We start from the raw sequence: 143,790 nt of genomic DNA on the forward strand, positions 1-143,790 counted from the left end.
TACAAGTTCTAAGTTAAAATGTTGAAGGTGTGAAGTTATTGTTTTAAAAATGGTTACCCACTTTAATGAGGTTTCATTTGAGGAACCAATAGGTACAGGTCCCAGTTGTCTCAGATTGGTAGATTGAATTTTAAAGCTGACAGCATTTTCAGTACTAATTTGATGGTGTGACATTGCATTTCCTCCAGCTAATAAGCCATGCTTCAGGTAGAAAGACTCCACTTAAACATAGTGAGCAGCATGATTATGAAAATAAACACTGAAAGTTTTATCCATAAGCTTCAATTTAAGGCATATTCTTTGCAATGTAAGTTAGTAAACCAATTACTGTCATAGAGATACTATTTATTTTAGATTGAGAAAGACAGAGCTAAGGGGAAATATATTGTTACTTTAAAATAGAAGTATATGTGTTCGAAATGGAGTCTAGCTCTGTCGCCCAGGCTGGATTGCAGTGACACGATCTCAGTTCACTGCAACCTCCGCCTCCCATGTTCAAGCTATTCTCCTGCCTCAGCATCCTGAGTAGCTGGGACTACAGGTGCATGCCACCATGCCTAGCTAATTCTTTGTATTTTTAGTAGAGACAAGGTTTCACCATGTTAGCCAGGATGGTCTCAATCTCCTGACCTTGTGATCTGCCCGCCTCGGCCTCCCAAAGTGCTGGGATTACAGGCATGAGCCACTGCACCTGGCCTAAAATAGAAAAGATACTTAACTTTTGCGCTTCGTGTCTCCAGAGACTGATTAAGATCTTTGAATGGAAAATCCACAGGAACAGATTTTAGTTCAGTTTGTATCATTAGTATATTAACATAATTTTATTTGCCATTTATGGAGTTCTGGTTTTGAACCAGAGAACAACATAGATGTATTTAACTCTATTATTTCATCTGGCCATTGCTGTAAACCTTGAGGTATGTATTATTATTCTCATCTTACAGATGAAGAAACTGACGTTCAAAGAGGTTCAAGGTCACTTACTGAGCTGATAAGAGCTCCTGCGTCTCTTACTACGCAATTATTGAACTGTTGTACTGTACTCTTAGTTATTTCAAATTAAAATTAGTCATTTCAAATTGTAATTAGGAATGTTTAAACTTTACTCAGTACAAGCTTTTCAAAAAAAAAGAAAAACATTTGGCAGGCTAAACCACATTTTCCTGATGATACCTAGTTGACCTTCTCTTGGACCCTGGTCCACATGCATTTTCAATGTTTGATTTGGGGGTTCAAGCCATCTTCCCTGAAAGTTACATTGAATCTCTTATTTTAGAAGTGGGAGGTTATCATTCACTCAGCCTCCTAATGGCTTTTACATTACAAAAAGCGTGTTTAGAATTTCAATGGAAAAATCATATATATAATTTACCTGTGAAAAAATGCTTTCAGATGCTGACTTGGGATGCTGTCTCACGGCAGACTGTCTTTACCTGTATACTGCTAACTCAGTTGGAAGAGGAGTAAGCAAATTGGGGTCTGGATTACATGATACTGTCAGGTCAGTTGCATAGAACTTCCTAAATGATTTAGATGGAACATTTTCCTCACATAAATCTCTGTAAAGAAGACACTGAGTGGGGGTACATTCCAACTCCCCATAGACTAGTAACTAAATAACAAGTCTGAAATAATTCAATTCCAATCTTCTCTTACTGCCACCTCTCCGCATCTTGTTTTGTTAATGCATTTTAGTTTTATTTTGGCTCTGAAGACTTTGGTAGCCGTAAGATCATTGTTTCCATTCAGCAAGTCCTCTGTGATCAGGATTTTTACAACAATATCAGTGATTTCTCCATGTTGATAAGTCTACATGAGTCTCTTTGAACTTGGGTTTGACATTAGATTAGCAAGTGATTTTCAGCTGGGATATAAGATGTAGTTTTTCCTTTGTAATTAATAAGTATTTTGTGGGGAGATTCTTTCCAAATATTCTTTTTCTTGTCATACATTCACTTATTAATTTTAACATCCATGGATGGTTTTTGCCAGTAATAATTATACCTGTGATATTTGCCAAGTGGTGGATTTGGTAGACTTTAATAAGTGAGTATTTATACTTGTAAATAACATTCTGTGCATGTAGGATGAATGCCAAGAAAACTGGTTCTTAACCTTACATAGTATGTTGTTGGCAGTATTGATTTACTTGTACCATTGATTATTCTGTTTTCCCAAAATTTTCATTTGTGGTGACAATAGAAATAAACAAACGTTGATGTACAATTATATATAGTCTAATACTGTTCTAATATTAATATTTTAAAGTCTACTGTTAGCAGACTTGGCCGATGGATTGACTTTGAAAATGACTACAAAACTCTGTTTCCACAATTCATGGAATCTGACAGATAGGTTTAAAACCTAAATGTGATAAATATTCTATAAATATTCTGTTGTATTGATTATCAGAGAAATGCACTAGCATGTATCAGTTTATTTTTGAGTCCATCATTATTTCCCTGAAAATCTTTGGGAACAGGTTTGTTTTTGAATGTAGGACTTTTATTTTTATTTTTTTGAGACTGAGTCTTGCTCCATTGGCCAGGCTGGAGGACAGTGGCATAGTCTTGGCTCACTGCAACCTCCGCCCCTCAGGTTCAAGCGATTCTCCTGCTTCAGCCTCCCGAGTAGCTGGGATTACAGGCACCCACCACCATGCTTGGCTAATTTCTGTATTTTTAGTAGAGATGGGGTTTCACCTTGTTGGCCAGGCTGGTCTCAAACTTCTGACCTTAGGTGATCTACCCACCTCGGCGGCCTCTCCAAGTGCTGGGATTACAGACATGAGCCACTGCGCCCAGCCTGCCAATTGCTTTTCTTAGTCAACATTATGTCTTAAACGTCATTCGATATCAGTAGATACTAGCATTTTAATGTCTGCCTGATGTCTTACTATGTTGATCTGTTATAATTTACCAGCCAGTCTCCCAATGAAAGACATTGTTTTTTCACTTATTTGGCAGACAGAAACTCTAAAAAGAAAATGGCATAAATGTTTGTATTTTCAAATAGAATTTTGGTTATGTAATTGTGAAACTCAATCTCTTACCAGTAGGGTCTTCAAACAACTCTATGGTAAAGGCCTTGTTTATAGAGGTGTGAAAGTCGTGCCCTTCTCTGCGGCATGTAACACTCCACTTTCCAACTTCGAGTCACACCAGAATTATAAGGTACGTGAAATGTAGAGACATTATTCAGCACTGAGTTCTGTAAGTGGAAGTTGAATAGTTACGATCACAGTAGGTATTCCCAAGTAGATCCAGTGTGGAATGTTGCCCACGACATCAGTCACTTTGACCACTTCTTACTGACTGCTGGAAATATTGCCAGTTAGTATACTAAGGCTCTGTTAAGATGAGGGATTTTTTTTCCACATTGGATTTATGATGTGTCTTAATGTGATAGGTTTTGCTTGTTTTGACCATGTTTTTGTGCCTCTCTGTTGGGTTAACAAGTCCAGCTTTGACATACTTGCTGTAGTCATCGTTTCTTAAGGTTTGGGTAATTTTATGCCTTATCTGGGACCTCATGATATCATTTATTTGTTAACGGTATTTGGAAAACAATTAATTTGAGATGCCAAATGGTATTATTTTTCCTCTGATGAAATAGAATCAGTTGTTGTTGTTGCTATGATTGAGGTGTTTAGACATGTTTGATGTTTACAGAGTGTACTGTTGTACCATATCTAGACAGATATTATATACTAATGAGTCTTCTGAAATGTGAATCATCTCTTCTCGCGTGTATACTGAGTTGTTTTCAGTTTTGAGAGTTTCTCTGACCCTCTGTTTTTAAAGGATGTTGACTTGTTTGGAATTCTTATTTCATGGCCTAGGTTTGAAAATTACATTAGTAAAATTTGCCTTTCAAAGCACTTTTTCTTTATAGAATGCTTTCACATATCCTGTTTGATCTTTGTAAATCCTTGTAAGGCAGGTATGATGATTTCTATTACCTCCTCACCACCTCTCTGATTGTGCTTGTTTGTATTTTTTTAATAAAATATTTTAAGCACTTAACAATGTAGAGAATAATACAGTAAACACAAAGTTTCCAAGGCTTACCTTTGTCAAATCTTAATATATTGCTATATTTGGTTTTTGTTTGTTTGTTTGAGACGGATTCTTGCTCTGTCGCCCAGGCTAGAGTGCAGTGGCGCGATCTTGGCTCACTGCAGCCTCCACCTACCGGATTCAAGTAGTTCTTTGCCTCAGCCTCTGGAGTAGCTGGGATTACAGGTGCCCACCACCACGCATTTTTAATAGAGACAGGGTTTCACATCGTGGCCAGGCTGGTCTTGAACTCCTGACCTTGTCAAGATCCACCCACCTCGGCCTCCCAAAGTACTGGGGTTACCGGTGTGAGCCACTATGCCCAGCCTGTTTGGTTGCTTTTTAAAACACTTGAATGTGGACAGTTTCAGGGACATGCAAAAGTAGACAGAATGGTATAATTAATTTCTGTAGGCCCATTAAGGCCCCCAGCAACCAATGACTGGCTAATCTTGCCTCATTCATACACATATTCTTTCCCACTTTACTTCCAATTTTGAAACAAATTCCAGGTATCATATTATTTCATCGAGAAATAATCCAGTATAGATCTTTCATAAATAATGTTTATCTTCTTTAAACATTGCCATATTAGCATGTGTTGTCACACCTTAAAAAGTCATCAGCAGTTACCTTTTTGTTGTTGTTTTTGAGATACAGTCTCGCTATGTCACCCAGGCTAGAATGCAGTGGCGCGATCTCGGCTAACCACAGTCTTGACCTCCCGGGCTCAAGTGATCTCCCCCTTCAGCCCCCTGAGTAGCTGGGACTACAGGAACATACTGCCATACCTGGCTAATTTGTGTGTTTCTGTGGAGATGGTTTCACCATGTTGCCTGGGCTGGTCTTGAACTCTTGGGCTCAAGCAGTCCACCCACCTTGGCCTCCGAAAGTGCTGGAATTACAGGTGTCAGCCACTGCACCCAGCCACCTTCAATATTTTTTATTTTAATAGTCTCGAATTATTTAATTCGTGAACATCATCAGTTCGTATTTCTAATGGTTTAATCATTTCCCAAGGGGTTATATTTTATTTTTTGTTTTTTTTTTTTTTAACCAGGATCTACCAATATTTAAACACACAGTGACTGTTGTCTTTTAGGTCTTGTACCCGTTTCAGTTGGTTATATAACAAGTAGTAGAATTATCGAGTCAAAGTACACTTTGTTTTAATTTTTATTTTTTTGAGACGGACTCTCACTCTGATGCCCAGGCTGAAGTACAGTGGTGTGATCTCGGCTCATTGCAGCCTCCTCCCAGGTTCAAGCAATTCTCCTGCCTCAGCCTCCTGAGTAGCTGGGATTACGGGTGCCCACCAGCACACCCAGCTAAGTTTTGTATTTTTAGTAGAGACAGGGTTTCGCCGTCTTGGCCAGCCTGGTCTTGAACTCCTTACCTCAGTTGATCCACCTGCCTCAGCCTCCCAAAGTGCTGGTATTTTTACAGGCATGAGCCACCACGCCCAGGTGAGTCACAGAGTATACTTAATGTTTAGGTCTAATACTGGGGTTGGAAAACTCTTCTGCAAATTAAATATTTTAGGCTTTTCAGGCAAAGTGTTCTCAATTTTGTCACCATTCTTAACTCACCCACTGCATGAAAACAAGTGATGAGTCAGATTTGGCCCAGGGGCCATAGTTTGCTGACCTCTATTCTAAGTGGTCTGTGTATTGATTGTTAACCAAGGGTTTTTAATTTTTTTTTTGACTTCACCAAGCACAGTGGCTCACACTTGAAATCCCCGCACTTTTGGAGGTCGAGTTGGGTGGATTGCTTGAGTCCAGGAGTTCGAGAACGGCCTGGGCAACATGACAAAACCCCCTCTCTACTAAAATTACAAAAATTAGCTGGGCGTGGTGGCATGAACGTTTAGTTCCAACTACTCTGCAGGCTGAAGTAAGAGAATGACATGAGCCCAGGAAGTTGAGGCTGCAGTGAGCGGAAAGTGTGCTACTGCACTCCAGCCTAAGTGACAGAGTTAGACTGTCTCAAAAAAAATATGTGTGTGTGTGTGTGTGTGTATGTATATATGTGTCTACATATATATGTATTGGCTTAAAACTTTTATTTATTTATTTTTAGAGAAGGGATTTCAGTCTGTCACCTAGGCTGGAATGCAATGGTGCAAACACAGCTCACTGCAGCCTTGACCTCCTGGGTTCAAGTGATCCTCCAGCCTCACCCTCCTGAGCAGCTGGGACCACAGACATGCATCACCATGCCCAGATAGTTTTTTTATCTTTGTAGAGACGGGATCTCACCATATTGCCCCAGCTGGTCTCAAACTCCAGAGCTTGTGCGATCCTCCTGCCTCAGCCTCCCAAAGTGCCAGGATTATTGGCAAAAACCACTGTGCCCTGCCTAAAAACTTTTAATTTTTTACAAAAGTTAGCTGGGCATGGTGGTGTGCACCTGTAGTCGCAGCTATTCAGGAAACTGAGGCAGGAGAATGCTTGAACCCAGGAGGGCGGGGGTTGCAGTGAGCTGAGATCACGTCACTGTACTCCAGCCTGGGTGACAGAGTGAGACCCCATCTCAAAAAAAAAGAAAAGAAAAAATTAATTTTGACGTAGTTGCAAACTCACAGAAATGTTAACCTTTTACCACATTTGCTTTATCCTTCTGTCTTTTTGTGGGAGTGGAGCACAGTATCCTTTGAGAGTAAGTTGCAGGAATTATGGCCCCTTTCCTGTAAAAACTATATATTTCCTAAAATCAGTAACATTGTTTGAAATAACTGGAGTTAGAAAATTAACATTGATGCTGTATTACCTCATGTGTAGATCTTATTGGGTTCTGCTTCTCCCAGCAGTGTCCTTTATGGTTAAAAAAAAAAAAAGAAAGAAAAAAAAGACCTACATTGTGTGCTTCCTGCAGTGGTATGTCTCCAGCCTTCTTTAATCTTAGAGAGCTCTTTAGTCTCTTTATGCTTCATTATACTGACATATTTGAGGAGGTACAGGCCAATAGTAGTGTTTCTTATTTCAGGTTTGTCTGATATTTTACATGTGACTAACAGCTCTCGTGTCATTTTATTTAAATTGCAGTTGGTTTTTGTTGGGGATTGATTTTTTTTTTCCTACCTTAGAGCTATTTATTTTTAAATCCTAGATATTTTTGTATTGAAACATAGCCGTAAAGTTGGAGACAATCTTGTTCTTATTTAATGAGCTGAATTTTTATGGGTCTATTACAATTTCAAGTATGTGTTGCTTTAGTAGGATCTTTTTGGTATTTTGGGCAAAAAGATAACCATATTCCAGAACAGTTATCTTTTTGATCTAACTCTTCATGGACTTACAAAATAGATGATCATAATACTGACACCTCCATCATATATTCCTACTTAGACATTACTTGAAAAAGTTACCAGAGGCCAGGTACGGTGACTCAAGCCTGTAATCCCAGAACTTTGGGAGGCTGAGGTGGGAGGATCACCTGAAGTCAGGAGTTTGAGACCAGCCTGACCAACATGGAATAACCCCATCTCTACTAAAAATACAAAAATTAGCCACGTGTGGTGGCATACACCTGTAATCCCAGCTACTCGGGAGGCTGAGGCACAAGAATCACTTCAACCCAGGAGGCAGGGGCTGCAGTGAGCCAAGATTGTACCACAGCACTCCAGCCTAGTGACAGAATGAGACTCCATCTAAAAAAAAAAAAAAAAAGTCCCCAGGTGTCGAAAGACATTATTTTTGTGACTACTAAGGTGGTGATTAAAACATTTTTTAAAATATTAAAAAATTTTTTTACTTGTAATTTCTTGCTGTTTTCTTTTTGTAAGTCTGGTAAGTGGTTTCTTCGTTTTACCCTGAAAATTTATTTTATTCCTCTTTAGAATCAGTTCCTTTTTCTTAGGTGGCTGTCATTGTGGATTTATACTTTACCTCAACTTATTTCAGGATGTTCAAGATCCTTCAGTATTTGTAACTTTCCCTTTGGAAGAAGATGAAACTATATCTTTAGTTGCTTGGACAACCACTCCCTGGACTCTACCTAGTAACCTTGCTGTCTGTGTTAATCCAGAAATGCAATATGTGAAAACTAAAGGTAAGTGGGCGGCTGGTTACTTATGATTAATATGGATAAGATAATTTTTTATTTTGAAAAAGAGGAAAGCTTACCTTTCTTTGCATGAAGAATAGAATTATTTGAAAAGAATCTGACTTAATTAGGAAAATAACCTTAAACATTTGTTTTCATTTCTAATTGAAAACTAACAATTAAAACAGTACACACATATAAAAAGTAGAACATAAAATTTTCTTATAATTTCCAGTTTATAGTATGTTTTTCCACACCATGCCCCTGTGACAGATGAAGAGTCTAAGATTCAGCAATGTGGCATGTTGTTACTAGTAATTGATACCAGAACTTGAGAAATTTTTGCCTTTCAAATGTCCCTTGGTAGAGAGTTACCAGTCTCAATGAGGGCCTTTCTGAGATTTAAAAAGATTGGTACTTTGTGAATAAATATATCTTCAGGTTTGGATAGTTTTGTGGCGGTAAAAGAAAAAGAGAAAAACTCATTGCCAGGAAAAAAGCTATGGCGCAGCTGCTATGGAAGGCAGTGACATTTCTTCAAAAAGCTGAACGGAATTACACTATGGCCCAGCAATTTCACTTCTGAGTGTTTTCCTCAAAGAATTGAAAGCAGTCTTGAACAGTTACTTGTACACCCATGTTCATAGCAGCATTATTCACAATAGTCATAGAAGCAACCCAAGTGTCTATCATTGGATAAATGAATAAACCAAATAGGGTATTTACATACAATGGAATATTATTCAGCCTAAAAAAGGAAGGAAATTCTGATACAGGCTATGCCTTGAATGAACCTGGAGGACATTATGCTAATTAAAATGAGCCAGTCACCAAAAGACAGATATACTACATGATCTATTTATATGAGGTATCGAGAAATGAAATTCAGAGAGCAAAGACTAGTAGAATGGTGGTTGACAGAGGCTGGGAGGGAGGGAGGAAGGAGTTATTGTTTAATGAGTACAGAGTTTCAGTATAGGAAAATGAAAAGGTTTGGGGTATTGATAATTGTAATGATTACACAACACTGTAGTTGTATTTAATGCTGTGGAAGAATGGTTACCATGATTTTTTAAAATAGTTGTATTAAAACAGTCAACTTGATCGAACAATAGCTTGTGCTGGCAAGGAAAAAATGAGAAAGGAATGGGGAAAGATTGGGTGTCAGAAAAAAGGCACAGAGGAATTTTTTTATTTGTTCTTTCCTGGGAGCAAATAGGACTTAAGAGTTGACCTACAGGAAAGCTGTTGGCCACAAAGAGGCCTGGCTCAGGTGTCTGCAGCTGTTTCTCTGGAGCAAGGACAGTCCCATCTGCACAATTTCCCTGTGTCACTGGTGGGTCACTGGGCATTCTGCGGTGAGCTTGACAATCTCGGCAGCCATCTGACTGAGATCTCAAAACACATCACCCATCTACCTGTGTATAACTCTTGTGCTTGGCAGACTTTGAATCTGAGCTTTATCAGAAAATGTGGGCTCCACTTACAAAGAAGTTCCTGTGAGGTCAGAGCTAGGGAGTGGCAGCCTTATTCAAAGCAGTTTTTCAATAAATTGCAAAGGCTTTTACAATGACCCATAGATACTCATTTTTCTTACAGTGAGCTAAATATATGACATAGGCTCTAGTAAATCTCAGATGTGTAATATCATAACTTAGGATGAGAGTTTAAATTGGCCTAGATTTTCAGTATCAAAGTTTTAACTGTTCATACATTTGCTCCAGCTTTTCTTTTCCTAGGATGCCCCAGGTATCCTCCAGAAACACTTACAATAAGGGTGCACAGATACATCAAGGACATTCATCATCCCAGTGTTCATAGTAGTGAAAATTTGAAAGCAATTTAAGTGTCTGTCAACTTGTTAGAAATAACTCGTACCTCTATAAAATGGAGTCCCATAGAGCTCTTTAAAGGGATGAGAAAAGTCTGTATGTGCTAATACTTGGAAGGATGTTGACAGTATATTAAGTGAAAAGCTACAAAACCAGATAGAATATTACCTCAATTAGAAAAATAAAAAGAACTTATACATTTACTTATATGTTTGTTAGTATATACATAGAAAAATATCCGGATCAATAGACACCCAAACGAGAATGTCTGAGAGGGGGTGATAATATGTGGCACTTAATTTGTGAGCTACTTTGTCAGTGTTGTTTTTAAACATTGACTCGTTTACCCTATGAAGGAAAAAATAAAGATTTACTTAAAATGGGTATATCTGAGCGATAAATAATAACTACCAACTGCCTACGTGCATTTGATGTTTTTGTCATTTTCATGTTTGGGAAGCAGTATACCATATAGTGTTCTTTGCAGTATTTGTCTGTGAGTACTGGGTACACTAGAGGCACATGGTAGAGGAGCTCCTCAGGAAAAAAGTATGCTTGATGCATGTCTTTAGAATCAGCCAAGTTCAGAATATAACCCAAGTCCATGTTTTTCCTTTTTCTCATAGATGTTGCCAGAGGAAGATTACTCATTTTAATGGAAGCCAGATTGTCAGCCCTCTATAAATTGGAGAGTGACTATGAGATCCTTGAAAGGTGAATATTCAAATAGTTGCTCTGTGTTTGTGTGCATGTGTCTGTGTGTGTGTCTTTAGTTTTAAAAAGAAAGAAACTTTATTCAAAAGCTTGCATTATTCAGATTTAGTTTTAAGTACTAATAGTATACTAAGTACTTTGCAATCACACATTACAGCATTAATGGCTAGGGCTAAGAAGCCAGTAAATCAGAGGGGAGTGGTAGCTTGATGTGGCTGCAGCCTCATATTTGATTTTAACCTAATTGTGAGTTTGCCTTTCTCCTTTTCTAGATTTCCTGGTGCCTGTCTGAAAGGCAAGAAGTACAGACCCCTGTTTGACTATTTCGTGAAGGTAAGCTTAGGGACCACTACTGTGGGCACTCTCCACAATCTGATTATTTGATAGGTGGAGTGCTGTGAGAAGTGGAATTGATATTACTTTTATGAGTGTAACTGAATCCAGGAAGTCTGCTTTAGTGCCAACAAAATTAAATTGTTTGTGTTGCTTTCTTGTTTTAGAGGATTTTTTTTTTTTAAACAGGGTCTCCTCTGTCTCCCAGGCTGGAGTGCAGTGGCACAATCACGGCTCACTGCAACCTCGACCTCTTGGGCTCAAGTGATTCCTCCACCCCGTCCCGAGTAGCTGGGATTACTGGTACACACCACCACACCTGGCTAAGTTTTTAATTTCTTCTAGACACAGAATCTCGCTATGTTGCCCAGGCTGGTCTTGAACTCCTGGGATTACAAGCATGCACCACTGTGCCTGGCTGGAATTTTTTCTTGTTGTTTTTGAGATGGAGTCTCGCTCTATCGCCCAGGCTGGAGTGCAATGGTGCCATCTTGACTGACTGCAACCTCTGCCCCCCAGGTTCAAGCGATTCTCCTGCCTCAGCCTCCCGAGCAGCTGGGATTACAGGCATACTGTAATTTTTGTACTTTTTATTAGAGACGGGGTTTCACCATCTTAGCCAGGCTGGTCTTGTCGTGATCCACCCGCATTGGCCTCCCAAAGTTCTGGGATTACAGGCGTGAGCCACCGTGCCTGGCCAAGCTGGGATTTTTTATTTGAATATTTTTCTCAAATTGGATGAGGAATCACTTTACATTTGATTGGATTTTTAGGTCTATATTTTTATTGCATGTAGTCTACATATTACTCAGGGTATTTATTGAGGTTTTTGTGTGTTTGTTTTGACAAAGATAGTAATCACAGTAAAACATCGTGTGTAAAGGTAAACACAATTTTATTTCAAGGAGGTTAATGAGGCAGGTGTTTTAAATCTAGGCACCACGACACAGCTCATATATTTAGCACCTTAGTTTCTTCAGTCATAAAGTTGTTTTATGTGGTTTTATTTTCTAACAATGGAGAATCCACAGCTACAGTTGTAAACCCTGTTGTCCCCACTCGCACACTCTCACTGAAAGAATAATGTCCAGGAGGAATTTCTCCATCCTTATTTAAAGGTCTTGAAATGAGTTAATGAGCAGATCTGGCCTTATGGTTATGTGGAAATAATAATCAACTGGACATATCACTTACATCCCATCCCAGAAGAAAATGTTCACTGAACCCTCTGTTGTTTCTGTTTTCTGTGGGGAGAGTCTGGTTGATTCAGGAGACCTCTGTGGTTTCAGCCCTATCCACAGTGTGTCTGTTACCTGCCTCTTCACTTTTGTGCCTCTTAAATGTTTTCCCACATTTCTTTTTGCCTACGTAATAGCCTTCTTCCTCCTCCCACGTTGCTGCCCAGTGGATTTCCATATGCTCTGCCCTCATCCCATTCCTCCCTACAGGCGTTAGTGACTTCCCAGCATTCCGGACGTGCCCTCCCCAGTCGGCGTGTGGCAGACCTGCTTCCTGACCACGTCCTTCCACATTACTTCAGTCAAATCCTTTATTCAGTCAAACTGGCTCTTCCCTTTCCTGCTTCCCTGCCTTTTTTAAATTAAGTTTCCCTACCATTTTAAAAGTCTTTATCTTTTTCTTATGTTGATATCTGCTGAGTTAACTCACTCTTCAAGTCTGAACTCAGATGTCATCTGAAAGTTTCCTGAAATGCATCTTTGGTTTCTCCCTTGGAAAAATGTCATTACTTCATTCCATTGAACACATTTCCCCTGAGTATTAAGGTGGTGGAGCACCTGTAAGTAGAACTTACTACTCGTGGCTCCCACCTGTTCCTTTCAAGATTTGCCTTTATGACTGAATAATTTCAGCTGAGTCAAAAGGAGAAAGAGAAGCAAAACATATGCAGTGATTGAAAATGTACCAGGAAGTGAACAATTTAGGGAGCATGCTTTCTGAGACTGTATCCTAAACTGCATACTGGGAGCAAACAGTTGGGGGAGGGAGAACTAATGAAAAACATCATTTTGTAAGCAAGGAAATTAGAAATTTTTATCTGCCAGTCTCCAGATAATTATTTCATTTATAAGGGGTAACTTTTTATTTATGGGAAAAAAATGTATTGAATTAGCATGTTTCTTCCCAGCCTGCATTCTTTCTTTTCTATTTCTGAAAATAATTTTACCTGTTAAAAGCATTTTCAGGTTCTTAGGAAAAACTGTTAGAAAGTTAACATTGTAACACAGTAATGTTTCATCCCTGAAGCCTGCTGTCTTTTCTTTCCAGTGTAAAGAGAATGGCGCTTTCACTGTGCTTGTTGACGACTATGTGAAGGAAGAAGGCGGCACGGGTTGTCCACCAAGCTCCTTACTTCGGTGCTGTGAGTAGCATAAGTCTGGCAAATGTATTTGAGTATGTCAGTAGCCACTTTTGATAGATGTGGAGTCATGTGTCTCATCATGTTGGGTTACCAGGTTGGCCTCTTTTCTGGCTCACTGCCTGCAAGATGGCTTGTAAAATTTGCATCTGTAATTCCCTTTCATCCTAAGCTGATTTCTGGAAAGAGTGGGCCAAATCCAGTAAACTCTTTGGTGTTCAGTTCTATGAGTTTTGACAGGCATCTAGAGATGCGCAGGTGCCTCAGCCACCAAGATACAGACCATTCCCATCACCTCTGCTGTGTTCTTAATGAAATGTTCAGAAGAGGGAATCTGACCTCTCCCCTCAAAATGGTACTCTACAGTTAATTTTATATTTTGATCAGAATAATTTTTCTAAAAACACATTCCTTTTCATGTAATTTGTGTATGAATAAAAACAGAATAACATACAGGCACATGCTTTACAGTAAACAACCTCTCACCTTAAATCATGGCGCTGCCACTAATGGGCAGTTCCTAGGTAAGTTGCCTGGCCTGTCTGGACTTCCTTTGCCTCCTCTGTAGCATGGTGTAGCACCTACATACACATTCCTCTAGGCTTGGTCATTTTGTCAGTGAGAGGGATTGGAAATATGACTTTGTTCTAAAAGGCAGTGACAGTAGTCTGCCCTCATTTGTCATTTTGCTTTCACGCTTAATCTCTGGGATTTTGTTACTTTTATAGAGGTAGAGGGTACAGGTGCAATGTTTTTTACATTGATATGTTGTACAGTAGTAAAATCGGGGCTTTTAGGGTAACCGTCACTTGAATTTTTATTATGGAAATCTTGAAACATACACAGAAGAAAATATTATAATAGATTTTCTTTTCACATCCAGCTGCATTAACTCAACGTTTTGGTAATATCTCTCGTTTTGTTCCTCTGTACAGTACCACACTTTTTTATTTTGGCTAGAGGATTTAGAAGCAAATCCTCAACCTCATGTCTTTCATGTCTCTGACTCATGAGAACTTTTATTTTCAGTACAGCCACCATGCCATTGTTACTTGTATCCAATGAAGTCAGCAGTTGCTTAGTAATCACCTAAAAAGCTGGTCCATTTTTTTTAAAGGAAGGAAGCATTCTTGATAATACTACTTAAGAGTTTTAGGAACTAGTCAAATATTGTTCATAATCATTTTAGGGCCAATTAACTGGTATGGTTACCCCACTGTTGGTAGATAATTAAAAGGTAACCTGTTGGTTTTGAATTGCAGTTTAGGTTTTTTGGTGTTTTTGTTTTGTTTTGTTTTGTTTGTTTTTGTTTTTGTTTTTTTTAGACGGAATCTCACTCTGTCACCCAGGCTGGAGTGCAGTGGCAGCAGGATCTCTGCTCACTGCAACCTCCATCTCCTGGGTTCAAGCAATTCTCCTGCCTCAGCCTCCTGAGGTTTTCTTTTTTGGATCTGGGTGTTTGTCATTAACTCTAGAGTTATATCTCGTATATCTATTCTGAATGCCGTGCATGTTAACGTTATAGAAGATTCATTCTTTAAAGTATAGCTTTTTAACCCCATTTGATAAACTTTTTTTTTTATTATACTTTTAAGTTTTAGAGTACATGTGCACAATGTGCAGGTTTGTTACATATGTATCCATGTGCCATGTTGGTGTGCTGCACCCATTAACCCCTCATTTAGCATTAGGTATATCTCCTAATGCTATCCCTCCCCCCTCCCCCCACCCCACAACAGTCCCCAGAGTGTGATGTTCCCCTTCCTGTGTCCATGTGTTCTCATTGTTCAATTCCCACCTATGAGTGAGAACATGCAGTGTTTGGTTTTTTGTCCTTGCGATAGTTTACTGAGAATGATGGTTTCCAGTTTCATCCATGTCCCTACAAAGGACATGAACTCACCATTTTTTATGGCTGCATAGTATTCCATGGTGTATATATGCCACATTTTCTTATTCCAGTATCGTTGGACATTTGGGTTGATTCCATGTATTTGCTATTGTGAATAGTGCCGCAGTAAACATACGTGTGCAGGTGTCTTTATAGCAGCATGATTTATAGTCCTTTGGGTATATACTCAGAAATGGGATGGCTGGGTCAAATGGTATTTCTAGTTCTAGATCCCTGAGGAATCGCCACACTGACTTCCACAATGGTTGAACTAGTTTACAGTCCCACCAACGGTGTAAAAGTGTTCCTATTTCTCCACATCCTCTCCAGCACCTGTTGTTTCCTGACTTTTTAATGATGGCCATTCTAACTGGTGTGAGATGGTATCTCACTGTGGTTTTGATTTACATTTCTCTGATGGCCAGTGATGATGAGCATTTTTTCATGTGTTTTTTGGCTGCATAAATGTCTTCTTTTGAGAAATGTCTGTTCCTGTCCTTCGCCAACTTTTTGATGGGGTTGTTTGTTTTTTTCTTGTAAATTTGTTTGAGTTCATTGTAGATTCTGGATATTAGCCCTTTGTCAGATGAGTAGGTTGCAAAAATTTTCTCCCATTTTGTAGGTTGCCTGTTCACTCTGACAGTAGTTTCTTTGGCTGTGCAGAAGCTCTAGTTTAATTAGATCCCATTTGTCGATTTTGTCTTTTGTTGCCATTGCTTTTGGTGTTTTAGACATGAAGTCCTTGCCCATGCCTATGTCCTCAATGGTATCGCCTAGGTTTTCTTCTAGGGTTTTTATGGTTTTAGGTCTAACATGTAAGTCTTTAATCCATCTTGAATTAATTTTTGTATAAGGTGTAAGGGATCCAGTTTCAGCTTTCTACATATGGCTAGCCAGTTTTCCCAACACCATTTATTAAATAGGGAATCCTTTCCCCATTTCTTGTTTTTGTCAGGTTTGTCAAAGATCAGATAGTTGTAGATATGCGGCATTATTTCTGAGGGCTCTGTTCTGTTCCATTGATCTATATCTCTGTTTTGGTACCAGTATCATGCTGTTTTGGTTACTGTAGCCTTGTAGTGTAGTTTGAAGTCAGGTAGCGTGATGCCTCCAGCTTTGTTCTTTTGGCTTAGGATTGACTTGGCGATGTGGGCTCTTTTTTGGTTCCATATGAACTTTAAAGTAGTTTTTTCCAATTCTGTGAAGAAAGTCATTGGTAGCTTCATGGGGATGGCATTGAATCTATAAATTACCTTGGGCAGTATGGCCATTTTCACCATATTGATTCTTCCAACCCATGATCATGGAATGTTCTTTCATTTGTTTGTATCCTCTTTTATTTCACTGAGCAGTGGTTTGTAGTTCTCCTTGAAGAGGTCCTTCACTTCCCTTGTAAATTGGATTCCTAGGTATCTTATTCTCTTTGAAGCAATTGTGAATGGGAGTTCACTCATGGTTTGGCTCTCTGTCTGTGATTGGTGTATAAGAATGCTTGTGATTTTTGCACATTGATTTTGTATCCTGAGACTTTGCGGAAGTTGCTTATCAGCTTAAGGAGATTTTGGGCTGAGACAATGGGATTTTCTAGATGTACAATCATGTCATCTGCAAACAGGGACAATTTGACTTCCTCTTTTCCTAATTGAATACCCTTTATTTCCTTCTCCTGCCTGATTGCCCTGGCCAGAACTTCCAACACTATGTTGAATAGGAGTGGTGAGAGAGGGCATCCCTGTCTTGTGCCAGTTTTCAAAGGGAATGCTTCCAGTTTTTGCCCATTCAGTATGATATTGGCTGTGGGTTTGTCATAGATAGCTCTTACTATTTTAAGATACGTCCCATCAATACCTAATGTACTGAGAGTTTTTAGCATGAAGTGTTGTTGAATTTTGTCAAAGGCCTTTTCTGCATCTATTGACATAATCGTGGTTTTTGTCTGGATTACATTTATTGATTTGCGTATGTTGAACCAGCCTTGTGTCCCAGGGATGAAGCCCACTTGATCATGGTGGATAAGCTTTTTGATGTGCTGCTGGATTCGTTTTGCCAGTATTTTATTGAGGATTTTTGCATCAATGTTCGTCAAGGATATTGGTCTAAAATTCTCTTTTTTGGTTGTGTCTCTGCCAGGCTTTGGTATCAGGATGATGCTGGCCTCATAAAATGACTTAGGGAGGATTCCCTCTTTTTCTATTGATTGGAATAGTTTCAGAAGGAATGGGACCAGTTCCTCCTTGTACCTGTGGTAGAATTCGGCTGTGAATCCATCTGGTCCTGGACTCCTTTTGGTTGGTAAGCTATTGATTATTGCCACAATTTCAGAGCTTGTTATTGGTCTATTCAGAGATTCAACTTCTTCCTGGTTTAGTCTGGGGAAGGTGTATGTGTCCAGGAATTTATCCATTTCTTCTGGATTTTCTAGTTTATTTGTGTAGAGGTGTTTGTAGTATTCTCTGGTGGTATTTTGTATTTCTGTGGGATCGGTGGTGATATCCCCTTTATCATTTTTTATTGCGTCTATTTGATTCTTCTCTCTTTTTTTATTAGTCTTGCTAGTGGTCTATCGATTTTGTTGATCTTCTCAAAAAACCAGCTACTGGATTCATTAATTTTTTGAAGGGTTTTTTGTGTCTCTATTTCCTTCAGTTCTGCTCTGATTTTAGTTATTTCTAGCCTTCTGCTAGCTTTGGAATGTGTTTGCTCTTGCTTTTCTAGTTCTTTTAATTGTGATGTTAGGGTGTCAATTTTGGATCTTTCCTGCTTTCTCTTGTGGGCATTTAGTGCTATAAATTTCCCTCTACACACTGCTTTGAATGTGTCCCAGAGATTCTGGTATGTTGTGTCCTTGTTCTCGTTGGTTTCAAAGAATATCTTTATTTCTGCCTTCATTTTGTTATGTACCCAGTAGTCATTCAGGAGCAGGTTGTTCAGTTTCCATGTAGTTGAGCGGTTTTGAGTGAGTTTCTTAATCCTGAGTTCTAGTTTGATTGCACCGTGGTCTGAGAGACAGTTTGTTATAATTTCTGTTCTTTTACATTTGCTGAGGAGTGCTTTACTTCCAACTGTGGTCAATTTTGGAATAGGTGTGTGGTGCTGAAAAAAATATATATTCTGTTGATTTGGGGTGGAGGGTTCTGTAGATGTCTGTTAGGTCCACTTGGTGCAGAGCTGAGTTCAATTCCTGGGTATCCTTGTTAACTTTCTGTCTCGTTGATCTGTCTAATGTTGACAGTGGGGTGTTAAAGTCTTCCATTATTATTGTGTGGGAGTCTAAGTCACTTTCTTGGTCACTCAGGAGTTGCTTTATGAATCTGGGTGCTCCTGTATTGGGTCCATATATATTTAGGATAGTTAGCTCTTCTTGTTGAATTGATCCCTTTACCATTATGTAATGGCCACCTTTGTCTCTTTTGATCTTTGTTGGTTTAAAGTCTGTTTTATCAGAGACTAGAATTGCAACCCCTGCCTTTTTTTGTTTTCCATTTGCTTGGTAGATCTTCCTCCATCACTTTATTTTGAGCCTATGTGTGTCTCTGCACGTGAGATGGGTTTCCTGGATACAGCACACTGATGGGTCTTGACTCTTTATCCAATTTGCCAGTCTGTGTCTTTTAATTGGAGCATTTAGCCCATTTCCATTTAAAGTTAATATTGTTAGGTGTGAATTTGGTCCTGTCATTATGATGTTAGCTGTTTATTTTGCTCGTTAGTTGATGCAGTTTTTTCCTAGCCTGGATGGTCTTTACATTTTGGCATGTTTTTGCAGTGGCTGGTACCGGTTGTTCCTTTCCATGTTTAGTGCTTCCTTCAGGAGCTCTTTTAGGGCAGGCCTGGTGGTGACAAAATCACTCAGCGTTTGCTTGTCTGTGAAGTATTTTATTTCTCCTTCACTTATGAAGCTTAGTTTGGCTGGATATGAAATTCTGGGTTGAAAATTCTTTTCTTTAAGAATGTTGAATATCGGCCCCCACTCTCTTCTGGCTTGTAGAGTTTCTGCCAAGAGATCAGCTGTTAGTCTGATGGGCTTCCCTTTGTGGGTAACCCAACCTTTCTCTCTGGCTGCCCTTAACATTTTTTCCTTCATTACAACTTTGGTGAATCTGACAGTTATCTGTCTTGGAGTTGCTCTTCTCGAGGAGTATCTCTGTGGCGTTCTCTGTATTTCCTGAATCTGAATGTTGGCCTGCCTTTCTAGATTGTGGAAGTTCTCCTGGATAATATCCTGCAGAGTGTTTTCCAACTTGGTTCCATTCTCCCCATCACTTTCAGGTACACCAACAAGACGTAGATTTGGTCTTTTCACATAGTCCCATATTTCTTGCAGGCTTTGTTCGTTTCTTTTTATTCTTTTTTGTCTAAACTTACATTCTCACTTCATTTCATTCATTTCGTCTTCCATCACTGATACTGTTTCTTCCAGTTGATCGCATCGGCTCCTGAGGCTTCTGCATTCTTCACGTAGTTCTCGAGCCTTGGCTTTCAGCTCCATCAGCTCCTTTAAGGACTTCTCTGCATTGGTTATTCTAGTTAGTCATTCGTCTAATTTTTTTTCAAAGTTTTTAACTTCTTTGAAATTGGTTTGAATTTCCTCCCGTAGCTCGGAGTAGTTTGATCGTCTGAAGCCTTCTCTCAACTCATCAATGTCCTTCTCTGTCCAGCTTTGTTCCGTGGCTGGTGAGGAGCTGCATTCCTTTGGAGGAGAGGCACTCTGCTCTTTAGAGTTTCCAGTTTTTCTGCTCTGTTTTTTCCCCATCTTTGTGGTTTTATCTACTTTTGGTCTTTGACGGTGGTGATGTACAGATGGGTTTTTGGTGTGGATGTCCTTTCTGTTTGTTAGTTTTCCTTCTACCAGACAGGACCCTCAGCTGCAGGTCTGTTGGAGTTTGCTAGAGGTCCACTCTAGACCCTGTTTGCCTGGGTATCAGCAGCAGTGGCTGTAGAACATCAGATATTAGTGACCCGCAAATGCTGCTGCCTGATCGTTCCTCTGGAAGTTTTGTCTCAGAGGAGTACCCGGCCGTGTGAGGTGTCAGTCTGCCCCTCCTGGGGGGTGCTTCCCAGGTAAGCTGCTCGGGGGTCATGGACCCACTTGAGGCAGTCTGCCCATTCTCAGATCTCTAGCTGTGTGCTGGGAGAACCACTACTCTCTTCAAAGCTGTCAGACAGGGACATTTAAGTCTGAAGAGGTTACTGCTGTCTTTTTGTTTGTCTGTGCCCTGCCCCCAGAGGTGGAGCTTACAGAGGCAGGCAGGCCTCCTTGAGCTGTGGTGGGCTCCATCCAGCTCGAACTTCTCTGCTGCTTTGTTTACCTAATCAAGCCTGGGCAATGGCAGGCGCCCCTTCCCTAGCCTCGCTGCCGCCTTGCAGTTTGATCTCAGACTGCTGTGCTAGTAATCAGCGAGACTCTGGGTGTAGGACCCTCCGAGCCAGGTGCAGGATATAATCTCCTGCTGTGCCGTTTTTTAAGCCCGTTGGAAAAGCGCAGTATTAGGGTGGGCGTGACCCAATTTTGCAGGTGCCATCTGTCACCCCTTTCTTTGACTAGGAAAGGGAACTCCCTGACCCCTTGTGCTTCCCAAGTGAGGCAATGCCTTGCCCTGCTTCAGCTCTCACACGGTGCGCTGCACCCACTGTCTGGCACTCCCTAGTGAGATGAACCCAGTACCTCAGATGGAAATGCAGAAATCACCCGTCTTCTGCGTCGCTCATGCTGGGAGCTGTAGACTGGAGCTGTTCCTATTCGGCCATCTTGTTTTAGAAAATCAACACCCCCATGTTCTTATCCATTTTGCCCTGTTGGAGGCGTCCTTCTGTTTGGGAAGCCTGATCCACCAACAGTGCTTCAGGAGATAGACAGGGAAGCTTAGCCGGTGGGGGCCGCTCGTCTCTATCCCACCTCATTTTCAGGTGAGAGGTCGGTTGCAGCTGCAGCAGTCGCCCTGACGGTTTTCTTTTACGGGACTTTCGGGACCTGTGGCCAGCAGCTCTGGGTGGAGAAGACCTACTTGATCCAACAGTTGCAGGATCCCTGGGCTGCATGTCCTCCCCCACCATCAGCAAGCCTGGAGAGCTGGGCAAGTGGTCTTTTCCCAGCACCTTCAAGGCTGCCTTCTCTGGCCACAGGGAGCAGCTCGGAACTGGGGCAGGGAGCACTGTTGGAACTGAGTCAGGCTTCCCAAAGGGGGAAGGATACTTCCAGCAGGGCTGTGTGAACTGGCAACTGCATGACCCTTGGGGTAGAAACTCACTGCATGCACCTGGGCCTTGTCAGTCTGGTTCTTTTCTGTCAAGCTCTTGAGGTGGACATTTCCCTCCAAGGGCCTGGGATTGTACCAGGAGGAAGTGAGGTTTCCCTGAGTCTCCAGGGGCCTAGAGGTGGAGGCTGCTTCCCCATTGCTACAGGGGCCCCTTTTATTGTTCTCCTGCCCCAGGGTCTCTACCTGGTCTTTCACCTCCGTTGCTGCTTTGGGCTCTTCTGCCCTCACCTCCGTCTTGGGGAGCCTGGCTGGGATCACCTGCTCATCTAATGAAGGAAGTTGGAGGTTAAACTTGCCTCTGAGAGGAGGGATCCTCACGGGGCTGAGGTGTCCAAACATCATGGAGTTGCGAGCAGACAGCACGGGTTTCTTCCTTGAGGGGGGGCTCCAGACCACAGGAGGCGGGACCCTCTGTGGGGTGCCCGTGTTCCGAGGGATAAGACACAGCCTCATAGGGGCGCCATCCCACCTGAGTGGAAAAGAAGGCCCAAGATGTAGCTGACGGTTGAAGAGGAGTGCCCAAGGCTCCCAGGGCAGGCACAGGTGCAAGAGCTGTGGGGTGAGCCCGGCCAGCTGGGAAGGCCTCACGGACAAGACGAGCAGGTTGCCGATGGCGTGGCCGGGACCTGCAGTGGAACCAGGAACAAAATACGCTTAGAAGAGCACGTTGCCGATGGCATGGCCGGGACCTGCGGCGGAACCAGGAACAAAATACTCTTAGACGAGAACCTTGCCGATGGCGTGGCCGGGACCTGCCGCGGAACCAGGAACAAAATACGCTTAGAAGAGCACGTTGCCGATGGCGTGGCCGGGACCTCCAGTGGAACCAGGAACAAAATATTCTTTAGTGAGTTGCCCATTTTGAGTGAGTTGTGCACAGACGAAACTAAGGGTCAGAAGCGGAGAGGATACTCTTAAGTCACCCACTTCTCTGTGGCCAGGTGCACACTGGGCACCTGGGAGTTGATGACATCACCATGGGGCTGGTGACAGAGCCAGGGTGTAGAGGACTACTTAGGAGCTTAGCGAGGGTGCCTACAAGAGGAGTCAAAGGGCAAAGATTGAGACCCCTCCACCGGTCCAGCTGGACTCCAGCCTCAGGGACATCCCGCTCCTGGTGGCAGGTGTGTGGCCCTGGATGGGCCCCCTGTGGGGCTGTTGGGGGTGCGGGGCTGATCTGCCAGAGCCCTTCTCGCCTGGCACCTGGCCCAGGTGCTGGCTGGCAGCCAGTGGCCCTGTCTTGGCTGTCCCTGTGCCCTGGGTTACAGGGCCAGAACCTGCTGGAAGCAGAGCACAGGACCAGCCAGATCCCGCTAGGCTCCCCCTCGGGTCCTCTCCAGTGCCTCTATGCCGCCTGGAGCCTCTCCATGGCCACTGTGGCCTCGAGGGCCACCAGCCTTGCTCCACAGGTTTCCAAAGAGAGAACGTGGTGCCCTGATCTGACTGGGTGCTGCCTCTTACCACATCCCTCCCTGGCAGGCAGGGTTTCCACTTCTTTTTACGAATTTGCCTGAGACCATTCCTTAGGTCATCCAAGTGGTCATGGTCCAGCCAGGCTTTGAACCCAGGTTGTGTGATTCCATAGCTGGCGCTCTGGCCTGTGTGCCTCATGATCATGGATACAGCATCTATTCTTATTTTTTCCTGTAGTCTGGAGGTACTTAGCACCGTGGCATATCTGTAATAAGGACATGCACACCTAGAAGGAGGTCTTCACTTCGACATATAATTGACCATGGCATGCTCTGGGCTACAGTCCTCTACAAAGATGTAGGGCAGGGACTACCAGTTGTCAGCACAGCACCATCCCACATTGCTCTTCTAATGGAGCCTTTCAGCCCAGATGTTCTTTCTCGTCTGATGGGAAGGATCTAAGTATGTAAAGATTATGTTCTAGATGAGCTTTGGTCTATCCTAAAAGAAATTTGCCAGTGGATTATTCCATATGGATAAAAGTCAGTTTCTGTGGTCTTCCTAGAATGTGTCTAGAAAGCAAGTACATTATTTATTTACAAGTTAATGGTGGGTCAATATATTGCATTAAAATGTGACAAACATAATTTGGTCATTGTGAGCGTGCCAGCTCGGTCCACTCTTCACCACAGATTATGATACCCTAAATATAACTCTAGATTTTCTTATGCCCAGAGAAGGACATACTCTTGGGTGTCTGGACTAGGGAAACATATGAAAAACCATTTGGCCACTCTACATCTTTTTACTGGAGAATTGAAACCATCTATATTCAAAGATACTATTAAAAGGCAAGAAGTTAACTTCTGTCATTTTGTTAATTGTTTTCTGGTTGTTTTGTAGATCTTTTGTTTCTTTTATTGTTGCCTTCATGGTTTGGTTTCTGTACTGATAAGCTTTGATTCCTTTATTTCATTGACATATCTGGTGTAATTTTTTTCTCTTGGGTTACTCTGTAGCTTACATTTAAAAACTTATAGTTATGATAGACTAAAGCTGATAAAAATTTTGATCACACACAAACATGCTGTACTCCCCACACATCCCGTCAATGCACAAAATTTGCACTTTTTTGCCTTAATTTATATTGTTCTGTATTGGGTATTAAGAACTCATTGTAGATATAAATTTTTTGACTATTTTGATGTTAAACTTTCTCAAGTGTGATTTGAAAGATTCTAAAGCATCATTTCAGTAATGTAGAATTCTCAATTTGTATGTGAATTTACTTTTAACAGGTTGATAGTGTCCTGTGTTTTTGCATTAGTAGTTACTGTTCTTTCACTTGTGATTGAAGCATTCCTTTAAGCATTTCTTGTCAGGCTGGTCTTATGGTGACAAAGTCCATAAGCATTTGCTTGTCTGGGAAAGACTTTATTTCTTTAATTTGTGATGGGTAGCTATGCTAAGTACAGTACTCTTTGCTGACTGATTTCTCATTATCACTTTGAATATATCATCCTAATCTCTCCTAGCCTTCAAGGTTTCTGCTGTGAAAACTCCAGATAGTCTAAAGGAGACTTGCTTACTTGTGATTTGATGCTTCTCTCTTGCTAAGTTTAGAAGTATTTCTTTGTGTTTCACTTTTGACAAATTGATTATAATGTGCCTTAGAAAAGGCCTTTTTGGGTTGAATATGTATGGGACCCCTTTAAGCTTCATGGAACTGGATGTCCATATCTCTCCCAAGAATTGGGAGATTTTCAGCTATTGTTTTGTTAAATAAGTTTTCTGTGTCTTTGTCTCTTCTCTCTGTTTCTCTTCTATATTGCAAAAATTTGTTATCTTAATGTCATGGCACAAGTCTCATAGGCTTTCTTTCTTTTTTTTTCTTTTTTTTCTCCTTTTTTCCGTCACGCTGGGTTATTTCAAAAATCCTGTCTGCAAGTTCAGAAATTCTCTCTTTCGTTTGATCTAGTGTGCCATTGAAGTTCTCAGTTGTACTTTTTATTTCATTCATTCAGTACTTCATTCCTAAGGTTTCTGTTGGTTTGTTTTCTTTAATATCTGTATCTTTGTTGAATTTCTCATTCAGGTTATGGCTTTTTTTTATTATTTGATTAGGATTTCTATCTGTATTCTCTTGTATCTCATTGAATTGTCTTAAGATCTATACTTCAAATTCCTTTTAAGGCAATTTGAAAATTTCCATTTATTTAGGGAAACTTTGTGAAGAATTATGGTGCACCTTTGGTGGTGTCAAGTTTCGTTGCATTTTCATCTTTGTCTCCTATGTTTATGTTTATGAGACTGTTGACATGGTCACCTGTTCTAATTGTATAGAGTGGCTTATGTAGAGAAAGACTTTCACCTGGAGATGTGTCTTAGTGTGTCAGTTGGATGGGCTGCATCTGCTTTAGTTCCAGGAGGACACAGTAGTGTAATATCTGTGCTTTTCTCTTGCCTTTTTTTTTCTTTTGCTATTATCCATTTTGGTGGTACTTGTGAGTGCCTTGGTGACCTAGGCTGCAGGAGCATGTGCAGTTTGTTTTTCTGCTCCGGATTGGGGGTTGTTGGGGAAGGCAGCGGTCTCAGGAAGCTGCATGCCTAGCTAGTGAGTGTGTTACTGAGTCACAGGGGTTGGTTCACCAGTTTGAGATGGGACTCCCCTGGAAACACTCACCTGGCTGTGGATTACTGGGGCTGGGTCTGCAGGCTTGACATGGGGATCTCCTGGAAGCAACAGGCCCAGTTGGTGAGCACACCAATGGCACGAGAAATAAGCCCACAGTTAAGAGTGTTGCAGTCGCTAGGATGTGGAAGGCAAACCTCTTGGAGAGTTTGTTTCTAGGACATAGAGAGCAATAGCTGCTTTCCTGGAGAATCCTGTTGTAATGACAGGGTAGCCTCTGGGATGGAAGGAAGCAGTGACCACTAGTTGGTGGAGCAGAATATACTCAGCTATGGCTTGGCTTTCTAGATGGTGCTGTATGTGGGCTCCTCCTCCAGGGCAGTATAGCCCTGTGTACACCAAGCAGCTCCCTAAACGGAGCTGAGAATCTGTGGGCACTTCTAGGAGTTCCCAGCAACAAAGAATGCAGGTGTCCACAATGTTAATGGGACTGCTGGAGTTTGTTTGCTTACCTTTTTCCCACTGAGGAAATGGCCGCCTTGTTCGCAGCTGATCCCGACTAGGAAGATTGTGTGGTAGAAGCAGGGTATTTTGCTTTCCTGTTTATTTGACCACCCCTAACAGTTTCCTTGACCCTCAGGTTTTCTGTCTCTTCCCTGCTGTCCAGGGTTCTCTCTCAAACACTCCAGTCCAAATGAACTTGTTTAGTCACTGTTTTTGTCCTTTTTTCTGGAGGGCACAGGCATTAGGTACATGAAAGAGGTTCAACATCAGGGAAACACAAATGCAAACTATGACAAGATGCAACTTCAGAACCACTAGGACGACTTTATCAAAAAGAGAGTTGATAATAAATGTTGGCAGGAATATGGAGAGATGCTGGGACCCTCACACAACTAGTGGGTATATAAAATAGTTCCTCTACACTGGAAACAGTCCGGCACCTTCTGAAATGGTTAAACATAGAGTTTCCATACGGCCCATCAATTTCACTCTTAGGTATATAGCCATGAGAAATGGAAACATGCATCCCCAGAATACCTTGTACACAAATGTTCTTAGAAGGATTATTCACAGTAGCCAAAAAGTGAAAACAACCCAAATGTTCTTAACTGATAAATGGATAAATTTTAGTATATCCATTAATGGAATATTATTCAGCAATAAAAAGGTTTGATGTAATGATACATACTAAAATCATGGATGACCTTGGAAATACTCTAAGTGAAAGAAGACAGGTGTGAAAGACACATATTGTATGTTCCATTCATAGGGCATCATGCGACGCTGAAGTTAGAATCAAAGTGCAGCTACGAAAGTGCAGCCACCTGGATCAAGTCCATTCTGGTAGCTGTCAGAAAGCACAGCATGTTCACTAACGGGGGCCGGCTTTGCTCACAATGTCAGACGGAGTTTCCCAGGAGGCCATGGCTTCTTCAGCAATCTGTTGTCCAGTGGTTAAGGGAGTGGTTTCTGGAGGCAAACCTGCCCGGGGCCGCCCCAGCCGCACTGGCGCCCAGAGAGTGACCTGCTGTGTGAGCAGGGAGGCCAAGCCCACCGAGAGCCTCAGCACCCCCCCAGCACCTGCTGTGAGCAAGCTGCATGGCTTACCCAAGCGTGGATGCGACGACATCATGAGTATTTACAGATTCCCTTTCCCTGCGTCCCAGGCTCTCCTGGTTCATGTGTGATACGCTGCACTTGGGGTGGAGGTATGCTGACAGTCGCAAAGGGCTGAGCCTTTCTTTCCCGTGGCTCTGATGCAGTTTCCAGATACCAGTCAGGAAGGAAGTTCTTGAGATTATGGACCTTGTCCTAGTCACATAGGGCTGCTAGGACAAAGTGCCCTAGACTTTGGGGTGGTGGTGCGTATTAAAAAAAGAAATGTGGCCGGGCGCGGTGGCTCAAGCCTGTAATCCTAGCACTTTGGGAGGCCGAGGTGGGCGGATCACAAGGTCAGGAGTTCAAGACCATCCTGGCCAACATAGTGAAACCCTGTCTCTACTAAAAATACAAAAAAATTAGCAGGGCGTGGTGGCGGGCGCCTGTAGTCCCAGCTACTTGGGAGGCTGAGGCAGGAGAATGGCATGAACCCGGGAGGCAGAGCTTGCAGTGAGCCGAGATGGTGCCACTGCACTCCAGCCTGGGGGACAGAGCCAGACTCTGTCTCAAAAAAAAAAAAAAAAAAAAAAGAAATGTATTTGTCACAGTCTGGAGGCTAGAAGTCCGAGATTAGTGTCCCAGTGTGGTGAGGTTCTGGTGAGGGCTCTCTTCCTAGCTTGCAGACAGCTGCCTTCTCACTGTGTCTTCATGTCAGGTACAGAGCTCTGGGGTCTCTGCTGCTTACCAGGGCCCTAATCCCATCATTAGGGCCCCACCCTCATGGTGTTTTCTAACCCTGAATAACTTCCAAAGGCCCCATCTCCAAATACCATCACGTTGGGGATTAGGGCTTCCACACAGGAACTGGGGGGGACGTGTGTTCAGTCTATCAGAGCTCCCCAGTCAGCCCCACTGTGCCCGTTTAGGGGCAGATTGTAGGGCTCAGGTGGGACACAGAGGTGGAGGAAGCACAGGTTCTGCCTCGTGGGAATGGCTCAGCCAAAACAAGCACAGGGACAGTGGGGTAGACAATAGCCAGTGGGATAACCAGCAGAAGCCCCAAGGTGTCACTTTCACCCTTAGATGAGGAAGTTGGCTGAGCACTCACACATGCCAGAGTATTGACCACGTTACCTTCAAACATGGCTCACTTCACATTCCTAAATCCTGCAAAGGGGCAGTGCTACCTTATCTCCTAAGGATGGCCCTCAATGTAGAGGAGTCATGGGAGCTGCCCACATCACTCACCAGTGACTCTTCACTCCTCGCTTTTTCCCCAAGGGCCTGATGTGCACTGAACTGGGGAAGCCCTGCAAAGATAAACTCCTTCCCAAAGGCCACAGAGGATGGTAGGCCTCTGACACTGCCCACGAGCAGAAGGGACAGGGCAGAGGGGCATCTGTCCAGCTGACTGCTGTGTTCTGTGGGCAGATGGGGCCAGAGAGGACCCAAACATGGCTCCCTTTGTCACTTGGCCGAGGGGCCAGGCCACCATGTACCGGGCAGCTTTGCCCCACCAGCCTCTGCTGCTGGGCCAGCCCCCAGCGCCATGACCACAGCTCTGCAGGCAGGCAGTGCTGGGACCAGTGCCCTGGCAGTCACAGTGGTTCTGAGCCAACAAGGGCCCTGGGGGAAGAATCAGAACTCAGACTGGAGAAGGTGTTGGCCAGGAGGGAACTAGGGCAGGTGCCAGGTCCTGTCCATGCTGGGATCTGAGATTCTAAGAGGTGGGTTAGGGGCAAGGGGGTCAGAGGTTGGCCCATGGGGTCAGGGGAGTTGAGTAGAGATGGGGAGGACGGGACAACCTGGGAAAGAGCAGAGCATCCTCCCCAGCCTCAGTCCCTCTCCTGATGGAGTCCTCATCTCACTCATAGATTCCGGAAGTCTCCCTTCAGGGAACACCTGGCCCCCGACTCCCAGGGCACTTCTCAGACAGCCAGTGCCACATCCCTAGCAGTCCCTGCTCTGCCCTTGGGGTCTGTGCCTGGCAGAAGGGTGACTGACCCTCGGCCCCTCGTCCTGGGCCCCAGCTCCCCCTGGCCCTGTGAGCAGAAGACACACCCACCCTGCACCTGGCGGGCTGGTCATGCTTGTTCCCATTGGTGATGGTGTGTTGGGAGGGAACTGTTTTAGATACCAATGTAAATCTGTCTCCATCAATTCCACATGAGTTTAGTCATCATATGGGAAGGGAATCATAGCTGTGGGGGGCTCCATGCAGGACCCTGAGGGCCCCTGAGGCCAGTCCCTATGGCCACAGCAAGGGAATCTGCTTCAGCTAGTTGGACAAGACTCTCCTGCCCAGAAACAGGCAGAGGGACTTCCCCCGCTCCCCACCCACGGTCATATCCCAAACACCCGTGTGGACGGTCACCTCAACGTCTCCCCTTAGCCCAGTGCGTGCGCTCTTCCTGAGGAGGGTTAAGTAGCAGCAGCTGCCTCTCCCCATGTTTATGTTGCAGGTGGCTGCCTTCTCAGCTCCCACCGAGCAGAACAAGTGCCAGCCAGCTTTCTCCATCCCAGGATTTTCCAGGGATACTGATAATGATGGGAGGCCCTGAGAAGCCTCCCTAAAGCACGTGGGGCCTTGTGAGTGAGTGGTGGGAAGGATCATTGCTTGCTCCTCATCTGTCAGTCCCTGGAGCATTTGAAGGGGCCCCTTACACCAGGAGGAAAGAGTGGGGCTGGCCCCTTTGGGTTCCCAGTGCCTGGCCTCCCACTTCCTCAGCTGTCCCTCACAGACACCCTCCAGGGAGCAGCACAGCGCCGAGGGCAGAGGCAGCAGCCCTGAGAGCATTTTCCAACACAACTACATTTATTCCATTTACACATGAGGCTCCCAAGGCACTGCTTCCCACCCCCCAGCCCCTTCCCCCAGGCCCTCCCTTCCTGCCCTCATTCAGCCACCGTCTTCCTCTACCCTCCTCCCTTCCTGCCCTCCCCATTCAGCCATGCTGTCCCTCTCCTAGTCTCCAAAGCACTGGGGGAGAAGCAGCTTTTCACTGCCTTGGGGCATCAGATGCCAGAGCCCCACCTTTGGGGATTGGCACCAGAGAGCCTGCCCGGAAGCCCCTACTGGCTACAATGCTGCTTTTTCCTCCTGGAGACCAAGGGGTCAGACCCTTTCTCTTGAGACTGAGGGTCCACCCAGTCCCCAAGCCAGGGATTGCTCCCCAGAGACCCTGAGCCCAGGCCCTGGGTGCGGTGTCTTCAGCAGGGGATGGGCTTCCAAAGAGAGGTCGCTTCTTGGACTTGGTGGCAGGAGAGGGTGCTAGGCTGAGGCCTCTTCTCTGAGCAGATGAAGACTGAGAGCTCTCTGGGGTAGCCTCCAGGGCAGCAGCTTGTGCTGGGAACCCAAGAGGAAGGCCAGGCTGGGGAGCTTCTCCTCCTCACTTGACCCCTTAGCCAGCCCATGTGACTCCCTGACAAGAGATCCTTCAGGGAGATCCAAGGTGTCCTTGGTCCCCAGGCCAGGGTGGGTGGGTCTATGGTCCTGGGGAGGAGAGGTTGGTCGGGCAGCCCTCAGCCTGGGGGAATCCTGACATCCCAAAAGCATAGCAGGGTCTTTGGACCTGGCCATGGCAGTGCGTGCTCTGCCTCGTCCCTGAGGGTCCCGGGCAGCCGTCTGGGGTGGGCAGGTTTCCATGCCAACCCCTTGTTGGGAGTCAGGGACGTGTCTCTCTGCTCCTTGGCCAGCTGCAAACTTGGACTTGAGTCCATCCGGGCCGTGCCATGACTAGGGGCTGCCCTTGCACGCGGTTTCTCCTTCAAGGGTAGGAGGCGCTTCTCTCCACAAGCTGTGGGAGGAAAGGGGCACTTACTGGCGCTGCCCCAGGTGTGAGCAAGGCCCAGGGTGGTGGAGACCAGGGCACTTGGGTGGGAGGCAGGGAAGCCTGAGGCAGCTGGGCTTTATGTTAAAGGGAGATGGTGTGGCTCTGCCAGGCATCCCGTTAGGCCTCACTGCAGCTTGCATCCTGACTCCCCTCCCTGGCTCCTCTCCATCCTACTCCCTCTAAACCTGCATGTTCCCACCCCAGAGTGGCTCCCCAAGAAGCTGAGCATCCCCAGCAGTGGGGGTTAGACAATCGGGTGAGCCATGTGTGCCGGGTTCCTCTTGCCCCTGGGGTACCTGGGTTCCCCTTCCTCTGCTGCTCTACCTGGGCAAGGGCGAGTCCTTCCTCCTGCTCCAGCTCATGGCCTAGGGCCAAGAAATCCATCTGTGGATCTGGGGAAGCAATTCTTCCAGGAATCGGGGGTGAATGATTGCCTCCACCTGGAAACAGAAGGAAGAAGGCGTGAGCTTCCTGGGCAGGGAGTAACCTGGAGCCAAGGACACCCAGAGGAGAGGCAGAAAGCGGGGAGGGCCCTGTCCCCATCCTCCTGGGGCTGTTTCACATCACGGCGACCACCAGCTACACACACAGACCACAGACCCACATAGACACAGGAAAAGACAGACACAGGTAACATACACCACACTCATGCCCCCACAGACGCACAAAGACACACAGTAACAAATCAGATATAAACAGCAATACATGGACACAATCACACAGACACTCAAATCCATGGAAATACACACACTGCTGAGTAGCAAAGGAACTGGATTCCAAGGACCTGGGAGTGCCACCCCCTGGAATCCTGCAGACCCCAGCATTCCAGGCCAGCCCACCTTGGTGACGAAGTCTAGGAACACAGCTTGTTAATGTAGCTCAGGAGGCCCAGGTCTGGGAGCATCCACTTCTCTTCCTGTGGCTGCTTCACTTCACCGTCTTCTTGTTTCTCGGGCTCCCCTGTGGCCCCGAGGGGAGGACCCAGCAGCTCCTCCATGATGTCCACATACTCCTGCACCACTTCTGGGGGGATCTCCTCAGGGACCTTGGTCTCTGCTGGCCTCTGGGCCTGGGTGGTTGCAAGTGGGCCTTGGTCTCTGCTGGCTGGTGGGGCCTGGGTGGTGGCAGGCAGGCAGTTGGGGCCTTGGGGCCCGCCTTGCTGGGAAAGTGCACTGAGGCAGAGCGGAGGATGGGCGTGGTGAGGGCAGCTGCTCCTGCCTGTACCACACAGGGGAAGTCAGGGCTTGGGGATGTGAAGTGGGTTCCAGCTGGGTCAGGACCACCTGAACCACAGCGCTCCTGGAGAAGATGCCGCAGGAGGGGCACATCTGGGACAGCATCTCTTGGGAGGAAGTTTGGAGCCACTGATAATGCCATGTACTCTCCCCACTCATCCCTGCTTCCTGGGCAGAGCATATGTGGAGTTTTGGACGGGTGAGGGGAGAGAGCAAGTAGGAACCTTGTCCCGGTCAATACCCAACATATGCTCCTGGAAGCTGTCTTGTTGGAGGGAGCAAATCCCCCTCTTGAAGGGAAGCATGGGGTGTGGGGACAGTGGCCTCCCTTGGCCCCTTTGGCCTTTGCCATGGCTCTTGTGGGAATGTGGGAAGCTGTACCTGGCTGCTTGACCACCTCCGGGGCTGGGGGTCCTTGAGGTTCAAGCCTCGGCGGGGCTGGAGGAGGCAGGCACTGGGGCCCCTTCATCCACTGCGATTTCTGAATCTGTATCTCCTCCTCAGACTCAAACTCCAGGAACCTGGGGGTGAAGGAGGCCCAGGCTGTGCTGAGAGGGTCCAGGCCCCCTACCCCCAGGACCAGGCATCAGCTGAGGGCAGGGATGGGAAGGAGTGCCTCGGGCAGGCTGTCCAGGCCCTCACTGGGTCCCATCTCCCAGTCCCAGGAGGGAGCTGCTCCCAGAGTTCTGGCCTCACCCACTCTCACCCGGCCCCTGCAGAGCCCATGGCATCAACGGGGCTTCCTGATTCAAGTCAGGGCCATGAGGTCCAGGAGGGTCCCGGGGGACACCTCCTCCACATTTCAGCTGGCCAGGGGTGGGGTTGATGGCAGAAGGCATCAGGGATGATGGCCAGATGCAGGAGTCTTGAGGCTGGGACTGTGGGCCCCTGAAAGATAACCCAGGGGCATGAGGCCTGGGAGACCGCTGGTCAGGAGGAAGCCAAAGCCGAGCCCAGAGGACAGCCCCTTTCCCCTGAGGCTGCTGTCTTCATGGAGGGGACTGCCCAGAAGCAAAGGCAGTCAGGCCAGAGATGGGTCTCATGGTGTCCCGGGCTCAGGTCTCCCCTGGCTATTGCGGGAAGTCAGGGACCCCAAACGGAGGGACCAGCTGAAGCCATGGCAGAAGAACCTGGATTGTGAAGATTTTATGGACATTGATTAGTTCCCCAAATTAATACTTTTGTAATTTCTTATGTCTGTCTGTACTGCAGTCTCTAAACATAAATTGTAAAGATTTCATAGACACTTACCACTTCCCCAATCAATACCCTTGTGATTTCCTATGCCTGTCTTTGCTTTAATCTCTTAATCCTGTCAGCCGAGATGGATGTATGTTGCCTCAGGACTATGTGATAATTGCATTTACTGCACAAATTATACAGCATGTGTGTTTGAGCAATATGAAATGTGGGCACCCTGAAAAAAACAGGATAACAGCAATTGTTCAGGGAATAAGAGAGAACCTTAAACTCTGACAGCCGGCGAGCCAGGCAGAACAGAGCCGTATTTCTCTTCTTTCAAAATCAAATGGGAGAAATATCGCTGAATTCCTTTTCTCAGCATGGAACGTCCCTGAGAAAGAGAATGCGTACCTGTCTCTCATGGTCGAGACTGCAGGGGTGAAATAAACTCCGGTCTCCATGGTGCTCCCAGGCTTATTATGAAGAGGAGATTCCCACCTAATAAATTTTGGTCAGACCGGTTGATCTCAAAACCCTGTCTCCTGATAAGATGTTATCAATGACAATGGTGTCCAAAGCTTCATTAGCAATTTTAATTTCACCTCGGTCCTGTGGTCCTGTGATCTCGCCCTGCTTCCACTTGCCTTGTCATATTCTATTATCCTGTTAAGTACTTGATGTCTGTCATCAACACCTATTCGCACACTCCCTCCCCTTTTGAAAATCCCTAATAAAAACTTCCTGGTTTTTGTGGCTTGTGGGGCATCACAGATCCTACCAATGTGTGATGTCTCCCCTTTACGCCCAGCTTTAAAATTTCTCTCTTGTACTCTGTCCTTTTATTTCTCAAGCCAGCTGACGCTTAGGAAAATAGAAAAGAACCTACGTGATTATCAGGGCAGGTCCTCCCATACTTGGCCAGGCTGGGATGGGAAAAAACCGACTTCCGGCCACTGCTGTGAGGAGCCTGCCCCCCACTCTGTCTTTAGTTGCTAGCACTCCTTCTCCCCATCCCCACAGCTGCAGGTGACCCCCTTTGGGCTGCGATGCTGGCTCCTCCTGCCATCACCTCCAGTGTCAAGGCAGGGGTTGGCCCCAGGCCAGGCAGGGGGTGCTTCCCAAGAGGGCAGGACAGAGACCCCAGAGCACTCTAGGTGGCAGGAGCAGCTTCCTGAGGAAGCCAGGGGCCCAGAGCCTCTTGTGTTTGTCCACACCCTCCTCATGTTCCACGCTGAGAAGACACCACGGCCACCGGTCCTCTGTCATTCACTCTCACCTTGCTATGCAGACCCTGTCCCCAGGACCCCAGACTCACTTTTCCGCCATCTCTTAGAAGATCATCCTGTCAAAGTTGGTCGTGTGCTGCCATTCCCGCATGGCCCTCCACAGTCCTTCCTTCAGTGTCATGGTGGGCTACTACCGGGCCAGGGATCGGAGAACTGGGCTGTAAACCAGTGCAGTCAGTCCCAGTCTATAAGCCCACCCTCCATCCTGAGCCCACCTGGTCCCAACACCCAGCCTCTGTCCTCCCCAGACCTGTCCTGCCATCTGTCCCTGTTCTGTTCTCCCCCATGTGGACTCCTCAGGCCCCAGTACACACCCCCAAGGTCAAACATCAACATAAGCTACTGAGTGGCCTCTCCAACTGCCCCTCGAGTCCTCAGTGTTACGATACTGAGAAGTGAACTCAGTACTATGAGTAGAACATGTGTGTCCCCAACATTCCTGTGCTGAAGCCCTCAGCGCCAGTGTTTCGGTATTTGGAGGCAATCAGGGTTAGAGCAGGTTATGAGCGTGGGTCCCAGTCATGGAATCTGAGCCCTGATAAGGGCAGGAGGAGACGCCAGGGCTCTTCCTCTCACCCACAAGAGGACACAGCCAGAGGCAGCTCTCTCCAGCCAGGAAGAGGGCCCTGACCAGACACCCAATCTGCTGTCACCTTGATCTCGGACGTCTGGCCTCTGGAACTGGCAGACATGAATGTGTCTTGATAAAGCACCCAGTCTGCGGGATTTGTTACGGCAGAGCCTGAGCTGACAGAGACAGTGTGCACACAGAATGACCTGGGAGCAAGGGTTAAAGTGCAGGTACCAGGGCCCCAGGACCGAGCATTTAACCAGCTTCCTGGGGACTCTGGAGCAAGGCAGCCCCTGGGGACACAGCCTCAGGGTCCTGGAGCATGAGGAGCAGGAGCACAGGTCCAGAACCAAAGCAGAGCGGTGTTCAAAGCACTGCAAGCAGCAGGTACAGCTTCTCACATTCCCACAGGAGCCAAGGCAAAGGCCTGCGAGCCCAAACCTGTTCCTCATTTAATCTCTCCACCTTCAAAAATGGTCATTGCATTCACTTAGGGTTCAGGCTAAAGACCTGGGGGCACCCTTGATCCCCCTTTTGCTCTCATCCTACAGCAGCCAATCCTGTCTTTCACTGATGTCTCAGGTATGATGACTTCTCAGCTCACCATCGCCACCACTGAGCCTAAGTCAGGACTTCCGCAGCTGCATCACTCACACTCTCCTGCCTCACCCGCATTTTCCCACCTCGAAACATCTGCACTTGGTCTTCTGCCTTCTTAGCTCACTCTTTCACCAAACGTTCGATTTCATTCCTTTCCTTTAAAAATAGTTCTGTTCCAACAGTATCTCTTTGGAGAGGCCTTCCTTGTCCACTCTCTGTAATTCTTTATCTCCATATACACTTTCGCTTTCTTCATAGCGTTTCATGACATTAACTTAAGTATTTAGTTCTTTATCTGTTTATTGTCAACTTCCCGCTAGGTTGTAAGTTCCCAGGAGTCAAACATGATTTTATGCATTTCTACATCTCCAGTGCCTAAGAGAGTAAGTGCTGAATATGAGTGAATGAATGAATGGATAAACTGAAATTAAAGCTGAAATGAAAGTCTAAAAGACTGGTCTGATGGGGTAAACAGACACAACTAAAGATAAAATCAGTGCGCTAGCCAGGAATCTTGCCAAAAGGAAACACAGGATAAAAATTGAAAATGTCGGAAAAAGTTAATTTACATAGAAGATAAATATATACATATATTTAAAGAAAAGGGAGTTTTTATTGTTATAAAATATACATACATATAAAGTTTACCATTTTTATCATTTTTAAGTGTATAAGTCAGTGGCATTAAGCATCCTTTCATGTGCTTCTTGGCCATTTGTATATCTTCTTTGGAGAAATGTCTATTCAAGTCTTTTGCCCATTTTTGAACTGAGTTGTTTGTTGCTGCTGTTGTTAAACTGTAGGAGTTGTTTTTATATATTCTGGATGTTAAGTCGTTATTAGATACAGGCTTTGCAAATATTTCCTTCCAGAAACAGGAGTTGTTTTTTTTTTAAAGAAAGAACATAAATAATGAGGAGGAAATAGTAAAAAAAAAAAAAAAAAAAAAAAAACTTGAAAAAAATTCTTCTAGAACTGAAGAAAGACACAGTTCTTCAGCTTGAAAAAACGTAACTGGTATCCAGTAGAATAAATGAAAAATGTTGATCTTTACTATCCATAATACCTATACGTATAATATATACACATAGGTACATGCTATATTGTTACATGCACTTAACATTTTATACACACATATAAATCATATCATCTGACAATATGCTTTTTCCATCAGCACAGTGACTTTGAGATGTATCCTTATTGATACATGTAAATGTGGGTAAAAATAAACTGGATGTATACTTTTCACATTCCAGAAAATTTTCAAGGCAACAGGTCAACAGATCAACCTAACAAAAGGAGGTACAGAACTACAAACATCACACAAACCAGACTCCAAGATACAAACATGAAATGGGACAAAGAGGATCACTCAATTATAATAAAAGAAACAATCCTCTGGGGAAAGGCTGAGATAAAACATACAGCATTTGAAGAAACATCAACAGGAGAAGTCAAACATCAAAAAGCACACGTAGGGCGAGGCACAGTGGCTCATGCCTGTAATCCCAGGGTGAGGAGGGAGGCCGAAGCAGGTGGATCACTTGAGGTCGGGAGTTCGAGACCAGCCTGGCCAACATGAAACCCCGTCTCTACTAAAAATACAAGAATTAGCTGGGCATAGTGGTGCACTCCTGTAATCCCAGCTACTGGGGAGGCTGAGGCATGACAATCACTTGAACCCAGGAGGCGGAAGTTGCAGTGAGCCGAGATTGCACCACTACACTTGCACCACTACACTCCAGCCTGGGCGACAGAGCAAGACTCCAAAAAAAAGGAAAAGCACACACAGCTGGTCCTTTTGAGCAGCCTGAGATCTGTGAAAACAGTTCTCTATTCACTTGACCCAGAACACCCCACAAAATTATGCAAATCCAGTGGTTCAAATCTTTGTATTCAGTTTAGGACCATCCAAGAAACGGCCCAGGCCATCAGGGTATGTATATACAAAAAGCCAGCATGTATGTGAACAGATGTCACCTTACAGAAGCAATGTGTGCCTCTCCATCATTACCAGGGTGGAGATGGTGAGTGTGTCTAGGCCGTATAATGGGGCTGGACAGAGGGTCGATGACCTAAAAAGAGAGCTGAATGTTGGCTGCACATGCTTAACAATGCAGAGAGTCCTGCTGAACTCAAGGGTTTAGCTGCAGATTGGCTGGTCATTGAGCTTATCCTGGGGAACAAAGCCCCCTGAGATGTACGGTCCAACTGTACTTGCAGAGCTCGTGGTCAGGTTAACCCACACACGAGTGTCCCTTTGAACAGACCCTTACTGAAAAAAAATTGTTCCTAAACCAGAAGAGGCGTTTGCAGAGAATAAAAGGATATCTCAGAAGAGACCGAAGAAACAGAAACTTATGGCCAGAGAAGAAATTCAGCATAAAATAAATGCAAATAAAAATTAAAAATGTGTACCCAGATATTACCAAGAAGTTATAGAAAATCAATACCTGAATGAGAACTAATACTCCTGAAAACAGTTAATAAATCAAATACTTGGAAACACATCGAGACTCTTTGAATTAATTTTTATGATATTTAAGTGAGAGTTAAGACTTTTGGAGATGTTGAGATGGAATGAATGTAGTTTGCACATGAGGCAGATGTGAATTTGGAAGGCCAGAGGTTGGACTACAGTAGGTTAAATGGTAGAGCCCAAAAAGACATGTTAACATTCGAATCAGGGATTAGAACCTGGCAACATGGTCTGTTTGGAAAAAGGTTCTTTACAGATGTAACTAAGTTAAGGCTCTCGCTGGAAGAGGCAAAAAATGGCTTCTCCCCCAGAGCCTTTGGAGGGGGTATAGCCCTGTCAACACCTTAATTTTGTACATCTGGCCTCCAGACACGTGAGAGAATACATTTCTGCTGTTTCAAGGCACCCAGTTTGTGACCGTGTGTTACAGCAGCCCTAGGAAACTGATGCAGAGGCCAAGCAAAAGTTCCAAATCAAGCAAAGTCCCACAGTGTATTCCTTCCATTTACCCCAAAGTATAACAATCCCAGAACAGTGGCTTAGAACAACAACAATCGTTTATTTTTGCCCACACATTTGGATGTCATCTGGGCTTAGCTAGGCATACCTCACTCAGGGTCTCTCAGTGGTGGTAACCAGATGGTGGCCGGAACTGGAGCCACCTTGAAGGTGTCATCCCTCACACGTCTGGTACCTGGACTAGTAAGACTCAAACAGCCAGGGGCTGGGGCAGCTGGGGCCTCTTAGTCATCTCTTTCCCCTTCTATGTGGTTCTCACATGATCTTTCTACATGGCAGCTGCGTTCTCTTATAGAAGCTGCCACAAAGACATGCCTTTTGATGAGTATGTAAAAGAATTTACAGATAGTACCATTGACTCAGAATTGCAGAGAGTATGGTGAAGTTCACCTCTCAGAGTTGTCTTGCTAAGTGGGGCAAGGAAGCTGCAATATTTATATTGCAGCTACCATCAGTAATCCACACTGGTAAGTACTGCCCAGGAGAAGACACGTTCTCAGATACTTCCAACTCTCCAGGAGAGCAGGAAATGTGGGAATGGCAGCCTTCAAGGGGGTCCTCTGAGAAATGCAGGCATGGCTGCCGGAAGGAAAGCACCTGGGGGAGGAAATGCACGCAAGCACAGGACTGTGGGCAGAGCACTGACACGGGCTCCATATCGCCAGCTTATGTGGAAATGTAGCACATAGTGTAGCGGCATCATTATCTGGGGTAATACCTGAGGTTCATTGTCCCACAGCCACGGAAAACTAGGACGCGACACACCACAGTGAGGTTAAGAGCAGAAGTTTAATAGGCAAACGAAAGAGAAGAGCTCTCTGTGCAGAGAAAGGGGTCCCAGAGAAAATGGGTTGCCCGTTCTGTGGTGAAATGCACAGGGTTTTATAGATGAGCTTGAGGAAGCGGTGTTTGATGTACATAGGGAATGAAAGATTGGTTGGACCAGGTGTGCCATTTGCATAGTGCATGAAGAAGCTGGCCTTCCCACCGTAATATTTTATTATGCAGATGGCTTCTCTACCTGGCTGATGCCAGGTTGCCTGTTCCTTCACTGTACACGTGGTGACAAAGAAAATGGAAGATGGGGTCTCCATGTTGAACATACCTGGCTTCCAGGTAGTCCTTTTCTATTGGCACAACCGCCAGCATTCTCCCGTGCACTGCCAGCTTGCTTATCTACGTTTGTAGCTCAATTTTTCAGGCTGCTCTTTGTCAAAAAAGAAATAATTTTGGGGTTGCTTTTTGTTCAGAAAGAAGCTCTGCTGAGAACTCTCTTACCCTATCTGCCTAAATAATTTCTTTTTAGCTCCTGTATCAATAGCACTGGTACCATTTCAGAATACTGGGGAAAGTCAGGATTACTCAAATGAATGGCACTCAAAAAATCGTTATTCCTTTAGAAAAAAACATAATTAAGTCCCTTAACTCTCATTACACAAAAATATAGTTTCCAGAGTAAAGAGCTAATTGCAAATAACAACAAACTGCTGCAAGAATGGTTGGAAACCATAGATGCGGTGAAGAAGGCCTTTCTAAGCGATATGCAGATCCCGAGGCAAAAAAAGAACAGACTGAAGCACCACATAAGATTTAAAATTAAAGTATGATGAAAGAGCAGAAACAACTAGGTGGAAACTGAGCAAAAATATTTTTCACATATGAAACAGAAAAATGTAAGATATTCAGAATGTATAGAGTTCCTACAAATCCATAAGAAAGCAAAAATAACCAATGGAAAAATGGATTAAGAAGATGAATTGGCGATCATACAGTCTATAAATGCCAATAAACATAAGAAGCTGCACAACCTCATGAGTAACCGGAAGCATCAATAATAAAGGTTAGTGAGGTATCATTTTACCTCCACTAAGCTGGCAAATTTTTTTAAAAGATTGTTAATATCCATCATGGACTACAGCATGGAAGAACTTTCAAATTATTTTAAGTGGTTGAGCCATTTTGGCAGTACTTATCAAAATTAATAACGTGCATAGTCTTTAGATACATTCCATGTTGAAGAAACTGGTCAGAAAAACTCCAACATGCACAGAAAGATATACACACAAGGAACATCGACAGTTAACGGCAGCATTATTTGTAATAGGGGAAAGGTGCGAACAACATAAGTATTCACCAATAGGGAAACGTTTAAGTAAAATGGAACGATGAATATACATAAATTATTCCATGAAAGTCTTCAGCCATTAAATACAAGAGATATATTAGACAGGAAAAAAAAATGCTAGAAAAAGACATAAGAAAAAAGTTAAGTTGTAGAAAAGTATTGTCCCTATGATCTCAATTATAGTTAAGAAATCCAATCCAAGTAAGTATGTGCGCGTGCGTACTGTTTGCATATGCATTGGAAGGCTCTAAAAGGTTCCGCACCAAACTGCTATATGATTTAATACCTGCAAAGCCTTGGCCTATGTCCGACAAACAGGAAGTGCTATATGGGTTGGCTATTTTTGTGCATAATTATGCGTTTCTTAATGATAATGCATTCCTGGATTACTTATGCTACTAAACGTAAACGTATTGGCCAGGCGCGGTGGCTCACGCCTCTAATCCCAGCACTTTGGGAGGCCGAGGCAGGCGGATCACCTGAGGTCGGGAGTTTGAGACCAGCCTGACCAACATGGAGAAACCCCGTCTCTCCTAAAAATACAAAATTACCCAGGCGTGGTGGCGCACGCCTGTAATCCCAGCTACTCGGGAGGCTGCGGCGGGAGAATCGCTTGAACCCGGGAGGCGGAGGTTGCGGTGAGCCGCGATCGCGCCATTGCACTCCAGCCTGGGCAACAAAAGCGAAACTCCGTCTCAAAAAAAAAAAAAAAAAAAAGAAAGTAAACGTATTGCAATCATTTTAACTCTCTGCGCCCAGCCGATGACCAAGTGTAAGGCCCGTGCATTACTACTTTCTCCATCCTGAATCCAGCAGGGAGGGTAATGGACGCAAGGTAAACAATTCCTGGAAAAACTGCGGCATCCCACCCGACCCCGCCCAGCCTACCGTCAACCAGTGCGCAAGTGCGAGTAGGCGGTGCCCAGGGCTCCGCCGCCCCGCCCTCTGCGGAGGTGATGACGACACTGAGCAGCGACGCGCACTTTTAGGACGTGCTTGTGACCCGCCTTCCGGAAGGAAGCGGCTAACTATGGCGACCGCCACGGAGCAGTGGGTCCTGGTGGAGATGGTACAGGCGCTCTACGAGGTGGGCTCCGCGCCATGAGCGGTCCGCGACCACACCCGGGCCTGGGGAGGGTGGGAGGGCGCGTGTGGATTTGTGGCCTGAGACCTCGGCGGGACTGGCTCGGTCACGCCCAGACTCGGCGTCTCTTGCCGGAAGGCCTGCCGGGAGCTTCTAGTCCCAGCGGTCGAGTGTAGGGAGGAACGGGCGGGGGCTGGGACCGAGGGTCTCGGTTTGAGTTCTTATGCTCCGGGTCACCTGGAGGCTCCCGAAAGGAACACGTGTAAGGGGCCGCAGGAGACACATCTACAAAAACCAGAGTTTAGACGGACGATAAAACGGAGTGGTGAAAATGAGTGGAAAACCTTCGTCTGGGAAGGTCCTAAGGAAGTCAGTTCTTTGGAAGTACGGTACAGTTCGTTGGTGAATAAAACTGTAATAAATTGGAGTTTGTCTGTTTTTGTCGAAAAGAAACCAAGTGATTTAGGATTTGTGAATAAGAAATAGTTTGTCATTCTTCTGCGTACATCAGTTTTCTATCTTATAAAGATACAAGTAGTTTAGTCGATATTTATTTATTTATTTATTTTTTATTTATTTATCTTGAGACGGAGTTTCGCTGTTGTTGCTCAAGCTGGAATGCAAGGGCGTGATCTCGGCTCACCACAACCTCCGCCTCCTGGGTTTAAGCGATTCTCCCGCCTCAACTTCCCAAGTAGCTGACATTACAGGCATGTGCCACCATGCCCGGCTCATTTTGTATTTTTAGTAGAGACGGGGTTTCTGCATGTTGGTCAGGCTGGTCTCAAACTCCCGACCTCAGGTGATCCGCCCGCCTCGGCCTCCCAAAGTGCTGGGATTACAGGCGTGAGCCACTGCACCTGGCCGTAGACTTTTAAAGGAAGAATAGTTAAGAGTTTTTTGAAGCCTAGTTATTTCAGGTACGTAAGATAACAAGAAACCAGAATGTCAGTCTTAGTGTTCATTCATTTAATAACCGAGATTCCCCGTGCTGTCTTGCAGAGCTATTCATTGGGCACTGAGTAACTTATTTTATTTTATTTTATTTTGTTTTTTAAAGACAGGATTTCACTCTGTCGCCCAGGCTAGAGTGCAGTAGTGCGATCAGCTCACTGCTGCTTTGACCTCCCAGACTCAAGCGATCCTCCCACCTCAGACTTCCGAGTAGCTGGGACCACATACCACCACGCCCAACTAAACTTTTTTTTTTTTTTTTTTTTTTAATAGAGGTGGGGGACTTGCTATGTTGCCCAGCCTGGCCTTGAACTCCTGGCCTCAAGCAGTCCTCCTGCTTTGGCCTCCCAAAGTGCTGGGATTACAGGCATGCGCTACCACACGCAGCTGCAACTGAATTTTTAATTTAACTTAAATAGCCACATGTAACTTAGTGACTGTCCACATTGGACCACACAGATCTAGATGCTAGGGACAGCGCGGTGAACAGATAGGCAGAAGTCCCTGTGCTTATAGAGCTTACATTCATTTCAAGTGAATTTCACGTTACTTTTGATGATTTAATATCACCAAACTTAATATCACCATCTACTGGTAGGGGTAATGACAGTGTCTTCCATTGCAGGACATACTGGGAATTTTATCTTGAAACATAGCAGAGACAGCAGATGTGGCTCTGTCTTATGCCATGTTTAAGTGATGCCCAGTATTAGGTTAATTACAGTGACCTAAAATGAGCCACTAAAATTGAATGATCTTTTTTATAAATGATTTTTTAAAGAAATGGATTATTTTCTGTTAAATGTTGAGTGCCCCCTTTTTGAAGACTGACAGCAGTGTAACTTCTCATTCCCCGAAACTGTCCAGCAGTGAGACTTGGGAGAACTCCTGTATGTAACATTTCCTGGGAAGGAAAAGAAGTGGTGTTTCTGATTTTGATGAATTCCCTAGACAAAGAGTTTCTCAACTTTTCTTAGAGCGATTTCTTTTTGCAGTGGGCTCTTAACTGGTGGCTCGGGCAGATGTTTGCTTGCTAGAATCCAACTATTGAGAAAACTAAAAGGGTATTTAGACTTATTCATAAATGAATTGTATTTAGGGGGATGAGCAAATTTTAAAATTCATCATAAAGGTAAACTTCTTACTCCCAAATCCTATGCACGTTGAATGTAGAATCTGAGTAGTCTTGTATAGTGTACCCAAAAAAATACCCACTGAAATTAAATAATCCAATAGTTGATATTGTTTTAAATATTGGGATTCTGTGTTAGATTTTATTTATTTATTTATTTGAGACAGAGTTTTGCTCCTGTTGCCCAGGCTGGAGTGCAATGGTGTGATCTCAGCTCACCACAACCTCCACCTCCTGGGTTCAAGCGATTCTCCTGCCTCAGCCTCCCAAGTAGCTGGGATTACAGGTATGCGCCACCACACCCAGCTAATTTTGTATTTTTAGTAGAGACAGGGTTTCTCCATGTTGGTCAGGCTGGTCTCAAACTCCCGACCTCAGGTGATCTGCCCACCTCGGCCGCCCAGAGTGCTGGGATTACAACTATGAGCCACCACGCCCGGCCTAGATTTTATTTTTTTAATTTTAGTTTTTATTCCCAAAGAAGTTTTAAAAGCTAAAAATATTAGGGGTTTTTCACGTGAGGAAGAAATTGCCTGCTATTAGAAATGGGGAAAGGAAATGAATAGAAATTAAGGGAGCTTCGAAAGTAAATTGTTAAGAATAGGCTAAAAGTCATAGGAGGCAGTATATGCAGGTGTAGTAAATTTTATGTGCAGGTGTTAGAAGTGTATGTTTCATTTCTTGTTTTTGACTCACTCTTAGGCTCCTACTTACCATCTTATTTTGGAAGGGATTCTGATACTCTGGATAATCAGACTTCTTTTCTCTAAGACTTACAAATTACAAGAACGATCTGATCTTACAGTCAAGGTATGAAATTAAATCTCTGTTTTAATTATTGGGTATGTGATTATCGTTGCTATGTCTTTCCAGAAAGGATCTGTGGGGGCTCAACTACGTGTGTTAAAGCATTTTCTGTAATGTAAGGAAATCAAGGGGAATGAAATATTAGGGTAGGCAAAATATGGGGAAATCTAGAAATAAAGTCAGTACCCAAATGAAGACCGTATTATGGTCTTGGATACTTTGCTAGGAGTAAACAGCAGTCTTGCAAATAGATGGTTAGAGGGAAGCATGGGCAACTACTGGAGTTTGAATATTCATATGAGTGTTGTGTGAGTTGCTGCGGAATAGCACAACTGTTTCTGAAGTGTGGGATAAAGTTTCCCCTGTGGTCTTCTTAAAGGAGAGTCAGAGTAGAAAAGAATCCTACTCATACCCACCTCAAATCGAATTTTGATGTGTTGTGTATGGTAAAGAAAAAAAAAATCCTGAGCATAGAAGTTAAATTTTCATAAATTGTCAAGTCACCCACAAAACTACATGGAAAAGAGCCTCTAGCTCTAGTGATAAGGAAAGGGGTGAGGGTGGTAAGTGCACAAAACTCACAAGTGATTCTGTTTTTGTTCTAGCCACAACTAGACATGGTATTTCTAGCAGTGTATTCACTGTGACTTTTGCATTGCAACAGGCCATTTTGATATTGCCAACGTCGAAGTAAAGTGACTGCGCCTGAAAAGCTTCAGGGGGTTTGAATAAGGATAGCTATAGTAACAAGTGCTATGTGGCTTACGGAGGAATAAGCGATAAGCGCTTTTAAATCAGTTTGTCTTGGACAAATAGAGCTTGTCATAACTATTCTTCATAAGGATAGTATGAGGAAGGGGTAGGATATATATTCTATTAGGGGGCTGAGGATGAGGGTAAGTCATATGATACCGTAGCCGCCTAGTTTTAGTGGTACTGCTGTAAGTACTATTGAGCTGGCAATAGAGGCGTCTGTGTGAGCTTTAGGGAGTCATAGGTGAAGTCCATATAGGGGTATTTTTACTATAAAAGCCATAATACATGCTAGTCATATAAGGTTGTTAGATCAGAAGTTTAATAGTTCTTGATTAGTAAACATTATTATTAGGATATTTAGTGAACCTGAGCTATTTCGGGTGTGGTTGAGTGTAATAAGTAAGGGAAGGGATCCTACTAGTGTGTAAAATAAGTATGAGCTTGCATTAGGCATTCTGCTTGGTTACCTCAGCAGGTAATAATGATTAGGGTAGGGATGAGTGTAGCTTCGAAAAGAATGTCAAGTATGACTAGTTCTGTGGCTGTAAATGCTGTAATTTTAAAAATTTGTAGGAAAACTAATTTGGAAATACGGAGTTTTTTTCCGTAGGGGCGATTCATTAGACAGGTGATGTTGGCCTGCTAGGATTATAAGAGGTAGTAGTCAGGCTGTTTGGATTAGAAGAGGTGACGTTAATGGGTCAGAAGAAAAAGTTAATGAGAAGTTAGATGAATTATTGTTTGGTTGATTAAAAAATAGTAGGGTAATGAGGCTGATGAATAGGCTATGGGTAGCTATATTCAGACTATAGAGTTTTTGGAGAGTTATATCCTAACAGTATAATTGTTGGAATAATAATTTTTGGCATTGGAGTAAACTTAGATTTTGTACATAGTCTAGGCCGTATGCGTTGGAGATCGAGACTAGGAAAGCAAGGCCTACTGCGGCTTTGCAGGCAGCAGATACTAAGAGGATAATGGGTATTATGAATCCTAGAGTGAAATGCGTGTTTAAAGTTATGAGCGTATTTATGATAAATATTGATAGTATGATGCCTTCTAGGCATAATAGAGATGGTGTTAGGTGGGATCGATAGATTAGTACTCCCAGCAGTGCTATGGTATATGCTAATATAATGTTAATATAAATAAATGGCATTTGGTAAATATGGTCTATCATAATCTAATGAGTCGAAATCATTGAATTTAACCTATTTACCAGTTCAACTCAGTGTAATCCTTTTTGGGTTCATTCATAAATCAGGCCTAGGATTAGAATGGTAATTAGTAGAAGGGCTGTACTGATTATTAGTATAAGGTTATTTGTTTCAAGGGCTCATGGCAGGGGTAGGAATAGGGCGATTTCTAATCGAATAGGAGAAACGTGATGGCTATTAGAAAGAATTTTATGGAGAAGAGGAGGCGGGGAGAGGTTAATGGATCAAATCTACATTCATAAGGGCTGGATTTTTCTATGTAAGTATTAACTTATGCGAGTCAAAATGTAATTACTACTAATAATAGAGTTAATAAGGTGTCAGTTATTAGGGCTAGTGCTAGGTTAATTACTCTTTTTCAGACTTTGTCGAAACCAGTTGATTGGAAGTCAGTGGTACTGCTTATACTAAAAGAGTAGTAGGACCCTCACCAGTAGATAGAGACACATGGGAATAGTCATACGACAACTACAAAGTGTCAATATCAGGTGGCGTCTTCAAAGCCAAAATGGTGGTTGGATGTAAAATGAATTTTTGTTTTTTTTTTTTTTTAAAGACAGAGTTTCGCTCTTGTTGCCCAGGCTGGAGGGCAGTGGCACAATCTCACCTCACCGCAGCCTCTGCCTCCCAGGTTCAAGCGATTCTCCTGCCTCGGCCTTCCCGAGTAGCTGGGATTATAGGCATGTGCCACCACCCCAGCAAATTTTGTATTTTTAGTAGAGACGGGGTTTCTCCGTGTTAGTCAGGCTGGTCTCGAACTCCCGACCTCAGGTGATCTGCCCACCTCGGCCTCCCAAAGTGCTGGGATTACAGGGATGAGCCACCATGCCCGGCCTAAAATGAAATTTTAATTGGCAGAGAAGGCAGATGGTGAGAATCGTTGATCCAATAATAACATGAAGTCCATGAAAGCCTGTGGCTATAAAGAATGTTGGGCTGTAGATTCCATCAGAGATAATAAAGGGGGCCTCGAAAGATTCTGAGATTTGTAGAAGGGTGAAATAGATTCCTAAGAGGATTGTGGTAAGTAGTACTTGAATTGTTTGTGTTTGGTTACCTTCTGTTAGGCTGTGATGGGCTCAAGTAATTGAAACTCCTGATGCAAGTAATGCAGACGTATTTAGGAGAGGTACTTCTAAAGGGGTACTTCAGGGGGAGAATACCTGTTGGGGGTCAATGTCCTCCCAATTCTGGGGTTGGTGCTAAACTGGAGTGATAGAATGCCCATAAAAAACCGGCGAGGAAGAATACTTCTGAGATGATAGGAGCATCCTGTATCGGAGGCCTTTTTGGACAATTGCTGTGTGGTGGCCTTGGAATGTACTTTCTCGGACAATATCACGTCATCATTGATATATAGTCAATGTGTTGGTTAGTAGGCCTAAAGTTAGAAGAGTGGTAGAATTAAAGTGAAATCCGGTGGTTAGGCCGGGTGTTATTAGGAGAGCCGAGAGAGCTCCTGTTAGTGGTCAAGGGCTAGGTACAACTATATGGTAGGCATGTGTCTGGTGGGTCATTATGTATTATGCAAACAAAGACTTACTAATAGTGCGAAGACATAAGGTTGAATAAGAGCGACAGTGAACTTGAGAATAGTTAGTAGAATTAGAATAGTAAGAAATACTGAAGTTGCAGAGACACTAATAATTGATAATATTAGCACTGCATTGTATTTTAGTTCTTTTTCTCCTGTAGGAAAAAGAAGAACTGATTGAAGAGTGGCAACCAGAACCTCTTGTTCCTCCTGTCCCAAAAGACCATCCTGCTCTCAACTACAACATCGTTTCAGGGTAAATTGATTTTGCTACCTGAAGTACTTGTATTTGGCTTCTTGTAGTAACCTGCAGTCTGTAGTGCTTTCTATGTAGTAGTCCTTTTTTATCTGAAACAAAACATTTTGAAGTTCCCAGGAGTAACAGCTTTAAGCTCCTGATTTTAAAAAATTTATTCTAGGGATGATACAGGCATTTTTAAAAATCTCCAATTTAAGCATTGATGTTTGCCCTTTTTTCCAAGAATGCACACGTGTTAATATTTCAAATGGTCGAACACTTAAAATGAAAAGCAACAGACTCCTGCTTTTTACCCATCTGGTTATTTTCTGATTTTAAATCTGTCGCACGTTACCCTCATAATTCTAGAGACTGTGGTATGCTTAACTACCATTCGTGGATTCATCAGCTACAGGCAACACCTGTTGATCCCCACAGTATGAATTATGGAGCTACCGCTCACTTATGCCTCTTTCCTCCTTGCTTCTAGTGTCTCATCTATTTCTTACTTTTCGTTCTCTTGGCTGTCTTTGCTATATTGTATGTATTTTCATTAATTAAGAAATACATGAAGAATACAGAAAATTGATACCAGACACCTATATACCTACCACCCAGAATTAATTGGTGTTAACATTTTGCTATTTTTAATTCAAACTTACTTTTACAGGTAAACACAATATTACAAATGCATCTTAAGAAATTCCTTCACATCCCGTCACTTACTCTTGCCTCTCAAACAGATAACCACTGTCTTGAAGTTGGTGATTGTCTTTTCTTTGCTTATATTTATAATTTTACCATATATGCCTGTTGCCATAAAAATATTTAGTTTATTTTAAAATGTGATACGAGATATTTTCCTGAGTATTACTGTTCTGATTCTGATCTGTTCGAAGAGGAGCTTCTATTCTTTACTTCTGTACATCTCTTTAGTCTTATAAAAGTTTTATATATTCTGAAATCAAACCTACCAATCTTTTTTTTTTTTTGAGACAGAGTCTCGCTCTGTCGCCCAGTCTGGAGTGCAGTGGCGCCATCTCGGCTCACTGCAAGCTCCGCCTCCCGGGTTCACGCCATTCTCCTGCCTCAGCCTCCTGAGTACCTGGGACCACAGGCGCACGCTGCCATGCCCGGCTAATTTTTTGTATTTTTAGTAGAGACGGGGTTTCACCGTGTTAGCCAGGATGGTCTCGATCTCCTGACTTTGTGATCCTCCCACCTCGGCCTCCCAAAGTGCTGCGATTACAGGCGTGAGCTGCCGCGCCTGGCCCAAACTTACCAATCTTTTATAGTTTGGTCTTTTGAAGTCTTAGGGAATCGTTTCCTACCCTAAAGGTCTAATTCGATTGTTTTCCATATGATGGTCAGTTGTCTCAGCATTATTAGTTGAATAATCCAGTGTTTACCTACTGCTTGGAAATTTCCCTTCTTTGGTAAGCCAGATTCCCTTCTAAAGGTTCTATTTCTGGCTTTTATTTTTATTCATTGGATATATTCGTATCCCCATATACCAGAGACTCATTCGTATATACCACGGCTTTATAATAAACGTTGATTAGAGTGTCTTTCTACCTCCGTGTTCTTCGAAATTGTCTGGGCTATTCTTGACCCTTCTTCACTGTGAGTTTAGGTTTAGGTGATCATATTTGACCAAAAAATTGCATTTGGGTTTTTTATTAGAAGTGTGTTGAATTTATGGATTAATTTAGGAGGCTTGGTATCTTGCTGATGCTTAATCTCACTACCCATTTACATGGCATATATTGCTTGCATACTTGGGTCTTTTGTTTTCTATAGTAAAGTTGCTGGAAGAGGAGCGGGGGAGGAAAGAGGAGGAGAGGAATGCACACATATGGGTGTAGGAGGCTCCCTTCTGAGGGGAGGCTGGAAGGAGAAAGATGTGGGGCTAGGAGGTGTGGGGCAGGGGTCAGAGGTCAGAGGCACTGAAACGCAGCTGAATGACAGCAGCCTCCTTTCTCATTAGGTGGAACCCCCAAAATGGGGGCAAGGTCAGTGGGAAGAGCCAGGGAAGAGTTAGGAATTATGGATATCAAATTTTACTCAATTCTTGGTGTGGGAGAAGGTGGAGGGACGGGCAAAATGAGGGGCCCAACAGCACCGTGGGCCGAATCAGAGTAGGACGAGGAGCTGGGATCTGTGAAGCGTAGGTGGCCAGGGGCAGGGAGTCTCAGCAGGTGTGGAGACAGCAGGGGCAGGCTGGGTGGCACTGCAGTTTGCCATGTCTTACTTTTTTTTTTTTGAGACGGAGTCTTGCTCTGTCACCAGGCTGGAGTGCAGTGGTGCGATCTCGGCTCACTGCACCCTCCACCTCCCAGGTTCAAGCCATTCTCCTGCCTCAGCCTCCCGAGTAGCTGGGACTACAGGCACGAGCCACCATGCCCGCCTAATTTTTGTATTTTCAGTAGAGACAGAGTTTCACCATGTTGGCCAGAATGATCTCGATCTCCTTTTTTTTAATTAAAAAGTAAACTTTAATGTCGAAAATGCAGACTTGGGGAGGGCAGAGAGATCCCACACAAGGCTGTCACTTCACACTTGGAAGGTTGCACAGCAGCCGGGCAGAGAACGCTCCTCACTTCCCAGATGGTGAGGGGGCCGGGCAAGGCGCCCCTCACTTCCCAGACGGTGCAGGGGCTTGGCAGAGGCGCTCCTCCCTTACAGATGGTGAGGGGGCCGGGCAGAGGTGCTTCTCACTTTCCAGACAGGGCGGCGGCTGGGCAGAAGCGCTCCTCACTTCCCAGATGGGACGGGGGCCAGGCAGAGGCGCTCCTCATTTCCCAGACGGTGAGGAGGCCGGGCAGAGGCACTCCTCACTTCGCAGACAGGACGGCGGCCAGGCAGAGGCGCTCCTTACTCCCCAGACAGGGCGGCGGCTGGGCAGAGGTGCTCCTTACTTCCCAGGCAGGGCGGCGGCTGGGCAGAGGCGCTCCTCGCTTCCCAGACCGTGAGGCGGCCGGGCGGAGGTACTCGTCACTTCCCAGATGGGGTGGAGGCCGGGCAGAGGCGGTGCTCCTCCTCAATTCCCAGACGGTGGGCAGCTGGGCAGAGGCGCTCCTCACTTCCCAGACAGGGCGGTGGTCAGCAGAAGCGCTCCTCACTTCCCAGACTGTAAGGGGGCCGGGCAGAGGCACTCCTCGCTTTGCAGACAGGACGGCAGCCGGGCAGAGGCGCTCCTCACTTCCCAGACAGGGCGGCGGCCTGGCAGAGGCACTCCTCACTGCCCAGACGGGGCAGGGCCCGGGCAGAGGCGCTCCTCACTCCCCAGACCGTAAGGCGACCGGGCAGAGGCGCTCGTCGATTCCCAGATAGGGCGGGGGCCGGGCAGCGGCGCTCCTCACTGCCCAGACGGGGCAGAGGCGCTCCTCACTGCCCAGACGGTGCAGTGGCCAGGCAGAGGTGCTCCTCACTTCCCAGACAGTGGAGCAGCCGGGCAGAGGCGCTCCTCACTTCCCAGACGGTGGGGCGGCTGGGCAGAGGCGCTTCTCACTTCCCAGACGGTGGGGCGGCTGGGCAGAGGCGCTCCTCACTTCCCAGATGGTGCAGGCAGAGATGCTCCTCAGGTCTCAATCTCTTGACCTCCTGATCCGCCCCGCCGCCCCCCCCCCGCCCCCCCCCGGGCCTCGCAAAGTGCTGGATACAGGCGTGAGCCACCACGCCTGCCCCGCCGTGTCTTCTTTCTCCTCTCAAGCAGCCGTTTTCGTCTCCTGGATTTTGATGTTCTACTTAACCCCCCTCATGTTCTTACGCATGTTGCCCTGCTGGAGGCGTCCTTCTCTTTGGGAAGCCTGACCCACCAACAGTGCCTCAGGAGATAGACAGGGAAGCTTAGCCGGTGGGGGCCCCTCGTCTCTATCCCACCTCAGTTGCAGGGGAGGGGTCGGTTGCAGCTGCAGCGGTGGCCCTGACAGTTTTCTTTTGCGGGAACTGCGGGACCTGTGGCCGACAGCTCTGGGTAGAGAAGACCTACTTGATCCAAGAGCTGCGGGGTCCCTGGGCTGCATGTCCTCCCCCACCATCAGCAAGCCTGGAGAGCTGGGCAGGTGGTCTTTTCCCAGCACCTTCAAGGCTGCCTTCTCTGGCCACAGGGAGCAGCTCGGAACTGGGGCAGGGAGCACTGCTGGAACTGGGTCAGGCTTCCCAAAGGGAAGGATGCCTCCGGCAGGGCTGTGTGAACTGGCGACTCCATGGCCCTTGGAGTAGAAACTCACTGCATGCACCTGGGCCTTGTCAGTCTGGTTCTTTTCTGTCAAGCTCTTGAGGTGGACGTTTCCCTCCAAGGGCCTGGGATTGTACCAGGAGGAAGTGAGGTTTCCCTGAGTCTCCAGGGGCCTAGAGGTGGAGGCTGCTTCCCCATTGCTACAGGGGCCCCTTTTATTGTCCTCCTGCCCCTGGGTCTCTACCTGGTCTTTCACCTCCGTTGCTGCTTTGGGCTCTTCTGCCCTCACCTCTGTCTTGGGGAGCCTGGCTGGGATCACCTGCTCATCTAATGAAGGAAGTTGGAGGTTAAACTTGCCTCTGAGAGGAGGGATCCTCACGGGGCTGAGGTGTCCAAACATCATGGAGTTGCGAGCAGACAGCACGGGTTTCTTCCTTGAGGGGGGGCTCCAGACCACAGGAGGCAGGACCCTCTGTGGGGCGCCCGTGTTCGGAGGGATAAGACACAGCCTCATAGGGGCGCCATCCCACCTGACTGGAAAAGAAGGCCGAAGATATCGCTGACGGTTGAAGAGGAGTGGGAAACGGCCCAGGATTCCCGGGGCAGGCACAGGTGCAGGAGCCGCGGGGTGAGCCCGGCCAGCTGGGAAGGCCTCACGGACAAGACGAGCAAGTTGCCGGTGGCATGGCCAGGACCTGCGGCGGGACCAGGAACAAAATCTGCTTAGTGAGTTACCCATTTTGATCGAGTTGTGCACAGACGAAACTAAGGGTCAGAAGCAGAGAGGATACTCCTAAGTCACCCACTTCTCTGTGGTGAGGTGCACACTGGGCACCTGGGAGTTATGACATCACCATGGGGCTGGTGACAGAGCCAGGGTGTGGAGGAGTGCTTAGGAGCCCAGCGAGGGTGCCTACAAGAGGAGTCAAAGGGCAAAGGGCGAGACCCTTCCACCAGTCCAGCTGGACTCTAGCCTCAGGGACATCCTGCTCCTGGGGGCAGGTGTGTGGCCCTGGATGGGCCCCCCTGTGGGGCTGTTGGGGGCGCGGGGCTGATCCGCCAGAGCCCTTCCTGCCTGGCGCCTGGCCCAGGTGCTGGCTGGCACCCAGTGGCCCTGTCTTGGCCGGCCCTGTCCCCCGGGTTACAGGGCCAGGACCTGCTGGAAGCAGAGCGCAGGACCAGCCAGATCCCGCCAGGCTCCCCCCGGGGCCTCTCTAGTGCCTCTATGCTGCCCGGAGCCAGGCCCGCCTTCTCCGTGGCCGTTGTGGCCTCGAGGGCCACCAGCCTTGCTCCGCAGGTTTCCAAAGAGAGGACGCGGTGCCCTGACCTGACTGGATGCTGCCTCTTACCACATGCCTCCCTGGCAGGCAGGGTCTCCGCTTCTTTTTACAAATTTGCCTGAGACCATTCCTCAGGTCATTCAGGTGGTCATGGCCCAGCCAGGCTTTGAACCCGAGCCGTGCAATTCCACAGCTGGCACTCTGGCCTGTGTGCCTCATGATCATGGATACAGCATCTATTCTTATTTTTTCCTGTAGTCCTGGGGTACTTAGCACCGTGGCATATCTGTAATAAGCACATGCACACCTCGAAGGAGGTCTTCACTTCAACATACAAGTTGACCATGGCATGCTCTGGGCTCCAGTCCTCTACAGAGATGTAGGGCAGGGACTACCAGTTGTCAGCACAGCACCATCCCACATTGCTCTTCTAATGGAGCCTTTCAGCCCAGATGTTCTTTTTCGTCTGATGGGAAGGATCCAAGTATGTGAAGATTATGTTCTAGATGAGCTTTGGTCTGTCCTAAAAGAAATTTGCCAGTGGATTATTCCATATGGATAAAAGTCAGTTTCTCTGGTCTTCCTGGAATGTGTCTACAAAGCAAATACATTATTTACAAGTTCATAGTAGATCAGTGTATTGGATTAAAATATGACGAACATAATTTGGTCATTGTGAGCATGCCAGCTCGGTCAACTGTTCACCACACATGATGCCCTAAATATAACTCTAGATTTTCTTATGCCCAAGAGAGGGACATACTCTTGGGTGTCTGGACTGGGGAAACATGTATGAAAAACCATTTGGCCACTCTCCATCTTGTTATTGGAGAATTGAAACCATCTGTATTCAAAGATATTATTAAAAGGCAAGAAGTTAACTTCTGTCATTTTGTTAATTGTTTTCTGGTTGTTTTGTAGATCTGTTGTTTCTTTCTTCTTTTTTTATTGTTTGCTTTATGGTTTGGTGAGTTTCTGTACTGATAAGCTTTGATTCCTTTCTTTCATTGACATATCTGGTGTAATTTTTTTCTCTGGTTACTCTGGAGCTTACATTTAAAGATGTAGAGTTACGATAGACTATTTAAAGTTGATAAAAATTTTGATCACACACGAACCTGCTATACTACCCCCACATCCTTTGTCAGCGCACAAAATTTGTACTTTTTTGCCTTAATTTATATTGTTCTGTATTGGGTGTTTATTAAGAACTCATTGTAGATAGAAATATTTTTGACTATTTTGATGTTCCGCTTTCTCAAGGGTGATTTGAAAGATTCTAAAGCATCATTTCAGTAATGTAGAATTCTCAGTTTGAATGTGAATTTACTTTTAACAGTTAGGTTGATAGTGTCCTGTGTGTTTGCGTTAGTATTGTTCTTTCACTTGCGATTGAAGCACTCCCTTAAGCGTTTCTTGTCAGGCTGGTCTTATGGTGATGAATTCCGTCAGCATTTGCTTGTCTGGGAAAGACTTTATTTCTTTAATTTCTGAGGGGTAGCTGTGCTATGTACAGTACTCTTTGCTGACTGATTTCTCATTAGCACTTTGAATATATCATCCTAATCTCTCCTAGCCGTCAAGGTTTCTGCTGTGAAAACTGGTAGTCTAATGGAGACTTGTTTATTTGTGATTTGATGCTTCTCTCTTGCTAATTTTAGAAGTTTTTCTTTGTGTTTGACTTTTGACAAATTGATTATTATGTGCCTTAGAAAAGGCCTTTTTGGGTTGAATATGTATGGGACCCTTTAAGCTTCACGGAACTGGATGTCCATATCTCTCCCAAGAATTGGGAGATTTTCAGCTATTATTTTGTTAAATAAGTTTTCCGTGTCTTTGTCTGTCTCCTCTCTCTGTTTCTCTTCTATATTTTCAAAATCTGTTATCGTGGCACAGGTCTCATAGACTTTCTTTGATTCTTTTTACTCTTTTTTTTCTCCTTTTTTCCCTCAGGCTGGGTTATTTCAAAAGTCCTGTCTGCAAGTTCAGAAATTCTTTTGTTTGATCTAGTGTGCCATTGAAGCTCTCAGTTGTACTTTTTATTTAATTCATTTAATTCTTCATTCCTAAGGTTTCTGTTGTTTTTTTTGTTTTCTTTTTTTTCTTTTTCTTTTCTTTTTTTTTTTTTTTTTTAAAGACAGAGTGTTGCTCTGTCGCCCAGGCTGGAGTGCGGTGGCACGATCTCGGCTCACTGCAAGCCCCGCCTCCCAGGTTCACGCCATTCTCCTGCCTCAGCCTGCCGAGCAGCTGGGACTACAGGCGCCCGCCACCACGCCCGGCTAATTGTTTGTAGTTTTGGTAGAGACGGGGTTTCATCGTGTCAGCCAGGATGGTCTAGATCTCCTGACCTCGTGATCCGCCCACCTTGGCCTCCCAAAGTGCTGGGATTACAGGTGTGAGCCACCACGCCTGGCCTGTTTGTTTTCTTTAATGGGACCTATGTCTTTGTTGAATCCCTCATTCAGGTTATGGCTTGTTGTTTTTATTATTTGATTAAGTTGTCTATCTATATTCTTTTGTATCTCATTGAATTTTCTTAAGATCAATATTTCAAATTCCTTTTAAGGCAATTTGAAAATTTCCATTTATTTAGGGTAACTTTGTGAAGAATTATTGTGCACCTTTGGTGGTGTCAAGTTTCATTGCATTTTCATGCTTTGTATCTCCTATGTTTATATTTATGAGACTGTTGACATGGTCACCTGTTCTAATTGTATAGAGTAGCTTATGTAGAGAAAGACTTTCACCTGGAGATGTGTCTCAGGGTGTCAGTTGGATGGGCTGCATCTGCTTTAGTTCCAGGAGGACACAGTAGTGTAGTATCTGTGCTTTTCTCTTGCCTTTTTTTCTTCTTTTGCTAGTATCCATTTTGGTGATACCTGTGCGTGCCTTGGTGACCTAGGCTGCAGGAGCATGTGCGGTTTGTTTTTCTGCGCAGGATTGGGGGCTGGGGGAGAAGGCGGCGGTCTCAGGAAGCTGCATGCCTATCTAGTGACTGTGTTACTGAGTCACAGGGGTTGGTTCACCAGTTTGAGATGCGACTCCCCTGGAAACACTCACCTGGCTGTGGATTACTGGGGCTGGGTCTGCAGGTTTGAGATGGGGATCACCTAGAAACACCAGGCCCAGTTGGTGAGCGCACTGATGGCACAATAAATCAGTAATCAGTCCACAGTTAGAGTGTTGCAGTCACTGGGATGTGGAAGGCAAACCTCTTTGAGAGTTTGTTTCTAGGATATAGAGAGCAGTGGCTGCTTTCCTGGAGAAGGCTGTTGTAATGACAGGGTAGCCTCTGGGATGGAAGGAGGCAGTGACCACTAGTTCATGGAGCAGAATATACTCAGCTATGGCTTGGCTTTCTAGATGGTGCTATATGTGGGCTCCTTCTCTGGGGCAGCATAGCCCTGTGGGCATCAAGCAGCTTCCTAAACTAGGCTGCTAGAGATGGGGTTTCACCATGTTGGTCAGGCTGGTCTCAAACTCCCGACCTCTGGTGATCTGCCTGCCTCGGCCTCCCAAAGTGCTGGGATCACAGGCGTGAGCCACCATACCTGACCTACCTTTTTTTTGTTGTTGTTAAGAAACTTGCTTATGTTGTTCTTTATTTTCTTCTTGACTTTTTTTCCCCCAGGTTTCCTTACAGTCATGCATCACTTAATGACGTAGATCCGTTCTGAGAAATGTGTTAGGCAATTCCATTGTCATGCAAACATCATAGAGTGGACTTACACAGACCTAGATGTGTAGTGTGTACCTATAACCTGGTACACACCTGGACTATATGGTATAGCCTATTGCTCCTAGGTCACAAACTATACCGCATGCTACTCTACTGAATACTCTAGGCAGTTGTAGTAAAATGGTATTTTTGTGTATCTAAATATATTTAAGTATAGAGAAGGTACAATAGGGCCAGGCATGATGGCTCATGCCTGCAATCTCAGCACTTTGGGAGGCTGAGGTGGGCAGGTCACTTGAGCCCAGGAATTTGAGACCAGCCTGGTCAACATGACAAAACCCCTTCTCTACCAAAGAATCCAAAAAATTAGCTGGGTGTGGTGGTATAGGCCTATACTTCCAGCTACTTGGGAGGATGAGGTGGGAAGATGGCTTGAGCCTGGGAGGTGGAGGTTGCAATGAAACAAGATTGCACCACTGTGCTCCATCCTGGGCAACAGAGCCAGACCCTGTCTTTAAAAAAAAAAAAAAAAAAAAAAAAAAGTACAGTAAAAATACAGTATTTTACTCTTATAGGACCACTGTTGTATATGTGGTCCATTTTGTCAATTGAGATGTTGTTAAATGGCACGTGACTGTATATCCATTAATTGTAGGTGATTGAGACTGGCTCTCTGAAAACACATCTACACTTACTGTCCCCAGGCCTGGAATAGCTCCTGTCATGCCTTTGTGTGGACTAGGGGAAGGTACTCTTCCTCCAGCAAGTGCAGCAGCCTGGTGCAGACCTTAGGCTGTGGTGCCAATCCCTGGGTGCCCCTCCCAGGACCCCAGCTCATGCAGCAGCCTTGCTCTGCTCTTTCTTCTGGCAGAGTTCGGATATAGCATAATGTGTCCTTAGATAATTTAGTGGTTATATTTTTATGACTTCATTAGTATTATTCATTAGTTGGGCCAATGTTATGAGACTATATTTTCTCTGTTGGATACTTTTGTTTTCCCCAGAGTTAATCATTTTTGTTTGGTCACTTGATTGGTTCTACAGTGGTCTTTATGTTGTTTTCCTCTAGGAGCATAAAACTCCATTCAGAATGTTCACACGTTAGTTATCTATTAGATTCACTTTCTTTGTTCTTTCTCTATCCTGCTCCACTCCTGACGGGTTGTTATATGCAGCTGCTACACAGGGTGGCCCTGGAGTGTCCCATCACCATTAGCTTGAGACTTTCCTTTCTCTGTTCTGCATTGGCTATTTCCTGTCTCTTGGTTTACAGTAGATTATAGATAGATTTCAGAGAAGGGTCATGAAAGGTGAATTTTTTTTTTTTTTTTTTTTTTTGAAACCTACACATCTTGAAATTTTTTATTTTTACCCTTTTGCACGGTACTGATTGTTTTATCAGTTTTTATTGATCTGTTAGACACTTCCTCAATATCTGGTGATTGTTAACATCCCTTCTTTTTTTTCAATATGCACAATATTTTTATTGTCATCAAGAACATTATGTAAATTGTTTGCAGAAACTACAAGAAAATTGAAGGTTGTTTTGTTGATAGTCATACACTGAGTGTTACTTTTCTTCAACTTATGCAATACCTATTTATATTCAATACTGACTTGACACAAGAGTAAATGAATTTACTTAACTTAGGTTTTTTTCCTTTAGACAGAAGCCTTATTGATATATAATCTATTTACCATAAAATTTACCATTTTGAAGTGTAAGGTTTTTTTCCTTTAAACAGCAGCTGTATTGATACATAATCTATATACCATAAAATCCGTCATTTTGAAGTGTATAATTAAGTGGTTTTTAGCATATGCCCAGAGTTATACAACTATCACCACCATCTAATTCCAGAATATTTTTATCACCCCAAAAGAAATCCCAAAGCCATTAGCAGTTACTTCCCACTCCTTCCTCTGCCCAGGCCTTAGCAACCATCTATCTACTTTATGGACTTTCCTATTCTGGACATTTCACCTTAAAAGGAATAAACAATACTTAGCCTTTGTTTCTGCGTTCTTTCACTTATCATAATGTTTTGAGGGCTCATTCACATTGTAGCATGTATCCATACTTCATTTTATCACCAAATAATATTTCAGTGTATGGATATACACATTTTGTTTATACATTAATCAGTTGATGCCCAATGGGGTTTTTTCCCTCATAAGAGTATATGAAAAAATAAAATATGAATAAAACTGCTATGAAATAATGTGTACACATTTTTGCGTGGGCATAATGTTTTAATTTTTCTTGGATATATACCCAGGAGTAGGATTGCTGTGTCATATGATAACTCTGTGTTTAACATTTTGAGGAACCCCCAAACTGTTTTCCAAAGTGGTTGCGTCATTTTATATTCCCACTAGCTACATATGAGGTTTACAATTTCTTCACATGCTTAGCAACGCTTATTATTTTCTATCTTATTGTAGCCATCCTAGTAGGTGGGAAGTGGGATCTTATGGTTTTAATTTGCATTTCCCAGATAACTGATGATGTTGAGCATCTTTTCATCGGCTTATTGGCCATTTGTATCTTTTCTTTGGAGAAATGTCTACTTTATTCACTTAGCTGTTTTCAGTTGGGGGTTCTTTCTGTCATTAAAACTGTAAAAGTTCTTTATATATTTTGAATCCTAGTCCCTTGTCAGATACATGATTTGCAGATTTTTTTTCATTCTGTGGGATTTTATTTTACTTCTTTGATAGTGATCTTTGAAATTGAAAAGTTTACTTTGATAATGTCTAACTTCCCTGTTTTTCCTTTTGTTGCTTGTGCTTTTTTGTCATCTGTAAAAACTTTGGCTTAATCTAAGGTTACGAAGATTTGCTCTTTCCTGTCTTCTAACAGTTTATAGTTTTTGCCCTTACATTTAGTGTGTAATTCAAGTTAATTTTTGTATATGGTGTGAGGTAGAGGCCTATCTTTATCTTTTTCCAGGTGGATGTCAAGTTGTCCTAGCACCGTTTGTTGAAAAGACTATTTCCATTCTGAGTTGTCTTGTTGAAAATCAGTTGACCATAAATGTAAGGATGGTCTGTTTTCAAGAATGACACATTAAAATGGTCCTTGAGAGCCCTGTTAAAATGGGCTTGGCTTTTTCTTCAGTTTTACTGAGGTATAATTGCTGAATAAAAATTGTATATATTCAAGATGTATAATATGATGATTTTATATTTATATATATATACATACACACACACATTGTGAAATAATGACCACAATCAAATTAATTAACATATCCATCACCACATTTAGTTACCATTTGTGTTTTAGAGGGGTGAGGATGGGGTGGGCTTTTTGACTGAGGGGCTTGCACTAGGATAATCAGACAGGGACCTGTTCGTTTATTTGAGGGGACCCCCAAACTTAGTATTTATAGTTTTTATTCTCTTGGCTTCGTGTTTCCCAGGAGAGGAGTCCTCTAGTCTGTTACTTTGTAGGTAAAAAGCTGCTTTCCACCATTTGGGAGCTGAGTTGAAGGCAAGAGGCCCAGGGTCTTACCATTCGTTATGTAACTCACACTTAATTTTTGTCTTCAGAATGGCACCCCTGCCTTCACTCGTTCTTAGGACTTCCAGTTTATACACAGCCTCTCCAGAGAGCACTTTTTCAGGGTGGAGGAGGGGAGTGACCGCCTGTTGTCTAGGCACCCAGCCAGTCCTCCTGTTGTCGGCCTTCCCCGTTTTCCAGTGTTTAATGGAAGCTGGTGCCCCAGTTTGGGAGCATGTTTCAGGCGGTGCTGCTTGGCTTTTCACTGCTGGCCTAGGCTTGCCTTTCTCTTTGATCTCTTTGACTTACCAAATACAACTTGTCCATTTGCTTTCCAGTTTCCAACATTTTGTCACCTTTCTCCTTGTTCTGGTCTGGGTAGGTTTAGACCTTTAAACTTTGTAGGCATTTTGCCTTTGCTTTCTGAGTGTGCTTTCAGAAGAGATCAAGGGTTGAGGTGTTTTTTAATGTTAGCTGATAGTAAGTGGTATGAAGAAATATCAAAGCAGGGTCAGTAAAGAGAGGTAGAGTTGCTGCAGGTATTTCTTGTTCATTTCTTTTGACTGCTACATATTCGTTTGTTGTGTACGCCACCAAATTTTACTTCTCCATTTTCCTCATGATAGACACCTAAACCGCCCCCATTTCCCACTGCTGCAAAGAATCCTCTGATCAATAGTCCCTCGTGAACCTAATATTCCCTTGAATTTCTCCAGGGGTACAGAACCAGGAATAGGATACTGATGTATGCCTGCCTAATTTTCCTGTAGGACTTTTCTGTGTCATCTGTGGTCCCCTGAGATAGTATATAGGAATTCAAGTTTTCCCTACATCTCTGTTTAGCAATACTGTTTGCTTTGGATTTCTCTTACTGTTTGAGCCTTTGAGCATCACTTCATCTACTTTTTAGCTACTGGAGTTTTCTGCTTCTTTGAATGCCTCTTCATATCTTTTACCTGTTTTTTTTTACTGGATTCCCAGTCTTTCTTTTGATTAGCAACGGTTCCGTATACCTTGTAGATTTTAAATCCTTAGTCAATTTTTGAGTTAGTACTCTGTTACATTGATTCCAAGACACATACTGTTTTTCCCTAGTTTAAAATCTCTGAAGTGGGGATGAATCTTAAAGCTGCTGAGAGTCACTGATGAGTCATTGTCAGCCAGGAAGGTAGTTTGTGACATGGTTGTCATTGCTTATGTACCAGTGAACCTGGTGGTGGCGGGCTTACTGTCAGCACTCCAGTTGAAGTGTATGCCCCGCTGGTCAATGAGGCAACTGATGGCCGGAGAAATGGCCAGACCTGCAGAGCAGAGGATGACAAAAGGCTTTGAAGATTTCTTTGTCAGACTTCCTGTTGTCTTTGGGTAGTATCAGCTTACTTTCTAGAAACGTGTGATTTAATTGGAAGGACGATAAAACTATGAGGTTAGTTCGATAGGAATGTTGCAGCATCAGAACTTGAGAACGGGTGACAGTTAACATGTCAGATAATCTCAGAAATGATAGTGGAGCGTGCTGGTAAGAAATGCCAAGATACTGCCAAGAGCAAGGAGAACATGGTATGAAAACTTGTGGTATCAGTGACTTAGCGGAGAGGGACAGAACTCAGTTAAAGAGGTTTTAGGAATGTCTTGACTTATATTTTCCTTTTCATAAGTACAAACATAGTGTAACAAAAATCTGGGTCTAGGAATGTATAATAGACCTTTTCATTAAGCATGAACTAAAAAGCTGTACATGACAAGAAAACATCATTGTACTTTAATTGACACTGTTTCTCTTCCTTAGTGATGGATAAAATACAATTGATGACATCTTAGATTCAGTGAAATACAATAAACCTCTTCTCGTCTGTTAACTTTATCTTTGGTATCTTTCGTTGAACCAAATTTCTTAATTTTGACTTGGTCAGATGCATCCATCTTGGCTTTACGGTTTGTATTCTTGGAGACTTGGTTAAGAAATCATTTCCTACCCTGAGGTCCCAAAGACATTCTTCCACATTTTGTTATCTTTTCTAAAATACCTTTTAGATTTTTAATATGTCTGGAATTCACTTTATACCTGGCTGTTCAACTTTATCCATAGAGAAAAATTTGTGTGAAACCTGGTGGTTTGTGGGGTAAGTGCTGTCATTTTCCAGGTATTCGTATGTACACAGTTCTCATGAATTCTAGATTGTTTCATTGGTCTCTGCCTACCTGCTCCAGTACCAAACCTGTTGTTAACAGGGGTCTGTAATATTTGCTTCCTTCTGGTAAAGCACCTGCCTGTTTCTAAATTCAGTTAGCCATTCCTGAACTTGTATCCTTCTGTGTAATTATTGAAGTTCACAGAGCTCCATTAGAAATCCTGGTGGGATTTTAGTTGTGATTGCGTTGAGTTTGTAGTTTATTTTGGCGAAACGTAGTATCTTTAAAATGTTGAGCCATCCCTTCAGCTGACCATCGTATATCTTATCATTTATTACTGTCTTTATATTTTTCTTGATACTGTAAATACTTTGTATTTTGTTACCTTTATTTACTATTAATTCCAATAGTTTGTTGATTTCGTTGAGTTTTTTATGTAAGGTGATCATATCACCTGCCGATAACAGTGTGACTCCCGTCAGACGTGCGTGTGTGTGCACACTTGTTTATTCACATTTTTGGACTTACAGTTTTACTGGTATGGCCTTTAGTAATATGCTGAATAGTAAAAAGATACCAAGCATCCTTGTTTTGTTCATATTCATACAAGTAATGGCTCTCTTGTGTCCCAGTTCATATCTGTAGGTTTTCGGTATGATAGTCTTAATCAGTTTGAGACCATTTCCCCCATCTAGGTTTGTAAGAGTTTTATAAATAGATGTTGAACTTTATCAAATGTCATTTCTGCATCTAAGATCATTGCATGACTTTTCTTTATTATGTTGTATTTTCTGAAATTCTTACTTGTTATTTAACTTCTATTAATATATCTCTTAGGTGTACTCTGTTCTTTTTCTAACTTAGTGGAACACTTAATTTACATTTTTAATCATTTCTAGTACTGATTGACATTCTCTTTACAAAACACCCTGAGTGTAATCATTCAGGATTCAGGCTTAAAAAAAGGTTTTGAAAGATAATAAAGTACGTATTCCTTATTACAGAACCACTGTCATGCAGTCTAGGGCAGCATCCCCAGAATAGTTTCATTCCATTGAGTAAGTAAAAGCAGTAAAGAGTTTCATATATGTTTAGGACAGGTTTTGCTACTGAATGAACTTGCTGCAAACTTTCAAAATTGAGTATGAGGGATAATGAACTTTCTCTGTGTTTAAGCCTATAAATTCCCTTCTAAGTACTATTCCAGCTGTAGGCTATACTTTTTTGGGGGGGGGAGGGAGGATGGAGTCTTGCCCTGTTGTCGGGCTGGAGTGCAGTGGCACAATCTCGGCTCACTGCAACCTTTGCCTCCCGGGTTCAAGCCATTCTCCTGCCTCAGCCTCCCCAGTAACTGGAACTACAGGTGTGTGCCACCACGCCCAGCTAATTTATTGTTATTATTTTTTAATCGAGACAGGGTTTCACCATGTTGGCCAGGATGGTCTCAATCTCTTGACCTCGGGTGATCCACCCACCTTAGCCTCCCAAAGTGCTGGTATTACAGGCATGAGTCACTGCACTCGGCCTGTAGGCTATACTTCTAATGTGTGTTATTCAGACCTAAATATTTTTTAATTTTCTTTTTTTTTCTTTGACTAAAGCATAATGTTTTCCTTGAGTTTTTGTCTTCTCAGTAATTTATAATTTATTGCTATGTGATTAAAAAACGTGTTCTGGATGATAGTTTCTCTGAATGATTCTGCTGCTCTTGTTGAGACTTGCTTTATGTCTTCCTTCATTGTAAATTTTGCAAATGTTCCACGGCTTTATCACAAAAATTTACATTATATATTCCTTTTATTCAAGGTGTCTTGTGTCCATTACATCAAGCACTTTAATTATCATTCAAATAGTTGACAGTCTTAGCCGTTTTCTGTCTGGTATGTAAATGAATGAGAAAGAAAGAGACAGTAAAGATCAGTATTACCCACCATATGGATTCATTCTCTGTCTCTGTTTTGTTTTTAGATTGTTTAGTTTGGAGGTATGAAATATATGTGGGCTCAGCATTTTTACATCTTTTTGAATGTCCCTTATCTCTAACAAAAATTATGTTTTACCTTAAAGTCCATTTGTCTGATAGCAGTGTAGCTACACCAGCTATCATTTAGTTATTCTGTGATTAATAGGACTCTGTTTTCAGTTTTACTGTGTCATTGTGTGTAGTTCTTTTGTACATAATTGGATTTTAATCCTAGTATCATTTTTTAACCGAGGAATTTCATCTCTTTACATTTATTTTGATTACTAACTTATTTGTATAGTAAACACTAATATCTGCTGAAATATGAGGTGATTCACAATCTTCCCAATAACATTTAAAACAGTTTGTTGGCCAATTTGATATGTAAACTTAAAGGGGTGTATAAGAAATGGCCAAAAATAATGTTATTTGATTTATTAATTTAATTGCACATATATATTTAAAATGTCTTTGTGCAAATAATATATTCAAAAATACAGCTCTTTCCTTTACCCCATGCAGCAGTTTTATTCTAATTCTTCCTAGGCATCTTGGATACCATATTCATCATTAGAAGCATTGAAACATTTATGTTTAAAGTCCGTCATTTTCACTTCTGTCTGAATACTTGGATTCATAACTTTTTGAATCTGTGTATGTTGCTGTCCCTCAAGATTTTACCCAAGTCTCATTCAGTATTTGTGATTCTACACTTGACCCCTTACAGGGTTGCTTTTTTTGTGGTCTTTAAGAGGTTTGCTTACTTGGTTGTATACTGTTTCATTGTGAAGTCCCGCTCCCAGGAATATGTGTTATGTGTGGGAAATAAGTACAATATCTGTGTCAAATTATTTTACCTCTCTTTATAAAAAACAAACTGATTTCTTCAAAACACCTAAAGGTAGCATTGTTAGAGATCATTCTGGTTGAAGTTGTTAACTAATCAGTAGTGGGTACAGCTGCATATAATGGGAAACCCAGACTTAGATGGCTTAGGCAAAGTAGAAGTTTATTTGCCCTCACAGGTGTGGAGCAAGGTAGCTAGCGCCACAGATGATCAGGGACCCAGGTTACCATCCTGGTGTTCTGCCCTTGAGGTGTGTGAGTTCCACTCATAAGTCACCTTAAGGGAGGATGTCAGGCAGATGGGCAGAAAAGAGGCTCCTTCTGGGCCTGTCAGCTTGGTTACGGCAACACTGGCCACACCTAGTTGCAGGAGCAGCTGACAGACGTGGTCTTTTGTTCCAGGGCAGTGGCCTTAATTTTTTCATGTCTTTTTTTTTTTTTCCTTTGCCTTTCGTCTGCTTGATCAGGTTTTCTTGATTAGACTTCCCTTATTCTTTTCTTCTCCTCATGCTTAACATAAGTAATTCCTGTCCAACTTTTTTTTGTTTTTTGAGACAGGGTCTCACTCTGTTGTCCAGGCTGGAATGCAGTGGCACCATCTCGGCTCACTGCAGCGTCTCTCTCCTGGGTTCAAGGGATTCTCCTGCCTCCACCTCTGGAGTAGCTGGGATTACAGGCATGCACCACCACGCCCGGCTAATATTTTTTGTATTTTTAGTAGAGACAGGGTTTCACCATGTTGGCCAGGCTGGTCTCGGACTCCTGACCTCAAATGATCCCCCCACTTTGGTGTCCCAAAGTGCTGGGATTGCAGGCATGAGCCACCTTGCCCCAAATGTTAATTAATCTTCCTCTCTTCCTTACTGAGCAGTACAGGGACTTACTAGACTCCTACTTCAGTTGTTCCCCATCCCCACTCCCCCTTTCTTGATGTCCTGGTCTGATATTTGACCTCCACTTATTTTGTATCCTCCAGGATTATTATATTTGAGAATCACCGTCTTTACCTGTTTACCAGTTTCTTATTGCCAATCTTTAGGTGTTTCTTTCTTTATCCGTGCAGCTTCTTTGGGCTTAAAATTCCTTTTTCTAAAATATATTCTCTATTAGATTGTTATATGGAGATTCAGAGAAGGTAAGCTGTATCTCTTAGTGAGAAATGTTTTTATTTTACCTCCTTGGATGACAGTTAGTGGATAACAAGTTGTAAGTGGATCATTATTTGCCCTGCAGCCCTGGGAGAATTTCTTCGTCATGGCCTGGCCTGTGTTACGGGGAGACTGTGTCAGTCTAATTATTGTTCATCTTCTGTTTTTTCTGGTGGCTGTCACAGTTCTTTTTCTCTGTAAAATTCTACAGTTTCACTGTCATTTGTCTTCTTGTAATTTATTCCTATTTATCCTACTTGGGATTCATTTTTCTACTTCAGTCTGTGGATTTCTGTCTCTCATGAATTCTGGGAATTTTTTAGCTGTTACCTGTTCAAACATTGTCTCTCACTTTTTTCCTCCAGTTTTTCCCCATAGAGCTAATGTTCAGTGTACTTTTAACCCTCATATCCTCCATGTTCAGTATGTACTCTTTCATATTTTTGCATCTCTTGGTAATCTCAGCTCTGTCTTTCATTTTTCTGCTGTGTCTGATGGAGTATTTAATCTATCTTTTGGATTTCTAATTTTATTGGCTCTCAGATTTTATTTCTGGAAGTTATATTTGACTGTTTAGCAAGTTAGCCTGTCCTTTTTTGTTTTTGTTTTTGAGATGGAATTTCGTTCTTGTTGAGCAGGCTGGAGTGCAGTGGCACAATCTCGACTCACTGCAACCTCTGCCTCCTGGGTTCAAGCGATTCTCCTGCTTTAGCCTCCCGAGTAGCTGGTATTATAGGCACGCGCCACCATGCCCAGCTAATTTTTTTGTATTATTACTAGAGATGGGGTCTCAACCGTGTTGGTCAGGCTGGTCTTGAACTCCTGACCTCAGGTAATCTGCTCGCCTCGGCCTCCCAAAGTGCTGGGATTACAGGCGTGAGCCACCATGCCCAGCCCAGCCTGTCCTTTTCTTAGTAACTTTTTAACCTTTCCTTATGTTTATGCTCTCGGTCCTCAGCACTTCGTAGTGTCCAGCGTCTCGCGTTCTTGGGCGCCGGCCCTTCTGCATCTCTTGTATGCTGACTCTCACTCATGGTGGGGTGGTGGTTTTTGATTGGGAAAGTTGTTTTCTCTCTTTTGAGTCCTCTCAGGTCTCGATTGTGGAGATGTCTTTCTGGTTGGTTTTACTTGCTTCTGCAGCATACCCTCTAAGATTTTAGGTTCCAGGATTCCTGTATCAAGTGCCCGTTATGACCTATTCCTGCTAGCCTGCATGGGGCACAGGTCTGAGACTTCCATTTCTCACTGGAAACTTTGTTCCTTCGCTACTCCAAGTGCTGGACAGAAATAGCATCCCTACATCACATCGTGCTGCCTTCTGATAGTTTTTGAGCCGTGGTTAGGGGTTTTGGATGTACTTGTTCTTAATCATTTGTTTTCTGTGTATTACAGTTTTTATAGAATGGTCTCAACGTTTACGGCACCTTTGGTACACGGGTGGTCTATCTAGGTGTTTGTTTGTTTTCTGGTTTTTGTTCTTTTTAAATCTTTTTGTGACTGCCAATACCTGGCTATAAAATCAGGGAGGACTTAGGAAACTTAAGGAAACCCTGAGAAGTAGGAACCTAAATAACATGATAAAATCAGAATCACAGTTGAGGAGGTGAGTGGCACTGGATTTGAAAGAGAAGCCCTTGAAGCCTTAGGGAAGAAGAAAGAAAATATTTGGAGAGCACCTCTTATGAGCCAGGCACTTTCATAATAGCAATTTCCCTGAGAGGTAGACTCTCCCCCTACTTTAATGATGAAGAAACTGAGAATCACAGAGGTCAGCGATGTCCCTAGGCTTCTGAAGTCGTCAATAGCCATAATACAGAGGGGGTCTGTCTGACAGACTCTACAACCCATGGTTTTTTCACTGAGTCTTCTTGCCTTTTTTTATAAGTTAGTTCGCTTTCATGAATTTACTTCAAGTTGTCATTCTTTTCTTTTCCTGGTTTCCCGGCATCTGTGTTTTCTCAAGGATGACCAATGCTGTTAAAAGGTATCGATGAGAACAGTGTTTCTCCATCTTTTCTGGCTACAGTGCATTTTATAGAGCAACCCAGTACATGGACCAGTACAGATACATAGTCCCATCACTCACCCTGTGCCATGGTTCTGATATTTGCTTTTCCATTCTATTTTGTTTTACTGTTTCCTCTGGTTAAAATAGGCTGATCGTGACCAACTAACTTGGTCTCACAGCCCTTTACCAGTTTGCCACCCATAATTTGAGCCCATGATTTTGAAGCATGGCTCGTGGCTCAAATATAGATCAGCAGAGGGCTTAACAGAAGTATCCTCAGGAGCCCATTCTCCTGTCCCAGCCGGGCTCATATCCGGCTCCAGTGTAGCTGCCACCCACATTCTCCCCACTCCCCAGGAGTGTGAGGATTCCTCTTCAACAGCATTCCAGCGTTAACTTTAGACATTGGGAACATATCCCACTTACTCTTTAGTGGCTTCCTGTACATGACATTTCTTTTTAAGCCATTTAACTATGCAAGATCATAACTCACTCTGCCTATTCTTGCCTTTGATCTTATTTTATATTTTCTTCTTGTTTGGCTTATTCCAGATTTTTCTGAGATACTTTATTTAGCAGCTTCATTCTTAAGCGAGTTTTAAAACCAAAGCATTTAAGATTTGCCATTCATTCATCTTGGAATTCTAGCTTATTTTTCTTTTTGTATTTTAGTAGTACAGGTAGTTTATTAAAAATAAAATTAATGGAAAAATATCTTATTTTTAATGTACCATGCTCTAATATTACTTCTTAAAAACAAGAACTCAAAGACCAGTATGCAAATAGGGTAGGATGACAACACTATGTTGTTGTGCCTACCACCAAGGTAATATGATAGCATGTAACATGAATGTGTAATTGACGTGTACCACTCTTGATCTCTTCCCTAGCCCTCCAAGCCACAAAATTGTGGTGAATGCAAAAGAATGTATAAACTTCGCCTCATTTAATTTTCTTGGATTGTTGGATAACCCTAGGGTTAAGGTGAGTAGCACATATTGCTGAAGTGGACAGATAACATTACTGATTTAAGAAACTGGACATAAAAGGCAAATGCAGGCTGGGCGTGGTAGATCACTTGAGGTCAGGAGTTTAAGACCAGCCTGGCCAACATGGTGAAACCCCATCTCTACCAAAAAATACAAAAATTGGTAGGGCATGGTGGCACATGCCTGTAGTCCCAGCTACTTGGGAGGCTGAGGTGGCAGAATTTCTTGAACCCAGGAGGTGGAGGTTGCAGTGAGCCAAGATGGTGCCACTGCACTCCAGCCTGGGCAACAGAGCGAGACTGTATCTCCAAAAAAAAAAAAAAAAAAAAAAATCAGAGCACTGGAAAGCACTATGCAAGTTTTTCCCATTCCTTTTTATCTGACAGAGTTGTGAGCTGGACCTAGACGGAGAGAGGCAAGAGTCTCTTATGTGGCTCAGTGTTAGGCACTGAACAGGCCAGACCTAGAGAATAGTTGGAGAAGGGTCTAGGAAATTGCTCTCTCTCTCCTATTGGGATTGTGGGCTAACAGGCATTTTCCAGGAAAGACTTGGCCCACAAATGCAGAAAAACTAACCAGGTTTTGAGAATCAGGCTAGTATAACTTTTCCATATTTTAAGTCATATACTCAGTCTTTACACCTGTCTCTTCTTTATATTCTGTTAGAGTTGTCATAGTTCCAAGAAAGGAAGAAAAGTGGAGGAGGGAGGAAGGAGCTCTGTGGGTTAAAGAATAGGAAATGTTCGTTTTGAACTCTTAAAGATAAATTATTAAAGTATAATTCTTTTACTTCAATAAAGGCAGCAGCTTTAGCATCTCTAAAGAAGTATGGCGTGGGGACTTGTGGACCCAGAGGATTTTATGGCACGTTTGGTAAGTTTTTGTTGTGTTCTCTTTGAGACTAGTGCTTTCAATAGTTAAGATTCAATTTTAGGCCGGGCATGGTGGCTCACACCTGTACTCCCAGCAGTTTGGGGAGGCTGAGGTGGGAGGATTGCTTGAGCCCAGAATTTGAGACCAGCATGGGCAATATAGGGAGACCCTGTCTCTACAAAAAAATAATAAAATTAGCCGGGCATGGTGGGCTCATCCTCGTGTGCATGTGTGGGGATTGCAGTGTGAGGAACGAGTGCAGAGCAGCAGTACTCTTTATGCAGGGGAGATGGCCTCATACTTCTGCCCACAGTCCATTGATGAGAACGGAACCCCTGCCATGACTAGCCACGCAGGGGGCTGAGAAACAGCTCTAGGAAGAAAGTGGAGAGCAGATTGCCTGGGGTGGAGGGAGGGGGGATAAACAGTGTAGTTTTTTTTCTTTCTAGAATGAAGATGAAGGATCATTGATTTCCTTGTGTATGGATAATCTGGGAACAGGCCAACTAAATAGTCGATGAGTGTAGGATTTCAAGTACAGTGAATTCCCTGGGAGTCATCAAAGAAGTCCGTTGTTTTATGGTTGTTTTTACTGAGTGTATATTCTTCGCTCCTGAAAATGTTATCAAATAATTGTTCAGGCCGGGCATGGTGGCTCATGCCTGTAATCCCAGCACTTTCAAAGGCCGAGGCGGGCGGATCACCTGAGGTCAGGAGTTCAAAAGCAGCCTGGCCAACATGCTGAAACCTCGTCTCTACTAAAAATACAAAAATTAGCTGGGCGTGGTGGTGGGTACCTGTAATCCCAGCTACGTGGGAGGCTGAGGTGGGAGAACTGCTTCAACCTGGGAGGCAGAGGTTGCAATGAGCCAAGATCACGCCACTGTACTCCAGCCTGGGCAACGGAGCAAGACTGTGTCTCAAAAATAAATAAATAAAATTGTTCAAATGAATTTATTGCTGGAAATAGCATTTTGGCTTATAAAATGACACAGTGTGGGGAAAGTAGAGCAAGGGAAGTATCTTCCGTCTTCCATCCTTGTTTCCATTTGTGGATCTTTTTGTGTTTTTTTACTTTAACAGTTAAGTTTTTTACTTTTGTGATTTTTTAATGTAAGGGCGCACCTTACGTTATCCCTAAGCTAGTTTGGTGATTACATTATTTGTCTTGGAAACAGATAAGGAGAAGTAGTGTCCAGGAATCCTACAGCTGGAAGTGATCTTTCAAATCTTTAGTTCTAACCCTGAAATTAGAAATTGGCCAGGTTTAGTGGCTCATGCCTGTAATCCTAACACTTTGGGAGGCCAAGAAGGGAGGATTGCTTGAGCCTAGGCATATGAGACTAGCCTGGGCAACGTAGCGAGACCCCGTGTTTACAAAAAATAAAAATAAACCTGGCACTAGCGTGAACCTGTAGTCCCAGCTACACAGGTGGCGGAGGCGGGAGGATCCCTTGATCCTAGGAGGTTGAGGCTGTAATGAGCCGTGTTCACACCACTGCAATTCAGCCTGGATGACAGAGTGAGACCATCTCAAAAATAATAATAATAATAATAATATAAACCAAGTATCCTGACTTCCATTCTTGATGGCAAGTTTGAAGAAATAAGCTCATATCAGAGCCTCCCACTTTCCTCTAGTCTAATGCAAACAGGGGTTGTTTGCTTGGTTTTTGATTGGTAGGGAATTATTTTCTTGGCAGGTATTAGAAAACTAGAAAAGGCACATTTTATGGGGTTGTCGATTGTAATCTGATGAAAGCTTTCTGTGACTGCTTGCTGAGGTAAAGGATTTGTTTTCGTAGGTAGGTACGGAGGAGATCAGCAGCTTGTTGGTATTAGATATCGGGGAGTTTTTGCTGTATTTTTCTAGGAAGTAAAGAATTTGTTTGGCAGGGTAAAGGTGGGGGATCATTGAAAGAGGTTCGGAGGTATAGGGAGACGGGGGAGGTTGCTGAGTCAGCTGTCAGGGCAGGGACAGCTGTGTAGCAGGAGGAAGAGAAGGAAATGCATAGCCAACAATCTCTGGCTAAGGAAGGATTGGAGATGGCGAGGAGGGAGTGGGTGAGGGTGATGGTCTGCTGGAGATAACTAGGGAGGGGTAGAGGGTGGCAAGGGAATGGGAGTGAGACAAAGAGTAAGTATAAAAGAAAAGAACTTCACCAGGATGGAAGAATTGGAGAGTACCTTGCCACAGAAGGTCATCTGTCCACTCTGAGAGAGTTAAGGGTGGCAGCTTGAGGGTGACACCACGAGATATCAGCTACAGTAGTCTGGAGGAAAAGCGTGAACTGGTAGTATAGACAAAAGCAGGGCATTTAGAAGTACGTGAAAATGGTTAGTAGGGACATAAGTAGACAGAGTTTAAATACTGGGGTGACTGTGTAAAGGCCTACTGTAAATAAAAGGTATACAGGGTTATTGTTCTTTTTCAGGAATGTGGGTAAGTTTAAGGGAAGTGGGGGAGAGTACTTGCGACTTCAGGAGGAGGCAGAGGAGCTAGGCTGGTCGTCTGATGGGCACAGTTTTATCCTGGAGCGATGAACCCAGTGGGGAGGATTCTGCAGACGGACCGTGGTTGGGGTACTGTAGATGACCAGGTAAGGTCCTGTCCACCGAGGTTGTAGAGTTTGAGCGGTTAGGTTCTTAACGAGAACTGACCGTCCAGCTAGGGTGTCTTTATATGGCTGGGTATCTGGAGTAGGTAAAAGGAAATTGGCAGCTTAGTGGATTTCCTGTCTAGCCTGTTGAAGGACTGGAAGATAATCACCAAGAGGGGTGGTGTCTGAAATAAGGTTGGGCCCCAGCAGAAAGGTGCGGCCATATAAGAGTTCAAATGGACTGTACCCGGTGGGTTCCCAGGGTGTGGCTTGAACTCTGAGGAGTGCAAGGGGTAGGAGAGTGGTCCAGTCTTTTTTAAGCTGGAGGGTAAGTTTAGTAAGGTGTGTTTTTAAAAGGCCGCTGGCTTTTTCTCCTTTTCCAGAGGACTGAGGGTGATATGGGGCATGAAGATTCCATTGAATACCGAGGGCTTGGGAAACTGCTTGAGTGATTTGGCTGATGAAGACCAGCCCGTTATCAGACTGTATGGAAGTAGGGAGACCAAACCGGGGGATTTTGTGTGTTAGAAGAAGGAAATAACTGCAGTGGCCTTTTCAGACCCCGTGGGAAAAGCCTCAACCCATCTGGTGAAGGTGTCGACCCAAACCAGGAGGTATTTGAGTTTCCAGACACGGGGCATATGAGTAGAGTCAATTTGCCAGTCATGGGCAGGGATAAATTGTCGTGCTCGATGCACGACAAGGAAAGGACGAGGTTTGAGAAAGCCTTGATGGGGTAGTAGAGTGGCATATAGCCCATTGAGAGGTGATTGTTTTAAGGATGGATTTCCAGGCTGGAAAAGAAATGAGAGGTTCTAAAAGGCGGGTTAAAGGTTTATATCCTACATGGAAGTGGTCACGAAAGGAGGAGAGGATAGAGTAAGCTTGAGAAGCAGGGAGAAGGAGCTTTCCATGATCTAAAAACCAGTTGCCGGCCGGGCGCGGTGGCTCACGCTTGTAATCCCAGCACTTTGGGAGGCCGAGGCGGGCGGATCACGAGGTCAGGAGATCCAGACCACGGTGAAACCCCGTCTCTACTAAAAATACAAAAAATTAGCCAGGTGTGGTGGCGGGCGCCTGTAGTCCCAGCTACTCGGAGAGGCTGAGGCAGGAGAATGGCGTAAACCCGGGAGGCGGAGCTTGCAGTGAGCCGAGATCGCGCCACTGCGCTCCAGCCTGGGTGACAGAGCGAGACTCTGTCTCAAAAAAAAAACAAAAAAACAAAAAAAACCAGTTGCCTTGAGTGGGAAGTGACTGGTAGGTTAAGGTTTCAGAAGGAGAGTAATAGGAGTGATAGATGAGAAGGAGAAATACTGGCCGCTGGGAGCAGATACTGGGGAGTTTGCTATTTCTTTGGCTGTTTTATTGGCATAGGTGTTTCCTTGGGCAATGGGATCAGAGGTTTTTTGGTGTCCTTTGCAGTGGATTACTCTGGCTTTGGCTGGAAGGAGGGCAGCTTTAAGGAGGGCTTTATTAAGGGGGCATTGATAATAGAGGATCCTTGTGTAGTGAGAAAACCTCTTTCTGCCCAGATGACAGCGTGTGGCGGTGGAGGATGTGAAGGGGGTATTTCGAGTCAGTATAGATATTAACATGCAGTCCTTTGCCAAGAGTTAGGGCACGAGTTAGTGCTATTAATTCAGCTTGTTGAGAGATTGTAAATGGGGCGAGTGCAGCAGTTTCAATGATAGATGGGTGAGACACAATGGCCTATCCTGCTTTTCCTGGTGTTAATCAACTGGTTTTTGAAGAACTGCCATCAGTAAACCAAGTGTGGTCTGGGTCAGGGACAGGAAAAAGGGAAATATGGGGAAAAGGAGAGGAGGCTATGTGGATTAAGGAAATATAGTCGTGTGGATTAGGATTTGTAGTGGGTAGTAAGTGAGAGGCCGGGTTGAAGTCCTGTCCAAAGGCAATGGTCCCCATGGGATTTTCAACAAAGAGTGAATAGAGCTGGAGGAGGCGGGGAGCCGAGAGTATGTGTTTTATGTGTGAAGAGGAAACGAAGTCTTGGAGGTTGTGAGAGCTATAAAAAGGTGAGTGGGGCATAGCCTGTGATTTTGAGAAACTCTAAGAGTATAAGGGCTGTGGCTGCTGTGGCATGCGGGCATGATGGCCAGCCCAGGACTGTAAGATTAAGCTGTTTGAATAGAAAGGCTGCTGGTCACAGGCCTGGTTCCTGAGTAAGAATTCCTACAGCGCAGCCCTGCGTTTTTGCTGTGTGGAGGAAGGAGGGTTGGGAGGAGTCGGGAAGCGCTCGAGTAGGGGTTGTCTCTAGGGCCTTTTTTAGAGTAAAAGGAGGGGCGAGGGAAGGATTTAGGATCTGTGGGTTCAGCTAAGTTTCCTTTTGTGAGTTTATAGAGTGGTTTGGTTAGGATGGCAAAACCTGGTATCCAAAGGCAGAAGTATCCAACAGCGCCTAAGAAGGAGAGGAGTAGTTGTTTGGTGGTAGGGACTGGAATTTGGGAGATTAGCTGAATACGGTCTGCTGGAAGTGCACACCTATGTTGGTGGAGGATTATACCAAGGTAAGTAGAAATGTGAGCTTTGGAGGGGGATACTCTGTACCCCTTGGCGTAGAGGTGTTGAAGAAGCAGTATAGTGTCTTGCTGGGAAGATTGGTAAGAGGGGCTGCAAAGAAGAAGGTCATCCACATATTGAGTGAGATGGGAAACAAGTGGACGAAAAGAAAGCAGGTCATGGGAGAGGGCCTGGCTAAAGTAGTGTGGGCTGTCTCTGAAACCTTAGGGCAGGACGGTCCGGGTGAGTTGTTGGGACTGGTGGGTGTCAGGGTCAGTCCAAGTAAAGGGAAAAAGGGGCTGGAAAGAGGGATGTAAGGGGATGGTAAGGAAGGCATCTTTGAGGTCAATAACAGAATAATGAGTTGTGGAAGGGGGTGTTGAGGATAGGAGAGTATAAGGGTTAGGCACGACAGGATGAATGGGGAGGACAGTCTGATTGATGAAACGAAGGTCTTGGACTAGCCTGTAGGATTTATCTGGTTTTTGAATAGGTAGGATGGGAGAGTTGTAAGGGGAGTTGGTAGGGACTAAGAGGCCATGCTGTAGTAGACAGGTAATAACAGGCTTTAGGCCCCTTAAAGCCTGTTGTGGGATGGGGTATTGGCATTGAGCAGGATAAGGGTGGCCATGTTTCAATGGGATGGTAAGGGGTGAATGATCAGTTGCAAGCAAAGGAGTGGAGGTATCCCATACTTTAGGGTTAAGGTGGGGAGACGAAAGGAGAGGTTGCGAGGGAGGTTTGGGATTGGATAAAAGGGCAGCTCTGAGATGTGGCTGTAGTCCAGGAATAGTCAGGGAGGAGGATAATTTAGTTAAAATATCTTGGTCTAATAGGGGGACTGGGCAGGTGGGGATAACTAGGAAGGAGCGCATAAAGGAGTGTTGCCTGATTTGGCACCAGAGTTGGGGAGTTTTAAGGGGTTTAGAAGCTTGGCCGTCAGTACGCACAACAGTTATGGGGGCAAGGGAAACAGGCCCTTGAAAAGAAGGTAATGTGGAGTGGGTAGCCCCGGTATCGATTAAGAAGGGGATGGACTTACCCTCCACTGTAAGAGTTACCCGAAGCTCGGCATCTGTGATGGTCCGGGGGGCCTCCGAGATGTTCGGGCCACGTCAGTCTTCAGCCGCCAAGCCGAGGAGATCTGGGAAGGAGTCGGTCATTTCAGGTTTGAGCTCCAGGAGCTCTCCAGGATTGGCGATGAGAGTCAGACAGTCTGAATTCCAGTGAGGGCCCACACAGGGGCATGGCTTAGAAGGAATCCCGGACCGTGGGCATTCCTTGGCCCAGTGGCCAGGTTTTTGACATTTGAAGCAAGGTCCCGGAGGGGCAGTTCAACGCTGCGGTTTGTACGCCTTGAAGTTTTTGCAGGTAGGCAGTGCTGCTGGGGTTTGTTTTACGGTGGAGGCAAGCATTTGTAATTCCGAAATGCGCGCTGCCGCCTGGCAGCCTCTTCCCTATTATTGAACACCTTGAAGGCAGGGTTGATTAATTCCTGTTGTAGGGTTTGAGGGCCAGACTCTAATTTTTGAAGTTGCTTTCTAATGTTAGGAGCTGACTGGGTAATAAAATGCATGTTAAGAATAAGGTGGCCTTCTGGCCCTTCAGGGTTTAGTGGTGTACATCCCCTGAGGGTGGCAGCTAGATGGGCCATAAACTGAGCTGGATTTTCACCTTTGTTCTCAGTGGTCTCCTTTAGTTTGTCATAATTCACGGCTTTATATGCAGCTTTCTGAAGCCCTTGAACTCAACAAGAGATCATGTAGTCCTGCCTGGCTATGCCTTGGGCCCCTGCCTGGTAGGTCCTTTGGGGCCTTCACGGGGTACTTCAAGGCGCCAGCAGTCATCACCGTAAGATTGAGCTAGGGTCCAAAGTGAAGATGACATTTAAGTCATTCCAAGTGGGATTATAGGACCGTGCTAAGTATTGGAATTCTTGTATATATTTGGGTGGGGTCTGACGGAAAAGAGCCTGAATGCCGACGGATTTGGGAAAGGTCAGACATAGAGAAAAGGATGTGAACCTTGGACTTTTCCTTCGGCTCCTGCCACCTCTCAAAGGGGAAATTGCTGGGCAGGGGCATGGGGGTCGGCTTCAGGGCCAAATTGTAAGCCAGAGCAGGTGTGAGGAGGGATGGCAATGGGAGGGGCATAAGGGGGTGGCTTGTGGGTAGAACTCGGTTCTGAGGGGGAATTAGGGCCAGGTTCGGATAGGTGGGTGGCGGGGGAGAAAGATGGGAGGGGTTAACAGACAAAGAGGAGTCAGCATCCCCAGTGGAAGAAGGAGAGGTAGATGGAAGGGAGATAAGGAAAATTTGGGATGGACCACATTGGGAGCAGAGACTAGGGAGAGATCGTAGTGTAAAAAAATGCCTGGACGTAGGGTACCTCAGACCATTTGCCCATTTTGCGACAGAAGTTGTTTAAGTCCCGCAAAATAGAGAAATTGAAAGTGCTGTTTTCTGTCCGCTGAGAGCCATTGTCTGATTTATATTGGGGCCAGGCCGTGTTACAGAAAAAAAAAATTAGACGTTTAGGCTTTAGATTGGGTGAAAGCTAAGAGGTTTGAGGTTTTTGAGGACACAAGCCAGTGGGGAAGATGGAGGGCGGGAGGTTGCCCATGATAGAACTGGGAAAGTTTGAGGGGAAAGAAAGAGACAAGGAAAAGAGCAACCACTGGCACCCTCAGTGGACATCCCCAATGGAGGTCCCGGGTTGTGTGGCTGGCGAATGGCCAAGGCTGGCATCCCCGGCATCTACCAAACACCGAGGGAAGACTGTCTTCCCAAGAAGAGTCCGTGACCAATGTTGGATTTTGGAAACACAGATAAGAGGAAGGTTCCTTGTCTCAATTTTGAGGAGAGAAAAAGAGGGAGAGAGATGAGGAGAGACCGAGGCAGCTTACCCGATCCATAGACAGAGGTGGGAGTGTTCGCGGGGACTGGTCTGAGGTCCTGAGGTCGAGGGAAGTCTCTTTGATGGAAGAGCGCGGGGAGGACAGGGGAGAGGTCTCCCGGGGAGAGTTCCCCCATCCCGGGCTTTCGGCACCAAATGTTATGCATGCGTCCAATTGAAGAGACAACCTGAACAGGCTAAGTGTGAGCAACAAGGCTGTTTATTCACCCGCGTGCGAGTAAGCTGAGTATGAAAAGGGAGTCAGCAGAGGGTGGTCGGCTTGGAGATGGTTTTATAGGTTAGGGGTAGGCAGTGGAAAGTTACAGTTAGGGGCTGGTTTTTGCAGGTAGGGGAAGAATGTCACAAGGTACATTATCACGAGGTTACAGAGCACAGTGTCACGAGGTTATTATTGATCAGTTAGGGTAGAGCCTGTTACAATGGTAGAATGCCGCAAGGTTGGCTAATCAGCTAAGACAGGTACTAGCCGTTTTTCTTCTTTTGTGGTTTTCCTGTTGTCCCAGACTTTCTGGCTGCAGGACACCTTCTGGATGTGTACGTGTGGGTCACAGGGGTCACGATGGCTTGACCATGGCGCAGCCTGCTCAGGGGACCTTACAATTTGGTCATAAAATTCCTAGATCTGCCACTTCTTCTTACCAGTCGTGGGATCATGGTTTTCTCAGGTGTAAGTGGGGACAATCATTGCTTGCATGGCTTTAGAACACTTTGCTGAGGATCACATAAGATACCACATGTGAAAACATGAAAAACATTTGGCTCTGTATGTTCCAGTGAGTACCTAAGGGCTATCACTTATACTCTTAAGAAGAAAAATTGTGCATGTCTCTAGGGATATTTGTGTGTGTGTGTTGTTGTGGTTGAGACGGAGTTTCACTCTTGTTGCCCAGGCTGGAGTGCCATGGCGTGATCTTGGCTCACCGCAACCTCCGCCTCCCGGGTTCAGGTGATTCTCCTGCCTCAGCCTCCCAGGTAGCTGGGATTACAGGCATGCGCCACCATGCCCAACTGATTTTTTTTTTTTTTTTTTAGTAGAGATGGGGTTTCTCCGTTTTGGTCAGGCTGGTCCCAAACTCCTGACCTCAGGTGATCCTCCTGCCTCGGCCTCCCAAAGTGCTGGGATTACAGGTGTGAGCCGCCACACCTGGCCTCTAGGGATTTTTTTTTTTTTTTTTTTAAGGACAGTATGTATGCAAAAATATGAAGGCCTTAAGAGAAAATGTAGTTTGTTTCTAAACTGTCCTAAAGGCAGCTATTTTATGGTATTTTCTCTGGAAAACAACCAGGAAGGCCATAATCTCTCCTCCTTGTAAGTGAGAAGCTGAACAAGTGGCTCTTATTGGAAGATAATCTTAACAATTCAGAATTCAGATAGCTTTATTAGAAGATTGCCTAAAGTGTGACCAGGTTTTTGCTTTTAAAATAAAACCTTTTCTTTTATTCTACAAGTATTAATGTAATTAAACAAACTCTTAAATAGCATATTGCTTGTTCCATGCCAGGCAGTGTTCTGAGTGTTTTATCAGCATTAACTCGTGCAGTCCTCCTACTAACCCTTGAGGAAGGTAGGACTATCCCCCCTGTTTGACAGAGGAAGGCACCAAGGCTGCCCAGAGCTGAACCCCCAGACCTAACTACAATCTGAGCTCTGTGGTGACCGAGGTAGTGAGGCCTCCTGTCCCTTGAGGTTCCGGTGAGGGAGCCAGACAGGCAGATAAGCAAGTGCAAGAAAGTGCTGAGGGCTGTGAGGTGTGCGGAGGCATTCTAGGACACCTCCCTCTGTGGTCACTTCTCTGCCATGTTTAGTGCTAACAGTGAATTGTAGAATATAGTACTTTAGTTTTATTCCATGCAAGTCTACAGCTCCAGTTAGTGAAATGGATCATATACACAGAAGATATGGACATCAAAAGTTGAAGAAAAGTGAGTGCCCTTGTAGTTTTCCTGCTTGCTGCCTTCTGCTCCCTTGGGTTGAGAGTTTCTTCGTTGCACAGAGGAGCATCAAGAGAAACAAGTTCTGCAGTTACTCATATTTACCTGTCACAAAACCTGCTTTGCAAGGCTGACATCAGCTAAAACCCAGTGTCTTTTGATAGAAGGAAAAGACTAGTCTTTTTGAATTTTTGGGACTGTGCTAGAACCAGTAAGTCGTTGATTTATTGTTGAGAGATTCTTCTTCCCACTTATGGCAACTGTATATAAACAGTTCCGAGTACACCTAATGATGGGAAGATTTGTAACATGCTGATTTTCATCAAGTGGGTAACTCTAAAGTCCTGAAACAGGGTCATACTCAGTTTTACATTCTCATCATTCATCAATGAAAAGAGTCATTTAGAGCTAAGAAGTCTACAGAATGATTTAAAATCCCTTTTGTGGTTAGCAAAAATAGTTTGTATACATAGCATGTTTTTCTTTTTGAAACGGAGATACCAAATGAAAGCAAACCACTGTTGCCTGGGTTGTCCTTCTGGCTGAACTGTGAAGGTCTGTGGCAGATATTTTCAATTAGAAGCACCATTATAGTTTGAAGGAGGCCTCCTACCTGGGAACGTGAGCGGTAGCAAAGTGATGGTGCTCAGAGAACAGTAATGAGGTTGAGAAGGAAGACATACCCAAGATGAGAAGGAAGACGTACCCAAGATGAGAAGGAAGACGTACCCAATAGTAACCCATGCTCAGAGGTACTTGGCTGTTTTCCTCTTTCTTGCTAGATTTTGCCTGAAACCTTTTCTGATAGCATCTCTCCTAGAGGGTGGCTGTCAGATACAGGGAATCACGGCCTTGGATTTCGTGTGATCGTAGTGTCAGAGATCTTATACTCGAAGATCACCTGGGATACGTTCTTCTAAACTCTGTGTGGTGTTGTAAAGTCCCACGTTTATTTAATGTTGGTGTAATGGAAAGTGTCCATTTTATAAAATAACTATAACCAATTGGTAATGGAAATCAAATGATATTGACTGTGTTAACGTACAAATAGGAAGAAGCATGCCTCATATTTTATCACTATTTGATAGGAATGGAATTAATAGTTCATTTTAACAGTTCTGTAACGTTCTTTAGGAAGTCTGTAAATATGCTGCCTCCTGCCAGGCCGTCAGCCCTCTCTGCTTGCCCCTAGCTCAGGAATGCCCAGACCGCCTGCCATTGCCTGTGCTTGGGTTCTCATCAGTAGACACATCACGGCTCACTCATCCTGGGTCTCAAAATCCAACTCTGTGGCCTCTGATTTCCCTCCTTTCTGCCATAGCGCTCTAAGACTGGAGGGGCCTGGCTTCTTCGAGCTCTCCCCACACAGGGCCCGTGGTGAAACTCTGTTATCTAGTCCTCCAGGCTTGGGTCCTGCCATAGTTAAAAGAGCTAAAGGAATTTTTAAAAATCCCTTTCCCTCCTTGATAATGTCTCATTTGAAGACTGCTTTAAAGTTTTAAGATTCTAAGCTGGCCCAAGTGCCCTATTTATTCTAAGCATCACTGGTCCTCCGTCCGAGGGCATGAAGCCTCATGGTTCAGTCTGAGAGGTAAAAGGCTGTAAGGAGTCATGATTTAAGAGGAAAATAAAACATGTCAGTCTAATAATTGTAATTTATCCTCATTATTATGTCAACATCCTCCTTACGGTGCATCTATAAAAGGACTATATTTCCTTTTGTACTATAAATTTGAATTCTTCATTACACTTACAAGAAATTCAGACAGAATCCCAGCCCCAGAAAGTGATGGGAGGTGCCACTACTAAATGCTGACACAGATTGTTAGAGGCGTGGTCACTGGAGTTCTAGTAAGTGTCACCTTCTTGATGCGAAGTATACAGGGTTCTTTTTGCTAAAATGCAAACAGACATTAATAAGTTAACATCAAACGTTGGTGAGACCTCAGTGGTTTTGGTCAAGGGCAGTTAATGCAGGGAAACTTGGTAGGCCTTGAACTCTTACAGTAGAGTGATATCAAAGCATAACCAGAAGTTGGAACTGCTCCAGTAACACATTTTGCAGATAGATGCGTAGCTGATTTAGTTCATGAATTTTAGAAGTTGTATGGGCCTAGAATTATTTTAATAGATCTTACATAATCTATCATTTAAAAACAATTCCATTTTGGCCATAAGGTGAAAGTATTGGTAATTATACTGCTTGTGTTCTTTTATTTGTTCTGTAGTAGAGAAAAATAATTATAAGTTTAACCATTTAACTTTTTTAACTGAAATATTTAACCATTTAACTTTTTTAACTGAAATAGATGTTCATTTGGATTTGGAAGACCGCCTGGCAAAATTTATGAAGACAGAAGAAGCCATTATATACTCATATGGATTTGCCACCATAGCCAGCGCTATTCCTGCTTACTCTAAAAGAGGGGACATTGTTTTTGTGTAAGTAGACGTTACCTAGTTTTCTAATAGCAGTGCCTTTGAAATAATACCGACTGTCTTAGAGAAATACTTCATTAGAAGTTACCTACATAAAATAATGCTGCTTTTTGTTTTTCAAGAAATAGTCACCTCACCAAAGGTTTCAAAATTTCTGAAACCTTCACTTAAAAGATGCTTCACGGTGTCTATAGTCATTTATCTGCCATGATAATTATTTATTGATGTCCAGATGAGGACAGCTATCTACCTTCTTTGGGCAGCTCTGTGGCTGTGTGGTATCCTAGTCTGTGGTCACCACCTCACGTTGTCACTCAGACTGCCCGGCAAAGTCTCTCCATGTCTCATCACCCATTCACCCTGTCACCTGGTCTCAGCTGATCTTGCTTCCTACCTTATTAAGGATGGAGGAGCCATGACTTGGACACTTCTTTGACTACCCACAAGTGGATCTTCACATTCGCGTGCCTGTCCTGAATGCGTGCTATCGAGGTTTACTGTGAAGGGCAGAGTACAGCCAAGCAAGGGCTGGCAGGCCCCAGGCAGCTGATTAAACCAGTCAGAGGCATCTGCCGCCCCAAGCCAAGCCCTGTCGTCCTATGAGTGGACTAAAATTTGGTCTCAAATTGACTTTAATTTCCTCTTCTTTCTTTCTTTCTTTCTTTCTTTTTTTTTTTTTTTTTTTTTTTGAGATGGAGTCTCACTTTGTCACCCGGGCTGGAGTGCAGTGGCGCAATCTTGGCTCTCTGCAACCTCCGCCTCCCAAGTTCAAGCAGTTCTCCTGCCTCAGTCTCCCGAGTAGCTGGGATTACAGGCATGCGCCACCATGCCTGGCTAATTTTTTGTGTTTTCAGTAGAGACGGGGTTTTGCCGTGTTGGCCAGGCTGGTCTCGAACTCCTGACCTCAGGTGATCCACCTGCCTTGGCCTCCCAAAGTGCTAGGATTACAGGCGTGAGCCACCGCGCCTGGCCTTTTTTTATTTTTATTTTTTAATTTTTTTTTATTTTGAGATGGAGTTTCACTCTTGTCGCCCAGGCTGAAGTGCAGTGGAGTGATCTCGGCTCACTGCAAGCTCCGCCTCCCGGGTTCAAGCAATTCTCCTACCTCAGCCTCCCGAGTAGCTAGGACCACGGGCACCAGCCACGAAACCTAGCTAATTTTTTGTATTTTTAGTAGAGATGGGGTTTCACCATGTTGGCCAGGCTGGTCTTGAACTCCTGGGATTACAGGCGTGAGCCACTGCGCCTGGCCTCCTCTTTTCCTTTTTAACATCATAGCCAGAGTAATCTTTTTAAAATGTAAATCCTATTTTGTCACATTTTATTTAATACAATTTAGAGCTTCTATTGTTCCTAAAATGAAGACCCAAGTCCTTTGTATGATCTTGTGAGCTCTGCACCACTTTTTCAGGCTCATTTTGTACCATTTTCCCCGAGGTGTTTAAGCTGTAGCCTTGCCAGCCCTGTATGCTAGTGTCCTCTCACCTTGGGGCCCACGCACATGCTCGTTCTGACTAGAACACTGTTCCTCCTCCCCTCTCCTACTTAACCTTCTCATCCTTCACATACGTCACCTCTGCAAGGAAGCCATCCCACACCTCTCAGAGCAGATCAACACCCCTGCTGCATGTGGACAAAATCTTACAGCCAGAGAGAATTTATTGTTCTTGTTTATCCATGCTCACAGGAGCACTCAAACTGCCTGTCAAGGTCACCCTGCTTCTCAAGCCTCCCTCCCACACACAGACACACACACACACTCTCACACACACTCTGCTCTGCTCATTTGCTTCATACTTACTGTACTTTTCTTTTGTAGAACTTGTAACAGTTTATAATTGTATATCTGTGTGGTTATTTGCTTCTGTTTCTTGCTGGGAGCCCATTACTTAGAATAGTATTTATCATTTAGTAATGGTCAATAAACAGTAGTTCAGTAAATGAATGAAAGGAAGCTGGAGCTCAGAATACAGGCCAGATAACTGTGTTGCAGAGCCTGGCATCCCTCAAGCCCTGCACTGGCCTCTTACTTACCACTCACCGTTGGAACGCTTGTGCAGCGACAGAACCTTCTATCATAATTACTACAGAGCTGACTCTACCTGGGGCTTCTGCAGTACATGTGACCCATTCCTCACTATAGCCCTACCGCAGTCTAGGAGCACTAGAGCAAATGTCCTGGGTCTAAGTAGTATACTAATGTGACCATAAAAATGAATATTTTTGTTAATTTTTGGCAAATAGTTTAAAAATAACGTGAAAGACTCATCACTAACTGAAGCGCCATTGACTTAAACAGTGTTCCTAGGTTTTTAGTAAAAGCAGAGTTACAGACAGCTGCAGTGTCATTCAGTGTCACTTTATACGCAAGCACCCCACTATAAATTCTTTTTAAGTCCAGAAAAAGTTGGTGGTTACTGGTGAACTCCTATGCTTCCTTTGATAAATACTACATTGTCCATTTTCTGGTTGTATGATTTGTTTTTATACGAATGAGTTTTGAGAGTTCTTTATACATTCTAGATCATAGTTCTTTATCAGATATGTGGTTTGCAAATACAAATTTTGATGTCCACATACTCATTGCTAAAATGTAGAAATGAAATGGATTTTTTGTGTGCTGAGCTTGTATCCTGCAACCTTGCCAAACTCAGTTAGCTCTAGGAACTGTTTTTCTAGATTGCTTAGGATTTTCCATGTAGACAATCGTCATGTCATCTGTAAATAGTTTTATTTATTTTCTAATCTACTTACTTTTTATTCCCTTTTATTGTCTTACTGCACTGGCAAGAACTTCCAGGACTGTGTTAAAAGTAGTAAGAGAAGACATTCTTGCCCTGTTCCTGATATTAGAAAGCATTTGCTCTTTCACCAATAAGTATAATGTTAGGTGCAGCTTTCTTACAGATGCTCTTTATTACATTCACTTTCTTGCACCTCATCCTTTTTTTTCTGAGCATTTTCATTGCAAATCAGTGTGAATTTGGTTGGTCAACTACTTTTTCTGTATTGGTTGATACGATCATGTGATTTTTCTTTTTTAGTCTGTTAATGTGGTGGATAACATTGATTTATTTTCAAATATTGAACCAGCCTTGCATACCTGAAATAAATACCACTTGGTTATGGGGTATAATTTTTTTTATAAAAAGCTAAATTCGATTTGCCAATCTTTTGTTAAGGATTTTGAATCTGTGTTCATGAGGGAGATTGTCCTATAACACACTCTTTTTGATACTTACTTTGGTTTTGGTAGCAGAATAACACTTCATAGAATCAATTGGGAAGTGTTCTATCTTCTATTTTGTGGAGCTATTTGTATAGAATTACTTTTAATTATTTGATTGTTTGGTAGAATTCTCCCATGAAACCATCTGGGCCTGGAGATGTCTTTTTTGCAAGTATCTTAACTCGGAATTCAGTTTCCTTAGTAGTTATCAGGCTATTCAAATTATCTGTCGTATTGAGTGAATTGAGGTAGTTTGTGTTTTTCAAGGAGTTGGTCCATTTCTTAAAAGTTGTCAGATGTACATGTGTGGTGCTGTTCATGGTATTCCCTTATTATTCTGATGTCTGCAGAGTCCACAGTTACATACCTTGTTTCACTCCTGGTATTGGTAATTTGTGCCTTTTCTCCTGTTTGCTTTGTCAGTCTTGTTAGAGGTCTGTCAATTTTATTGATCTTTTGAAAGAATCAGCTCTTTGTTTCATTGGTTTTTCTCTATTGTATTTTTATTGTCAGTTCCATTGATTGATTTCTCCTATTTCCTGCCTTCTGCTCACTTTTGGTTTATTTTGTTCTTTTTCTTGATTTGGAGGTAGGAGCTTAAATTATTAATTTGAAACTTTTTCTCTTTTGTTTAATGTTCATTTAGTGCTATGAATTGCCCTCTCAACACTACTTTAGTTGTGTCTCACAAATTTTGATGTGTTGTGTTTTCATTTGTATTTAGTTCATTTTTGTTTTGTTTTAAGAAATAGGGTGTCACTATTTTTCTCTGGTTGGCCGTGAACCCTGGGCTCAATGGATTCTTTTGCTTCAGCCTCCTGGGTAGTTGGGACTACAAAAACACACCACTGTGCCCAGTTTACACTTTCCCTTTGACCTATGGATTATTTAGAAGCGTATTGTTTACTTTTCAGGTGTTTGGGGACTTTAAATTTGTTGTAGTTTGGTTTATGGCTAATACGGTAGTCTATTTTGGAATATCTTACGTGGGCACTTAAAAAATGTGTATTCTGCTGCCGTTTGGTGGAGTGTTCTATAAATGTCAAGTCTTTTTGGTTGATGGTGTTTTTGGGTTCTTCTATCTTGGTGATTTTCTGTCTAGTTCTTCTATCAGTTGTTGAAGGATAGTGAAGCTTCCAACTGTAATTGTGGGTTTGTCTATCTCAGTTTTATCAGCGGTTGCATCTCAAATTTTTTAGCTTTTTTGTTTAGTGCATATTTAAGATTACTGAGTTTTCTTGATGAATTGACCCTTTTGGCATTTCATAATGTTCTTCTCTGTTTCTGATAATTTCCACTTTTTGTGTATGTGCTGCCAAAGCAAACACTCTGATAATTTTCTTTCTTCCAAAGTTTACTTTGTCAGATACCCTTTTTGTTATTTTTTATATTACATAGTTATGTGTATATATCTGTATTTTTTACTACCTATTTTATTATATTTGTAGTGAGTTTCTTACAGACAGCATATAGTTGGGTCATGTTATTTAATTTATTCTACCTGCCTGTCTTTAAATAATATATTTGTACATTTACATTTAATGTAATTATTGATATAGCAGAGTTTGAGTCTGTTAAAACAAAGTCTGCCATTTCGCTTTTTGTTTCTTGTTTGTTCACTCTACTTTGTGTTTCTCTATTTTCTCTTTTCTGCCTTTCTGTGGGCTAATTGAACATGTTTTTAGAATTTACTGTTTCTTTGTATAGCTTTTTTTAGTCATTACTCTGAGTGTTACATTACACATACATTATAATAGACTACTGGTGTCATCATTGTACCAATTCAGGTGTAGAAACTTTTACCTTCCTTTACATTGCTTTATTTGCCTCGTTTACATTACAACTGTTTTAAATATTTCCTGTACATACAGTGAGAACCACATCAGTGTTGTAATTTTTGCTTTAACTGTCCAAAATAATTTAGAAAACTCCAGAGGAGAAAAAAAGCCTAGTGTATTTGCCCATATTTTTTACTTACTGTGCTCCTTCCTCCTTCCTGATAATTTAACAGTCTTCTTTTATGGCTTTTTTTCCTGTTTAGAGGGCTTCCTTTGGCCATTTCTTTAGGGCAGGTCTGCTAGTGACAAATATTCTTCATTTTTCTTAACTGAGAATGTCTTGATTTCACCTTCATTCCTAAAGGATATTTTTGCTGGTTATAGGATTCTGGGTTGACAGTTATTTTCTTTCAGCATTAGAAACACATTGTGATGGTTTTTTTCTGGTGTCTGGTTTCTGATGAAAAACCTCCCGTCATTCAAATTGTTTTTCTCTACGTATGAGGTGTCATTTTTTCTCTGGCTGCTTTCAAGATTTTTTTTGTCGTTTGTTTTCAGAAGTTATCTGTGATGTGCCTTGGCAACTACTTGTTTGCATTTGCCCGTATAGATTTTGCTCAGCTTCTTTAATCTGTAGATTTAAACCACTTGACAAATTTGGGAAGTTTTTAGCCATTATTTATTTGAATACCTTTTTAGCTCCCCGCCTCTTTCTCTTCTTCTGGAATTCCAATGACACAAATGTTAATGTCTTTTATTATAATCCCATGGGTCCCTGAGACTCTGTTCATTTCTTTCTAGTCTATTTTCTTTCTGTTGTGCTCAGTGAATAATTTCTTTTTTCTTTTTTCTTCTTTTTTTTTTTTTGAGACAGAGTCTCGCTCTGTCACCCAGGCTGGAGTGCAGTGGCGCGATGTTGACTCACTGCAAGCTCCGCCTCTCGGGTTCACACCATTCTCCTGCCTCAGCCTCCTGAGTAACTGGGACTATAGGCACCCACCACCACGCCCAGCTAATTTTTTTTTTTTTTTTTTTTTTTTTTTTTAGTAGAGATGGGGTTTCACCATGTCAGCCAGGATGGTCTCGATCTCCTGACCTCGTGATCCACCCGCCTCAGCCTCCCAAAGTGCTGGGATTACAGGCGTGGGCCACTGTGCCTGGCTGTCAGTGAATAACTTCTATTGCTTGTCTCAGTTCACTGATCCTTCCTCTGCCTCCATTCTACTGCTGAACCCATCCACTAAGCTTCTTATTTTAGTAATTTGGTTTTTCAGTTCTGATATCTCTGTAGGACTCTTGTTTGTATCTTCCATTTCATCACTGAGGCTTTTTATTATTTCATTTGCTTCAGGTGTCTTCATGGTGGCTCATGAAAATACTTTTTATCGTGGCTACTCCAAAATTATTGTAAGATAATCTTGATATCTCTGTCATCTCACTGTTGGCATTTGTTGTTTCATTCTACTTGATATCTTCTGGTTCTTGATATAAGGGATATTTGATGGAAACCTAGACACTTTCATATTATGCTGCTGTAGTCCATGTCTAGTTTAAGCCATCTCTTTTATTTGGCTTTCTCTGACATGGTTCCAACAGGGGAAGGGGCTGGGGGACTGCTGCCTCATACTGCCAGGAGGAGGAACAATTCAGGGGCCCTACTCGGCCTCCACTGACATCACTGGGGGTTTCTTTGTTGCTGCTGGGTGATGGTAATAGTCCTGACTCTCCACTCGCCCTCCTATGACACTGCCCAGGAGGAGATGGGGAGGGTGCCCACTACTCCCAAGTGCAGGTGGAAGTTAGGACTCTCCATGTGTTCTTTGCTGACACCACAGTGGGGGTGGAGGGGGTCCACTTGTTACCAACTGATAGGAATAAAAGGCTCAGCTTCCTACTTGGCCTTCCCTGACACCACCTTAGGAGGGGTGTCGCCTCGTTACAGCCTCTCGAGGGTCAAAGTCTAGGTTCCCTGCTCAGCCTTTGCTGGCATGGATGGGGCTGGGTACCCCTCATTTTTTTCTGTGGTGTTTGGCTACAGTAGAATAGTCATTATCTAAAAGTTTTCTGTCTAGCCGGGCTACCAGTATTACTTCTCAGGGCAAAATAATGGCAGAGTAATGTGGCAGTCAAATCAGAGATGCCACTGATGGTGAGGCACACTAGTATTTTATGTTTCTTAGAAAAGTATGTGAATAAACTGATATGTCATCCATAGTAAGACGCATGCTGATTTCAGAGAGATTAATATATAGTGAGAGTGTGCTTCTTGGAATAGATTAAATATGGTAGTTATGTGAAAAGGACTCATGGATGAAGAGCAAACGATGATATTTAAATATTCAAACATGTTTTATTTATTTGCTATGCTCATGTTAACAATCAGTGATTAGTCAGCTTACAAAAACAAGCATTCCTTTTTGAGAATGTTGACAAGACCCTTGAAACCCAATTTGGTGGATCTCTTTTCCTTGCAGAGATAGAGCTGCCTGCTTTGCTATTCAGAAAGGATTACAGGCATCCCGTAGTGACATTAAGTTATTTAAGCATAATGACATGGCTGACCTCGAGCGACTACTAAAAGAACAAGAGATCGAAGATCAAAAGGTATGATTCTTTTGAAGAAAATTACACAGTTCTTTTGTACTTTCTAACCAGTTAAATTATATATGAAATGGTAATTTGTCATGAAAACTTGCCTGTGGGTCACATTTGGATATTAAGATGTTCCTGCTTATTAAATGTACTTCGTGTCAGAGAGCCAAGTCTGATTGTAATTGCCTTGTCATTGCTGTAATTACATATAGCAAATTGGAGGGAGGTAATCCAAGCAGCTTTCTAAGAGATCAAGAGAGGCTGTAAAACAGTATGTGCTTAGTGAGGCGGGGAGATGTCTACTCATAGCTGGGCATAAGGACACCAAAACTTACTAGGCCTTTAATGGCATGTACCTAGTGAATTCAGAATAGGCTTATTCATTCCAGAATAAATCATGTATCAATTACATGAGGAAAGAATGGCAGCAAGCTTATTATATTAATATATGAACAAAGGGAAGCCCTTTCTCCCCACCCCACCTGTATCCTGCTCTGAGTAGCAGCTGCTGCCTGTGGGAAATGACTGCCCCTAACGTGGTCTCCATCCAGCTTGCAGCCCTGTTTTCAGCTCTTTCCTCTCAAGAACCTAACATAACCCCAGGTGATGGTGGTTTGGAAGTAGCTCCTTGGTGTTCTGATTAGAGTGAAACAGAGGAAGTGTGTTCAGAGCATCCTCGTTAAAATTATAATTTATTTTCCCCTGATGACATGGGTAAGTAAAGTAGCTCAGGTCTGTGGTTCTGAGCAGGGCACCATGATGTGTGTGTCTTCATCTCAGACACAGTTTCAAGTGGACTTTGCCAGTGCAACTCATTCATAACTAGAATAAATGATAAAAATGCTCATCACATTTCTTAATTTTGTGTATTTTGTGTTAATTTTCAGTTTTCCAAATATTTGCATTATTCATTTAGGATTCTGTCATCTTTGTTTAGGTGTCAGCCTAAGTGCATCACTTCATGAATATACATATTCTCATGATGACTCTGCATGATCTTGCCATTTTATACTAAATCTGCTGTAGGCTAACGTTTCACATTTACACAATTTAGAAAAATCTATAGGCAAAATCTGAAAACAGCCCATTCCACTGGTTAATTTATTTCTACAAAGTATAAAAAGATGTTTCTTATGATGATGCAGTAATAGAAAGCTAGTCTGTATTCAGTAATAGAACTGCAGTCTGCTGCCATTTGTTTTGCCAAGTTAGTGTTGTATAAATTTGGAAAACATCAGATTCATGTTTTGTATGTGCTCTTTTTCTCCAAGGTCTGTAAGCCTTAGAACTTTTTTTTAAATGAGCAACAAGAAGTAAAATTAAATATCTTGAAATTTATTTCCGCTTTATAATTTTTACTTTTTTACTAATTTATATTTTTCTTGCTGAGAGCAGGCTTTCTAAGTAACTGTACATTTTGGTTTTTAGAAATATTCATTTTCAGTTTCATTTTCACATAAATAATCTGGTCGTTAACACTTTGAATGTTTTCTTTGTCCATTTCCCAAGTGCTATGGTTCATGAATTGTTTTTTATCCGCTTTCCTACAGGGTTCCCATAATGGTCAGTGGATATGAACAGTAGTTCATAAAAGGAATACACATAACTATGAAGAAGGGAAAAATAGCCTGGCCTCACTAATAATTAAGGAAATTAGGCTAGGAGTTTTGCCTGTTAAATTAGGGCACGTTTTTAATAGTAATAGTCAGTGCCAACACAGGTGTGGTGAGACAAAGAGTGTTCCTGTGACACTGGAAAGAGTTTAAATTGGCACTGCCTTTCTAGAAGGCAAATGGGCAGATACATTCCAGGATCGAAGTAATTCCATGCCCTTTGACCCATTCCTGTGGTGCCGTCTTTAAAAACTTACGAGAAATGATGTCACATATTGAAGGATATTCATATTGTGATACGGAAAAGCAAATGAGGGAAACAACTAAATCCAACATTAGGGAAATAAGTAGTTTATGGTATAGTCACAGGCAGAACGTCTCCGTTAAAATCATGTAATCCGAAATAATTTAGAAATGCTCATAGCATAATGTTTTTAAACTCAGGTCCTAAAACTACAGTAAAATCCTGATCCTGAACAAAATAATTTATATGTTTATACAAGAAAGACAAAAATTATCACCATGTGGTATGATTAGCTAATTTATTTAATTGTTTTTTGTACTTTTCCATTTCCCAAGAATCCTACATTGAATATTTCTAAATCTGAGAAAATGTTTTTCCTTAAAGACAGGCAGAGGTAGCATGCCCTGTGTAGAAATTAGGGTGGCATCTCTTCATCAATCACTTCTAACATATTGCTAGCTCCCCAGCTTTGAGTTGTGAGTTGACAGAGTAAAGATGATTGAGCAACGTCAGTGATGTATACTTTTTATTCCTCAACGAACTTTTTTTTTTTTTAGTGCTACTGCTGTGGGTTGTAAAATGCCCCTTAAAGCATTGCTCTGATACTTGCTAATTCTGATCATTTCTAATTGTCCATTGGAGCAGAAGCTTAGAGGCAAGAAACCTCTGAGTAAGAAGGGAATGGCAAACTCTATCTGTGGATCTCAGTATTTTTTGTAGTCCCACACACCTGAACCATGTACAGTTTCATACATGTGAGGGACTTATTAGTGACTTGCTCTGAGCAGAGTGTGTGAAGGTGTGTGTTTTTTGAAAAGAAGATCTCTGCCGGGCGCGGTGGCTGAAACCTATAATCCCAGCAGTTTGAGAGGCCGAGGTCAGTAATCAAGAGGTCAGGAGTTCAAGACCAGCCTGGCCAACATGGTGAAACCCCATCTCTACTAAAAATACAAAAATTAGCTGGGCGTGGTGGCGGGTGCCTGTAATCCCAGCTACTCAGGAGGTGCTTGAACCCTGGAGGCGGAGGTTGCAGTGAGCAGAGATGGCGCCACTGCACTCCCACCTGGGTGACAGTGACACTCTGTCTCAAAAAAAAAGAAAAGGAGACCTCTCTACCCCACCACCTGGGAACATCATTGGACAAGCTCATAGTCAAATTTTGCTTGATCCGATAATAGATCAGTGGGGAGTGAGGAGAGAACAGGGTTGCCCCTTTTTTTGGGAGGTGAAGGAAAACGGTTTGAGTTTTTTAACTTTTTGTTATGGAAAAATGCCAACATACAAGAAGGAAACACAGTGGTATAGTGAAGCCCCCTGTACCCTTCTCCCAGCTTTGTTGTCAGCATTACATCATTCTTGTGCCATCTGTTCCTCACCCCGTCTTCATGATGATGACCTTCATTATAGTTGTTTTGGGTAAAATCGACAGACATTGAACCACATGAATGCAGCCATACAATTTTGACCAGTGATTATACCCATGTAACCCAGGAATGTCAGCCCCATTATGATGTAAAACATTCCCATTTCTTTAGAAAGTCCCTTAGGCCCCTTCCCAGTTGGAGGTTTGGAGGGTTTTGTTTGTGTTTTAATATTCTCAGAGTGCCTAATTAGTTCGTGTGTGTGGGGGGTCACCTAGCTAATGCTGTGAGCTGAAAAACATGTCTGAGAGAAGCTAGCACTGTTGTTCATCTCAAAATAACCCATCACAAACACTGAGCTTTCAATTCATTCAGAATATTTTTTTAGGAATAAATCTTGAAAGGTGAAAGTGCTGGGGAATATGTAACAGATCTTGTCTTTAGAGTTACTGAAATGTAAGATGTCTGCTTTTTCTCCTTTAAAGAATCCTCGCAAGGCTCGTGTAACTCGGCGTTTCATTGTAGTCGAAGGATTGTATATGAATACTGGAACTATTTGTCCTCTTCCAGAATTGGTAAGCAACCATGTTCAGCCGTAATTTTAATATTTGGACTATTTGACAGATGTGCCTTTTGTTTATGACCGCTTTTAGTGTATAACGTCTGCGTTGCTTTGCACATTAGGCCTCATAAGCGTATTTTGCTCAGATCAGGGAAAAAGAACAACACTGAATGCCAGTGCTGGGCTTCAAAGAGTAATCAAGACTGCTCTGTCGCCCAGGCTGGAGTGCAGTGGTGTGAACACAGCTCACTGCAGCCTTACCCTCCTGGGCTGAAGTGATCCTTCCACCTTAGCTTTCTGAGTTAGCTGGGACTACAGGCACTTGCCACCACACCTGGCTGATTTTTCCCTTTTTTGTGGAGTAGGGGTCTCACTGCGTTACCCAGGCTGTTCTCAAACTCTTGGGCTCAAGCGATCCTCCTGCCTCAGCCTGCCAAAGTGCTGGTATTACAGGTATGAGCCACCACACCTGGCCAAAACCGAGACAGAGTCTTGCCCTGTCGCCAGGCTGGAGTGCAGTGGCGCCATCTTGGCTCACTGCAACCTCCGCCCCCAGGTTCAAGCAGTTCTCCTGCCTCAGCCTCCCCAGTAGCTGGAACTATAGGCGTATGCAACCACCCCCAGCTAATTTTTGTATTTTTAGTAGAGATGGAGTTTCACCATGTCGGCTAGGATGGTCTCAATCTCTCGACCTCGTGATCCGCCCGCCTGGGCCTCCCAAAATGCTGGGATTACAGGCATGAGCCCCTGCGTCGGCCATACGTAGCTTTTAAGATCCAGCTTTATTTAGGTGAAATCAACGTATAAAATACACCTACTTTAAGGGTAAAGTTTGATAAGTTTTGACAGATGTATACACATCTCTGTCACCACAGCCATCACCACCACAGTCAAGATACATAACGTTTTTATGTAAGACAATGTTTGCCCAGAAAGCAAACTTTATCCAGAAAGCTTCCTGATGCCTCTTGGTAGTGAGTACCCATGTTGGCCCCAGACAGCCATTAATCTACTTTCTATTCCTGTAGATTAGTTTTACCTTTTGTAGAATTGCATATGAATGAAAGCATAGCTTGCTTTTTTGTTTTTTTGTTTTTTTGTTTTTTGTTTGAGATGGAGTTTCACTTTCGTTGCCCAGGCTGGAGTGCAATGGCACGATCTCGGCTCACCACAACCTCTGGCTCCTGGGTTCAAGCGATTCTCCTGCCTCAGCCTCCCAGGTAGCTGGGATTACAAGCATGTGCCACCACACCCAGCTAATTTTGTATTTTTAGTAGAGACGAGGTTTCTCCATGTTGGTCAGGCTGGTCTTGAACTCCCGACCTCAGGTGATCCGCCCTCCTTGGCCTCCCAAAGTGCTGGGATTCCAGGTGTGAGCCACCACACACGGCCAAAACTCAGCTTTTTAATAGTGAAAGCAACATAACTGTTTTTAGAAACCATGACCATTGAGATTTCCTTTATTGAGGTGAAATTCACATAACACAAAATTAGCCAATTTAAATTGTACAGGACAGTGACATTTGTTACATTTACCATGTGTGCAACCATCAACTCTAGGTCAAAAACCTTTTCATGACTCGCAAAGAAGACCTCAAACCCATTAAACAGTCACTCCCCATTTTCTTCTCCCCCTAGCTCCCAGCAACCACCAATCTGCTTTCTATCTCTATGGATTTACCTTTTCTGGTTATTTCCTATAAATGGCATCATATAATATATGACCTTTTCTTTCTGGCTTCATTCACTTAATGTTTTTAAGGTTCATTAACATTGTATACCATGTATCAGTATTTCATACCTTTTTAATGCTAAGTTATGGTCCATTGCATGGATAATACCACGTTTTGTTTTATATATTCATCCACAGATGGATATTTGGGTTCTTTCTACCTTTTTGCTATTGCGAATAGTGCTGTTGTGAACATTTGTGTACAGGTATTTGTTTGAATTCCTGTTTTTAGTTCTTTTATGTATATATCTAGCAGGGTAATTGCTGGATTATATGGTAATTCTGTGTTTAACTTAATAAGGAACTGACATACTGTTTTCCACAGTGATTGTACCATTTTACATTCCCGTCAGCTATGTACCAGGGTTGCAGTTTCTCTACATCTTTGTCTACATCTTTGCACTTACATTTTCTAGGGTTTTTTGTTGGTTTGTTTAGCCTCCCCAGTGAGCATGCGGTAGTATCTCACTGTCGTTTTGATCTGTGTTTCCCAAATGGCTGATGATGCCTCTTTTCTTGTTTGTTTGTTTGTTTGGCCGTGCGTATATCTTTGGAGACATATCTATTCAGGTGCTTTGCCCATTTTTTAAATTGGGTTGTTTGTCTTTTTGTTTTTAAAAGAATTCCTTGTATATTCTGGATACTAGATGTTTATCAGATACATGATTTACAAATATTTTCTCCTATTTTGTGGGGGTTTGATTCATTTATTTGATACTGTCCTTTGACACACAGTTTTAAAAAATTTTGATGATGTCCAATTTATGTGTTTTGTCATTGCTTGTGCTTTTGTGTTTTATTTTAAAATCTTTGTTTAATCTGGCCGGGCGTGGTGGCTCACGCCTGTAATCCCAGCACTTTGGGAGGCCGAGGCGGGTGAATCATTTGAGGTCAGGAGTTCGAGACCAGCCTGGCCAACATGGTAAAACCCCATCTCTACTAAAAATACAAAAAATTAGCCGGGTGTGGTGGTACACGCCTGTGATCCCAGCTACTCGGGAGGCTGAGGCAGGAGAATTGCTTGAACCCAGGATGTGGAGGTTGCAGTGAGCCGAGATCACGCCAGTGCGCTCCAGCCTGGGCAACAGAGCGAGACTCCATCTCAAAAAAAAAAAAAAAAATCTTTGTTTAATCCAAAATTATCAAGATTTACTGCTATGTTTCCCCCTAAGAGTTTATAGTTTTCAATCTTACATTTAGGTCTGTAGTTCATTTCAGTTCATTTTTGCATATGCGATGATGAAGAGGTCCGGTTTTATTCTTTCACAAGTGGTTATCCAGTTTTGCCTGCATCATTTGTTGAATGTTTCCCCCTTGACTGGTCTTGGCACCGTTGTTGAAATTAATTGACCATAGATGTATGGGTTGATTTCTAGACTCTATTCTGTTTCATTCTTCTATATATCTGTCCTTACACCAGTACCACACTGTGTCAATTATTGTAGCTTTGTAGTGAGTTTTGAAATGAGGACATGTGAGTTCAACTTTGTTCTTTTTCAAAATTATTTTAGCTATTTGGGGTCTCTTGAAATTCCATTTGAATTTTAGGATTAGCTTTTCCATTTCCGTAAAAAGTATTGTTGGGATTTTGGTGGGGATTGCATTGAATATGTAGTCACTTTGGGAAGTATTACCATCTTAATGATATTAAGTCTTCCAGTCCATGAACTTGGGATTTTTCCATCTATTTAGATATTTCCTTCAGCAATGTTTTGTGGTTTTTAGTATACACGTCCTGCACCTCTTTGGTTAAATTTATCACTAAGTGTTTGATTTTTTTATTCTACTATAAATGGAATTGTTTCCTTAGTTTCCTTTTTAGATTGTTTACTGCTAGTTTATAGAAATACAGCAGATACTTGTGTATTGCTTTTGCATAAGGTAACTTCTGCTGAATTTGTTAGCTCAAATAGCACTTTTGTGGATCTTATTCTATGTATAAGATTACACCATCTGTGAATAGAGATAATTTTACTTGTTTCTTTTCAATTTGGATGCCTTTTATCTTTCTTGCCTGATTGCCCTGGCTAGGACCTCGACTACAGTGTTGACTAGAGGTGGCGAAAATGAGCATCTTTGTCTTGTTCCTGATCTTAAAAGGAAAGCTTTCAGTCTTCTACCATTGCGTGTGATGTTAGCTGTGAGTTTTTTGTAATAACCTTTTATCAGGTTGAGGAGGTTCCTTCCCATTTTTAATTTATTGAGTGTTTTATCGTGAGAGGTTCTTGGATTTTGTCAATTTTTTTCCTGCATTTATTGGGATGGTCATGTGGGGTTTTTCCCCCTACATTCTTCTAATGTGTATGTAATACATATTTGATTTTTCCATGTTGAACCACCCTTGCATTCGGCCATTGAGATTTTAATCTAGGAGTCTATTAATTTAATAAGGATTCAAAATAAGGGTTCCAGATGTTATTTTTAAGTGTTTTCACTATTTCTGAGGAAATCTAAATATATTTTAAGTATCAATAGAAGAGACGTATTTGTTTTCTTCTTTCTGTTTTTGTAAGAGTGTCAGCGGTTGATAGAATAATGGGAGGGAGGTGGTGAACCAGAAGGTACTAGGACGTATATTATAGGGCTACAGTAATGAAGCAGTGCTGATGGACAGATACGAAACTAAAGATGAAGTATAGGAACAGCTCAAGTGTAGATAAGCACTGAAGCTGGGCATGGTGGCTCACACCTTTAATCCCAACACTTTGGGTGGCGGAGGTAGGAGAATCACTGGAGCCCAGGAGGTCAAGGCTGCAGTGAGCCATGATCCTGCCACTGCACTCCAGCCTGGGTGGCAGAGCAAGACTCTGTCTCAAAAAAAAAAAAAAAAATCAGTATTGTGCTGTCTGTTGTTAAGTTGAATCATCTTAGACCATCTAAAGGACAGTTGATTCTCATCATTCACCCTACTTACATTCTATAAAGTTGCCATGAACCCTGGAATAAGAAATACTAAACTATTGCTGCTAGGGCAAATAATAGGGTTAGGTTCCTCTGAGCCTCTGGTTACAACATTTTCATCAACCAGTTGACACAAAACTTGCTTTATGTGTATTTTTGTTTAAAGGTGTCTTATTTAATGTCTGTTGATTCATTGCACAACAACTCATGCCTGAACAAAGCTTCTCTAACACACAAATTTTCTCCATAAGGGACATCACAGCACTAGGAGTAACAGACGGCACTTTAGCATGACACTTGGGGGCCACTCTAAATAGCAAAATCACCAACAAAAAGCACAGAAGTCCAAAAAAGTGGCAATAAATAGGCCATGAAAAGGGTACTTGTTCACAGGATCAGAGCTGAAACAGTTGCCTGTTCACCCTCACCTGGGAAAACACGTGTCAGGTAATTCAAATTCTTCACTGCTCTGCACATGCACATATCTGTGATGACAGGAAAAAAGTATTGATTTGGAGGTTGCAAATAAATTTTAATAAGTAGATGAATTTGCACATATAGAATTCACAAGTATTGAGAGTCAGCTGTACATACTTTTTAATCTTAATTTTTTTCTTCATAATATGTTCTATATGGTGCTAATCATTAGTATTTTAACCTTTATATAACACTTAGGTTAAGTTAAAATACAAATACAAAGCAAGAATCTTCCTGGAGGAAAGCCTTTCATTTGGAGTCCTAGGAGAGCATGGCCGAGGAGTCACTGAACACTATGGAATCAATGTAAGTTCCCCTTTTTTAAGAACGTTTCCCCTCTTATAGGAGACATGTAGTTCCATTCTGCTAGGCATATATTTTTATAGGCACAAGACAGCGCTCCTTATCAGTTTGAAGGGTCACGAAACTTTGGTGTCTGTCACCTCAGTGAGCCCAGGATGAGTCTAGTCAGCCAGACCAGGGAACCCCATCTTCCTTCTGAACTTATAAACTCGGAGTGGGTAGTCATGGTTTGTGCTCTGTTTGCAAAGTTGCATTTGAATTGGCTTTTAGTGTCTCTTCTCTAGAAATGGTTAAATTTTGCCTTCCAATTATTTCTTAAAATCATTAGGAATTTCCTGAGTAGTCTTTTCAGAAGTATTCATGATGGCAGAGAAAGGATACTGTTTCTAGTATTTAAAAATCTGTATTCTATATAATGTGTTTGTGGGAGGTAGATACAGTTATGCGTGTGTGTGTGTGTGTGTGTGTGTGTGTGTGTGTGTGAGTGTGTGTCAGAAACACCACTGGCATGCATTCAGCAAAACCTCTTAAAGTCCCAAACAGACTGAGGTGTCATGCTTCCTTTTCTGAGGGAAAGGGACCCAGACTGCCTGCAGTGCCTAGTGGGTTTTGCTCCTGGAGCCTGAGGGCAGAGGAAGTCAGCCAGTCTTGAACAGCTGTCTTACCAACCACCACGGGAAGAGTTACAGAAAGCTTTTTCTCCAAAACATGTGCATAAGAGCTGTGCAACCTATGTTACAGAGTTGAGCTATAAAACGTAAAATTGCCTTACATTATCAACATCCCGCTACCATATAGTCCCAGAGAAAAATGTAGAGCAGAGTGAATATCCCGGGAGGTTGGATGGAAGCACCTCCTCCAAGGCAGACTGACATTCAGCAGTTACATGCACCGAGGAGGTAAATGGAAGGATAAATGGAAGTGTAATTCAAGCAGATTTAGCAGTACACTACAGCCTTTTTTAAGGTATGAAAATTTTTATGGAGGAAAAAACTCAAACTTCACTGTTGTAGTTTTGTGAATGCTTCCAGCAGTTGTCACTGAGGAAATACTCAGAAGCGCCTGAGAGTAGAGAGCAGAATGTACGGGCTTTATTTGGATCCTGATTCAAACAAATGCTGTTAAAAGAAAATTTGGTGAGACAATCAGAGATATTTGAACACCAAATATTTGAATATATTTAACATCAAATTTAAATTTAACATTTAAAAATTGTTAACGTCTTAAGTGTGATACTAGTTTTGTGATTATGTTTTGAGAGAGTTTTTATCTTTTAGAAATACACAGTGAAATGTTTATAGATGAAACCCCGTGAAGTCTGGGACTCACTACAAAGAAATGATGAGGGTGGTAGGGGATATAGGTGAAGCAACGTTGTCCTTGAGTTGATAGTGTTTGAATCTGGGTGATGGGGATTCTTTGTTCTGTTCTACTTTGTTCAGGCTTGAAATTTTTCGTAATGAAAGGTTTGGCCGGGCGCGGTGGCTCACGCCTGTAATCCCAGCACTTTGGGAGGCTGAGGCGGGCGGATCACGAGGTCAGGAGATGGAGACCATCCTGGCTAACACGGTGAAACCCCGTCTCTACTAAAAAAATACAAAAAAATTAGACGGGCGCGGTGGCGGGCGCCTGTAGTCCCAGCTACTCGGGAGGCTGAGGCAGGAAAATGGCGTGTACCTGGGAGGCGGAGCTTGCAGTGAGCCGAGATAGCGCCACTGCACTCCGGCCTGGGCAAAAGAGCGAGATTCTGTCTCAAACAAAAAAAAAAAAAAGAAAGGTTTAAAAATGCTTTTTAAAAAGAGCAGGAGTGCAGAGTTTCTCAAAACTCCGCTGGATCTATGAAACACTAAGGAAAACACTAGCTGTGTTCTGACAATCCATTAACATGGCCATCAGTAAATAATGATTGAATGCCTACTGTGTGCCCAGAATGGAACTTGGTGCTGAGGGCTGGACCCAAAGATGAGGACCGAAGGAGTTCTGAGTGGTCAGAAAGATGTAGGACTCAAAGCCCATTAGGTCATTAGAGCACATTAGGTTCTTCTGCTGTCCAGTTGGTCAAAGATTCCATCGCCATGACGTTTGGATAAATTGACTTATGAAATGCTGAGAGGCAAACTGAATACAAGAATAAAGTGCTCAAAACTTCGATAGACTCGTTTTTATTTATCTCAGTGCATCCCATGAGGAAGACCAGCTAGACCACTGTTTTAGCGAGGAAATATTCTTATTTTGTACCTGTGACTACTTTTAATATCGAACAGCTCTGGGTTTTATCTTCTTATAATTTATTTGTCTTTGCTGTGAGTTAATTTGTCATGTATAATGAAATGGTAAAACTGTATAAAATGAGGCAGTTTCAGAGATGGGCCATGAAACTCCGGTTCATTCAGCGATAGATGTTATATGGTTTATTTTTTATTTTCATGTAGATAGGTAGTTTGAATCCAGATATTAACAGACAGTTTAATGCTGTTAAATTTTGTCTCTAGGCTTGAAGTTGGCCTTTTTTTCTTTAAACTGTGGAATAACTGTCACTCCTCCTTTTCCGGCAGATTGATGATATTGATCTTATCAGTGCCAACATGGAGAATGCACTTGCTTCTATTGGAGGTTTCTGCTGTGGCAGGTCTTTTGTAATTGACCATCAGGTGGGTTCTTTTTAAAAACAGGAGCTAAAACGGAAACTAATTTCTCCATTGGTCACCTCAAAATATAACTTCGAAATACGACATTTTACTTAGTTTATCACACAATTTTTATTTAAATGTCAATTTTTAAAGAATCACTCAAAATATTTCTATGTAGAAATGATCTCTCATTTAACAAAAAGTCTTGTTTCTGTTACACGTATAATGTTTGTTTATGGCTGGGTCTTACCCCCGCCACCACATGTACACACTGTTCAGTAGTTGTTCTAGAGAACCGATGCCTTTCAAATGTTTACCTAGAAAGGACGGAGAATGTGTATATGTCTTCAACTCATTTGTTTCTTCTCAGCGACTTTCCGGCCAGGGATACTGCTTTTCAGCCTCGTTACCTCCCCTGTTAGCTGCTGCAGCAATTGAGGCCCTCAACATCATGGAAGAGAATCCAGGTATAACCCTTTAAAAACCCAAGAAATCAAAGAGATTTTAGGTTACGTTAGTTGTGTTACTGATTTACTTACTGGAGAAATTATTTGCCAGACAAAACTGGTTTGCAGTTACATTATATGGCATTCGTAGGAAGAACGGCAGTGAAGAAGCTATTCCCGCCCCAAGGACTTGGGGTCAGAGCTTTTCTCCTGTGCTTGGAGCCGGAGCCAGAGCCAAAGCAAGGCTAGCTCAGATAATGGGTGGAGATGCTGGGAGGAGGAGGGGCTCTCAGCCAGTTCTAGGCCTAAACGTTCCATTGGTGTAAATAAGCCAGTCTTTATTTGGTTAATAGTTTTTTGAGAAATCAGCTGAAGCATGCTGCTTTTTTATCTGTGTAATTTTATAAATATTGTGAGTTTTCGCCTTTAGCCTTTGAATCATCAGTTGGTACTGAGGCCAAGCCGGGTTTACCAGCAAAGAACTTACTCGGTGGGAAAAATAAAAAGTCTACTGAGAATTTAAAATGTGGCCTTTGGCTACGGCAGTGCCACCTTTGCAAAGCTTAAAACGGAAAGGGAGCAGCAGGCCCTACCCGGTACAGTATTTCTGAATCTTCATCAGTGATACTGATTCAGAGAACCGGAAAATGTGTGTCTCCGTGCTCATTCATATGCTTGCTTCTCAGATGGCCTGGCACTCCTACCTTCTGATCAGATACTTTAGTTTTGGGATTTTCCTTGAATAAAAAAGGAAAATATCAAGAAAAGATTGTAAAAATTACTTTACTATAGTTGATTTTTTACCAAATTGTTTAGGATAAAGAAATAAGCAATAAATTTGTACCCTTTGATTCTTAGCCAGATTAGGATCTTGATGAGAACAGGAGGGATTGATTGCTCTTGAAAGCATCATTCCAGGTTTGTTGAAAGTGGGATAGTGAGGTGAGAAGGGGCCGGTTAGCACGCACCAGAGACAAAGCTTGGGCCTTCAGGGGGGTTTGGGTTCCTGGCTCTGTTAGTATGTAGAAGGATTTGTAGCATTTTAAATTGATGAACTTGATCTGGGTCTTCAAAAATATTTTTAGGTTAGTACTATCATACGTTTCAAATAGACTCTCAAATGTATTTTTTTCATCTAGGGATTTTTGCAGTGTTGAAGGAAAAGTGCGGACAAATTCATAAAGCTTTACAAGGGTGAGTTTTATGTATTTTCAACCAACATAAAGTTTATCTGCCCCACACTTAACAACTAATGGAAAGTTTTAAATTTATAGGCTTGGGTCAGTTTGACCAAATGGCAACTAAGAAACCAAAAACTTAGTTCGCTCACATTGGTTTATTTGTATAAAACCAGATCATCTGTTTTAAAGAATCTTGACTTTGTTTTTCTGAAAATGAAACAAACTCATTAATAAAATATTACAGCAGTACAGAAGATAGAAAGATGAAAATAACAACCCAACATCTTACCACCAGAAATAACCAGGGTAAACACTGAAGCATCTCTCCATGTCTGCACACACAGGGATGCCATTATATATTATGTAATTAGATGACTGGGTTCATACCATCTGTGTTACTTTTTAATAAATTACTAAGTTTTAACACAAGAAAAAGAAACAAGTGAAATTTTATCAGTGTTTCTTTTTTTTTTCTTTTTTTAAACTACACAAGAGTCACTCTTTAAGATTCCTCTGTAGTTTAAAAAAAAAAAAAAAGATCGAGGTTGGTGATATCTCCAGGCACATTTCTGGTCTTATAGAAAGTGATTTCACATTGCCCAGGGTCTTTCTTTTTGCCTTTCCTAAGGTGAAACATGCTTTCTTGATCATGAAAGTCCTATCTCTGTTCCAGATACGGAAACTGGAGACTTAACTGAAAGAAAAGGACAATTGATAAATGAGTACATCACAGCTGTTCCAGATAAAGAAGGGGCAGAGACAATTAAAGTTCTGGGTGTGTCTGTGTGATAGTAACAGCAGTTCTTGCATGATTTATGGTAGAGAGATATATTTGTATTGGTTCCAGTTCCATTGGTTTGTGAAGGATTAATACGCCAACACAGCCTAGCATATTGGAGTCACTGGAAATTCATCAGCGCTAGCCTTACATGCCCTTCACTCTGTGGTGTTAACCTGCCTTTTTCTAAGCCCAATCTCCACTTACCCCAGCTCTATCACACATTTTCTTTCCAAAATTCCTAATCCTGTCTTCACTCCCCTCACTTTTAGCTAACAGCCTGGCCTTATGCTGTCACTTGGGACTCTGTCATATTTCCTGACAAATCTACACACCTGTGGGTATCTGAACCAGTCTTCCCTCCTGTAGGCCAATAAATGTTGCTCCAACTACCACAGGCCCTTTTTTAAGGACTGAGTGCCTTTGCTTGTCCCTGCTACTTTGTCATCAGCCTGTCCCCTTTCTTGTGTCATTTGATTAGCAGTCACATCCACTTTAAATTCCTCTTGCCTGTCACCCGACGTTTCCCTCTGCAACTCCCCATGTCTTTGCTCCTCTCAGTAGCTATCATCTCCACGTCTTCACTTACACTGGCAGTTCTGAGACCTGGCTTCTGCTACTGCCCTTCGCCTGGACTGTTTTTGTGGAGGTCTCCACTGACTGCTGAATCCAGTGGACCATCTTCAGAGCTCATCTTCTTGATGTCCCCATAGTTTTCAGCACAGGTGACCACTCTTTCCTTCTTTGGACTCTGCTACACTGCACGCCTGGATTTCCTTTTACATCTTTGAATGGCTCCATCTCGGTCTCCTCTGAAGGCTTTCTTTCAACACCTTGCTCTTCAAGGCTTGTCTGTGCTTCTCTTGTTACCTTCTTGAAGAATTGCCTTCTTCCACACCTGGAGCTCCACACTGTTTCATGACACCTGTATGTAGACAGCTCCCAGCTTCGTATCTCCACCCTGGACCACTGCAGCTGCAGGTCTCACACCCAGTTGCCTACTCAGTATCCACAGTTGGAAGACTCCATGGCACCTCATAGTAAACACGCATTCAGAGGGGTCTCGGGGCAAACCGTGCTGGTATCTAGATGGTTACAGAAAACAGTAAACAAAATAACAAAGAGGCCAATGTGACAGGAGGGAAGGAGTGGGAAATCTGGTGGAAGATGAGGGCTGGGTCATGGGCCATCCGCACACAGGGACTTGTGAGCCGTGATGAGGGCGTTGGCACACGGAGGAAGCCTTGGCGTGGTTTTGAGCAAAAAAGTGAAACAGCCTATCTGATACCCTAGCAAAATTACTTCTGCATGGTGTGAAAAAATACATCGAACAGCAGTAAGAACAGAAGTAGGGAGACCAGTTAGGAGATTGACGCAGGTGAAGGGTGATGGTGACTCTGACCATGTTGGGAGCCATGACGTGCGAAGTGTCTGGATTCTGGGTATCTTCTGAAGGGAGAGCACACTGGATCTAGCAGAAGTTCATATGCAGGGTGAGTGAGAAAGAGAAGACTCCAGGTAGAGCTTAGGGGGTTTGGTCAGAGTAAATAGGTAGAGTTGCTGATGAGTGAGAGGGACACAACTGTGGAGAAATACTTTCTGGGGAAGGTCAGCAGTGGTTATGTTAAGCCCAAAGTGCCCATCAGACATGGAAGTGCAGAGCAGCAGCTGGATATACAAGTGTGAAGTGTGAGGGAGAGTACTGAGCTAGAGATAAATTTTTGAGTCTTGGGGTATGGCTATTATATGAAGCATTTCAGTGTGAAGAGGTCAGAAACTAGCGAAGACTAGTCCGAGAAAGAGTGGCCAGTGAGGAAGAGGCAGGCTAGGAGAGCCTAGAGTCCTGGAAACCAGGGAAGAAATTGCTTATGTAGGAGGTCAGCCTGTGACATGCCACTGCTGACAGGCCAGACCAGATAACAGAACACTGATCCTTTGACTTCGTCATGTAGAGGTATTATGACTTGGTGAGTAGTTTCAGGGGAGTGTGGGGTAAAATGCCTGGCTGAAGGAGGTTCCAGACAGGTGGACACGGCCTAGATGACTGTTTTGAGGAGTTTTTCTCTGAAGAGGAACTGAGAAACAAGATTGTGGCTGGAGAAAGAAATTGGTCAGGAGAAGACTATTTCAGTTTAAGATTACTGAGATCAATTTCTGAATAACATCTGGCTAAGTATAAAACATCCTTTCTCCTACCGGTTGGCCGTACTCTATCCTATACCAGGTTCCCATTTGTACCTAGATGTGTTTCTAAACTCTCTCTTCCATTCCATTGGTATATTTGCTCATTCCTCAGACTCTTGATTTTGTCTGTTTTTGTCACTGTTTTGGAATACAGGTTTATCACTGGTGTCTGTTTTCATCACTGTTTTGGCATACGGGTTTCTCCAAAATTACTGCTAGACTCTTCATTGGAACTGCATTAAATTTTCTGATGAATGTGGAAGGAAATGTCATCCATGAACATGAGCTCTCTATTTAAATCTCCCTTTGTGTCCTTTAATGGAATTCCTATAAAGCCCTTGTACCTTTATGGAACCTTTAAAGGGAATTTTCAGACATCCTATAGATTTTGTTGCCGTTATGAATGGGGTTGTCTTTTCTGTTATATTTTCTACTTGATTATTGCTGATTCATAAGAACATTATTATTTTCTCTAAACTGACCTTATATCCAGGAGTCTTTCTAAACTCTTAGTATTTCCAGTAGTTGTTTCATTCTGTTATGATGATGTGCATGGAAGTCCTGTTGTCTGCAATAATGGTGTTCTGTCTTTCCTTCCTAATGCTTTTACATCTTAGTTCATTTTCTTATTTTATTGCTTTGGTCTGAGTCCCTAAGCTGTATTGAACAGTGGCAATAATAGCAAACATTCTTTCCTTATTCCCAGTATAGAAGCACTTCTTCATTAAGTATAAAACATCATGCTGTGGGTTTTTGGGGAGTAGCTTTTACGAATTATTCCTAGTTTTGTTTTGTTTTGTGGTTTTTTTTAAGAGACAGGATTGTGCTATGTTGCCCAGGCCGGAGTGCAGTGGCTATTCACAGATTTAGTCGACACACTATAGCCTCAAACTCCTGGACTCAAGCAATCCTCCTGCCTTCACCTCCCAACTAGTTGGGACTACAGGCGCGTACCACTGCACCTGGCTACATGATTCCTAAATTTGAAGGCCTTTTTTTAAAATCATAAATAGATGTTGAACTTTATTCATTTTTTTTTTTTTTACATCTATTAAGGTAAGTCATAAATTTGTTTTATGGCTGAATTACATTGAAATATTTTGTGATGTTACACCATCCTTGCATTCTTGAGAAAACCGTTACTTCATTATAATATCTTTTTCTACACTGTTAGATTTATTTAGCTAATATTTTAATTTGACTTTTTATATCTATGTTTAAAATTTAAATGGATCTATAACCCTGTACCAACTTTACGTAACATAGGAGTCAGCGTTAGGGTAGCTTCAGTAGATGATGTAGCTATTTTCCACTCTTTCTGCTTCATGGAAGCACTGAGTAAAACAAGGCTTGATCGTTTCTTCAAAAGTTGAGAGTAGGTCTCCCACTTTACGGCCATCTGGGCTTGGGGCCTTTGGTTTGGGAATAGTTGTTGATTCTCTCTCATATATCTATGTTATTTTAACTTTTTATTTATATAAATCTGGTTATGTGTGTTTTCATCATAGTGTGTTTTCTTATCTTTATGCACTGTCTCATTGCACTGTGTTCTTACTCTTCTTGAGCTTCTTACATTTAGCTTTTGGTTTTATTGCTTAGTTTCCAATAAATATATTAAAGATAAATATTTTCAAAGGCAGTATCTTCAATGTTTAGTTCGGAATAATTTTTTTGTTCAATTTTTCTCTAATTTCTCACTTCTCTCATCTCTGAGATTGAGTTTGGGAGAGGAAGGAAACCAACATCGTATGCTGGTTTGCCTCTGTTTTCATCGTAATAGAGATAGTTATTGGTGTCAGGTTCTCCCTGTAGACTGTAAGCACACAGTGGAGACCGTGGCTACCTTGGTGATTGCTCTGTCCCTGGGAGCTAGCCCAGTGCTCCTTTATCCACTGGGATAAGATGATATGTTTGGCAAAGTCTCTTGTTAAAGAGTAGTGTAATAGACTCTGAAACACGGCTTCTCTGAACTCAAGCTACAACTCTGTCCATTTGGTTTTAATTAAACTCATCTGACATTCAGCATCTAGGCAACCAGAGACAGGGCATTTTGTTTAATTCCTTCTCTCACCAGCATGTGAGATGAGACCATTTGATTAAAAAGCACAAGTTAGATTTGGACCTCAGGTGCCCTGTATTTCTTTTCTTTTCTTTTCTTTTTTTTTTTTCTTTCTCTTTTGAGACAGAGTCTTGCTCTGTCACTCAGGCTGGAGCACAGTGGCACGATCTCAGCTCACTGCAACCTCCACCTCCCAGATTCAAGCGATTTTCCTGTCTCAGCCTCCTGAGTAGCTGGGATTACAGGCACGAGCCACCACACCTGGCTAATTTTTGTATTTTTAGTAGAGACGGGGTTTCACCATGTTGGTCAGGCTGATCTTGAACTCCTGACCTCGTGATCCCCCCAACCTTGGCATCCCAAAGTACTGGGATTATAGGTGTGAGCCATCACGCCTTGTATTTCTTGAGGAAAATTGAGGCCATTCGATTCATATGAAATGCTATTTGGGAGGCAGTTTTTTTGTTGTTTTTGTTTTTTGTTTTTTGTTTTTGTTTTTGAGACAAGAGTCTTGCTTTTGTTGCCCAGGCTGGAGTGCAGTGGCGTGATCTCAGCTCACTGCAACCTCTACCTCCCAGGTTCAAGTGATTATACTACCTGAGCCTCCCGAGTAGCTGGGATTACAGGTGCCCACCACCACACCTGGCTAATTTTTATGTTTTTAGTAGAGACAGGGTTTCACCATGTTCGCCAGGTTGGTCTCGAACTCCTGACCTCAGGTGATCTACCTGCCTTGGCCTCCCAAAGTGCTGGGATTACAGGCGTGAGCCACCACACCTGACTGAAAGCAATTTTTTAATACTGTGAGAATACATGACCTGTAAAAAAAGAAAAGATACTTGATATATGCGTTTAACATGGTCAGAATTTACACAGGAAATGGGTTTTCAAAGTGTATTGCTTAGTTTCTACATTAGTAAAGAACTAATCTAGAAGGTTCCCCCACATTCCACATGCCCAAGATTCCATGATTCAGACCTGTAGCCTGCTTTATTGACAGATCTAGCATGATGTATTATATTTAAAGAAAGGAGACACTAATTAATAATGTTCCAAGGCCAGGTCAGATGAGTTTCCAGAATTCACATTATTGTGACACGCAGTAGTCATTCTGTAAAGGCTTGTTGAGTCCTAAACTGGGAAGATTCAGTTGTGCTACCTAGTACTTTTTATTGTCATTTCATTCTGAGGGAAAAACAAATCGTTTTGGGTGAAACAAACTAAATGAAAGGAATCTAAAATGTTTAGCTCAGTGTCAAATAGACATATATCACATTTGTGTCCTAGGAGGTAGGTCAAAAATCAAATAATATTTGTTGTTATAGGATAAAATAGACTTTAAATGAACCTGACTAGATAGTAGCCGAGATCGTGCCACTGCCCTCCAGCCAGGCTGAGCGACAGAGCGAGATGCCATCTCAAAAATAATGATAATAATAGTAATATGGCATAGCATCTCATGGCAGCTGTAGTAAAAATACAGGATTAAATTTAATTTAATTTAAAAATACAGGATTTGGCCCCTAAAGATCTATCTTTCTCCCTGAGAAGCTACAGATTTTTGTGCTGTTAATCCTAAGTAAAAAGAAAATAATTTTAATCCAAGTAAAATCTAAAACTTAACATGCAAATAAGGACATTTTTCTATCGAAACATACTGCTGTTAGTCAAAATATAATGTATGTTTGGTATTTGTTGGGTTTTTCTTTGAGACAGAGTTTTGCTCTGTCACCCAAGCTGGAGTGTAGTGGCACAATCTCAGCTCACTGCAACCTTGACCTCCTGAGTTCAAGCGATCCTCCCACCTGAGCTTCCCAAGTAGCTGGGACTACAGGCACAAGCCACCACACTCGGCCAGTTTTTTTTGTTTGTTTGTTTTTGTTTTTGCTGTATTTGTAGAGATGGGGTATAATACTGTTAATGTCAGAAATCATCCCTGTAATTTATGAGAGACAAAATAAAAACTAAAGACATAGATAATAAGCAAGGAATCATAATATAAACTGTAGTGAGTAGCTTGTGAAGGATCCAGACAGTATGGAAAAATAGCAAATGGTGGAGCAGAGCCTTCCCTAAAGTGGGTGATGAAGAAGGCCCCAGCAGCAGGCAGTGCTGGAGCTGGGCCCCGGCACGTGCAGCCAGCACAGGGAAGAACAAACATCGGGGGTGAGGGAGCACATGGCAAGGGAATGACAGGCCACGGTGGGGCCCGGAGGGCCTGTAAGGAGGCACAGACTCCCTGGTGGGAGGCTGGGGCCACGAGAGCCGGTCCTGCACTCAGGAAGCCACATCACAGGCAGACTTTTTTAGATGAGGAAGCACTGCCCAGAGTGCCTCGTTTCCCTTTCTTTGTTGGAATTGGAACGATGCTTCCCGTCAGTCGCAAGCTTCTGTACGTTCACTGTGCCTTGACATTGCGGACTTCTAACATTATTTCCCCGTGAGCGATCTTCGAGCCTGGAAGGGACTTACGGCTGTGTGTGTGTTTCCCTTCTTCAGCATTTCTGGATTAAAAGTGGTGGGGGAGTCCCTTTCTCCAGCCTTTCACCTACAACTGGAAGAGAGCACTGGGTCTCGCGAGCAAGATGTCAGACTGCTTCAGGAAATTGTAGATCAAGTAAGTATCCACTGACTTGAGGCAGTCCCCCAACACCACTTCTGCCCTTGCCCCAAGCAGTTTTTTAATGTTAATTTTTAAGAAAAGTCTCTTTGCCCTGAGAGAGAAGAGGGTAGAAAGGAAGATGCTGGTGACCCGCTCTTGACATGGAATCCTAATCTTCCAGGTCCTTCCTAGCTTCTGGCCATGGTAACAGGCAGCAGGCCCTCCCGTTGGGTCAATATGTGGCTCCCTCCAAAGACACTCTTGTTTTGTACCACTTTGCATTTAAGTATACTTGGCCTCTGCTGAAAAATTAGCCTTGCAGAAAACTCACTTGCTCACCATTTTACAAAGCCAGGCTTTCCTATATGTAGTTGGGGGAGGCATTGTGTGTGGGCATCGCACACATTCCTGGACGGCTGGCTGTCCCCGCAGCACAGCTCAGGGACAGTCCACTCACAGTCACGATGCTCTTGTAAACGGAAAGGAAGACCACTTTTTATAACATGCCTAATTTGGGGAGATTTATTTAAATTTATTTGTCTTCCAAAAGTTATTTTACTACTAATTGTCTAAGAAGCACGTCACCAGTGGAAAACCGCTTGCCCCTTTTCATCCAGTAGCACTGCCCCTCCAGAGTGCTTGCTGCCCTGGGCACGCGGGTTTACAGTGGTTCAGAGCCAACAGAAGTTTCTTTAAAAGGGGGAGGAAGGGCCGGGCGCGGTGGCTCACGCCTGTAATCCCAGCACTTTGGGAGGCCGAGGCGGGCGGATCACGAGGTCGGGAGATCGAGACCATCCTGGCTAACACGGTGAAACCCCGTCTCTACTAAAAATACAAAAATTGGCCGGGCGTGGTGGTGGGCGCCTGTAGTCCCAGCTACTCGGGAGGCTGAGGCAGGAGAATGGCGTGAACCCGGGAGGCGGAGCTTGCAGTGAGCCGAGATCGCGCCACTGCACTCTGGCCTGGGCGAAAGAGCAAGACTCCGTCTCAAAAAAAAAACACACACACACACACACACAAAAAGGGGGAGTGGGGAGGAAGAGCAGCGGAGTAACCTGGGCAGGAAGGACTCAGGAGGGGCAGTGGGATGCCACCCACCCCGCACCCCTCTTCCAAGTCCTGGGATGCTGGACATCTGCTTTCAGAAGAATCTGGACTTTTATGTGGGCTGCTGCTGCTGCTTTGAGAAAAATCTAACATATACCTAGTATGTATTTGAGAATGAAAATGGGCATGATTCTGCTTCCTTGTCCAGAGGCTGTAGCTATGTGCGATGCTACTAGGTTTCTGGGGTCATAATGGCAGCTACCACCCATCACGTGCCTTTCCTAGGCCAAGCCCTGTCCTGAGCCTCATCTGCCTAGACAGCCTCTCAGTCAGGCTCTTCTAGGCCACATGGCTGTGCAGTATACAGACCGGGTGTGCAGGCAGCCTCTGCTGCCTAGCTGGCTTCAGCTGTCCTATGTCCCAAATGTTTGAGCCACATAATCTGGAATAGCAGATTTGTGGAGAACTTCATAAAATTTGTGGCCTTCTAGAGTCAATTACATTAAAAAATAAATAAAAAGCCCCAGGATCTGAGCTTCCTAAGGAAACATGTCAGATTATGAATGATCAGGCTGGAGCTACTTATCTTGTGAGGTGAGGAGATGCAGCTGATGTCCCCTCAGGCACAACTCTGTGGACATGAAGACTCTCTCGACAGGGAAAAACATCCCACTGCCTGCTTTACTGCCTCATTGTTTGTATTGTAACGTTCCTTAAATACAGACAAACACAAAAGTAAGTATGACACCTTTGTGATTAGAGTTCTCATACAAATGGAAAACTAAAACACATTTATACATTAAATACAAACTAAATGGACAAGCCAGGAAAATTCCCATTCATTTCATTACCTTTATGAGGCAGGTGAGTTTGTTTTTTTCAATGGACTTGTCCCAGCAGGACAGCTGAGAGCCGTGTTCGCAGAGCAGGTTCATGAGCTGCATGCGCTGGTGTTGGGTCTGAGTGATGGCTCCGCCCTTCTCACTGAGTCTCTTCTCAAACTGCATCAGGACAGTTGTCCACACATGCTTCATGTTGAGGGACAGTCGCCTTCTTCAGATGCCAGTGTATTCATTGCATAGTAAATCCACCTCTGTTCTCTTTTCATTAGATAGCAACAGCTAAAGTCTTACTACTGCTTTGTACCAAAGAGACGCAGAGGAGGACGTGCGAACGAAGCAACTCAGTATTAAAATACTATGCTTACAGGGATTAGCCACATAATGAAAGAGGAAATGAAAAGTCTGTGGACAGCTCACAGATCCCAAACTCCTGTCTGTGGGCCTGGTTTGATACTGGCTCTCTTAAGGAAATCCTCTTGAGAGTTGAGTGAGAAGAGAACAATCTGGGGTAGGGAACGATACTATCTAGAAACTTCATTGATAGAAACAATACATATATCTTTCTGCTGTGCATCATCACAGCTTCCATTTTTAAAATCTTCCGAATCTTTTGTCCCACTCCCCTCATCTTTTCAATATTTGAAGGAGAGAAAAGAACCATGCTGGTATAACTCTTATTTAAGCTTTGTAGATCTGAGAGGCTTTGCCAAGTTTACGTTGAGTTGCTCAACAGGACATTGTTTTTACAAACTGAGCTATTGTTTATAATGTCTCTTAACCAGCCAGGGCTAGAAACAGAGCCAGTCCAGATGTTTGCAGGAGTTCACTTTTCCAAGTACACTTCCAGAGCCTAGAGTCAGCGGGAGGCTGTTGTCATTGCCTAGTATGGTTTTTCCATCTCTTCCTCGCAGCCTACGATGTGACCCCTCTTCAGGCAGATACTTTTACTGCCAGACACATGGGATAATTGTTCTTTCCTTTACACTGCCCTTTGCTCTGTTGCTATTTTTTTTAATATAACTCACATACCACATACCATAAAATTCACCCTATTGAAGTACATCGTTAAGTGGCTTTTAGTATCATACATTCAGCAGGTTGTGCAACCATTACTATCTCACTCCAAAACTTTTTCATCACTCCAGAAAGAAACCCCTGTAGCCTATTACCTTACTCTGGTGTTTGTGCTTTCTTTATTTTAGTAGAGATTGTTTTCATTTTTTCTTAGTGTTGACAGATGGTTTATAGGAAAGCTGCTTAAAACTTTGTTAATGCCAGACTCTGCAGTGCCCAGCGGCACCATGCCCAGATGCCACATGTGGACGTTGTTTTTCCTAATATCTGAAGTGCAATGGTTTTTCTCTGACGCAGTCCTACTGGTGGTGGTGGTCGTAAGTCCAGCCTGCAGGACTTTGCTTGCACCACTTCCTCATGTGCTAATTGCTTTGTCTAAATGGTAGCCACTAGCTAGCTATGGCTGTTTGAATTTAAACTAAGTGGAAATAAGAAAAGGTGCCACTGTGACCTCTCAGGAGCACCAGCCACATCTCCGTGTGCTCAGCAGGCACACAGGGCTCATGGCGACTGCTGAGCACTACACAACAGAGGTATTGGTCGTTGCAGAAAGGTCTGTGGACAGTGCTGCCAAGGTGGTGGTTTAGTATTTTGGTGATACCTTCTAGCAATTATAATTGGAAAAGTGAATTAAAGCTACCGTTGCAGGATTTCAGCATTCCCCCAGTTTAATTACCACCGTGTCTGAAGTCCAGGTTGCAGATGTCTTCTTTATCTTCCTACAGTGCATGAACAGAAGTATTGCATTAACTCAGGCGCGCTACTTGGAGAAAGAAGAGAAGTGTCTCCCTCCTCCCAGGTCGGTTGACATTATATGACCTTATTTTTTTCCGCTACTCTGAGCTCTATGAAATATCTTTTGAAAAATTTTGAAAGACTATCATAGGCTACGGAAGAATATCTGTCATTAAAATATGGTACATTACCTGTTTTCTGCTCTTAAACTAGAAGTTTTTTAAATTTTAACTGAAAAGCTCCTGAGGACTCACTGAGTACCCTCTCAGTTAACTCAGAGAAATGTCTGGGAGCCCAGGAATGAACTTGGGCAAACTGGGTTTCCATCAGCTCATATCTGCCACATCTGAAAGGTGGCACATGCCATACCAGGAGTTCCTGCCACAAGGACCGTCCTGCAGGGAAGATCAGCAGTGTGGGGTGGGGGTGGGCATGCGCCTCTGCTGCTCCTTCAGTCAGCAACACTCACTAACATTCAGGAAAAAACAAGCAACAGTGGGGAAAATGTACAGCATCAAGAAGAAACACCAAAAGTAAAAGACTAATGTCTTACTTTTAAGGAGACTGGATTCTGTTCACAAAGCACCTACGAGGTAGTCCAAGGAGTTGGCCATCCCACCACAGCACTGGGCCCGGCAGTCACAGCAGGGGGCATGGACATGGTCATTTCTGCCCTGGGGCATTGCTCAGGCTTTTGAGAGCAGGTGATGTCTACACCAAAACTGGAGAAGTGTGTGTGTCGGGCATCTTGTGGGCATCGTGGCTTTCCAGCAGATGAGGTGCTGTGTGCTTTGCTCAGAGTTTTCAGTGGCTTGGAGACCTCCAGGTTCATCTGGGAGTACAGAGTGCAAGCCGCAGAAGAGCTGGAGAGAAGGGTCCTGAGGCCAGGTGCCAAGTCAGGGAGGCTGCAGGAGAGCCCACCGGGGAGTTTGAATGCTCTGCTGGCCCACAGTGCCAGATCAGGATTTGGAAGATCACTCTGGTAGCAGCTCAGAGCACCATAAAGACCCTGCCCTTCTCAGCCAGGTGCAGTGGCCCACACCTGTAACCTCAGCACCTGGGAGACGGAGGTGGGCAGATCACTTGAGCCCAGGAGTACAAGACCAGCCTGGGCAACATGGTGAAACCCCATCTCTATAAAAATTAGCCAGGCATGGTGGTGCACGCCCGTGGTCCCAGCTACTTGGGAGGCTGAGGTGGGAAAATCACCTGGTTCCAGGAGGTCAAGGCTGCAGTGAGCTGAGATCACTCCATTGCACTCCAGCCTGGGCTGCCCCCTTCATTTTTTATTGCACTCATCCAAAGGTGTAATCCTACATCCTGTGTTTACTTGTTAGTAAGACCGTAGGTGCATGAGGACGGGAGCCGTGCTGGTTTTGGCCCTCAGGACTCCATGCACAGCATAGTACAGCTCAATAAATATGTGTCAGATGCATGAAGCAGATGTTTGCAGACGAACTCGGGGACAGAGGTAGCATCGTCCTTTCAAGCTATTATTTCTTTGATTTCCTGAAAACTTGAAAATTTCTGCCATGCCTTAGAGTATTACAGAGCTTTCACATTGCTATTGACATAAATATGAACAATCAAACTGTCGTTGATTTGAGAAGGATGGAATTCCTGCTTTGTGCCTGGCACTGCCAGTACATGATGGACAGGATGCTATTTCCCAGCCTCTGAGGCAGAGCCCACGGAAACTCACTCTGACTGGGTGTGCACTGGTGGTGTAGGCCGAGGCCTACAGGCTGCAGAGTCCCTGCTGCAGCAACCCACCTACCACAGTAGTGAGAAAGGGGCTGTGGGCAGCAGGTACATGAATAGACAGGCCTATTGGGAGGACTGCCAGGAGAGGTTTGTTTACCAAAATAGAAGGCAGTGGATTTGGCTCTCAGGCCATAGATAGCTGACCGTGAGTGCAGTTCCTCACCTCACATAGATAATTCTTTTTTGTGTTTGTTTGGGTTTTTTTTTTGAAACGGAGTCTCACTCTGTCGCCCAGGCTGGAGTGCAATGGCACGATCTTGGCTCACTGCAAGCTCCACCTCCCAGGTTCACACCATTCTCCTGCCTCAGCCTCCCAAGTAGCTGGGACTACAGGCACCCGCCACCACACCAGCTAATTTTTTTGTATTTTTAGTAGAGATGGCGTTTCACTGTGTTAGCCAGGATGGTCTCGATCTCCTGACCTTGTGATCCGCCTGCCTTGGCCTCCAAAGTGCTGGGATTACAGGCGTGAGCCACTGTGCCTAGCCCACAAAGATAATTCTTTGTGTCCTTTACTGTTCTCAGCATTCGGGTTGTGGTCACGGTGGAACAAACAGAGGAAGAACTGGAGAGAGCTGCGTCCACCATCAAGGAGGTAGCCCAGGCCGTCCTGCTCTAGGCAGAGTCCCGGGACCATGGCTTCCTGCCACACAGCACGCAGAGAGGACTCAAGACTCCCGCTGGCCATGGAGGGGCCTGAAGGAGAGCAAGAACATGTGCATCTTTGATAGGATTGTTACCAAATGGTGTCAGTATGGACCAATTGTGTGACCATGAGAAGGATGCTTATTTTTTTTTAAAAAGAAAACACATCTAAAAGCCCAGGAACTGATTTTTTTAAGAGGAAAATTAAGGACAGTGTATAACATATTTAAATTGTGCATTTAGTACTATTTAAATGTTTTCTTATACCAGTATTTTATATTCTTTTGTTGTCGTTTAAAACTGGAGCTTCAGTATCTCTTCCCTCCCTTCTAATAGTAATGGTTCAGTAAGCACTCCTTAACTCCTTAGTATTTCTTAGAAAAATGACTGCAACATTAAAGCTAAGAGGAACACTTCAACATATGTGGTACAAATTTATGTTGAGCAACATTAAAGCTAAGAGGAACACTTCAACATATGTGGTACAAATTTATGTTGAAGATCTAAATAAACCGCGTATTTTCCAGTCTTCGTCGTGTGAAGCTAAGTGGTGGCTAAAAGGAACACTTTTTGTGTGATTATTATAAACTTTGCATTGTATTTGAATCCTAGAACTTTTGTACACATTAAATATTGATGTCACACCATTTCTAATCTGAGCATCCTTAGCCAGAGAATATTCATTATACTTCCTAAGTGAGCAATAATTTAAATCAGAAGCTATTTTATTTTAATATAATTGACCTTTCTTTACATTTCTTATGTGTTCACCTCTAATCTGTTTTAGGAAGAGGGTTGGTTATTATGTTGATCCCAGAATATAAATCATATCCTTTATATTTTAGAATATCTCAAATGTATTCCTTTTTTGTATGGTGGGTTTGCCTAGGGACGTGTAACTACAGGCTTTTTCTAAGGTAAGGAAAAAGAGAATTTTTCTTTTCAGCTTACAAATTCTAGATTACAAAAGATGTGAAAGCACTAAAAATACCATTTTTAAGCAGTACTTTACCTGTTTTTTCTTTAGCAAACCAGGTTATGTGGTGTAAAGGTTTGTTATATGTGCCACAAGATAGCATATAAATATTATGCCATCATTCCTTCTCTTGTTAAAGGTAGAAGAATAAAATTGTCATTTTTATAATCTGTGCTCTTATTACTCAAATGGTCTTCAACATCTTTTTAAACAACAGGTATTTTTTGAATGTTCAGTTTCTATTTTGCTTGAGGTATTTTGTACATATGTGCCTTGTGATTGCTGCTGCTTTAAAGGATAAAGTACTCTTTGGGGGATGAGTCTGGTTTGTTTTATTTTTTAATGAAATAAACCTATATTCCTGATTATTAGCCTATTTGCATATGTAATATATCCAACAGAATAGTCTCTTAATTTTAACTTTTTTGCACTGGGGTAGTCTGTTGTTTGGTCTTATTTTAGGAAATAACAACTAAATTTCTTAGTTCCTTTTTTCACATCCAACCAAAGAATATATAGTATCTGAAGTTTCCTAGGTTCCTGCTGACCTCATAGGACTACAAAAATATCATGGCCATTATTTTCATAAATAATAACTGTTCAGCTTCTTTTAGAATACTTTCTAAGTGGCCGGGCGCGGTGGCTCACGCTTGTAATCCCAGCACTTTGGGAGGCCGAGGCGGGCGGATCACGAGGTCAGGAGATCGAGACCACGGTGAAACCCCGTCTCTACTAAAAACACAAAAAATTAGCTGGGCGTGGTGGCGGGCGCCTGTAGTCCCAGCTACTCGGAGAGGCTGAGGCAGGAGAATGGCGTGAACCCAGGAGGCGGAGCTTGCAGTGAGCCGAGATTGAGCCACTGCACTCCAGCCTGGGTGAAAAAGCGAGACTCTGTCTCAAAAAAAAAAAAAGAATACTTTCTGAGTGAAAACGGCAGCATCAAAATAATGTTCGTAATAAACTTTTTGAAAATATGATCAGAAGTTTCTGGGAAAGATGGCAGATCAGGCACATTATTTCAGTCCTTAAAACCAACATTGTAAACAAAAAGAACCAAAAGTAAAATTTTTAGGTTAAAATTATATAGAGTGACCACAATCCAGTAATATACACCACGAAGAAATATACTAGAAACAGTAAAATTTGGATCAAACTGAAGCAAAATGCTGAGAAAGTACAGTCATCTCAAATCTGGACCAAGTTACAAATTTCTCTTTTACAGAGTGAGAAGTTTCCAGAATGCTCTACCAATGATCTGTGTTTTAAAAGGCAGTGGCTTGGGGCGAGCAGTGTTAGAGACCATTTGGAGCCCATTTCCACTCAGCAGGACTGTCCGCAGGGAAGAAGGGAACCACACCACCTTTTTATTGTCTGTGACTAAATTCTAACTCAGGAAAAGTGGGGCTTTGGGGCAAGTTGGGACAGAAAATACACCAGTTATTTCATCAAATTCAGTACTTCACTAATTGTACCATGTGTACTTTTTTTATGTACCACTAGAAGAAAATAATTCTATCTGTATTATGCTGTAAGATGTCTTCCAGGATTAGAGATGTTACAATGTGGATGGAGAAGATGTATCTTTAAGTCTATGAAATAATAATCATCTGATGTGTGGGCCTCATGCCATCTTCCCTTGTGGGCATAAAACCTTAGTCCCAGAAGATAGAGATGTCCAACGTGTAAATCTGAATATCTCCATGCGTCTTTCCAAAACACTGTCCCTATGATGACATCAAATAAAAACATTCATAACGTACACCTAACAGTATGGGTTAAGCTATGGAGGATGCTTAAACTTCATTTTCTTATTTCCTGGTGAAGAGTAGGAAGCTTAAGGATTATGGAACACAGATAAAATAATCATCTCAACAGCAACATTTTCTAGGGATTTGAAGAAAGAAGGAAATAAGATTCAAGGATTTTATTTCCACAAAACAGTCTTTCAAATAACAAGGTTATAGAAAAACAATTTAAAATTAGAATTTAATACTTCTTTTTGAGCCCTTCCTGAGGAAACCACTAGGGGAAAGCATCTGATTAAGAAATGCAAGGCCGGGCATGGTAGTTCACACCTGTAATTCCAGCATTTTGGAAGGCCAAGGCAGGAGGACTGCTTGAGATCAGGAGTTTGAAACCAGCTTGGGGAACATAGCGAGAGCTGATGTCTACAAAAAATAAAAGCCAGACATGGTGGTGTGCACCTGTAGTCCTAGATACTTGAGAGGCTGAGGCAGGAGGATGATGTGAGCCTAGGAGGTCAAGGCAGTCATGAGCTGTGATTCCAGCACTGCACTCCAGCCTGGGCAACAGAGTGAGACCCTGTCTCAAAGAAAAAAAGCAGAATAATAATCTGTCATGAGATTGGAGTTTTTAAAAAGTAAAATACTTTATGTAAATTACACCTTGCGAATTAACTCAGAAACAAAACCAAATACAGCATGTTCTCACTTATAATTAGGAGCTAACCACTGCATACTCATGGACATGAAGATGGGAACAATAGATACTGACTGGGGAGGGAAGGAGGCAGGGCAAGGGTTGAAAAACTATTGGGTACTATGCTCAACACCTTGGTGATGAGATCATTTGTACCCCAAACCTCAGCATCATGCAGTATACCCAGGTAAGAAACCTGCACATGTACCCCTAAAAGTTGAAAAAAAAGTTTGCTCATAGTGTATTATGTAAATAGGTGGGGTGCAGTACAAAAATATTTAGACAAAGGGAATACTAGAAGTACAAAAATGGGATTAGGTACATTATAGGAAGTTTTATTATAAAGATAACTAGTAGAATAAAAACATTAAACTTCCTAAATTCAAAAAAAGCAAAATTAGACCCTATATAGGGGAAAAATAATAAATATAATGCAATACACACAGAAAATACACCTAAGTATCAAATCTGCACTGTACCCCCTGAATCTATAAAAAATTTTAAAAAATACACCAAAATAGCATGAGTTGAGACTAAGCATATTAATCATACAGTGAATGGGCATCCACTTACTTTTTTTTTTTTTTGAGACAGGGTCTCACTCTGTTGCCTAGGCTGGAGTACAGTGGCGCAATCACAGCTTATTGCAGCCTCAACTTCCTGGGCTCAAGCTGTCCTCCTGCCTCAGCCTCCTGAGTAGCTGGGACTACAGGTGTGTGCCACAATGCCTGGCTAATTTTTTAAATATTTTTGTAGGGACAGAGTTTTACTCTGTTGCCCAGGCTGATCTCAAACTCCTGGGCTCAAACAGTGTGCCCACCTCGGTCTCCCAAAATGCTAGGATTACATGCATGAGCCACCCCACCTGGCCCATGCACTTTATTTCTACTCCAAGAAAAAATTTTCAAATTGGTTCACAAAGCAAAACACAAACTCTGCTATATACAAAAGAAAAGCTAAACACGGCCGGGCACAGTGGCTCACGCCTGTAATCCCAGCACTTTGGGAGGCTGAAGCAGGTGGATCACCTGAGGTCAGGAGTTCGAGACCAGCCAGACCAATGTGGAGAAACCCTGTCTCTACCAAAAATACAAAAATTAGCCGGGCGTGGTAAGAACTCTTCACCCAGAGATTCCAAAATGCATAGTCTTTTCAAGTGTACATGAAACATTCTCCAGGATAGACCACATGCTGAACCATAAAACAAGTCTCAGTAAATCTAAAAAGATTGAAGTCATAAAAAGTATATTCTCTGTCCACAATATGGTTAAATCAGACATCCACAGTAGAAAGGCAACTGGAAAACACTCAAATTAACCAGTATGCTCCTAAATAACCCACAGATCAAAGAAATACACAAAGGAGGTTTTTAAATGTTATGAACTGAATGAATTAAATATATCAAAAAAAATTTAGTTACTAGTTTTATTATAAAAGACAAATTATTTGCATGATGAAAGATTACAGAACTTCAGTGGGCAGCTTCATGTTGATGCCATTTCAATAGTGATTTGTTTCAGTCTACATACTTTTCAAGAATGTCTGCTGTCTCTTAATAAGATACAATCCTTGTCATCTAGAACTATTTTGGTGTCTCCATATTCTGGAGGAAATTTATTTTTGAATTTCACGCTAACTGGTTGAATCTCTCCACCTTTTCCCTTGTAGCCTCATCCAGCAGCTACTACCGTTGCTTGCAATACTTTTCCTTTAGATTTTTCTAGAAGCCTAATGTCTCCTTTGGTTACAGTTTCTGCTGCACTCCTTTCAACCAATGCTTGCCTTTCAACCAATACTTTCTTCCAAAGAGTGGAAGAAACTTTCTAAATGCTGGTCCTGCCATGACTCCTGCAGCAGCCACAGCTCATATTCTGCTCTCGTGCTGCCATCACAGGCCAACAAATCAAAGTTTATGTGAGGCAGTTAAAGCAGTGGTTAAGAGGAAATTTATACAGGTTTTAAATGCCTGTATCAGGAAAGGAACATCGCAGTAATAACCTAAGCTTCTGCCTTAAAGTAAAACCCCAAAGCAAGTAGAAGGAAGGAAATAAAGATTAGAGAGGCTTTTTGTTTGTTTGTTTTGAGAGACAGAGTCTTGCTCTGTTGCCCAGGCTGGAGTGCAGTGGCGCGATCTTGGCTCACTGCAAGCTCCACCCCCCGGGTTCATGCCATTCTCCTGCCTCAGCCTCCCGAGCAGCTGGGACTACAGGTGCCCGCCACCACGCCCGGCTAATTTTTTTGTATTTTTAGTAGAGACGGAGTTTCACCGTGTTAGCCAGGATGGTCTCGATCTCCTGACCTTGTGATCCTCCTGCCTCAGCCTCCCAAAGTGCTGGGATTACAGGCGTGAGCCACCGTGCCCGGCCTAGAGAGAATTTTTTTTATTTTTGGAAAAAAATCCATAAACATTTATTTGATACAGTCATTTTATTACATACAGTGATGGCCCGTCCCCAGGCCACTCGGGACCAGGGCACGGGGCGGGGACAAGGACCGGGAACAGATGGTCACAAGGCGGGTGGGGCCGGAGCTCACCGTCAAAACATCTTGCAAATAAACACTTTGTAGATAGACTATCTGTGTATCTATACATGGTTACAAGTGGTAGCTGGAACCTCTTTCAAAATGCACTTATGTACTGAGAACTAGCATTAAAAAAACCCAAACCAAGAAACCCAAAGCAGGACGCGCGGCCGCGAGGCAGGGAAGAGCCTGGGGCCCCAGACCTGGGCCTGGGGGAGCCGCCTGGGGCCTGCCATGCAGGGCACACGGGGACGGCCCCTCCCGGGGTCAGGCTCACTGGCTCCTTCCCTTCAGCGCCACCAGGCAGGAAGGCCAACAGTCACACAGGAGGCACCCTCACCTGCCTTTGCACCAGTAAATAAAGTGCATCCTATTTCCGTGTGAATTAGCCCTTCCGGGCCCTTTCCTATTCTCAGGGCAGGGGGAGTGCGCTGAGCCAGAGGTAGATCTGCAGAAAGATCCCCGACTGGGCCTCAGGTAGGGCCAGCACCCACCACACTCTAGGGGTCTTGGTCCCTCTCAGGGCTCCTGGAGGCCTGTATGGGCCAGCGTGGAGAGTGGGCTGACTGCTGAGCACCCAGGGCCCTACCCCTTGGGAGGAGGGCTCTGCAGACCAGCATGTGGGAGAGGGAGGGCAGAAAGAGAGGACTTTTTTTAAATAAAGAAAATTAATGAAATCAAAAGACTTTCTTTAAAAGACATCAACAAAACTGACAAACCTTTAACTGGACTAACCAAGAAAATAACAGAGAAGACATAAATTGCCAAAATTAGGACCTGAAAAGGTAACATCACTACCAATCCTACAGAAACTAGACAACTTAAATGACACAAATGTATTCCAAGAAAGACTCAAATTATCAAACTCTGGAATAAGAAGAAAATCCGCCAGGGTGGTGGCTCACACCTGTAATCTCAGCACTTTGGGAGGCTGAAGTGGGTGGATCACTTGTGGTCAGGAGTTCAAGACAGCCTGGCCAACATGGTGAAACCCTGTCTCTACTAAAAAGACAAAAATTAGCCAGGCCCCATGGCATGCGCCTGTAGTCCCAGCAACTCCAGAAAGAATCACTTTTGAGCCTGAGGGGCAGAGGTCGTGCCATTGCATTCCAGCCTGGGCAACAGGATTGAAACCCTGTCTCAAAAAAAAAAAAAGAATAAATAGAAAATCTAATGGACTATCACAACTAAAGAAATTGAATTAATAATTTAAAATATTTTCACAAAAATATCCATATACAGGTAGACACTAGGGAATTCTATCAAATATTTAAAGAAAAAGTAGTACTAATCACTCACAAATTTCTTTCAGAAAAATTGAGAAGGTGGCAACATCTCACAATTCATTCTATGGGATTATTATTATGTTGATTCCAAAGCCAGACAAATTACAAGAAAACTGCATATGAATTTCCCTCCTGAACATAGACACAAATATCTTTAACTCCTTTTCAAAACACTGTTCAAGAATCTAGCCTATATAATAAAGCTAAAAAAGAAAAAAAGCATCCAGATTGGAAAGCATCCAGTTTAAAAAACAATTCTGTGTATAATGTCAAAGAGAATGAAATAATAATTAATTTAACAAAAATGTATAAGGCTTATACACTGAAAACTACAAAACATTGCTATAAGAATTAAGATTGGCAGGCCGGGCGTGGTGGCTCACACCTGTAATCCCATCACTTTGGGAGGCCAAGGCAGGCAGATCATGAGGTGAGGAGATCAAGACCATCCTGGCCAACATGGTGAAACCCCATCTCTATAAAGTACAAAAATTAGCCGGGCATGGTGGCGCACACCTGTAATCCCAGCTACTCAGGAGGCTGAGGCAGGAGAATTGCTTGAACCTGGGTGGCAGAGGCTGCAGTGAGCCAAGATGGTGCCACTGCACTCCAGCCTGGGAGACAGAACAAGACTCTGTCTCCAAAAAAAAAAAAAGATTGGCTGGGCGTGGTGGCTCACGCCTGTAATTTTAGGTAATTCTAGCACTTTGGGAGGCCAAGGCAGGCAAATCATTTGAGGTCAGGAGTTCGAAACCAGCCTGGCCAACATGGTGAAACCCGGTCTCTACTAAAAATACAGAAATTAGCTGGGCATGGTGGTGGGCACCTGTAATCCCAGCTACTCGGAAAGCTGAGGCAGAAGAATTGCTTGAGCTTGGGAAGCAGAGGTTGCAGTGAGCCAAGATCGCACCATTGCACTCCAGCCTGGGCGACAGAGCGATACTCTGTCTCTCAAAAAAAGAAAACAAAACAAAACAAATGTGAGTGTGCTTTGGGAGGTGAATTAGGTGGATTTTTGGCTACCTGCACACTTCACTCCCTTTTATTTCCAGTGGTCAAGAGTTCAAAACAAAACTATCTCTTTCATTCCATTCCTAACTGAAGTTAAACAAGATAGGATAAAATTGGATTCAACCTCAGTTTTCAGCAGCTAATATGTACTGTTTTCTGATTTTGAGGATGTTTATTTTTCAGGATCAGAGTCTGGTTAAAAAAAAGAAGAAGAAAAGAAAAACCACTTTCACATCTAAAGAATTTACCAGCTGTTTCTATTTCTTCTTTTCTATTGTTTCTGAAATACTGTCACACAGTCACTTGTCAATTTCATAGAAACAAAATTCCAAGTTTCAAAGTTGAACAGGATAATTCCATGAGCTTTCATATTCGTAAAAGACTTTGTAAAAAATATCTTGAGAAGAGATTCTGCATAAGAAAGAAATCAAATCATATGCCAGCTCTGTAGATCTAGAATGCAGAGTCTCATTTATATACAGGTCAGGGGACCTAACTGGATCTTCCCCATTCTTCTCCCCAAGACTTATCGTAAAATTACTCAAGGTTGTAGAATATTTGTATCTGCTGTATTATATCTCAAAGCTCTCTAATAAATTGCATCTCATTTTAAACCCCACAAAATCCACTTATAGGTGAGAAAGCAGAGACAGAAAAACTGATTCACTTGCCTATGATCTCACAACCAGGACACAACCCAGACCCGCTCTTAACTCCTGTTCGTTACCATACAGTACTTTTCCCTTTACCACACGGCAATCCAAAATGGGCTAAAAATAGCCCTGGAAGATAAAATCTTGGACAAACAATAATTTCCAAAGGGCTCTTGGATCTCCACTGACTTCTAACAACCTCTTTGTTCCCCTAAGCTGTAAGGTTCTCTGTGTCCCACCTTCTACTTTTTTTTCGTTTAACAGTCCAGAGGTCTTTTATTTTTTTTTAACACCTATTATGCCATGAATTCATAGGGAATAGGTACCAGCAGCTCAGGCTGCTTCCCATTGGTTCTCACAAAGTGTGCTTCCCTGGGTGGAGCAGGCTGGCACTTCAGTTGAACCCAGGCACCTTTCTCTTTGGTTTCTTTCTTTTTCTGATCATTTTCCTTCATGCGTTTCAGGAAGCTATCTCGGCTCTTAGAGTGCCTAATGCACTCAATACACACGCTAATTCTCTTGGCAAGAATCTTGCCCTTAACTTGTTTGTTTACGACAGTGCCAACAGCATGCTAGGTAACACTGTAGACTCTTCCGGTTTTGCCAAGGTAACACTTGTGGGCCATTCCTTTTTGAGCAGTACCCATTCCCTTGGTGTCTACATTATCACCTTCCTTATAGATTTGCATATACGTGGCCAAAGGAACAACTCCATGTTTTCCAAAAGGCTTAGAGAACACATATCGGGTGCCTCTCCCCTTTCCCTTTGTGTTCGTCATTTTGGTGAATTACTGGAAGATGGTAGTTCTGGCTGAAAAGTCTACCTTCTACTTTTAAATGTAAGGTTTTTTCCCTTTCAAATTACAGTGTCTGCTTTTTTCTCTTTTATGTCAAAAATTACTTTTAAAACAAGAAAGTGAGAGAAACTAATTTATTTATTTTATTATTATTATTTTTTGAGACAGAGTCTCGCTTTGTCTCTCAGGCTGGAGTGCAGTGGCGCGATCTTGGCTCACTGCAAGCTGTGCCTCCTGGGTTCATGCCATTCTCCTGCCTCAGCCTCTGGAGTAGCTGGGACTACAGGCACCCACCACCATGCCTGGCTCATTTTTTGTGTTTTTTTTAGTAGAGACAGGGTTTCACCATGTTAGCCAGGATGGTCTCGATCTCCTAACCTCATGATCCACCCGCCTTGGCCTCCCAAAGTGCTGGGATTACAGGTGTGAGCCAACGCGCCCGGCCTTATTTCTTAGAGAATAGGTGTCTATTATAGTCTTGAGTACTTTGTTGATGAATATTCTTTTGTTGTTGTTGTTGTTGTTGAGACAGAGTCTCGCTCTGTCGCTAGGCTGGAGTGCAGTGGCAGGGTCTCCGCTCACTGCAACCTCCACCTCCCGGGTTCAAGCGATTCTCCTGCCTCAGCCTCCCAGAGTAGCTGGGACTACAGGTGCATGCCACCACTCCCAGCTAATTTTTATATTTTTAGTAGAGACGGGGTTTCACCATGTTGGCTAGAATGGTCTCGATCTCCTGACCTCGTGATCCGCCCGCCTCGGCCTCCCAACTTTTGTTGTTTTTGAATTGTTCTTTATCTGATTTCTTTCCAGGCAGAACAGACTCTTAAATGTTAAGAACATAGGGCTTTCCAGCCGGGCGCGGTGGCTCAGGCCTGTAATCCTGGCACTTTGGGAGGCCGAGGCAGGTGGATCACCTGAGGTTAGGAGTTCGAGATCAGCCAATCAGCCTGGCCAACATGGCAAAACCCCGTCTCTGCTAAAAATACTAAAAATTAGCCACGGGTGCCTGTAATCCCAGCTCCTAGGGAGGCTGAGACAGGAGAACCCCTTGAAATCAGGAGGCAGAGGTTGCAGTGAGCCAAGATTACGCCATTGCACCCCAGCCTGGGCAACAGAGTGAGACTCTGTCTCAAAAAGAAAAGAAAAGAACATAGGGCTTTCCGCCGGGTGCAGTGGCTCAAGCCTGTAATCCTAGCACTTTGGGAGGCCAAGGTGGATCGCTTGAGGCCAGGAGTTCAAGACCAGCCATAGCCAACATGGCGAAACCCCGTCTCTAGTAAAATACAGAAAAAAAAAAAAAAAAAAAGCCAGGCGCGATGGCCGCGCCTGTAATCCCAGCAGCTTGGGAGGCTGACGCTTGGGCGGCTGAGGTGCCAAGAATCACGTGAACCCTGGGCGGAGGCTGTAGTGAGCCGAAATTGCGCCACTGCACTCCAGCCTGGGTGACAGAGCGAGATTCTGTCTCAAAAAAAAAAAAAAAAAAAAAAAAAAAAGAACATAGAGCTTCGGAGTCAAGAAGATGGGAATTGGGAATTGGAATTTCAGTAATGGTCTCTCAGTTTCTTAGCTATGTGACCTCAGGGAGCTCGCTGAGCCTGTTTCCTCGTCTGCGAAATAAGGTACTACAATCGGCTTTACGGCGTCACACAGCAAGAGCATGGGTGACATTTAGGGCAGTCATTAACGCTATGGCAGGAAAGCAGATGATTCGAGCCCAGGGCCCGGCAGAGAGGGCGCCTCGTAGCACACTGAGGTCTGAGAGTGCGCGTCCTGGCATCTAATTGAATCTCTACTACGATGTGTGTGGGTTCCAGCTCTCTCAGAAGCAGACCCTGAGAGAAGGACTGATGTGCAAGCAGCTATGTGGGAGCTGATCCCAGGAAACGCCTGTAGGGGAGAGGGAAAGGAAGCCGCCCAAGTCCCTGCAGGGACTTCACTGAGAAATAAATGACTGAGGCTTCCGCTGTGGACAACCGGGCTCAAGCCTGTTGGGACATTCACGTCGACTGCTTGGTGAGAAGGAAGCCTGGCTGGCGACCCACGGCTCCTGCCCTGGTTGGGGAAGGGCCGCGCCCCCCACCAGGGGCCTGCAGCCCGAGGCAGAACTGCCTGCGCCCCCGGGGTACTGCGCCCAGTAATGCGTAGGGGCCCAGTTCCCTGCCGGGCTGTGCGACCTCTCCCTGGTATCTCTACACAGTGGCAGACCTACCCGGGCTGCTCCAGTAGACAGCAGGCTCACCTCCATCAGGCACCCATGCGGGTGCCCAGAAAGGCTGTCGAGGGTTCCCTACGAGGGTGGCGGGCCTGGGGGGAGCTGACAGCCGAGGGTGGCCTGCTGCCAGCTGGGGCAACAGGGTCTGCCCAGGAGCGGTCTATGCATGGTGTCTGTGTCCAGCACACTTGCCCTCTTCCAGAACTCTGACACGCAGGGTCTCACTGCCCGGTGCCACGCCTCCGATAACCATTCCTGGAGAAAAGACCTGTAAGTATGATCTGTGGAGGGGAGACTTGGCTTCCTGCCAAGCATGTTCTGGTGGGAGCCACCAAGCCTCAAGTTTCCCTCACACACACGCAGCACAATCAGCGTCCTAGCGCCTTAGTCTTAAATAGGAGCAGATAGACAAGGATTACCAGCGCGGGAGGGGCAGACACAGCAGAACAAACAGAACAGAGACAATTCAGGTAGCAAAGTATTCACACATCCTCCTGTGGTTAGATACCATCAGAACTGGAAGAGAAAATCTGCACTCATGAATCGAGAATAAGATTCAGGGACAGAGCTCTTGGAAATAGCCTGTTATTTATTTATTTTTATTTTTTTGAGACGGAATCTAGCTCTGTTGCCCAGGCTGGAATACATTGGCGCGATCTTGGCTCACTGCAACCTCCACCTCCTGGATTCAAGCCATTCTCCTGCATCAGTCTCCTGAGTAGCTGGGACTACAGGCATGCACCACCACACCCGGGTAATTTTTGTATTTTTAGTAGAGGTGGGGTTTCACCGTGTTGGCCAGGCTGATCTCAAATTCCTGACCTCAGATGATCTGCCTGCCTCAGCCTCCCAAAGTGCTGGGATTACAGGCGTGAGCCACTGTGCCCAGCTGTTTTTTTAAACAAAGTTCAGTAGGTAGGTGGGAGACAAAATTAAGGAAATATCAGGGTAAGAGGGATAGAGAGATGGAAACCAGAAGAGAAAATAGAAGAAATGTAGAGACTCATTCTTGGCAGTACAATATCTAATAAATTGGAGCTACTTGGGAGACTGAGACACAAGAATTGCTTGAACCCGGGAGGCAGAGGTTGCAGTGAGCCAAGACTGCACCACTGCACTCCAGCTTGGGTGACAGAGTGAAACTCTGTCTCAAAAAAAAAAAAAAAAAAAAAATTCAGCTTTTTTTTTTTTTTTTGATGGAATCTCATGATTATCTATCAAGCAATTCTCCTGCCTCAGCCTCCTAAGTAGCTGGGACTACAGGTGCCCACCATCACGCCTGGCTAATTTTTGTATTTTTAGTAGAGATGGAGTTTCACCATGTTGGCCAGGATGGTCTCGATCTATTGACCTCGTGATCTGCCTACCTTGGCTTCCCAAAGTGCTGGGATTACAGGCGTGAGCCAACATGCCCGGCCCTTTTTTTCTTTCTTTCTTTCTTTCTTTTTTTTTTTTTTTTTTGAGACGTTTCGCCCAGGCTGGAGTGCAATGGCGTGATCTCAGCTCACCGCAACCTCTACCTCCCGGATTCAAGCGATTCTCCTGCCTCAGCCTCCAGAGTAGCTGGGATTACAGGCATGCGCCACCACGCCCATCTAATTTTTTTGTATTTTTAGTAGAGACAGGGTTTCTCCATGTTGGTCAGGCTGGTCTCAAACTCCCGACCTCAGGTGATCCGCCCACCTCGGCCTCCCAAAGTGCTGGGATTATAGGCGTGAGCCATCGTGCCCAGCCAAAAGTCAGCTTTTAATAAGAACAAACCCAGTCTATACTTGTCTATATCAAATAGTCTAAAAATGTGGACTATTTTGTAACAAACATAAGCAAGTCTCAAGGCTACAAGAAAATGGTTCTTGAAACTATTAACACAAGACTAGCCCTTATACTTCTTAACAAAAAGATGTAGCCAGAAGCTTATTTTATGATGATAAGGCACAGAATATGTGTAGATTTAACAGATTTGTTACTAAACTGTTTCTTATCTATCTAAACAATATCTAATGACTAGCTCAAGTTTGTTCTTTTAAAAGTATCTGTTTTAACAGATTCTCATTCTGTCAAGGTTTTTCATTAAATGCCTCCACTTCGGCTAGATTTTCTAGCCAAGTCTGTCTGCAAGGAAATGAGGCTTAATTCCACCCAAAACACCAGAGAGAACTGATAATCCTAAACTTCCAGAGGAGAAAAAAAACTTCCTCTACTGCAACAGACACTGCAGATAGTCTGCCAAACAGCCATCTTCCCTCTCCTGCCTGTTAACAGAAGCCAGGTTTGGAGGCCTGTAGCACGGCCCTCCGGAGGGAGGAATCACGATTGGGCCAGGCACAGGGGGCTCCTTGGCCAGCTATTGAACTGTGTGGTACAACACAGTCCTGACCATGGAAATTCAGGGAGACGTCTGCTGGGAATGGGGTAATTTTATTGCTTTTCTCCTTGTGACTCAGGCTGTGATGTTTGGAGCTGGCACAGTCATCTTATCTCCTTGAAGCGTAACATCATCAACATGCTGAGGATGGAGGAGCAGAGAGCTGAAAGGAGCCTGGGCCCTGGTGAGCATGGTGAGGTGCCAGTTCAGCCTTGGGATAGCTTAGTTCCAGTCCTCCTACTAAGGAAGCAATCAATGTACCTATACTATTCTTAGACAGATATTATGTTCTGAAGGGAGTCACCCAAACTACGCCACTTTAGCGTAAGGATTATTTTGAGCTGAAGGCAATTGAAAAGCGGCAGACTCAAGAAAAGCTCTCTACCTTTCCCTATCTGCTGACAAAACAAGGCATACATTTCCTGTTGTGAAGGCATCCCCTGCTCTCATATCAGGAAGGGAAAGACAACCTTTATTACTGGAGTGGGGAAAGCATGGAGATGAGTCTGCACAAGCAGGCCTATTAAATAATCCTTACCATCAACTGGTGTCCCCCATAAATTTACCTTCCCATAATTTACTGCTCCTAGCAGCACAAATCCTTTTCCTTTGTCCAGTCTCCACAATTTATCACTCTTTGTTATAATAGCATATAGGCCCCTGGGTCTAGCTTCTCTTTGGGTCTTCACTTCTATTCTATGGAAGCTTCCATGTACATGTAAAAATTAATATCAGACAAAATTTATATTCCTCTTCTACTGTTAGTCTGTCTTTTGTCAGTTTAATTAGCAGATCCCAACAGCAGAACCTAAGACACCAGAGGAAAAGTTCTTCCTCTTCTACAGTTCCTTGCTGCCCAGGCCATCTTATTTAATAGGCATACAAAGAATCAGAAATAAGAATACCATAAGACATCTCAACAGCAATATGGAAAGTTAGAATATAGCAAAAGGATATCTTCAAAGCTCAAAAAGACTACCAATCACCAGTTGTGGGTAAGAGTCCACATTTCCCTCTGTCTTCCATCAGTGGCAGCTCACTCTTATTTGAATTTGCTTATACCCAGTGAGACTGAGCATTTTATCACAGATACATTGACCTAGTGGATTTCTTCTAGAAACTGTCCATTCGTTTGATTTGAATTTCTTGTCTCTTTTCTTAATATGCAAAGCTTCTTTTGTATTCTGATACTACTCCTTTGTTTTCTATGCTGCAAATAACTTCTCCCAGTTTGTGATTTGGACAGATGAGGGTTTGGATTCCGAACATCCCATCTTTGAGAATGAACACACCACTAATCTCAGGCAAGCTACTCAACCTTGTTCTCCACTGTGGACAATCAAGTGATATAACCCAACTCACAGGATTGTTTGGGTCATTAAGTGAAATAAAGTGTGTCAACTCCCTATTAGTATCTGGGACATGGTAATTGATTAATGTATAGAGATAGGTTTAGTGTTATCAAGATTTATAGGCCAGGCTTGGTGGCTTATGCCTGTAATCCTAGCACTTTGGGAGGCCAAAGCGGGTGAATCACCTGAGGCCAAGAGTTCTAGACCAGCCTGGCCAACATGGTGAAGCCCCATTTCTACTAAAAATACAAAAATTAGCCAGGCATGGTGGCAGGCGCCTGTAATCCCAGCTACTCGGGAGGCTGAGGCAGGAGAATCGCTTGAACCCAGGAGGTGGAGGTTGCAGTGAGCTGAGATCACACCACTGCACTCCAGCCTGGGCAACAAGAGCGAGACTCCATCTCAAAAAAAAAAAAAAAAAAAAAATTCACGGACTCTTAGAGCAAGAAGGAATCTAAGAAAACATTGAATGTATTGATCATTGAATGACGATATTGAGACAGCACTTATCATGTTCTCATGTTCTCAGGGCTGTTTTGGGAGTTTTATTCATATTAACCAATTGTTGTGAGCTCAGTACTCATAGCAATGCTATGTAATAGAAGAGAGAATTTATTATGGGAATTGGCTCATGTAATTATGGAAGCTGAGAACTCCCACAGTCTGCTGTCTATAAGCTGGAGAGCCAGGGAAATCAATGGTGTAATTCAGTCCAGGTCCACAGGCTTGAGGACCAGGGGGCCTGAGGGTGTAACCCTCCATCTGAGGCTGCTGTCCTGAGAAATCAGGGGGCTGCTGGTATAAGTCCTGGAGTCCAAAGGCAGGAAAACCTGGAGCTCTGATGTCCAAGGGCAGGAGAAGAATGGTGTCCCAGCTTCAGAAGAGAAAGTGAGTTCACCTTTCTTCTGCCTTCTTCTTCTACCTAGACCCTCAGCAAACTGGATAGTGTCCACCCACTTCGGGTGAGGGCATCTTCCTTACTCAGTTTGCTGATTCAAATGCCAATCTCTTCCAGAAACACCCTTAGAGACACACCCAGAAATAATGCTTTACCAGCTATCTGGGCATCCCTTATCCCGGTCAAGTTGACACCTAAAATTAACCATCACATCTCCCAAAGATTGGAAAGAAAGTCTTTTGCAGACGATAAGGAGGAACCACCCACCCTACATCACACATCTGTGGACCTGCTTCTGGGAAGAGGGCCCATAGCTTCCCTCAGGCTCTCAAAGGGAACAAACAAACTGCCAGTCTAAATCCTAGCCCTTCGAAAACCTGACAGATGCAACTTTTCTTTTTCTCTTTTGCAATGAAGAGAGCTCCCTGCACTGCAGGAGCGCCCTGCATGGGTCTTACTTGTGTGGATAAAGGAGAGGCAATAGATGGTGAGAGTCTCTGCATCTTTCCACATCCCAACAGGGCACTCACTAAGCAAATTAACAGCCTGGAGATTTTAACTGGAATGGGTATTCTCTGCAAATAATTGCTTTGAGGACTTAATGGGGCCCTGCTGAGTCACCAGAATTTGTGTGAGGGTCTCGAATCTGGGCCCTTGTTAAGAACCTTCTTGGTGTTAGTCCTGCCCCTGCCCCTGGCCATGGATTTATGTAAGCCATCCCTGATTTCTGAAGAACTTCAGGAAGAGACAGCCTGCAGCCACTCAATTCACTTCATCTCAACTAGAATTAAGGCTGGATGGCTTTTTTTTTTTTTCTTTTTTTTGAGACGGAATCTTGCTCTGTCACCCAGGCTGGAGTGCGGTGGTGTGATCTTGGCTCACTACAACCTCCGCCTCCTGGGTTCAAGCAATTCTCCTGCCTCAGCCTCCTGAGTAGCTAGGATTACAGGCGCCCGCCACCACGTCCGGCTGTCTTCTGTATTTTTAATAGAGACGGGTTTTCACCATGTTGGTCAGGCTGGTCTCGAACTCCTGACCTCGTGATCTGCCTGCCTCAGCCTCCCAAAATGCTGGGATTACAGGCGTGAGCCACCATGCCCGGCCTTGAATAGCAATGCTTTTAAGGTTTACTTCTGTAGAAAGACTTTTCTGAATTAAGCCAATTTAGGTTAAAACTCCATTCAAGGTTTTAACAAAGTATGGTGAACAAATGCTGTTTTAATGCAACACTAATACTCCTTCCTACACAGTTACGCTTAGGTAAGGAAATGCGACTTGTTTAATTTAATCCAGTACCTGGCCTACAGCACTGGAAGGTCTTGAGGGAGTTTGTTTAAGCAATCTTGTTTCTCAAAGCCAAACATACATAAATTAAAATTCTTTACTGTATTGGGAAAATTTTAACTGATCACATTTTCCTGGTAGTACTATTTTCAAAAGGACAAGCATGAAAATATACACAATAAAATTGTGTATATTTTAAATGCCAACAAAATAATCTACCTAACAGCATTCTAATGTATAAACAAACAAGTATGTGTGCCCAAGAGGAAACAACTGTGCATTTAGATATGAAGAGTGGGAAAAAAGTATCATGTCTCCTCTACAAAGTAAGATTTTCACTCCATTTTGAGCAGGGCTTAAGGGTTACATTGTAAAATACGTAAGAAATAATGTTTATTACATAAAAACTTCAGAAATTCAGGAAAGTATCACATACAAAAATTATCCTTAATTCTACTTCACAGAGGTAACCAACAAGTTATTATTAAGACTTGATAAAAGCAGGCCGAGTGTGGTGGCTCACACCTGTAATCCTGGCACTTTGGGAGGCCGAGGTGGGTGGATCACCTGAAGTCAAGAGTTCAAGACCAGCGTGGCCAAAATGGTGAAACCCATCTCTACTAAAAATACAAAAATTAGCTGGGTGTGGTGGTGTGCGCCTGTAGTCCCAGCTACTTGGGAGGCTGAGGCACAAGAATTGCTTGAACCCGGGACAAGGAGGATGCAGTAAGCTGAGATGGCACCACTGTACTTTAGCCTGGGTGACAGAGCAAGACTCTGTCTCAAAAAAAAAAAAAAAAAAAAAGTAGTATAATTAGTGACAGAGTTCATTCAGGAGGTAGGAGAGGAATTGTTTAAGAACAAATGTTTGAAGAAGGTACACTTAACACTTCAAAAAATTATATATACATATGTTTTTACATGTATTTCATTCTATAAAATAGGTATTATTCCCATTCCATCAATGAGGAATTTCTTCTGAATGAATTTCTGCAGGCATCTTTATTAATTGTCCTATTTATAGCTATACTGCATGTGAGGGATAAGAACAATGACAGGCCGGGTGCAGAGGCTCATACCTGTAATCCCAACATTTTGGGAGGCCAAGGCAGGCAGATCACTTGAGCCCAGGAGTTTGAGACCAGCCTGGGCAACATGACAAGACCCCATCTCTACAAAATACACAAAAAATTTGTCAGGCACGGTGGTGCATGCCCATAGTCCCAGCTACTTGAGAGGCTGAGGTAAGAGAGTTGCTTGAACTCAGGAGGAGGAGGTTGCAGTGAACCAAGATTGCACCAGTGCACTCCAGCCTGGGTGACAGAGTGAGACCCTGTCTCACACATACACACACACACACACACAACCACGATAATAATGATTAACATTTAATGAGCCCTGCAATTTGTCAGGTACTTATTTAACTCAGAAATGAGTATTATTATTATTCCTATTGTCATTGTTCTTATCGCTCATATGCAGTATAGCTATAAATAGGACAATTCATAAAAATGCCTGCAGAAATTCCTGAATGAATATAAAACTTTTTATGAATAATCAATATAATCATTAAATCCAGATAAAGTATTATTGTGGGCAAGACCCACCGATGGATGCTAATATTGGTGGGGAAAAGTTTGAGGAGAAACAGGATATTTGCATTGTCTTGAAGTAACCCCCTCATTAATAATCACACTGTACCAGTGGAGAAAGGCAGTGGGCACCACTTTCACTGGGTGATGGGGGTTCACATCACCAAGAAGAAGACGTATTGAATGACGAAGCCTTGTGTGGATGCATTGCACTGAGGGCACAGTATTATTTATGCAGTATTCTTTTTTGTTTTTTTTTTTTGAGACGGAGTCTTGCTCTGTCGCCCAGGCTGGAGTGCAGTGGCGCAGTCTTGGCTCACTGCAAGCTCCGCCTCCTGGGTTACGCCATTCTCCTGCCTCAGCCTCTCCGAGTAGCTGGGACTACAGGCGCCCGCCACCACGCCCGGCTAATTTTTTGTATTTTTAGTAGAGACGGGGTTTCACCGTGGTCTCGATCTCCTGACCTCGTGATCCGCCCACCTCGGCCTCCCAAAGTGCTGGGATTACAAGCGTGAGCCACCGCGCCTGGCCAATATGCAGTATTCTTGCTAAAAATGTATAGCCTCTGTCAGATCATGAGAGAACATCAGACGGACCCAGACCAACAGACATTCCACAGCAATAACTGACCAGTATTCTGCAGAAGTGTGTTTGGGTCATGAAAGACAAGACTGAGAGACAGTCTCAGATTAAAGGAGACTAAGAAGCTGCAACAACTAAATGCAAGGGGGCTCCTAGATGGGATCCTGGAAGAGATAAAGGGTATCAGTGGGGAAACTGACCAAATTCAAATTCGATCTGTAGTTTATTTTGCATCATGTCACTCTGCTAATTTCCTGTTTGATCGTTTTGCCCTGGCTATGAAAGATGTGAACATTGGGAATGCTGGGTGAGGATATGTAAGAACTGGCTGTTCTATCTGTAAAGTTTTCTGTAAGTCCAATATTACTTCAAAATAAAAAAATATATAAAGGAAAGAAGCAATGGCTACAAGCAGGAAGGTTCTTTCCCACTTGAGCCTCAAATCGATCACATGTTCCCCAGACAGTTGTTCTCCAGTTGTTGCCACCAATTTGTGATCTGGCTGCTTCTCACGGGAGAAACTGTCGCAGCCCCCAGGAGAACCGTGGTAGGGACTGATTGATTAATTTGTAAATTAAGTTCTGGGCAAAATAGGAAAGTGCTGGTTATTAATGATAAAAGAACTGGCTCTTGCTTACCAACAGCTGGCATATGATAAGCAGAAGCTTAAATTCAGGGATCTTCAAAGACACATAGGCAAACTGACCAAAATGTGCTCAGCACTGAAAATGCATGGCACCACAGGGCTCTCAGGCTCGTGGAGAGGTTGTGGGGGGCAGCAGGGAATAAACACTCTTCTCCTCCTGAGTTCTGAACCAATTCACAGTACAGTCAGCTAGGGAGCAAAATGGCAGTTTACTAGTGTTTAACCTCACTGGGGAACAGGGTTTTTTCTCTGCTTTCCAGTAGATTTTTTCCTAATATTACCCCAGCTTCACCCAATCACAGGCACATGTGAGTAACCACAGCCCCTGAAATGACAGAAGAATACAATGACTATGTCTTAGATAGCCCGTTACTTCCCCAAATCGTGAAAGAGCCAGAAACCCTCCGCTTCTCCTCTCTAGACACCCACCAAAAAGTTCCTGTCTTCCCTTCCACAGGCTGGAGTGAGGGGGAAGAGAATAGAAATTCCTTATTCATAGGTGAAGGGGTTCAGAATGTGCTGCTCCAAAAGATGCACTTTGACATCAGGATTAATTGGAGTTGATAGCAACTGAGAAGATGCAGATACAAGAAAAACTCTCTGCCCTCCCCCTATTTGCCTAAAAACAGGACAGAAATTGGCAAAGATATCCCCCTTCTCTCTGCTAGGAAGGACAGAAGCTAACCACCAGAGACAATTCTAGATGCTTATCAGCAGGAGAAAACACTAGAGGATCCTACTAACCACCCTTATCTTCCACTCTACCCATAGATGATTTGCCTTCCCACAGTTTGCTGTAACTAGAAGCTCAAAGTCCTTTTCCTTTATCTCATCTCTTCTCTACAAATGTATTGTTCTTTGATAAGGATACAAGCCCACGTTTTCACCACCCCTTTGAGTTACTCATCTCTGAGTGCTCTCGTGTGTGCACGGTGCACGTGCTAATAAACTTGTTTGTTTTTCTCTTGTTAATCTGTCTTCTGTCAGTCCAATTTACAGGGCCTCCGCCAATGAACCCAAGATAAGTGGAGAGAAAAGAAAATTTTCCTCTCCTACATGGGCTAAGCTCAGAATGCTGGGAAAAGAGGGAAAATACATTTCCTATAGCCCATACCTAAAAGTCTAGCAAAAGTACATGAATTAAGATTTCCAGGGCCTGGGAGCCGGGTGTGGTAGTGAATGGGGTGCTAACGTTTGATGGGGACAGCGATTCCATTTTGCAAGATTGTAAGAGGTCTTGGAGCCAGGCACAGTGGCTCACGCCTATAATTCCAGGAGTTCAAGACTAGCCTGGGCAACATGGTGAAACCCTATCTCTATAAAATACAAAAATCAGGTGGGGAGGTACGGTGTTTTGGGATGGATGGTGGTGATGGTAGTGCAACAATATGTTTATTTTTTCTTTTTTTTATTTTTTATTTTTAGAGACGAGGTCTTGTTCTGTCACCTAGGCTAGAGTGCAGTGGTGTAATCACAGCTTACTGTAACCTCAAACCCCTGGGCTCAAGAGATCCTCCTGCTTCAGCTGCTCCAAGCTGGGGACTACCTGCGTGTGTCACCATGCCAGGCTAATTTTTTTTTTGTACTTTTTTGTAGAGACAGGGTCTTGCCATCTTGCCCAGGCTAGTCTCAAACTCCTGGGCTCAAATTATCCTCCCGTCTTGGCCTCCCAAAGTGCTCGGATTACAGGTGTGAGCCACTGTAATATGCACAATATGAATGTACTTAATGTCACTGAACTGTATGCTTGAAAATGGTTACGATGGTAAATTTTATATAATGTATAGTTTATCACAATTTAAGTTTAAATTTTTTTTTTTTTTTTTTTGGAGACAGCGTCTTGCTCTCTCTCCCAGGCTGGAGTGCAGTGGCACGATCTTGGCTCATGGCAACCTCCGCCTCCCAGGTTCAAGTGATTCTCCTGCCTCAGCCTCCTGTGTAGCTGGGATTACAGGCGCCCGCCACCATGCCTGGCTAATTTTTGTATTTTTAGTAGAGATGGGGTTTCACCATGTTGGCCAGGCTCATCTCAAACTCCTGACCTCAGATGATCCACCTGGCTCTGCTTCCCAAAGTGCTGAGATTACAGGCATGAGCCACCGTGCTTTACACAATTTAAGTTTTTAATTAAGAAATGAAAGGAACTAGTACATGAATTAATAGCATGGCTGCAAATCCATTATGGCTATACTGTATCAATATTATTTGGAAGCCAAATCAAATAGCATCACTAAGTCTAGATTTATGTCCACTCTGGTGAAGAAGTAGAAAATGGTCTCAGAAACTTTCTTTTAGTTAATCTCTCTCCGAGGACTACAGCATAGGGATGATAAGAAAATATTCCTATAAACATTCCTACTTGCTTCAGCAGTAAATGAGAGGATGGTTTGGATTTCTCAATCATGAACAAGGGAAGAAGCTCATTCATGGATCGTAGCAAAGAAGAAGTCGCTGGAGACAGAAGATTCCAGGGAAACGATCCATGACATTGTTTTGTTCTGAGTCAAAGGAAACATCGCTAGACTCAGATAAGTGAATGGGTATTGGCCGAGATGCGGGTGGTTAGGGTGAGAAGGCACCATGTCTCCTTCCCGCAGGCGGCCATGTTTTCTGCCCCAGATCTCATCTTTATTCCTCGGATATGAAGTGTCTTCTCTGAGATGGCTCCAAATGGAACCTGAACCCGTGACCTCCCCACATAAAAACGTGCGTGACACCCATTACACCATCTGGGACTCATAAAACCACATGCTCTGTTTTTTCCTGGCTCTCAAGCTGTTCAAAAGCTGAGGGGCAATATTTGGGACCGCTCTGGTTTATTCGTGGACTTTAATTCAAAACACATTTCCACAAAGAGAGGCAGAACAAAGCACAATAGCACTAAAGTTCAATTTACATTCTCAGTCAGTGAAACAAAATGGAAATAGAAAACAGTTGTGGGAGAGTCGTTTATAACCAAACTACGGCTCCAAAAGCGCCGTTCCTATAATGTCTTGGAGTAAAAGACATTTTAGAAACCGCCAGCAAACACTTAAGTGACCAAAAAAGGAGAGGTGAAGGTTTTCTATTTAAAAAAATTATTAAAGAGCTGATGATGTCGTCTGATCTCTCCCTCCTAATTTGGCAGATACAAGGTTATTTCCATATTTCCTGATTTAAAATACTTTCCTTCTCTTGACAGTTGTTTGGATCCTGCCAGTCACTGGGAAGCCAGTGCTGTCACGGAAATCCCTGCATACGACACACAGGTTTCCTTCGGTTTGGCGAGACATTCCCAGATGACCGCAGAGCTTGTCTGCCATCACATCTCCGTGATTTCCAGGTACAAATTTGCCGTAGTAAGTTATGTCTGGCTTGTTCTGCAAAAAAATATACCAAGTGCTAGCAGATGGATTCAATTGCAGCCACTATGTCAGTGACATGGTTAAGAAACAGTGTGCAGAGCACGTGCCGTCCTTACGTGATTAGAAACGCTGCAGAGTCGCAATGATAAATAAAGGGGCTCCCTTGACTTAAATTTCAAACTTGATCTCACACAGTCAATCAGCAGCAGAACTAGAAGAAGATGTGTGATTCCAAGTCTTAGGCATTTTCTACAAGGCTGAAAAATGGAAATTCTTCTGGTAACAAGTACAAACCCCTCATCCCCGCGGCCACAGGAAACGCTGGCAGCTCTGCGGAAGGGGCGGGTGGGGGGGCAGGCTGGCCTCATCCCCGGGTCTGTGCTTGCGCTGTTTTCTTCTCTTCCAACTGATGAAATCAGAGCTTCTCTAAAACAGCTCTGAGTCCCCAGGCCAGGTTCTCTTTGCCCACTTAGTGTTGCTTTCTTTCTTTTTTCTTTTTCTTTTTTTTTTTTCTTTTTTTGCGACGGAGTTTCGCTCTTGTTGCCCAGGCTGGAGTGCAATGGCAGATCTCGGCTCACTGCAACCTCCGCCTCCCGGGTTCAAGTGATTCTCCTGCCTCAGCCTCCCGAGTAGCGGGATTACAGGCGCCCGCCACCATGCCCAGCTAGTTTTGGTTTGTTTTTTTTTTTTTTTTTGAGACGGAGTCTCGCTCTGTTGCCCAGGCTGGAGTGCAGTGGCGCAATCTCGGCTTACTGCAAGCTCCGCCTCCCGGGTTCACGCCATTCTCCTGCCTCAGCCTCTCCGAGTAGCTGGGACTACAGGCGCCCGCCACCACGCCTGGCTAATTTTTTGTATTTTTAGTAGAGACGGGGTTTCACCGTGGTCTCGATCTCCTGACCTCGTGATCCGCCCGCCTCGGCCTCCCAAAGTGCTGGGATTACAAGCGTGAGCCACCGCGCCCGGCCAAGAATGGGTACTCTTTGGTTGTGGGGCTTAGGTACGACATAATTGTATAAATCTTGTTTAGTGTAGATGGTCATAGGGGGCACTAAGAATGAGAGGAAGCACATAGATTCCGAAGAGCTATTCAAACAACGATAGGCTGGATATGTTCCTCACTGAGGGCCCTGGTGCCTTTGGATAGTTTTAGCCCTAAGTATTTAACCTGCTGTGAGCAGAGCTGAGCCTTCGGTTTGGAAACCCTGTAGCCACAGGTGGCGAGGAAATTTAAGAGCGCTTGGGTGGTTTGATGGCACAAGGTTTCTGAACGGGCAGCTAAAATTAAATCATCCATGTATCGAAGGACAAGAGTGTCCAGGTATGAGAACTGGC

The 143,790-nt window shown here is 43.5% G+C and overlaps 2 protein-coding genes, 1 long non-coding RNA gene and 3 pseudogenes across 7 annotated transcripts; 1 reads left to right on the forward strand and 5 right to left on the reverse strand.

The window, feature by feature from the left end:
• Positions 1 to 21,006: 21,006 nt before the first annotated feature.
• Positions 21,007 to 21,977, reverse strand: LOC100585923 (annotated as a pseudogene).
• Positions 21,978 to 30,228: 8,251 nt separating this feature from the next.
• LOC115835447 lies at positions 30,229 to 35,715 on the reverse strand (annotated as a pseudogene).
• Positions 35,716 to 41,919: 6,204 nt separating this feature from the next.
• Positions 41,920 to 119,842, forward strand: LOC101176191 (serine palmitoyltransferase 1). 5 transcript variants are annotated; one of them, XR_004028427.1, is made up of 16 exons: positions 41,920 to 42,073; positions 44,859 to 44,966; positions 48,632 to 48,726; positions 70,341 to 70,434; positions 71,240 to 71,312; positions 83,590 to 83,722; positions 91,201 to 91,330; positions 95,022 to 95,111; positions 100,407 to 100,514; positions 103,067 to 103,162; positions 103,512 to 103,608; positions 104,727 to 104,781; positions 112,289 to 112,406; positions 116,080 to 116,153; positions 118,379 to 118,892; positions 118,948 to 119,842. XR_004028427.1 is itself a non-coding variant. In XM_030805343.1 (15 exons), the coding sequence occupies exons 1-15, from the start codon at positions 42,017 to 42,019 to the stop codon at positions 118,470 to 118,472; spliced, it is 1,422 nt and encodes a 473-aa protein (XP_030661203.1). In that variant the 5' UTR covers positions 41,920 to 42,016; the 3' UTR covers positions 118,473 to 118,936. The 5 variants fall into 5 exon arrangements, 4 of the variants coding, with proteins under 4 accessions (XP_030661203.1, XP_030661352.1, XP_030661406.1 ...); XM_030805343.1 differs by lacking the exon at positions 118,948 to 119,842 and having other exon boundaries at positions 118,379 to 118,936; XM_030805492.1 differs by lacking the exons at positions 116,080 to 116,153; positions 118,379 to 118,892; positions 118,948 to 119,842 and adding an exon at positions 112,573 to 112,701.
• On the reverse strand, positions 52,209 to 56,275 carry LOC115833023 (putative UPF0607 protein ENSP00000381514). Its single transcript, XM_030805662.1, has one exon. The coding sequence runs from the start codon at positions 53,625 to 53,627 to the stop codon at positions 52,452 to 52,454; it is 1,176 nt and encodes a 391-aa protein (XP_030661522.1). The 5' UTR covers positions 53,628 to 56,275; the 3' UTR covers positions 52,209 to 52,451.
• Positions 101,521 to 106,219, reverse strand: LOC115833037. The gene is made up of 3 exons (XR_004028475.1): positions 106,136 to 106,219; positions 103,459 to 103,616; positions 101,521 to 101,629 (listed from the first exon to the last, which is right to left on the reverse strand). It is a non-coding gene; the product is annotated as an uncharacterized LOC115833037 (long non-coding RNA).
• A 3,587-nt stretch (positions 119,843 to 123,429) lies between the features above and the next one.
• LOC115835543 lies at positions 123,430 to 123,756 on the reverse strand (annotated as a pseudogene).
• Positions 123,757 to 143,790: the final 20,034 nt, after the last annotated feature.

This window comes from Nomascus leucogenys, chromosome 1a (assembly GCF_006542625.1).
Source record: "Nomascus leucogenys isolate Asia chromosome 1a, Asia_NLE_v1, whole genome shotgun sequence".
NCBI lineage: Eukaryota > Metazoa > Chordata > Mammalia > Primates > Hylobatidae > Nomascus > Nomascus leucogenys.

Excerpts from the sequence above, each read along its gene's own strand:
- LOC101176191 (XM_030805343.1), top strand. The coding sequence starts at position 42,017 with ATGGCGACCGCCACGGAGCAGTGGGTCCTGGTGGAGATGGTACAGGCG. Across the intron at positions 44,967-48,631 it reads GATCTGATCTTACAGTCAAG|GAAAAAGAAGAACTGATTGA; the intron begins GTATGAAATTAA and ends TTTCTCCTGTAG. Across the intron at positions 95,112-100,406 it reads TTTGTCCTCTTCCAGAATTG|GTTAAGTTAAAATACAAATA; the intron begins GTAAGCAACCAT and ends TATAACACTTAG.
- LOC115833023 (XM_030805662.1), bottom strand. The coding sequence starts at position 53,627 with ATGGGTAACTCACTAAGCAGATTTTGTTCCTGGTCCCGCCGCAGGTCC.